Here is a 144,179-nt window from a genome sequence, read left to right on the forward strand (position 1 = left end):
GGCAATTAGCCGACAGCTGAGCAGCCAGCCCAGAGAAGGAAGGGCTAAGCCAGCCCTGAAACCAACTCACAACCAGGCATATGTGGCAGCACTTCCTTATCCTCTGCAGAGCGGGGGCCCCTCCCCCTGCCAACGGATTGGTGCAGATACTTTCTGGAAACGTTAGCACCCCCCCCCCGTTTCTGCAGCGTGCCAAGTCTATAATGGAGTCTGTTTTAACCCTGTTTTAACCCTAGCAGCACTGGCGGGAAGTGTCAAAAGATCAGGCTGGTACACTCCCAAGAGCAATAAGTCTTATTGGTTCTTCCCCATGTTGTTAGATATTAGTCTATGAGAAGTAGAGCTGTTACTTGCCAGCTTCCCACGGAGCTAGACGAAATCCCGATAGAGCTGTAGCCAGTTGCTATGGCCGACTTCTGAGAGGATATCGCCTTTGCCCTCATTGGGCGTCAAATGTAACATCACCAGCTGCATGCACTTTAAATATCTCCTAAACTGTGCAAGTTTAGGATATAGTCACAATACCTACAGGCAAGCCTTGCTATGGGCACAAGTGGTGGAAGTTTACTACCACTTTAAAGTAATACTGTATATCATATCAATCCAGCTTTGTGAACCAGTAACCATATAAAAAAACAAAACAAAAAAAAGTAAAATGATATATACACACACACTCTCACTCTCACAAAAGTGGGTAATTGTATAACAATGTAAATTTGCTGTCCCCACAAAATAACCCAACACACAGCCAATAATGTCTAAACCACTGGCAACAAAAGTAAGTACACCCCTAAGTGAAAATGTCCAAATTGGGCCCAAACTGTCACTATTTTGTGTGGCCACCATTATTTTGCAGCACTGCCTTAACCCTCTTGGTCATTGAGTTCACCAGATCTTCACAGATTGCCACTGGAGTCCTCTTCCATTCCTCCACCATGACATCATGGAGCTGGTGGATGTTGGGGATCTTGCGTTCCTCCACCTTCTGTTTGAGGATGCCCCACAGATGCTCTATAGGGTTTAGGTCTGGAGACATGCTTGGCCAATCCATCACCTTTACCTTTAGCCAGGAAGTGGTCATCTTGGGGGTGTGTTTGGTGTCGTTATGTTGGAATACTGCCCTGCAGCCCAGTCTAAGGAGGGAGGGGGATCATGCTTGGCTTCAGTATATCAGTGCATGTTGGTATTCATGGTTAACTCAATGAACTGTAGCTCCCCAGTGCCAGTAGCACTCATACAACCAGGGAGGGAAAATGGCTAATTGGGCCCAGTTTGGGCATTTTCTCTTAGGGGTGTATGCACTTTTGTTGCCGGCAGTTTAGACATTAATAGCTGTGTTGAGTTATTGAGAGGGGACAGCAAATTGACACTGTTATACAAGCTGTACACTCACTACTTTACATTATAGTAAAGTGTAATTTCTTCAATGTTGTCACATTAAAAGGTATAAGAAAATATTTACAAAAATGTGAGGGGTGTACTAACTTTTGTAAGATACTGTGTGTATATGTGTATATATATATATATATATATATATATATATATATATATATATATATATATGTATATATATATATATATATATATATATATAAAATATACACATATACACACACACACAGTATATATAGTGGTGAGATTAGCTCGTGGGGATCTCCTTTTCTGAATGACAGTCAGCAAACAGGCACTTTCTTAAAAGTCTGGCGGATGCCAGGTTTATTTGCAGGAGGTTTGCAAAGTAAAAAACAAACAGTGAATTAAATCCTTGCTGTCTGGCACTAACTAAACAAATAGTCTCCTCTCTATGGAGTGCTGGTCCCCATCACCCACAAAACATACGGAAAAACAAACTTTTTTTTAGTCCAAGAGCCAGAGCTCCTCTCACTCAGGTTCCTTTCAGAGTCTCAAAACCAGAGCCCTGCTGTGCTCTCTTCCTGGATATTTAAAGTCCAGCTGACTGTGGACTCCAGTGGACCTGAACATCCGGACCAGAACCCAGCCTGCCACAGAGGCTGAAAAAACTGGGCCGGATTCCGGTTTAGTCCCTTGCAATGGAACGAATGCGAGGTGAAATGTATCTATTATTGTGTATCTTACCTTGCAAACCGTCACATATCCCCCTCCCCCTCTGCTCAAGCCACTGTGGTTGAGCACTTGACCCAACCATACAGTGCACACGAGAGAGGTCATCTGTGTTACTTTGGAACTTTCCCGGCCTGTGCTCCACCATAAACCGAAAGGGCTGTAAAGCCAGGAACCACCTTGTTACACAGCCATTTTTCTCCCTGTTGTCACACATCCACTTTAAGGGAGCATGGTCGATGACCAGTTTAAATGACCTCCCCAGTAGGTAATACATCAGGGAGTCTAAGGCCCATTTAATGGCGAGACACTCCTTTTCTACAGTGGCATAGTTCTTTTCACTCTTGTTCAGCTTCCGGCTCAGGTATACAACTGGGTGCTCCTCATCATCCCTGTTCTGTGATAGTACAGCCCCTAGGCCCATCTCAGAGGCATCCGTCTGTACGACAAACTCCTTGCTGAAGTCTGGGGCCACTAGTACTGGTAATCCACAAAGGGCCTGCTTTAAATTCTGAAATGCCTCCTTAGCTTCGGGATTCCACTTGACCATGACCGGCTGACCGATACGGCTAAATTGTGCTCTTGTTGAAAAGCAGGACTGGAAAGCAAGGTGTTACCGGAGATATATGTGACCATTGACCATTGGAGCTCTAAAGGCTGGGGTATCGCCATATACCTACGTTAAGGGCCACTTTGGATGCAAGTACTGTGATTTGATGTTCCATTACCCTGCCGTGGACTAGTGTCAATAAGGCTGTTATTGTCCATATTTTTGGTAAGCGCATCACTTATCCGGTGACGGGCACAGATCTTCAGCTTTGTGTGGATTCACGGTGGTGACATGTTAATCGCCTTTACATTGAAACACCTTATTGGACTATAAAAAATCTTTTTACCTTCACTTTTATTTTTATATGCAGTTTTACATTTCACATGGACTACATGTTCTCTACTTAAATATTTCTTTGTGTTTGCTATATGCACAATGGGTGATTGCTCTTTAGGCATTTATTTTGTATGAGAGCCATATACCCTCTATATATTTTCATTTTATACAGATAGTTTTATTATATATTGGTACTGGCGCAGCTTTCCATATTTTCCAGACTATTTAATTTGCCAAAAGTTGTTGCCAAGGGAATGGTCCCTTCATCCCGAAGTGTTTCTCCAGATTTGTCAGCATTGGGGGACCCCGAATGTGGATCTTCTAGCATCCAGGGTCAATGCTAAGCTGGACAGGTTTGTGTCCAGAACCAATGATCCTCTTGCAGTCGGTACAGGCGCATTGGTGACTCCTTGGCACAGGTATTCCCTGCTGTATGCCTTTCATCCAATCCAGATCCTGCCGCATCTGCTGTGCAGGATACAAGAGGAACTAAGACCAGTGATCCTGGTGGCCCCAGCCTGGCCCAGGAGGTCCTGGTACACAGAGATCGTGAAATTGGCAGTAGGGGACCCATTGCGTCTTCCATTACGCCCGGATCTATTGTCCCAAGGACCAATATTCCATCCTGCTTTACGGTCGCTGAATTTGACGGCCTGGCTATTGAAGCCAGGGTGTTAGAGGACCGCGGAGTTAGAGGTGCAGCCTTGTCCACTTTGATAAATGCTAGTAAACCGGTTTCCAGGGTCATTTACTATAGGATTTGGAAATCATACATTTCCTGGTGCGAAGGGAAAGGTTGGAACCCTCATAAGTATACAATTGGAAAGATCCTTGCTTTCCTTCAGGCAGGGGTACGCTTAAGATTGGCCTTGGGCACAATTAAACATCAGATTTTGGCCTTATCTGTTTTTTTTCCAGAGACCGATTGCAGCCCATTCCTTGGTGTGTACCTTTGTTAAAGGAGTGAGGCACCTAAGACCACCGATTAAGCCCCCCTTATGCCCCTGGGACTTGAATCTGGTACTGTCAGTCCTTCAGTATCTTCTCTTTGAGCCTATTAAGCAGATTCCTTTGGTCCTATTGACCAGGAAATTAGTCTTGGTGGCCATAACTTCGGCCAGAAGAGTGTCGGAGTTAACCGCCCTTTCATGCAGAGAGCCTTACTTGATTCTGCACCAGGACAGGGCAGTCTTGCGCCCTCGTCTGGAGTTTTTGCCAAAGGTAGTTTCCAATTTTCATTTGAATCAGAATATCATTCTGCCCTCCTTTTTTCCAAATCCAGGCTCTAAGGAAGAAAAGTTACTTCACTCGCTGGATGTAGTAAGGGCTATTAAAGTCTACTTAAGGGCGTCAGCCCCTTTCAGGAAAACTGACTCTCTCTTTATTCTGCCTGAGGGTCCTAAGAAAGGAAAGGCAGCTACAACTTCAACTATCTCAAGGTGGATTCGCCAAACTATCATTCAGGCATATGAGTTGAGGCACAGGATTCCACCAAGAGACCTGAAAGCACATTCCACTAGAGGGGTTAGTGCTTTGTGCGCAGTGCATCGACAGGTGTCTTTGGCTCAGGTCTGCAGGGCAGCCGTTTGGTCTTCAGTTCACACATTCAACAGATTTTGGATGTCAGGTCTCGAGAAGAGACAATCTTTGGTCATAGCGTTTTGAAGGCAGCCTTATAGGGCCAAAGGACAGTTGGGACTTGTCTAAGCTGTGTATCCCTCCCCTCAGGTGAGCTTTAGGACATCCCAGATAGTCATGAATAACTGCTCTGTGTCCCGTGATGTATGATAAAGAAAAAAAGATTTTTAAATACAACTTACCTGTAAAATCCTTTTCTTTGAATACATTACGGGACACAGAGATCCCTCCCCTCTCTCCTGGGACTCTTCGTTGCTTGCTACAAAACTGAGGTAACTCCCATATGGGAGGAACCTTCTTGCTATTGGTTGCCAGTGTCCAATCACCTAGAGGTAGCTCATAACCCAGATAGTCATGAATAACTGCTCTGTGTCCCGTGATGTATTCAAAGAAAAGGATTTTACAGGTAAGCTGTATTTAAAAATCTGTTTATTTTGCTAAAACTGTGCATAAATAACCAAATTGCTTACAATGGCACATGCCCAAACCCAGCACTAAGGTTGGAATAGCAGAATCCTGTATTACGTACTGGCTCTCCCTGCCTGATGCAAGTGTGTACTTTGTTCAGGGTGACGTCAGCATGCCTAGACTCGCCTAATGAGTTTCGGCAAAAGGATGTCATGTACTGTAAAAGCATACAAAAATCTATTTTGGCAAGCCATGCAGCTGAGACATTTTCTTGGAATCTTCTCTCATCCAACTTGGTCTGTCTGCATCTTATAAGCTTCTACCACAACCTCCTGATCTTTTATTCCCTGTTATTAGCTCTCTGAGAAAAAAAGACCTGAATAGGACCTTTCCAGAACAACAATGACATGACAGAAGATACTGCAGTTTGCAGATAAATCCTCTATTTCTAGCAGAATACAGAAATCATGTTACAAAAATATAAAAAGAGTAATCTGGCGCTCCCTATATAGTGTGAAACGACAGTCCTATCAATTAAATATAGTAAATAGTGATGTGGCTAAACCAAATAAATGTGATAGACAAAAAGTCTGAAAAGCGACAAAGAAAATATTAAGTCGTCTTACAGAGTGCTAAACTCCTTAGTTGCTACAATGTACATGTATCAAAAGTGTACCATGTGACATACCAAATATTAACAATATGATAATAAGCTGTGATATTCATACAGTGCCAGAAGTAACACCAATAAATCGCATAAAAAAATTTATAAAAAATATCGCATGAAAAATGAGTAAATAAATTATAGAATATATGCAAGTGTGAGATAAATAAATGAACCAAGTCCAGATTATAACGTCCATCCACAGCTGCTATCGTACCCGGAAGTGATGTCAGTACGTATTAAAGAGGAAGTAAACCCTTCCAAACAACTTGGACCTATAGGTAAGCCTAGATTAAGGCTTACCTGTAGGTCCAAGCAATATCTCCTAAACCTATATGGTTTAGGAGATATTTGCCCGAAAATGGGCACCGCTGTCTACGGCGCATGCGCCGTAGACAGCGGCGCGCATGCGCACTAAATGCGGCAAATCCAAGAATGGATTTGCCAAATTTGTCGACTCCCGTGCGCATGCGCGGGAGTGACGTCATCGCGGCTTCGCCGTATGACAGCGGCGGAGCTGCGAGGCGCGACTCCCGTGCGCATGCGCGGGAGTGACGTCATCGCGGTTGCGCCGCTGTGATTGGTCGGAGCTGCGAGACGCCACAAGCAACATGGATGCGGCGGACTACAGGGGACAGCGGCGACTTCGCTGGCTCCTGTGTCAGGTAAGTGACACATAATGAGCTACTATGCAATGCATAGTAGTCCATTATGCTTTACCTTTGCAGGGAAAAAAAGAGGAAGTAAACCCATCAGGGTTTACTTCCTCTTTAACTGCTTCCGGGTACGATAGCGGCTGTGGGTGTCTGTGGAGCGTAGCTGAAACACACGCTGTTAGCGTTACTCCACAACCCTAGAAGCCACCTACGATTGTCCCGTAGATGTAGATAGGGTTTATGAGGACTTTTTATCTTTATTTGTGGAAAACCTGCTTTCTTTCTCGTACATCATCGGACACAGAGGCTCAGTAATTACTGGTGGGTTATAGGGTATCACTAGGTGATTAGACACTGGCACACCCTAGACAGGAAGTTCGATCCCCCATGTAACCCCTCCTCCTACTGGAGGTACCTCCGTTTTTTCGCCAGTGTCGTAGGTGTTGGTCACAAGTAAGATGTGCTGTGCTGAGCTCCTCTGGAAGAGCCTTACTGGGGCCAGCTATGCAACCGGATCCATTCAAAGTGTCTTTTCCAGACCGAATTGGATGGTACCCGGGCCTTGTGTCCGAAGGAAGAAACTAGGTTTTACCTGTAACACTTCTCTTTTTAGAGAGCTGAACCCTGGGATCCAGTATTTGTTTTTTTTTAGCCGTATTCCCGGCAGGGTGCTTTGCGGGCCCAGAACTGCGGATCCCCCTATTCAAGGGGGCCCCAGTCTCTGAAGGTTTTTTTCCTAACAGAGCCCACTGTGAGAGGTGAAGATTGGGTCTGTTATTCAGACCCTGCAGCTGGATAAGGTAAGGGAGATTCCTCAAGAATTTTTCTAATTCTAGTAGGTTTTCTCCTTTTAAGTAAATGTATGCTATGCCTATAGTCGCCACCGGGGGGCTGCCAAGAGCACATACCTTTTCATGCCTTATCTGTCTGCTGGTGTCCACGCTCTATGCTCCTCCAGCCATGCTCCAGGAAGGATGAAGGTAAGGGTTTTTTTTCCTCCTGGGACTCTCCCTCCACGGATTAGGGGGCTGAGACAGGCCTGGGCAGAGAGCGGTAATATACCCCACCACCCGTCGCCATCCGCCCCATCCACCGCCATTACAGCGGCCTCACATCCACCGGCCCTTCCCTCTCCTCTGTCCCAGCCTCCCCTCCATGCTTGCCAGCAGGGTTAGAGCCTCTGCTCACGTGGGAAACGTTTGTTTTTAAAAACGAGCAGGGGGGGCGGAAGTGGTCAGAGGAGGGGGGGGGGGGGGGCAGAGTACTAGGCTACACAGGCTTTAAAGTGTACTCTTTTTCAGATGCACACAGCCTATGGAGGGACACAGAGCTGACAGGCGCATGTGAGTGTGGGAGACACAGGCATTCCCAGGCAGCATTTACTTAGGCACCAGACTGAGTCTTAAGTAGCAGCGGCAGTTGCTGAACTACAGGGCTCAGCAGTCAGTGCATTTTTTGTGTGGTACCTCTACCTTTTGTTGCTTTGCACTATGGGTAAAAGAGGTATAAGTACCCCAAAGAATAGGGGCTCTAAGTGGTTCCTTTCAGGCTCTGAGGACCCCCCCTCTGCAGCACCTTCCCCCCCTGTAGGACCCGGGCAGGCTGGCCAGGGAGAGACGTCGGGGTCAGGGGCTGCAGCTGCTTCTGGCACTTCAGCCCCTGTGTACATTACACAGGAGTTTTTTTCCTCAACCATAAACGGTTTAGAGGAAAGATTAGTGGCCTTAATCGCATCTTCACTCAGTGGAAGAAAACGCACTAGGCCCCCCTCTGTCACCCAGGACCCTCAGAGTGAGGAACTCTGGGATAAAGGAGAGGAATCCCCCTCAGAGGATCGGGAGGAAACTCATGATTCCCCTTCTGAGGAATCTAGTGGAGAAGGGCCCTCTTCAGCTTCTCAGGATGAGAAAATATTGGTGCAAATTCTTGCTGGATTGGTCCGTTACACGTTTAAGTTACCCGTACCTGAGTCAGTTAAAGAACCCACTTCTTCTCTGGGTTCACTGAAACCTCCTCAAACTGCACATGCTTTTCCTGTTCATGGTTTGCTGGAAAAGCTTATCTATTCTGAGTGGGATCACCCAGATAAACATTTTTTTCCTCCTAAAAAGTTTTCTACACTTTATCCTATGGAGGAAAAATTTACTAAGATGTGGGGTATACCGGCAGTTGACGCCGCCATTTCCTCCATAAACAAAAGCCTGACTTGTCCTGTTGACAACACTCAGATGCTTAGGGATCCAACTGATAAGAAAATGGAAGTCCTATTAAAAAATGTTTTCTCCTTGGCAGTAGGGATGAGCCGAACACCCCCCGGTTCGGTTCGCACCAGAACTTGCGAACGACCCCCGCGTTCGGTACGAACGTTAGAACCCCATTGAAGTCTATGGGACTCGAACGTTCGAATTGGAAAGTGCTAATTTTAACGGCTAATATGCAAGATAGTGTGCTAAAAAGGGTTTGGCGACCTGCCTCCTGCCTCAGGGGACATGGGTCACTGCAAAAAAAAGTTTTAAAAACTGCCGTTTTGGCAGGAGCACTGATTTTAATGACGATTAAAGTGAAAAAAAAAAAGTGAAATATTCCTTTAAATATGGTGCCTGGGGGGTGTCTGTAGTATGCCTGTGAAGTGCCACGTGTTTCCCGTGTTTAGAACAGTCCCTGCACAAAATGACATTAAACGGAAATAACACCATTTAAAACTGCTTGCGGTTTTAATGTTATATCTGGTTCATGCAATATGGTTGAAAATCATTGAGAAACATGGCATGGGTAGCCCTCCCTGCCCATTACCAGCCTATTTGGGTCTTGTACGCATATTAAGGGGAACCCCGTACCCATATTAAAAAAAGGAAATGCGTGTGGCCCCCAGGCCCTATATACTCAGAACAGCAGTATACAGGCGGTGCAAACAAGACAGGGACTGTGTAGGTTTGTTGTGTTAAGTTGAATCTGTTTGTCATTTTCAACCGGTACATTTTTAAAGTGTAGCTCCAGTCAAAAAAACTATCTTTAAGCTTTTTGGAAAACATAGGGAAGGGTTATCACCCCTGTATAATTTGTTTTGTCGTCCATCTTTTTTCATCTCACTTGCTGCTGTCTCCTTGCGTTTGCAAGTAGGAGATGTTTGTAAGTTGGATGTTTGAAAGTAGGGGCCTGCCCTATATTATAGCGGTATGTACTGGGTACAGAGCACGCAGACAGCACGCATCTCCTAACACTACTGACTGCAAGCTCTATTATTAACCACTTGTTAGCCCAATGTTTGCATAAAGTGAAAGATGAAGTTATGCTGAGTAAATAGATATCAAACATGTCACTCTTCAAAATTGCACATGCCCGTGGAATGGCGCCAAACGTCGCTACTTAAAAAATCCCCATAGGCGACGCTTTAATTTTTTTTTTACTGGTTACATGTTTTGAGTTGCAGAGGAGGTCTAGGACTAGAATTATTGCTCTCACTCTAACATTCTCGGCGATACCTCACATGTGTGGCACATGCGAGCACATGGGGACATGGGCGCTTTAATTTTTCTTTTATTTTTTTATTGTTCATTTTACTTTATTTATGTTAGTTTGACATTTTTTTCCCCAAAAATATATTTTTGATCACTTTTATTCCTATTACAAGAAATGTAAACATCCCTTGTAATAGGAATATGGGGTGACAGGTCCTCTTTACAGTGAAATCTGGGGGGTCAATATGACCCCACATCTCACCTCTAGGCTGGGAAGCCTGAAATAAAAAATAAAAAAAAGATTATGGCTTTGATCGTACTGGCGAGTTGGTAGAAGCACCGGAGGGCGGTGAGGGGTGGGGGGCGTCTATGGCTGGGTATTTCAGGGTATCACCGAGTATGGCTGGGTATCTCTGAGTATGGCTGGGTATGGCAATTTATGGCAGGGTATTACAGAGTATTGGCGGGGTACTACAGAGTAATAGCAGGGTACTGCACAGTATTGGGGGGTACTACAGAGTAATGGCAGGGTACTGCAGAGTAATGGCGGGTACTGCAGAGTAATGGCGGGTACTGCAGAGTAATGGCGGGTACTGCAGAGTAATGGCGGGTACTGCAGAGTAATGGGGGTTACTGCAGAGTAATGGGGGTTACTGCAGAGTAATGGCAGGGTACTGCAGAGTAATGGCAGGGTACTGCAGAGTAATGGCGGGGTACTGCAGAGTAATGGCGGGGTACTGCAGAGTAATGGCGGGGTACTGCAGAGTAATGGCGGGGTACTGCAGAGTAATGGCAGGGTACTGCAGAGTATGCACTGGTATTGCAGAGTATTGGCAGGGAATTGAGGGGTTAAATTCGGTGAGCAGCGATGTGGGCACTGCAGATGCAGCCCACATCGCTGCTGACACCGATCTCTTTCCCCTCCGCTGTACCGATCGGTACAGAAAGGGGAGGGAGGAACAGGCGTCATAACATGACGCCGGTTTGTTTCCAAGTGATCACTCCGTCAAACTATGAGCTATGAGCGGCCGTTTACCGTGATCCGTGATGCGCCGGGTCCTGTGGACCCGGCGGTCACGGATGCTCTCGAGTGCGCACACCTCGGGGCACGCGAGAGCAGAATTCTGGGAGGCCATTAACTAATGGCCTCTCTGAGTTAAACAACCGCCCTGAAGCCGTTAATCGGCAATGGGCAGTTGTTAAGTGGTTAAAGCTAGATCACTAGCTATATAGGTGAGGTGAATATAGTGGTGTATACTGCAGTCAGGGCACAGACAACAACCACTACACAGCAGCAAGATAGGAAATCAGCCAAAAACGATTGGTGTGTACTGTGTTGAAGGTACACAGAACACCCACTGCTTCAGATGCTAAGTAACACACTACAGGAGGCCGCCTTAAAGGCGGCCTTATATAGTGTGGGGCGTGCACTACACAGCCTGAGCTATGATTGGCCACAGGCAGGATGCCTGTGGCCAATCATGGCTCTCCTCGCTGCCGGCGCTGCGATTGGCCAAGCATGCGGGGTCACAGTGCATGCTTGGCCAATCATCGGGCAGCAATGCACTGCGCCAACGCAGTGCATTGTGGTCCGCGCGCGCGTCACTCGAATTTTGACGCGAACGGCCAAAACGTTCGGAATTCGCCGAACGCACGAACAGCCAATGTTCGAGTCGAACGTACGTTCGACTCGAACACGAAGCTCATCCCTACTTGGCAGGTTCAGTAGCACAACCTGCAGTGGCAGCAATTGGAGTCTGTCAATATTTGAGAGACCATGTTAAACAGGTGCTTAAAGCCTTACCTGAACAGCAAGCCCGGGGGTTAGCTAACCTTCCAGCGGCTCTGTGTTTTGCTGTTGATGCTATCAGAGATTCTATCCTTCAGACCTCTCGCCTTACGCTTGGATTGGTGCACATGCGTAGATTCTTGTGGCTGGCGCTTTCTCCAGTGCCAGGGGCATAAGCCTCCAGGCAGTCACGACGACCTCCTCCGTCAAGCTCTAAGGTTAAAACTCAGAGTCAACCCGGGGACAAAAGAAGTCCTGGGAGAGAAGGTCTTCAAGACAAAACGCTAAGACCTCCTTATGAAGGGGCGCCCCCGCTCACTCGAGTGGGGGGAAGACTACTAAAGTTCTCAGGGCTCTGGCAGGAGGAATTTTGGGACAAATGGGTGGTCTCCACAATAACTCTAGGTTACAAACTAGAATTCCGAGAATTCCCTTCTCCCCATTTCCTCAGATCAAATGTACCCAGAGACCCACAGAAAAATAAGTCTCTCCTTCTAGCATTGGAGCGACTATTGTCTCAAAAAGTTATCATGGTAGTCCCCATGCAAGAGCAGGGAATGGGGTTTTATTCAAACCTTTTCACGGTACTGAAGCCAAACGGAGATGTCAGACCCATTCTAGATCTCAAAGATCTAAACCGATTTCTAGAGATATGGTCCTTTCGCATGGAATTGATCCGATCGGTAGTCTCCATCCTACGAGGAAGAGAACTTCTGGCTTCAATAGACATCAAGGATGCGTACCTGCATGTACCTATTTTCCCTGCTCATCAAAAGTTCCTGTGTTTCGAAGTAGAAAAACGCCACTTTCAGTTCGTAGCTCTGCCTTTCGGGCTAGCTACTGCACCTCGGGTGTTTACAAAGATCTTGGCCCCTCCTCTGGCCAGATTAAGGGCCCAAGGTATAATGATAATAGCATACCTAGACGACTTGCTCTTGATAGACCAGTCGGTAGCCTGCCTGGACCAAAATTTGGTCACCACGATCAACTACCTGGAACGCCTAGGTTGGGTCCTCAACTTAGAGAAGTCTTCTTTAAAACCAGTAAGAAGACTAGAGTATTTGGGTCTAGTCATAGATATAGCCCAGCAGAGGGTATTCCTACCCCAAGCAAAGATCAGTGCTATAAGAGAACTGATTCAGGTAGTCAGGGCAAAGAAGGGTCCTTCTATTCGTCTTTGTATGAGGTTGTTGGGGAAGATGGTGGCTTTATTCGAAGCAGTTCCCTATGCTCAGTCTCATTCAAGGCTACTGAAAAACGGTATCCTATCGGCCTGGAACAAGAAGGTTCAAGCATTAGATTTTCCGATGCATCTGTCCCCTACAACGCGTCGGAGCCTCAGCTGGTGGTTGATACCCGAAAAACTGTGGAAAGGAAAATCCTTTTTACCAGTTACCTGGACAGTGGTAACAACAGATTTTTTCTCTATTGCAAAGCCTGTGGCGTGCAAAACACACCCAAAAACTTCCACCCAGTGCCAAAAAAAGTGCACACGCATCAAGAGTGTAACACAAAAACGTGCAATGGGTGTACGACTGTCCTCCACGAGGAAGGACCTTATCCTGATCCCCTGGGGCGTTAGGCTCCAGACGGGGACTGAGGTACCATACATGGCCCATCTGGCCGAAACCAGATGACCGCCTTTCTCCGGAAGGTCTGCCGAAACAGACCCACCCAGGTACTTGTTTGGGGCTCCCCCGAAGGGATACCCCCAGAGAGAGAGGGCGAACCAAGCCAGAAGGCTTATGTCTACCCCCTCACAAGACTTTCAAGGTTGGCCCGAGGACCGACACCCTACTCATCACACGTGCACAGTGACAATCAAAGACGTGAACACAACACACAAAAAATAAAGTGGGAAAGAAATAGTCAAGAGGAGAGTGAAAAAGGTGGCCATTGTGTAATACAATGACCAGGCCCTCCGGCCAGGAATCAAAAATTCCTCTGGTCAAAGCCAAAAAAAAAGCTGACCGGAGCTAGAGCTGCCCCAATCCAGGCCAGAAGGCCAGGGTCCCCTCCCCTGGTGCCGACCAGTGGTTCTCCATCCCCATCAGAAGGCTTCCCTTTCGGCTACGAACCTCTCCAGGTTACCTTCACGCCAGCAGGTTTTGCATAGCAACCGCAACCCCTGCTTCACCTCGCCGTAGAGCAGGGACGGAAGCAAGCGCCACTTCCTGGCAACTGATAAGAACAGATATTACACTTGATATTAGCCAAAAGGCTGAGAAGCGACAACAACAGATGCCAGTCTTTCGGGTTGGGTGGCAGTCCTGGAACAGTCGACTGTCCAAGGGAGATGGTCCTAGACCGAGAGGGCCTTACCCATCAACATTCTGGAGATCCGTGTAGTGTATCTAGCCCTAAAAGCCTGGACACTCAGGTTGCAGGGTTACCCTGTCAGGATCCAGTCCGACAATGCCACAGCAGTGGCTTATATCAATCACCAAGGGGGCACCAAGAGTCGTGCAGCTCAGGAAGAAGTAAACCAGATCTTAATCCGGGCAGAAAGACATGTGCCATGCATATCGGCGGTCTTCATTCTGGGGTAGAGAACTGGCAGGCGGATTACTTGAGCCGCCAGCAGTTAATGCCAAGGGAATGGTCTCTCCACCCTGACGTCTTTTTGGCCATATGCCAAAGATGGGGGGTTCCGGATGTAGATCTCTTTGCGTCCAGGTTCAACAACAAGGTCGACAACTTTGTGTCAAGAATGAGGGATCCTCTTGCATGCAGGACAGATGTGTTGGTTACTCCATGGCATCAGTTCTCTCTGATTTATGCGTTCCCTCCTATTCCGCTACTGCCAAGACTGCTTTGCAGGATCAGGCAGGAAAAGAAATCGGTGCTTCTGGTGGCTCCAGCATGGCCCAGAAGAGCTTGGTATGCAGAAATAGTGAAGATGGCGGTAGGCTCTCCTTGGACCCTACCGTCCCGTCCAGACCTGCTATCCCAGGGACCGGTATTCCATCCTACCTTACAAACGCTAAATTTAACGGTTTGGCTATTGAAACCCACATTCTGAAGAATCGTGGGCTTTCGGGCCCTGTGATATCTACCTTGATTAATGCAAGAAAGCCAGCTTCCAGAATGATTTATCATAGAGTCTGGAAAGCATATGTCTCCTGGTGTGAATCCAGGGGTTGGCACCCCAGAAAATATGTCCTAGGCAGAATCCTTGAATTTCTGCAAAATGGGTTAGAGATGAAACTGGCCTTGAGTACCATCAAGGGCCAAGTCTCGGCCTTATCGGTTCTGTTTTAACATCCACTTGCTTCACATTCTTTGGTACGAAGCTTTATACAAGGGGTAACACGCCCTAATCCTCCAGTTAGGGCGCCTCTGAACCCCTGGTATTTGAATTTGGTTCTGTCAGCTTTACAGAAGCAGCCTTTTGAACCGATAAATCAGATTCCCTTAGTTCTGTGGACAAGAAAATCAATTTTTCTGGTGGCCATTTCTTTTGCCAGGAGAGTATCAGAATTAGCGCCCCTCTCTTGTAAAGAACCGTATCTGATAACGCACAAGGATAGAGTGGTGTTACGCCCTCATCCTAGTTTTCTACCGAAGGTGGTCTCAGGTTTTCATCTAAACCAATATATTGTTCTGCCTTCCTTTTTTCCAAATCCCTGTTCTACGGAAGAGAAGTGCAATCTTTGGATGTAGTGAGAGCAGTCAAAGCCTATCTGGAAGCAACGGCTCAGGTTCGCAAAGCGGATGTTTTGTTCGTATTGCCAGAGGGTCCTAAGAGAGGACAGGCAGCGTCAAAATCTTCCATTGCTAAATGGATTAGACAAGTAATTGTTCAAGCTTATGGTTTGAAGCAAAAGATTCCGCCTTTTCAGATCAAGGCGCACTCCACTAGGGCTATTAGTGCTTCGTGGGTGGTGCATCACCAGGCCTCTATGGCTCAAATCTGCAAAGCCGCAACCTGGTCATCAATCCATACATTCACCAAATTTTATCAGGTGGATGTGAGAAGGCATGAGGACTTCACCTTTGGGCGTAGTGTGCTGCAGGCAGCGGTACAGGGTCCTGAGGTCTGAGTACACCCTATGTTGTGTGGTTCCCCTCCCCTCAGATAGCATTGCTCTGGGACATCCCACCAGTAATTACTGAGTCTCTGTGTCCCGTGATGTACGATAAAGAAAATAGGTTTTTATAACAGCTTACCTGTAAAATACTTTTCTTTTGAGGTACATCACGGGACAGAGGTCCCTCCCCTCTTCTAATACACTTACATTGCTTTAATACAAAACTGAGGTACCTCCAGTAGGGGGAGGGGTTATATGGGGGATTGACCTTCCTGTCTAGGGTGTGCGTGTGGGTGTGAGTCTCTGTGTCCCGTGATGTACCTCAAAAGAAAAGGATTTTACAGGTAAGCTGTTATAAAAATCCTATTATTTACCAGTTTTTTCATGGATTTTTTAATGCTTTTTGTTAGCATTTTTTATATAATATATACTTTTTATAATAAATATTTTTTCCAAAAACCTTTTACTACACTATGGGAGCCCTTATTTTTTCTCATATGCATACCCTTGGCTGCATCGGAGAGTGGTGAGAGTTATGCCCCGTACACACGTTCCGATTATCGTAAGACAGATCGTTCACATTTTGTTGCATACAACTAAGATAGAATACAACAGTGCAAAATGTGTGTAAGATTTTTGTATAAAATGGAAAAACTCCCCAGAAAATAGGGTGTTTTTCCATTTAATATTCGTTTGGGGTGAGCAGCGCTCTCATATCCCTTAGGGAATGTGTCTCTCTTTTGCCAGATTTTTGTCAGACCACAAAAGTCGCTTTCGGACAGATTGTCCGATAATCTGATCATTCGTACGCAGCTTTCGCCAGCCAATCACGACAGTCCGTCCAACCAAATCCGAAGGGATAAACAGGAAAACTTTGGTCGAATGACAGCCCATCGTACGACAATCGTGTAATCAGGACAGTATGCGTCCGATAAAAGTCATTTGACAAACACCGCGCATGATCGTAAACACGAAAATAAACCAGAAGGACACGCAGGTCACACGTATTTGACATAATTTAAAATACGTAGCTATGCACAAAGGAAGATTTTTCCAGAATCGTACGACAAAAATCTTACACACGTTTTGCACTGTTGTATTCGATCTTAGTTGTATGCAACAAAATGTGGACGATCTGTCTTACGATAATCGGAACATGTATACAGGGCATTAGGAGTAGGATACTACTACAGCTGGGAGATCTGCCCCCTGAGTACATCAGGTGTATCCTAACGGATCCAGGAGTGAGATACCCTTGGATAATCTATAACAGCTGAATATTGGATGCTTAGGATTATAACATCATCTGGGCACCAACCCTCCTTACATGCATAATACCCCTGCAGGGGTTATTGCAGCTGGTGAGTGGGGAACACAAGGGGGAGCACCGAAAGTCACCTGGATATTTTCCTGTGTTCATTACAATAAGAAGTCACTGAGCACTTTATAATCACGAAAGACTTTGGTTTTGGTTTTGCTAGAATTGCATGGTTTTGGACGTTATAATCTGGACTTGGTTCATTTATTTATCTCACATTTGCATATATTCTATAATTTATTTACTAATTTTTCATGCAATATTTTTTTATGCGATTTATTGGTGTTACTTCTGGCACTGTATGAATATCACGGCTTATTATCACATTGTTAATATTTGGTATGTCACATGGTACACTTTTGACACATGTACACTGTAGAAACTAAGGAGTTTAGCACTCTGTAAGGCGACTTAGTATTTTATTTGTCGCTTTTCAGACTTTTTGTCTATCACATTTATTTGGTTTAGCCACATCACTATTTACTATATTTTATTAACAGGACTGTCGTTTCTCACTATATAAGGAGCGCCGGATTACTCTTTTTATATTTTTTTACTCTAGTCCCTTTGGGGGGACCTAGCAGGGTAGGCTGCATATCTATTGCCCATTTTTTGCCTAAGCGCGGTTGTTTTTATATGTATATTACAAACTGATAGCTAGTTGGTATAGGGTCCTGAAAATTTTACATAAAATGTTCCCACAATGCTCACACCTTTGTTGGAGATGCCAAAGGCACGATGGGTCATTTTTTGGGACTGCGTTACTTTATGAGAATTTGGGGACAAAATTCAAGATCTCAATTTCTGATTGACCGAAGTGCTGTTGGGGAGAGACCCCGTGGCCTTTCTTCTCCAGTATACGCCAATGCCCCTCAATATGTTGTAACGACCCATCATGCCTTTGGCATCTCCAGGAAAGGTGTGAGCATCGTGGCAACATTTTATGTAAAATAAGAAGTCACTACTTATGCAGTGCCTTGCAAACATATTCACCCCCCTTGGCATTTTTCGTGTTTTGTTGCCTCACAACCTGGAATTAAGATGGCTTGTTTGAGGATTTGCAACATTTAATTTACAGAACATGCCCACAACTTTAAAGATGTGTTTTTTATTTTTCCAACTCACTTTGGATAAGTCTCTATGAGCTTGCCACATCTTACTACTGGGGTTTTTGCCCATTTCTCCTGCCAAAACTGCTCCAGCTCCTTCAAGTTGGATGGTTTGCACTTGTGAACAGAAACCTTTAAGTTTGACCACAGATTTTCTATTGTATTGAGGTCTGGGCTTTGACTAGCCATTCCAACACATTTACGTGTTTCCCCTTAAAACACTCAAGTGTTGCTTTAGCAGTGTGTTTGGAGTTATTGTCCTCCTGGAAGGTGAACATCCGTCCTGGCCTCAAATCACACACAGAGTGGTACAGGTTTTGCTCAAGAATATCCCTGTATTTAGCACCATCCATCTTTCCCTCAACTCCGACCAGTTTCCCAGTCCCGACTGCTGAAAAACATCCCCACAGCATGATGCTGCCACCACCATGATTCACTGTGGGGATCAGGGGCGGATCCAGAGTCTAGTCTCGGGAGGGGCACTGCTATAAAATATGTTTTTTTGGGGGCAATTTATATGGGAAATGGCTGGTATTTGCGCTTCAATCATTACGGCACCATGGTTGTTATGGTGTCAGGATGATTGAAGCGCATTATTTCTATTAATACATTGTAATATAAAATTAAATGGTTCATCTCACCATAATGCAGAATCAGTGGGAGCCCTGAGGATGTCACTTGCCATGTCGCCTGCCACCAAATGTGGATTGTCACTTGCCACGTCACCTGCCACACATTGCGGATTGTCACTTGCCACGTAGCCTGCCACACATTGCGGATTGCCACTTGCAACGTAGCCTGCCACACATTGCGGATTGTCACTTGCCACGTCACCTGCCACACATTGCGGATTGTCACTTGCCACGTCGCCTGCCACCAGATGCGGATTGCCACGTAGCCTGCCACACATTGCGGATTGACACTTGCCACGTCACCTGCCACACATTGCGGATTGTCACTTGCCACGTTGCCTGACACACATTGTGGATTGCCACTTGCCACGTCACCTGCCACACATTGGGGATTGTCACTTGCCACGTCACCTGCCACACATTGCGGATTGTCACTTGCCACGTTGCCTGCCACACATTGCGGATTGCCACTTGCCACGTCACCTGCCACACATTGCGGATTGTCACTTGCCACGTTGCCTGCCACACATTGCGGATTGCCACTTGCCACGTCACCTGCCACACATTGCGGATTGTCACTTGCCACGTTGCCTGCCACACATTGCGGATTGCCACGTAGCCTGCCACACATTGCGGATTGTCACTTGCCACGTCGCCTGCCACACATTGCGGATTGCCACTTGCCACGTAGCCTGCCACACATTGCGGATTGTCACTTGCCACGTCACTCACCTGCCACACATTGCGGATTGTCACTTGCCACGTCACCTGCCACACATTGCGGATTGTCACTTGCCACGTTGCCTGCCACACATTGCGGATTGCCACTTGCCACGTAGCCTGCCACACATTGCGGATTGTCACTTGCCACGTCACCTGCCACACATTGCGGATTGCCACTTGCCACGTCACCTGCCACACATTGCGGATTGTCGCTTGCCACATCACCTGCCACACATTGCGGATTGTCACTTGCCACGTCACATGCCACACATTGCGGATTGTCACTTGCCAGGTCACCTGCCACACATTGCGGATTGTCACGTGCCACGTCACCTGCCACACATTGCGGATTGCCACTTGCCACGTCACCTGCCACACATTGCGGATTGCCACTTGCCACGTCACCTGCCACACATTGCGAATTGCCACTTGCCACGTCACCTGCCACACATTGCGGATTGCCACTTGCCACGTAGTCTGCCACACATTGCGGATTGCCACTTGCCACGTAGTCTGCCACACATTGCGGATTGCCACTTGCCACGTAGTCTGCCACACATTGCGGATTGCCACTTGCCACGAAGCCTGCAACACATTGCGGATTGTCACCTACTGTGTCACTTTTCTGCTAAGGTGGTCTTTTGCTGGGTCCCAGAGTGAAGATAGGCAGCAGAGAGATGATGCAATCTCTCTGCTGCACACAGCTTCCTACACAGTGAGGGCAGGACTGGAGGGATGCAGGGCAGTGAGAGATGATGTCATCTCCCTGCTCCCCTGCCTGCTGGCTTCCTGATTGGCCAGCAGCCCTCCTAAGCTGCCCAGCTGCCCCCCCCCCCCCTCACCCATCCACTCAGCGCGGGTACCCGCGGAACCGGCCGCGATTGGACCCGCGGAACCGGCCCGCTGGTACCCGCGGAACCGGCCGCGATTGGACCCGCGGAACCGGCCCGCGGGTACCCGCGGAACCGGCCGCGATTGGACCCGCGGAACCGGCTTTGCTGTCATCAGCTGCCGGTATTCTCGGAGGGGGCAATTGACCCGTTGCCCCCCCCCCCCCTGGATCCGCCCCTGGTGGGGATGGTGTTCTTTGGGTGATGTGATGTGATGTGTTGGGTTTGCCTCAGACATATCGTATTCTTTGGCCAAAAAGTTAAATTTTAGTCTCATGAGACCAGAGAACCTTCCTCCATACATTTTGGGAGTCACCCACATGCTTTTTCGCAAACTCAAAATGTGCCATTTTGTTTTATGCTGAATGTTAATGGCTTTCTTCTGCCATAAAGCCCAAATCTGTGGAGCGTACGGCTTATTGTCGTACTATGTACACATACTCCAGTCTCTGCTGTGGAACTCTGCAGCTCCTCCAGGGTTACCTTAGGTCTCTGCGCTGCCTCTCTGATTAATGCCCTTCTTGCCCGGTCCGTGAGTTTTGGGGTGCGGCCGTCTCTTGGCAGGTTTGCTGTTGTGCCATGTTCTTTCCATTTGGTAACAAGATTTCATGGTGCTCCTAGGGATCATCAAAGATTTGGATATTTTTTTTATAACCTAACCCTGACTTGTACTTCTCAAAAACATTGTCCCTTACTTGTTTTGAGAGTTCCTTGGTCTTCATGGCAGTGTTTGGTTAGTGGTGCCTCTTGCTTAGGTGTTATAGCCTCTGGGACCTTTTTTTAAAAAGGTGTTTATATGTAATGACAGATCATGTGACACTTAGATTGTACACAGGTAGACATCATTGTACTAATTATGTGACTTCTGAAGGTAATTGGTTGCACCAGAGCTTTTTATGGGCTTCATAACAAAGGGGGTGAATATGCCACATGCCAATTATCAGTTTTTTATTTCTGAAAAATAGTTTTATGGATGCATTTTTCTAATTTTACTTCAGCAACTTAGACTATTGTGTTCTGATCCATCACATATAATTCAGATTAAAAAAAAAAAAACATTAAACTAAAGGCTGTAATGTAACAAAATAGGCAAAAAGCCAAGGGGGTGAATACTTTTGCAAGGCACTGTATAAACAAACTGAGACCTCAACCCTGCAATGGCTGCAAGGACTTCCATTTGGGCTGTGCTAGAGAAAGGATAGGCCTGTGGGCCTATTCACATTGTATATTGCGGCAAGGGGGTGAATACTTTTGCAAGGCACTGTACATCTCCACAACGCAGTGAAAGCCGGAATTTCAGTATGTTGGAAGCAGCCCACTCAATTGGCCTGTGGATAAGTGAGGTTGATGAAATCAGAGATATGGAAGACCTGATGGCGAAAGTGAACCAGACAGAAGATTGGTTCCTCCAGGTTTTATTGGTCTGTTTTTCAAACTACAAAGGAGTACAGTACCCTAGGATTGCCACCTCATCAATTTAAACCCAAACACATATGAATTACACAAGTTCTGAGGCTAATTTAATGCAAATAAGGTACCAAGTGAATTTAATTACCATCTTATTCAGACACAGAACCTGTGTAATTAAAATGTGTTTGGTTTTAAAGAGATGAGATGGCAACCCTACAGTATTCTCCTGAATACAGTTCAGTCGTCAGTATGAAGTGTTCACCTGAACCTGGTCCCCTCTCTCTCCCACCTTCCCTGGGTACCCCACATCCCTCTTTTTTTCCCTTTTCTCCTCTCCCCCTCCTAGTTTGTTCTTTTTGTGCCATCCTCTTTTCGCTTTACTTTCTTTTCTCTTTTACCTGTGCCTTCTATAGGTCTCTATGTCAGGATCCATGGCTAATCTCCAAGGAGTTCCATTCACCCCCATTTACAGGCTTGTTCGCTAAGGGTTGAACTCTTGGTATCCCTGTGTGGACGAGGTTATTCTCCTATCTAGGGACATTTTAGCTCTATGTTACAATTCCTTCTGCACTAACTGTCCCACTTGTATATTCCCTTTTAGTTTTCTCCATGATTGCAGGATGACATGTGATAGAGGCGATGTTGAGGTTGTTATTCCAGCTTTGATGTTTGTCCTTTTTTTTTGAGTTGCCTCCTTTGATAATCTGCTCTGTGTTACATTTGTATTTGTATTTTATAATTTCAGTATGTAACTGGCAAATCTGGCTATACTTGTGTTATCAAAACTAAAGACAGAATTTAAACCAAAAAAAAATGTATGTCGAGTGATATTTAGTTCAAATGTCACAGAAAAGTTATAAACCATCCAGCACTATACTGTGATTGCTTACCTGTTTCACATATGTAGCGCCGGCTCCTGAAGAGATTTGAAATGTAAGGTTACACCTGAACTGCAGTTTGGTTTGGGTACAATTGTTCTAAATTTGGACCTCAGCATCAGTCTGACTGGACTATAGGGTCTTCAGCCTGGCCATAGGGGGCACTGTCTCTTCTGGCAGGCATGGAACCACAGTTTGGTTGGGTGCTTTAAGGTTACTTTCTCTCGGAGCCCGCCCAGTGGGAGTGTTACTCCTGCTGTGCTTTCTGGGAGAGGGTACTCTCTAGATGTGGACGTCACGTGGTTCGGGGTTCCGGTCCAGAAGTATGTTCTGACTCCATAGTCCTGGTCCTCCTGACCAGCCCCCAGGAAGGCTATGGCCTGGGGTGCGGATCCACCCGACTTTATCTCTCGGGCTGGCTAGCCCAAGGCAAGGAAACTAAAGAGAGGATTCTGAGGTGTTTGGGTGCCATCTCCGGTCGTGGAGAGGCCCAGTAACTTCGTAGCTATCCATGGGAGGACTCTTCAGAAGAAGGCCACGTACGGGTTGGCTTCTTAGCAAGAGCCTGATGGGGCTGAAGTACCTAAGTGAATCCAATCTCGTGGGTATCGCCAAACTGACTGAAAGATCCAGGTATCACACGAGTGTTCTACAAGTTTTATTTTCCTGCATACTCTACAAGTTTTAGTTTCCTACATGTTCTACAAGAATGTCTGTCTGTGGCAGAGACTTATTCCTACATGTCCTACAACAACGTCTGTGGCAGAGACTTGTTCCTGAGTTAAGCACCTTGTTGGCTGCTGGGCCTTGTGAGAGAGGGACTATCCAACTTGAGTGAACATCCAGTTGTGAATGGCTATTCTCTGGATTTAGTCAAAGTAAGCAAGTCCTTCATTATTGACTTTGACACTAAGAGTACCTGAACTTTCTTCCTAACCCTCTGATCCTATTTTAAGAGTCTGTTCATTGACTACGTTTTTGCAAATAAAAATCCCTTTATGTGGATCTGTCGTCCGTCCCTAAAGTTACTGGGCCATCTACCACGGGAAACCCCTAGACGTAAATCGAGGAGAAGAAGGTAACGGTAAGCCCAAACAAACCAGCAGCTCCTTCGGGGGTTAGTGCTACACATATAATTGTGTACGCTGAGTACTTCTGTTTATCCAATGCACTGTTTGTTAATGCCACCCTCCTGCCAATGTATAAATGTCACATTGTTCTGAATGCCAGAAGCACCAAGTTCTTTAATTTACCATTTTGCATCAGAATAATGAACTTAGACTTGAGGACTACATCTGCCTTCCACTACTCACATCTGCTGTCTCATGCTTAATCTGGTTCCGATCGTATTTTGTTGTGCTTTTTTTCAACAGTGGAAATTAAATGATAATGCAAAATCGATTATATTTTCATTCTTTCTGGGTCCTTGATATCCAAGTTTCTGAAGGAAATGCAGCAACAAGGGTTCTCTCACATGGATTAATACCTTGTCTAAGTTGGGGGTGTCCTTTTGTCCTGGAGAGGTATGCTGGCTGGTGCTTGTTTTGCTGGGGCACCCCACTTTTAAGATTAAGAGCAGACTGATGCTGGCCATACATCTAAAGGCCAATACACACAATCTAACTTTTTGACAACAAACATGCAAATTAGCTGTTTTGGAGCAACATCCGAACGTGTGTACACTCCATTGGACAAACTTTTTCGGTTTTCATCTGACTTTTGTTGGCTGTGCAAATGGACAAAATTTTTGACAACATAAGTCCGATGGAGCAAAGTCCGATCGCATGTACACAAAACCATCGGACTTTTGTACAAAGTACAAACACGCATGCTCAGAACCAATGCAAAAGATTAGACAACAATACAGAAGTTGCCTTAAGGTGGCACTGGAGTCACTGAACGTCCTCTTTTGAAGTGTCATCTGTACGTTTAAACGTCACTACGTTTGTGTTTGTTGCTTAAAAGTCTGATTGTGTGTATGCAATACAAACTTACGGGCAATGCCCTTTGTACAAGAGAAACTTTGTACAAAGTCCGATCGTGTGTATGGGGCTTAACAGTGAACAAATGATTAAAGCAGACCGAAGACATCAATGAAGCTATCAGGTTGTAAGAAGACAGCACTAAACTCCATGTGCTATTATACTTGTAGTTGTTGATATGGGCTTTTTGCAGACACAATTGAAGTTTCGCTTTAAAGTGTATGCCCAGCCAAAACTCTTTTCCTTGTTTTAGATTAGATTTAGAGTAGAGAAGCTTTACAACTTCAGTGCGCTTTTTTTACTGTCATCTTGGGCTCCATTACAAAGATTTGCAACCACTTCCTGTGTTGCTGACCACACAGGAAGTGAGAGTATCTCTGCAACAGTAACACAGCCATAAATAGAAATAATTTTATTTAATAGATTATGAGTAGGCTAGAACCCCCGTATGACTTTTATTTGTCTGTGTTGCAGATGTTCCCTTACTTCCTGCCTTTGTGACTGCAGGATATCTCTAACAGAGTTATGGATAGCTGTAAAAAACAAAAAAAGCCCTTCTTGACTATCCAAAACTAGAATAAAAAAGTTTTGGCTTGACATATGCTTTAATAATTGATTTGATCATTCTAATCATTTGCCAGAAATCAGTTGTACAACAGAACAAAGAAAATTTCCATCAGGTCCAGCTGTTCCTTTATTATTTGATTGTTTATATATCTAAATGCTCACTTATGCCGCGTACACACGATCAAACAATTCGGTGGAAAAGTCAGGCGGACTCGAGTCCGCTGGACAATCCGCCCATGTGTTGGCTCCGGCGGACTTTTTTTACCCAAAAGTCCGGCGCACTTAGAAAGTAGTTTTGCACCAATATGGCCGTGTGTGTGCTAGTCCGCCGTACTTTTGAAATGAACTGACTTTTCCCGCATGGAGAAAAGTCAGTTCATTTTGAGCGCGGCTCCAGGTAGTCGGGACTAGCGAAGGAAGCGTCGCTGGCCCAGTCACCTGGTATGGACTTAAAGGGGAAGCCCTACTCCGAAATCCTCTGGGACTGTGACATCATAATGGGCAGGGACATCACCCGGCGATGTCCCTATATAAGTCACTGCACGCCGCGTCCCTGTCATTGTGGCCAGAGACAGCGACGAGTCAACAGCTCAAGAAGAGAACAAGAGAAGAACAGAAGGCGATAGAAGACCGGGCCACCGCTTGTAAAAGAGCTAGAAGAAGGCGCGGAGGCCCGGCAAGAAGATCCGAAGAGGGGGACAAGACCCCCGAAGTCTGAAGAAGACCCCCGGACGGCGAAGAAGAAAGCCGGGCTCCTCCGCTGGTAAAAGAGCTAGCAAAAGAGCAGAAGATAGCGGAGGAGTCCGGCGAGAAGACCCCCCAAGATGGAAGAAGCTGTGCAATAAACTATTTTTAACCCTTGTGTGTTGTGTTTTATTTACATTTTTTCACAGGTGAATGGGTAGGGGTACATTGTACCCCATACTCATTCACATAGGGTGGGGGGCCGGTATCCGGAGGCCCCCCTTCCCCAAAGCACCCCCCCCCATGTTGAGGGCACGCGGCCTGGTACGGCTCAGGAGGGGGGACGCTCGCTAGTCCCCACCCCCTTTCCTGACCGGCCGGGTAGCGTGCTCGGATAAGGGTCTGATATGGACCTGGGGGGAACCCCCACGCCGTTTTTTCAGCGTAGGGCTTCCCCTTTAAGTCCATACCAGGTGACGGGGCCAGCGACGTGTCAATGTTTGAGCAAGTCCGTTCATTTCAAAAGTACGGCGGATAGTCTGGAGGAAAAGTCCCGTGTGTGGGCAGGTCCGCTTGTTTAGTGGGCAGGTCCACTGGTTTGGACAGTCCGGCGGACTTTGCGGCGGTTTGTCCACCAGACTAAGTCCGCCGGATAGTCTGATCGTGTGTACGCGGCATTAGTGTGCTTGATTTCCATATTCCTTATGTTAGTTTTAATTCACTGTAGAGATATATTGGACTTTGCATCCCTAGTAATTTCATTTACCTTACTTTTGTATTTTATAAAGTATATGTAAACCCAGAGGCCCCATTTGCATCTATGCTGTGTGCTAACATATGTGTGCTAAGATGCATTGTGTTAAGGCAGCCCATTCATGCCAACGTACCCAAAAACAAATCTAGTTTTCATTTTCACATAATATTTCATGCTATAAAGTTTTTTATTCAATTGATTGTGAATATACTGCAAAGTTTCTTATCTGGAGTGCCATTGTACTTCCTTTTGCAGGTTGCCAACATAAAGCCATTGGGGCAGATTTACTAAAACTGGAGCACTCAGAATCTGGTGCAGCTCTGCATGTAGCCAATCGGCTTCTAACTTCAGCTTGTTCAACTTCAGCTTTGACACTAAAACATGGAAGCTGATTGGTTTCTGTGCAGAGCTGCACCAGATTTTGCTCTCTCCAACTTTAGTAAATCTCTCCCAAGTCTGCCTTCAGTTGGCCATTGGAATTCCTATCTCATTGACCTGATAAATAGCCAAGCTGACATCGTTGCTGTTCTTCACGAGCAAGTGGCTTAGTGCTGTCAGCTTGCCGGTGTTCTGCCGTATAGTGTCCGGCCATCAAATAGTGTCTGCCCCGTACTGCGCATGCGCAGTACGGAGCAGACGAAGCTTCGGAAAATCTCCGAAGCTGAACCGCGCCTGCGCCGTGAGTGGAGGTGGTAGCCCCACCATCCAAGCGAACATAGGGTTGTGAATATTAGAGGGCCCCTCGCAGGCGAGCTTCGCTCGCCACACTTCGGGCTCGGCCTCGCTGCGCTCAGCTCTTTTTTAATCCTACTCTATGTCCACTTGGATGGTGGGGCTAGAACCTGGACTCACGGCGCAGGTGCTGTTCATCCTCGGCAATTTTCGGAATCTGTGTCGCTGTGTACTGCACATGCGCAGTACGCAGCGGACACTATCGGATGGAGGACGTTATATGACAAGACACCGGATCTCCAAGTAATAAATTTTGCAACAGATTCATAAAAAAAATTATTTGCTTAAAGTGGAATTAAACATATGAGGAAAAAAATTGTGAACAAGCAGGAACATTATTGTAGAAGAAAAATGCTGCAGCTCTTCTGCAATAAAATGTAGCAATGAGCTCTTAGAATCTCACATTCAATTAATACTGGAAAACAAAGAGTAACTGCCAGATAAAAGCAAAATGATTTTGCAGAATGTCTACATTTGTAATTTCAAGGGTACTGTACTGCTAGTGCATAACATGAGTATTCGCTTAAAGCAGACACTCCAAAACCCACCGCATCTCTCCCCGCTCTGCGATCCAGAACTCTATATAACCTTCCCCACTGAGAAAGTTTAAAGAGCAATTTTCTTTTTGTTTTTTTACCTTTGTATTTATTTATTTTTAGTTCCGCCCACCCTCTCTGACATGATTCTCACCTAAGCAAGAATGTTGTGTCTTTAGTTCCATAGCCTCCTAGGATATTCCCCATGACATATCCCAGGAAGCAGCAGAAACAGGGACACACAGAGGTGTATGTAGCAAGCAGCACAGGGTTGGTTGCCTGAACCTAGAAGAGGCAACCGGCCAGGGGTGTACCTAGATATCTAGAGCATTTGGAACCCTGTATCTGGCACATCCCCCCTTCCATCTGGCACCGCTCAACGGCCCCCCATCTGAAACCCCTAATCTGGCAATAATCTAAGTGAAATACTGCTGTGCGCACACTTACCACAGGGGTGCTTGTTTGCAGGACAAGAAGGTGTGGTATGATGCACTTGGTGACAGTGTAATCAGGATGTAAACATTTCAGGGGTGTTTACTGGGGTGAAAAGCATGAAGAAAGGTGTGATTCTGTAATGTGAAACACACGCCAATGACAGCTATCAGGAAATGGGGCCAGAAATGCATTCCAGTGAGCACTTACTGCCACCATATGTGTCACATCCCCTCCACGGGCCACCGCCATCTTTGTAGCGGGACTGCTACTAGAAGTCAAAGCTCCCTATGCTCAGAAAGGGAAGCAGAAGCACTGAATAAGTGGCACTAGCCTGACACCCCCAATGTGTGGCACCCGGGGCAGACCACCCCTCCTCCCTCCTTATGGTACGCCATTGCAATTGACTCCCAATAACATCACAAAAAAAGATGGAGGCGGGAGATCCATTTGTGGCAGCGGATCAGCAGATCACAGGAGGACAATACTGCATTTGCTGGGCAAGTGAATATGTGATTCTAGGACAACCCTGCATAACAGTTAAGGGGGAGGGGATAGAAAATACAGAGGGTCGGGGGATTTTCCTCTGTAAAGTGGAACTAAAGTCCACTGCTTAGTGGGTAGGCTCTTGTGCAAGTATAAACGTAGCTGCATATTATGACAAACTTACCTTCTAAATCACCCTCCTCCAGCAATGCGATATCTGTGATCCCTCGTCATCGTTCCACATCATTCCATTGTCACCACTGACATCTTTATAAAGTTTTCTTCGACCATCTTGGTCACATCTGCACACAAGCAATCATTTGCCCTCAAATCCGTGGCTTGATGACATTGTATACTGAGATTTGTAGGCCCCGGCTCAGTGTACAATAAGAAAAATTGCTGGCAGGCAGCAATTTTTATTTCAGAGACGACATACAGAGTATCTTCTGCAATAAAAGCCAGCCTGCTACAATTGTTTTTTTAAGAGTTTAGTTCCGTTCTAACAGCATACATCGGAAAGTAGTGGAAATTAACAAACCAATCCTTTCTGCTCAGGCACAGGTTATTTCCAGATTCCTTTCTGAGATGTAAGTTTCCATTTGTTCTATTACCTGCAGTGTATAAAGGAACAAAATAACCTTTGTTAGGATAATTTAAACAGATTGTTCTTGAACACACTACTGATAGTATTGCTCATTAAAATTAGGTTTCACCATTCAGGAATGAGGAAATGCTGAGACTCTACAGGACAAAACGTGATTGTTTTTTGATGCTCTTAAGGACTTACAGCACTAATGTTAAACAAATGCATTGTTTTTTTTAGTTTATACCAAGCAGGTTTAATCTGGAATGTTCCTTCTCCGTTTATGGAAGATTATTATTTACATCATGATGACTATACAAGTGCTACTAATAAAGATTAGAAAACAATAGAATTGTTAGTTCTGCTTACTTGAAAGTGAGGCTTTAGGCATATGTGTTTCTAGTTTTGGATAAAATGGGAAGGTTTCGAATTTTATTGCCAGTGTCTGTTTGGGGAGAGACACTATGGGGGTCATTTACTATAACCCTGCGGTGCTAATTAGCACTAAAACAGTATTCACTATAGTACTGGTAAAAAAAATACTCACAAAATCGAATTTACTATAGTTCCCTGAACACAAATATCGCCCAAACCCTTATGCCGCGTACACACAATCAGACATTCCAACAACAAAATCCTGGTTTTATTTCCAACAGATGTTGTCTCAAACTTATTTTGCATACACACGGTCGCACAAATGTTGTCGGAAATTCCGTTTGCCAAGAACGCACTGAGATAAAACACGTATGATGGGGCTAGAAAAAGGAAGTTCAATAGCCAGTGCGGCTCTTCTGCTTGATTTCGAGCATGCATGGAATTTCGTGTGTCAGAATTGTGTACACACGATCGGAAAATTTGAGATCCAGCTCTCAAATTTTTGTTGTCAGAAATTCCGGCAGGAAATGTCCGATGGAGCCTACACACGGTCAGAATTTCCAACAACAAGCTCACATCGAACATTTGTTGTCGGAAATTCCAATCGTGTGTACGCGGCATTACTCTGCTAAAACCTGGAGTAGTGCACATGGAAATAATGTTTAGAGCATGATATAATTGCTTAAATGGTACTAAAACATGCGGTATATTGTTTAAAGATATTCTGTTTTTAAACTTTGTGAAAAAATAATTTCTACACTGAAAAAATATCTTTAAAAGTCTGAGAAGAGATAAATTCCCCATCTCTGTACAACTAGGTGCCAGCACATGCTCAAACCTGCATACTACTCTCATTTTAGCTCCCATGGCTTTTTTACAGGGCACTATAGTAAATACCAAAATGAGTGCTGGGTTAACCACTTCAGCCCCGGAAGGATTTGCCCCCTTCCTGACCAAGCCATTTTTTGCGATACGGCACTGTCGATTTAACTGACAATTACGCAGTTGTGTGATGTTGTACCTAAACAAAATGTATGCCCTTTTTTCCCTCACAAATAGAGCTTTCTTTTGGTGGTATTTGATCACCTCTGCGGTTTTTTATTTTCTGCGCTATAAACAAAAAAAGAGCGACAATTTTGAAAAAAACACAATATTTTGTACATTTGCTATAATAAATATCCTCCAAAAAAAGTAAAAAAATTTCTTCATGAGTATAGGCCGATATGTATTCTTCTACATATTTTTGGTAAAAACAGACAAACAAGAGTATATTGATTGGTTTGCACAAAATTTATAGCATCTACAAAATAGGGGATAGATTTGTGGCATTTTTTTCTTCTTTTTTTTTTAGTAATGGTGGTGATCTGCAGTTTTTATCGGGGCTGCAACAGTACAATTAACACATCGGACACTTTTGACATGTTTTTTAGACCAGTGACACTTATACATTGATCAGAGCTAAAAATAGCCACTGATTACTGTATAAATGTCACTGGCAAGGAAGGGGTTAACTGTGTTCCCTATGTGTGTTTCTAACTTGTAGGGAATGTGGCTGACTAGAGGAGGAGAGAGATTGTTGTTCCTTAGTAGGAACATATGATCTGGCTCCTCTCCCCTGACAGAACTGGGATTTGTGTGTTTACACACACAGATCCTGGTTCTCACTCTGTCACGAGTGATCGCGGGTGCCCGACAGTTATCGTGCCCGCCAGACAAATACATTGGCTCTGGGGACACACTTTGGGAGCACGTGTGCCTGCTACAGCGTCTTAAAGAGCCGACGTACAGCTATGATGGCTCTCGCAGCAGTGCCAACCTGCTGCAGTGTAACTATGATGGCTGGCTGGGAAGGGGTTAAAGAACATTTTTGAGAGTGAAAATGAGAGTTATGTAGCCCAATGCAAGTTTCAGCCATTGATTCTAATGGTACAATTTTAACTTCCCCAAATAAATACTTTTCTTGTTGAGATAAAATGTATCTTTCTCTGAAATTGTCTTTGCAACAATGTTGCTTCTACTTAAGGTATTTTGTTTTTTAAGAATGCTAGAATGTGGAATGTTTTCATGTTTTGGTAAAATGTATATTTTTCTCTGTCACTTTAACTTGTTGCTCTCCATCTCACAAAAATCTTTACCCAAACTCACAGGTTTCTTTATAAACCACAAACAATACAATTGCTGATGCAAATTTAAAATGAGCCCCTTTTTTTGTGTTTTTTATTATTTCTAAATAATCATAATTTGAGCCCAAAAACTTTATATATGTACCAACATCAGAAATCAAAATGTAATTGTCCAAAATTAGGGGGTAGCATCACTATTTTACACTCACCCACCAATAACCACCAAATATAATGGAATAAATCAATAATAATAACTCTTGAGTAATGTAATTCCACTACCTATATGTCCAAAGAAATGCAGTATATGTGTATTTATGTGTAGGAGGTTTTTATATCTGGCAGATTTTCATATGTGGCAGCTCTGTGGCTTAGAGGTTAGAACTTCCAAAACATGCCGCTTCATGTAGAGAAGTCGTTTCATTTCCCTATGTTGTTAAACATAACTCCTGCCTCAGGTCCTAAAACTATGTTTAAATGTAGTATTCATGTGTAAATCTTGCCAGATACACTATCTAGCCAAAACTATCTGGGCACCTGCATTTACACACACATGAACCTTAATGGCAGCCCAGTCTTAGTCCATAGGGTTAGAATTTGATTTAGCCCACCATTTGCAGCTATAGCAGCTTCTGGGAGGGCTGTCTACAAAGTTAAGTGTGTCTATAGAAATGTTTGACAAATTCTTCCAGAAGCGCATTTGTGAGGCCAGGCACTGATGTTGGATAAGAAGGCCTGGCTCGCAGTCTTGTGGACAGCCTTCCCAGAAGAGTTAAAGCTGTTATAGCTGCAAAGGGTGGCACCAAATTAATTTTAAACTCTACAGACTAAGACTGGGATGCCATTACAGTTTACGTGCGTATAAAGATTGTACTCTTCTATGAGCAGGGCACTTAAAACCCAATTGCTAACTGTTTTGCTAAATGTAGCACCATATGTCCTGTAGGATTTTTTTTATGCTAGTAAATGACTGTACATAATTTTGTTTCTGCTGGCAAAATGAAAGTACAGCTTGTTTGTTGTTTGTTTTTGTTTTTTATTCATTTTGGGGATGATGGTTTTGGGGTAGTGCAATATCTTATACATATAGAAATTATAAGATATAATTGTACAACAAAAAAACGATTCTCTTCAGCACACCTGCAAGTAAATGATAAAGGTGGAGTCTTTATATATAACAGCTGTGGAGAATTGCAGGTAATGAATGAAGCTGGTGGATAGGCAGTGTTGTGTCAGCCCTGGTTCACATTGGTGCGATTTGGCATGATTTGACATGTCTATACTACTTTTTAGCGTCTTTTTAATTAATATGAGTGCAGAAACCTGCACAGATGTCTCTGAAATTCCCTCTCGCATTCGGGACTGACATGCGGGAAAGAAATCGCGTGAGTTCAGCTGAACTCGCATGGTTTACTTGTCATGGGTATGCAGTAATGTTTTTGTCAGATGACCTCTCCATGTGTTCTGCTTAAGAGGCCAGCCACTTTCACCTGGCTGCTTAAGTAATCTCTCCTCAAAGCATGGCTCCATCCCAGCCCCTATCAGGGAACTCTATATTAACCCGTGCACTGGTCGGTTCACACTGCTGTGCTGTTCGACATTGGATGTAATATGCCCCACACTGCAAATCACATGCAAAGTCTGTGTGATACAAACTCAGCCATACAGATTGTATGGCTGAATTTGCATTGCATTTGGACCAAACTCGCACAGGAGCCTTTTTTGCTCCACAGCAGAATTGGATTGCATGGGTGTTCCTGTCTGAATTTGCAGTTCGCTCTGCGATATGCAAACTGATTTGGGGGTGTCCTTAGCTTTCTACTGACACTCCCAGCAGTTCACATATGGCAGTGTGAACTGCATGCGAGTTGTATGCGATGAGGGAACCCATGTTAGATTTGCAGAGTTCCCGCATCGCTCCAGTGTGAATCGGCCCTGACCCTAGGTTCACACCTATGCATTTTTTTAGTGCATTTTGCAGTTTGCAGAAATGCTCCACAGTCCATTTAACATGGTTTCCAATAGTACTAGTTCACATCTATGTATATGTTTTGCAGCCAGTGCATTGTTGGAATTGGTTGGGGACTTTTTCCCCGAGATTTCAATGGAACAGCACCAGGAATGCAACTGTTGCGGTTGTGATGCAATTTTTTTTATGTGTTTTGTGGGGGCCAGGAAGCCAGCCGTCGCAAATGAGTTATCAGCTGTCAGTGGCTTCCCCACTGAAAGTTAACAAAAATGGCGGCAAAAAAAATCGCCATAGGTCTATACAAGGCCCTTCGAGTCTAGTATGGATTCGGAAGCGGATCCCCAAAAAGTTTTAAAAACAGAAGTTTTTTCAGGAGCAGTGATTTTAATAATGCTTAAAGTGAAACATTCCTTTAAATATCGTGCCTGGGGGCTCTCCTTAGTCTGCCTGTAAAGTAGCGCATCTTTACCGTGTTATAACAGTACCACAGAAAAATTTAATTTCTAAAGGAAAAAATGTAATGTATTGTCGGATCCCGGCAATGTAGATAAAAATCACTGGAAAAAAATGGCATGAGTTACACCCCCAGTCCATAATAGGCCCTTTGGGTCTGGTATGAATATTAAGGGGAACCCCGCACAAAAATAAAAAAAAATTGCGTGGGGGTCTCCCCAAAATCCATACCAGGCCCTTCAGGTCTGCTATGGATATTAAGGGGAACCCCACTCCAAAATCAAAAAAATGGCATGGGGTTCCCCCAAAATCCATACCAGACCCTTATCCAAGCACGCAACCTAGCAGGCCACAGAAAAAGGGGGGTGAGACCGTACCAGGCCACATGCCCTCAACATAGGGAGGGTGCTTTGGGGTCCCCCAAAATGCCTTGTCCCCATATTGATGGTGGGGGGCTTATCAAAATCTTGAAGCCTCCTTTAACAAAGGGGGCCCCCAGATCCCCCTCCCTATGTGAATGGGTATTGGGTACATTGTACCCCTACACATTCACCAAAAAAAGCAGTTAAATGGGATAAAAAACAATAGCCGGTTTTTGACAATGCTTTTATTGTAAAATAACTGAGCCGTCTTCTCCCCTAATGCCGCGTACACACGAGCGGATTGTATGGCGTACTTAGTCCGTCGAAACACATTTCAGCGGACAATCCGCTCGTGTGTGGGCTTCAGCGGACTTTTTCAGCGTGCAGTCAGGAGTACTAAGAATTTCGTTTTTTTCGAAATTCTGTCCGTCGTACTTTGGTTTCAGCGGACAATACGGTCGTCAGTATGCTAGTTCGACGGACTAAGAATGGCGCATGCCCAGAAAGGATTTACACGGCGGAAGGGTGCTTTGCTGTGTCTTGGACTTCCTATTTCTAGTCCCGTCGTACGTGCTGTACACGTCATCGCGCAAGCTTTCGACGGACTGTTTGTGTATCCGTGTGTGGTCAAGTCCGTTCAGTGGAAAGTACGACGGACTGTCCGTCGGATTGTATGACGGACTAAGTACGCCATACAATCCGCTCGTGTGTACGTGGCATTAGCCATGTCTCCTGCCATCATCTTCTCCTGGTGCTGTCTCTCTTCCTGCCATCTTCTGTTGCTATCGTCTCCACTATCTCTTCCACCACTGCCTACTTCTCCCGCTGCTGTGTTCTTCCTCGATGTCCTTTTGCATTGATACATGTCCCCTGGGGCAGTACCCGTGTCCCCATACACTTTTTATGGCAGTAAATTACATATAGGCGTAAAATTAGCACGTTTGATTTTTCATGTTTTTGTCCCATAGACTTTAACGGTGTTCCCACAAATGTTTTGCCTGTTTGCAAGTTCTGGTACAAACCGAACCGTACCAGGCCACATGCCCTCAACATGGGGAGGGTGCTTTGGGGTCCCTCAAAACATCTTGTCCCCATGTTGAAGGGGATAAGGACCTCATCCCCACAAACCTTACCCGGTGGTTGTAGGGGTCTGCAGGTGGGGGGCTTCTCGGAATCTGGAAGCCCCCTTTAACAAGGGGGCCCCCAGATCCTTGCCCCCCTATGTGAATGGGTATCGGGTACATTGCACCCCTACCCATTCACCAAACAAAGTAGTGAAATGTGACAAAAGACAATAGCCGGTTTTTGACAATTCCTTTATTAAAAATGTCTTCTTCTTTCCCCCACTTTTTCCTCCAGTCTTTCTTCGGCCTTCTTCTTCTTCCTCTGGCTTCTTTCTCCATCTTCCTCTGGCTTCTTCTTCTGGGCTTTCTGCACTGCCGCTCCCGCCACGACCCGCTGAATGTGAAAATAGCGACCCTCCTCCGAACCCTGCAGCCAGCCCATCTGTCCGCTTCCATAGCACACAGTTCATATATAATTATAGGGCATGGCCACCGGATGACATCAGCTGGAGACCCCAATGCCTTGTGATATCACTGACCCATCATGCCTCAGGCAGCAAAGTCAGAAGGGCGGGGTCATGGAATGACATCATCCGCAGCATCAGAGGAGGTTTTTTTTTAATCTTCAGCGGGAGCAGCGGTGGCAGCGGTGAAGAAAGAAGAATGGAGGACGAAGCAGGGGAAGAGGAAGCCAGAGGAAGATGGAGAAAATGGAGGAAGAAGCGGGGGAAAGATGAAGCTGGAGGAAGAAGACCGAAGGAAGACCGGAGGAAGATGGGGAAGAAGACATTTTTAGTAAAGGAATTGTCAAAAACTGGCTATTGTCTTTTGTCACATTTCACTGCTTCTTTTTTTTTTTTTGGTGAATGAGTAGGGGTACAATGTACCCGATACCCATTCACATGGGGGGGCAGGATTTGGGACCCCTTAATAAAAGGAGCTTCCAGATTCCGATACGCCCCTTGCCCGCAGACTCCCACAACCACCAGGCAATGGTTGAGGGGAAAAGGTCCTTGTCCCCATCAACATGGGGACAAGGTGCTTTGGGGGGACTCCAAGGTGCTTTGGGGGGATTTTTAATCTATTTTGCTGGGTTACGGCAATATATTACAGCTCTGAGTAGTTTTGAATTAATATTAATTATTATATTGTATTATTAGTAATACATTTTTTCCTTTAGAAATGTAAATTTGCTGCAGCAATGTTCCACACATCGGGCAGATGTGCTACTTTACTGGCAGACTAAGGACACCCCCAGGCACGATATTTAATCACTTCAGCCCCGGAAGGATTTACCGCCTTCCTGACCAGAGCATTTTTTGATCACCTCTGCTTTTTTTATTTTTTGTGCTATAAACAAAAAAAGTGACAATTTTGAAAAAAAAGCAATATTTTTTACTTTTTGCTATAATAAATATCCCCAAAAAATATATTATAAAAACCCAATGTTTGTCCTCAGTTTAGCCTGATATGTATTCTTCTACATATTTTTTGGTAAAAAAAATAAATATTGCAATAAGCGTATATTGATTAGTTTGCGCAAAAGTTATAGCGTCTACAAAATAGGGGATGGATTTATGGTATTTTTATTATTATTATTATTTATTAGTAATGGCGGTGATTTTTATCGTGACTGCGACATTGTTGCGGAAAGATCGGTCACTTTTGACACTATTTTGGGACCAGTGACATTTAAACAGCGATTAGTGTTGTAAAAATGCACTGATTACTCTGCACTCTACATCACCTCTCTGTGTCATGATCGCCGGCCACTAGCCTGCGATTTACAGGAGACGTACAGGTATGCCCATTTGTGCAGCTGTGCCATTGTGCCAATTTATATCGTCATGTGCTAGACGGCAAGCGCTTAAAGGAATTTTTCATTTTTATTGTTTCACTTTAAGCATCACTAAAATCACCGCTCCTGTAAAAATGGCCGTTTTAGGGGGGCGTGGCCTGGACATGGCCGAGTGAGGTTGCACTTTTGGAGAGCTCCCGGCCTGAACCCTCACCGCCCGGCTAATATTAGCTTTGCATACCGGCATGAGCTCACAAAAGAGGTACAAGACGAGAGCAATCACCTGGGGCACCCCTTCCGGAAAAAATCTGGGCACAATCCAGCATTATTTTCGGAGACTGCAAGAACTCTCCCCCGGCACCAAGGCCACGGCGCCGGGAGGCTTCGTATCCTGCGCGGCCCAGCGTGACGTTGCAGCAGCGCCTGCAGACTGGGAGCGGTCACCACCCAGCCCAGCAGAGGACCTACCATTGTCCCGAGAGGCAGAGATGGCATGCTCACAGTCTTCGGAGGCCTCCCCGCTGGACCAGGATATACGGGAAATGCTGCAGGCCCTCCCCACCCAGTCTGCAATCGAGGCCCTGATCCTCTGGCTGGAGGAAACGCACAGGAGGGACATTCAGGAGGTCAGGGGCGAGGTTTCCTCTCTGGCGGAATGGGTTACTACCGGGGAGTCCTCGCTGACCACCCTGGAAGCACGAGTGGCAGCGCTCGAACGGGACAGCGGCCATCACCAGGATACAGCGGTGTCACTACAGCTCCACCTCGAGGACATTGAAGACCGGAGCCGCCACAACAACTTGCGGCTCCGGGGAGTCCCTGAGACATCCGAGGTGGAGCAGGTGAGTGACACGGTCAGGAGCATATTCCAGGCCATATTGGGGGATCCCGCAGCAGATATCATCCTGGACAGAGCCCATAGAGCTCTGGGCCCTAAATCCACAGACCCGAACAGACCGCGGGACATCATATGCAGACTACACCGGTTTACCCAGACAGAGGATATCCTGCGGAGAGCGTGGGAGCGTGGGGACGCAGAGATACAGGGATCACCATTTAAGATTCTACAAGACCTATCCAGGGCCACCCTTAGGCGCAGAGCTATCCTCCTACCTGTCCTGCAGCTGGCCAAGCAGCACGGATCGACGTATCGATGGGGTTGCCCACTTTCGGTGATCTTCCGCAAGGAAACTGGCTCCTTTATCCTGCAAACACCTGCAGACCTGTCAGCCCTGTTCCTCTTCTTGGGCACGGATCCAATTCCAGTCCCTGATTGGCTACAGCTTCTTCCATGGCAACTGAGCAGATCGGGACCGACAGCGGCAGAGGAAGACGCCGCTCGAGATCCAGGGACGCCCTACGTGAGTAGGCTTTGACCCACTGTTGTCTATGACTTACCTCCTGGCCGCCCCCCCCCCCCCCCCGCCTGCCATTACCCTCCGGCACTGAGTTTTTTTGCAAGACATTGCTTGGGAACAATGACATCTTCCCGGACCTGCCCCCTGAACGGGAGTCCCTCCCCCCCAAAATCCCCCCCCTTTTTTTCCAAGCACCAACCAGGGACCTGGGAGCTGAACTCGACACGGTTAGATCACTGGTTACAGACCTTTTACAGTTTAAGGCCAAGGCTGCGTTACAGGTATGCCGTAGAAAAACTTATGAGGGGGGAATAAATGTGGGAAGTTGTTGGCACGGTCTATTCAGACCCAGCGGGCAGCGGCCTACATACCACACATAATAACCGCCTCTGTGCAGAAACTCTCACTGCCAAAACAGATCACACAGGAGTTCAGATCCTACTACAGCTCTTTATACAATCAACTCCGCCCCCGCCCTCACGCTCGGATATGGTCGATTACCTTGATCTGGCCCAGATGCCGACGCTCCCGAGAGACGCCCAGGAACTTCTAGAGGAACCCATCACTTTGCCCAAGATTCAGCAGGCCGTGAAGGCTATGAAGCCGGGCAAGGCCCCTGGACCCGACGGCCTCACGGCCTCCTACTTCAAAATATTGCTACCTACCTTGGGCCAACATATGGTGACCTTGTTTAACGGTCTTGGCACCGGGTTACAATTACATGACACCTCACTGCAGGCACAGATTACGGTCATTCCCAAGGAGGGCAAAGACCCCAGCCAATGCAGCAGCTATCACCCCATCTCCCTTCTAAATACTGACCTAAAAATATTCACCAAAATCTTAGCATCCAGACTTCAACACCATCTGCTCTATCTCATTCATCTGGACCAGGTGGGCTTTGTCCCAACCAGGGAGGCCAGGGACAACACCTCCAAAGTCCTTAACCTAATCCACCTGGCAACTAGCAGGAGCACGCCGAGCATCTTCTTGGGCACAGATGCTGAGAAGGCATTTGATCGTGTCAACTGGCAGTTCATGTTTGAGACCCTCCGTCGGGTGGGCCTGGGAGACAGGATGAGGTGCTGGATTGCTGCAGCTTACTCCGCCCCTTCGGCCAGGGTGAGAGCGAACGGTTTTCTTTCAGAAGCCTTCCCGATTACAAACGGGACTAGGCAGGGCTGTCCCCTTTCCCCCCTATTATTTGCCTTGACCCTGGAACCATTCTTGTGTCACATCCGACTGAATCCGGACATTACTGGCATTGGACTCAAGGAACCACGGCATAAGGTCTCCACCTACGCGGACGATCTTATGTTTTCTCTGTCAAACCCAATGATATCGCTACCAAGCCTCCTACGAGAATTTGATTTTTATGGCCGCCTTTCCAACCTAAAAATCAACTTCTCTAAATCAGAGGCCATGGGAATAGGAGTGCCTCAGCAACAACTCCAGCTACTCAAATAGAGCTTTAAGCTCAAGTGGACTAGCGTTGCCCTGAAATACCTGGGCACTCTCATTCCAGCTTTGCTGTCTCAGTTATATAACCTTAACTCCCCCCCCCCCGCTGAAAACAGTACAAGGGCTACTAAATGGATGGAGCGGCGGCCTTCACTCATGGTCTGGCCGTTGCAACATCCTCAAAATGACAATACTGCCTAAATTCCTTTATCTCCTTCAGGCGCTTCAGATTCATGTACCCATCAGATACTTTAAACAAGTTCAAGCAACTTTTACGCGCTTTCTCTGGGCGGGGAAACACCCGAGACTGAGCGGGAGGTTGCTGTCCCTCCCGAAGTCTCGGGGGGGTTTGGCGTTTCCTGCAGTCAGAACGTATTGTCAGGCCACCCACCTTAGCAGGTTATTGGATTGGTGCCGATACGGCGACGTTAAATTGTGGACGTGGTTGGAGCAGGATCAATTTGACGTACCACTCCATAGGACACCATGGTGTTTCCCTGCACTACCGCCTGCACTTACGCGACACCCCCTGGTGGGCACTACGGCCAAGGTCTGCTCACAAATACTATCAAAACCTGGTTTCTCCACGAGTAACTCCCTCCTACGGCCAGTCATCGGACACCCCCTTTTTGAACCAGGTCTGTGGGACAGGGAATTTATAAACCTTCGGGTCTCGGGCCTGTTTCAGGCTTCCCACTTCAGTACATTGGGAAGGTGGAGGACATACGGGGAATTAACCGATCCTGACGGCCAATACAAACTGGACTTCCTGAGGGCTACACAACTCAGACACTTTCTTAGCAGTCTGCCACCTCCACCAAACGATGTGCAACAACCTCTAACAACTCTGGAGATGATTTGTACTGAGGCCGGGGTATTGTCACATGCCCTCTCGCTGTCCTACGCCTTACTGATGGCAGTCCCTGGAGACTGCCGACCCCCTGGCCTTTCTAAATGGGAAGAGGACTTAGGTACACACTTCACGACCCAAATGTCCCAACATATCCTCACTTTCACTCATCAATCCTCCCTCTGCACAAAAACCCAGGAAACAAATTATAAGATCCTCACGCGCTGGTATAGAACCCCTACCCTCCTACATAAACTTTACCCGGAGACCTCCGACCGTTGTTGGAGGTGCCAAGCTGAAGAGGGCACCATTTTACACATCTTTTGGTCCTGCCCCCAATTGCAACACTACTGGACGGAGGTCTGCCGGATCATCCAACTCTATACGGACCGGCCGGTACCGGATGATCCGGCGTTCTTCCTCCTTCACGCAACCAGAGTCCCAGTCCGACAGTACAAAAAATCTGTGGTTCGCCACCTCCTGGATGCGGCCAAGGCCTGTATTACATTGAACTGGAAATCCCCCCCATCCGCCATCTATAACTCAATGGCTTCACAAAATAGATGAGGTTAGCAGGATGGAGGATCTGGTTCTCAGCAGTCAACATAGAGAGGAGAGCTACTCCAGGATGTGGCAGGCATGGAACGCGTTTAAAATTCGGACGAGGGGCGGGAACTTAGGAGGATTGACTAGTTGACCAGGGCCAATGGGACCGGACTCTCCTCCCCCATTGGGGGGGCGGCCGTGAGGACTCAGCTTAGAGGGGCAAGAACCACTGAATCCATGTTCACCATACCCCGCTCTCTTTTACCTCCCCCCCCCTTCACCCACCACCCCTTACTCCTTCCTCCTCCCTCCCTCCTAGTTTCTCACCACTTTTTTTTTTCTCACCTATCCTTTTCTACTCTTCTCTTCTTTAGTGATCCCGGATCACGCCTTCTGCTTTGATTACATTGAAAATGGGAGGAATGCTGAGTCCACAGGACTAACGCTGCACTCATAAGCTTAAGGAATTTCGGCCCCGTGATAGGGGCGATGGAACATTGCATTTGTCTGTCTTAATGCATACCTGTACCATCCGTTGTTGTTTTCTTGTATTGTGGTCCCTGTGGATCAGTTCTCCTTCCTTTTGTTATAAATAAAAATAAAAAAATGGCCGTTTTAACAAAAAAAAAAAATTTCCATTGATGCATGTCCCCTGGGGCAGGATACGAGTCCACATACACTTTTTTATTGCAATAACTTGCATATAAGCCTTCAGTGACAACTTTGGATTTTGCAGGTTCGAGCCCCACTGACTTCCATTATTCCCACATATCAGTAGCGGCTGGTGCTAAAAAAATTTGGTGGGGCACAAACAAACTGAAAAAAATGTGAAAAAAAAACCCATTAAACTAAGCCACTTTGTCATCAAACGCTGCCACTGTGCCCATCAAACCCTGCCATTGTGCCATCAAATGCTGCTACTGTGCCCATCAATTGCAGCCACTGTGCAATCAAACGCTACCAGTGTGCCCAACAGATGCTACCAGTGTGCCAGTGTGGCTGCTCCCTTGCCTTCTGCCCAGCACTTACCCTGTCTTGTGGGGCAGCAGGTGACAGCAATGAGCAGGGTCCTTCATGTGTCTCCTGCACTTTTTCTCCCATCCTCTCCTCCCGTCAGGTGTCCAATAGCGGCATCTGTTGTTTCAGCCAATCAGGAGACAGGTAACCAGACCTGAGCAACCTGATTGGCTGAGAGGCAGATCAGTGTTAGGGAAGCACCACTGGATAATCAGCGAACGCACAGCAGTGTACCCGCTGTTTACTCCTTTGAAAGCCTATTATGCCACGTACACACGTGCGGACTTCTCGTTGGACTGAACTCCAAAGGACTTTTTGACGGAGTTCCGATGGAGTTCCACCGAAACGGACTTGCCTACACACGATCACACCAAAGTCCCATCGTTTAGAATGCGATGACGTATGACGGGATTAGAAAAAGGAAGTTCAATAGCCTGTAGCCAATAGCTGCCCTTGTGTCGTTTTTGGAACAGCATACAGACAAGCGGTTTTCTCGATATGAACTGGTTCCGGCAGAAAGATTTGAAACATGTTCTATTTCTAGATCCATCAGAATTTTAGAAAGAAAAAGTCTGATGAAGCCCACACGCAATTGGAATGTCCGACAGAATGATTCTGTCTGACCTTTTCTGCCGGAAAGTCCAGTCATGGGTACGGGGCATTAGAGCCCATGGCTCTAATCAGAAAGCCTATTAGAGCCTATGGCTCTAATCAGGCACTTCCAAAGAAACCCCGCCGCTATAATTCATATGCCCGACGCCAAACAAGGGGCCAGGCACATGAATAGGGGGTGGCAGCGGCGACCATAGATAGATAGATTCATGCATTGCATGAATCCATCTATGTGAGAGAGCGAGTGACAGGGGGGGGGCGCTCCTGCACCCTTTATGGACGCACCACCGCTGCCACATATGCCGATCTGACAGGCATGTTCGCCGGCAATAGCATGCTTTCTATTTGCATGTACACCCAGTTTCTGAGAGTTAAAGTCCTAATTGGCCTTAATTGGGCGCTATTTTCCGGGACTGCAAGATCATATATTGGTGCTATAGTAAATGACCCCCTATTTGTCATGGTGACCATTGTCACTAAGATAGGAAGTGAAAGAAAATCTTAAATGTCATGGTCACTACTGGGACTGCAGCACAAGTGATAACTTTCAATGGCAACACGTGTCCCTCTCCTTTTTTCCATAACACAAGTGTAGATGAGGGTGCTTGTTGTAGTAATTTGTTATGTATGCCAGCAAAGAGTATTGGAGTGGGAAGGCACAGAATGTACAGTACCAACTGTGTACAAGCCAGGGAAAGGCCTTGGTCAGTATCAGTAACTATAAGTGATTCTAATATAGTAAAATTTTTAGGAAGCTAGTCAGTGTGTGTGTGTGAAACTGACACACTCATAGACAGAGCTAAAGAGTATTAACCAACCCATTTTGTATAACACACAACTGCCAAGGCAAGGCCAGCATCCAAACTTCAACCACGTCATCTCCACCTCTTTCCACCCTTTGATTTTTTTTTTCTTACAAGTAATGTCTCCAGGGCTGTCTTTAAGGCAGGGCAAGATGGGCAGCTGCCCTGGTTGTGGGGCCCAAAGCAGCTGCCTCATACTTGCCAACTATCCTGGTTGAAATTCCCTTGTCCCATGAAGTTTTATTCCTGTGCTGTGTCCCAATATCTCAGTGTAAAGTGCTGGTACTAATGCTGCCCAGCTTTGCCCTTGTCATGTACCTGGGTGTCGTCAAACCAGGATGTTCCTGGTCTCACAGCTGCAGTCTTACCTGTTGTGCCACGGAGGAGTCTGGAGTTATTGCGATGTTCTCCCAGCCTGATGCATTGCCTTGGACTCACTAGCCCCACCTGCTGCCAGCTGCGGACAATGTACAATTAAGCAGCCCATAAATAGCAGCACTTCCTGTTAATCAGTGCCTGCTTGTTTGGATTTGCTCCCTGGGTGTATTGATAGTGCTGTGATTTTCACTACTGTGAATTTAATCTCTGCCTGAATTCTTGACCACTCTCCAGCTTGCTGATTTGGTACTTCACCGCCAGTTCGTGTATGACCTCCGCCTGCCTGACCATTCTTTGGATTTCGATTTTTTACCATTTTGCTTGATCTGATGCCGACTTGACCTGCCTGACTAAATTTTTATCAAAATCCTCAGCATACAAGCTCTACTTCGGACACTATCAACCACAGGTACCTTACATTACAAACAGGCCACAATGGCAGTGGACCCTGCTGAGATTGTTAAGGCAATTTTGTGTCAGGGACAATTGATTGGAGCTCATGAACAGCATCTTCCTTCTCTGGACGCCAAGTTAAATGAACTTTGGGCTATTCTTATGTAGCGGATGACATTTTGGACAAAGTGTCATGCGCATGTGGGTTTGGTTTTTGCCTCGGAACAGTGGGGGATCTGAGGGTTAGTTACGTAGGTTGGCCTTGACATCGGTCTGGCCGGGTTGTGTTGAGGGTTCTGCCTGGTCGTGTGGACGGTGAGGTGCACATGACAGGCCAGAACCAGGCCTGGTTGGATGTTTTGGGTATCCGCCTTCTTGGAACCAATCAGTGGGAGTGTAGGGGCTCGCTGGGGAGTCTGGGAAGGAGTACTTGAGATGTGTGGGTCACGTGGTTCAAGGAGAGGAGTTTGTGAGGCCTGTGTGGTCTGTTCTGGTTTCAGGACCTGGGTAGCCCCGTGAGGGGTCCCGGTCACACGGTGTTCGACATCCCGCAACATGTTCCTGTTAGATGCCCCCAATAGACCCGCCTGGTCTGGGGTAGGGATCCGTCTGTTCCCAAGTCTCAGAACCTGCTGGTCCGCAGCACAGTAACTGAGGGAGGATTCAAGGTGTCCGGGTGTGCTCTCGGCTTGGAGAGGCACCACAGCTCGTGGAAGTGACCGGGGAGGACTCTTTGGAGGAGGGCCGGCAAGTGGCATCCTGAGAAGTGCCTGGTTACTGAGTTGGGAAGGACATTGACAAATTCACATTTTTCCAGTACCACTGAGGAGACAGAGAACGTTCCAGGTACTGAGGAAAAAGGTTCCTGTTCACCCTTAATTACAACTTGTCCATGTTCATAGCATTGCTTCAAGTTTTGAGTCAATGTGCTGACTGCCATGATCTCTGGCTAGAGATCTGTTCAGCCTTGAAGTACCCAGCTGCGAGTGGCTACTCTCTAGGTGGAATTAGAGACTTTGCTAGACCTTCAGTTCAAGGTGCCTGAGTTCTTCGCCCATGCCCTCTGTTCTCATGAGAGACTGTGTTATTGGATATTACTACTGCAAAATAAAACCTTTTAAAAGGACTTTTATTGGTGTCAGTGTTCAAGTTGTTAGGTATCAACCTTGGGAACCCCTAGACATGGAAGAACAAGCCAAGTGGAGGTAACCGGTAAGCCCAATAAGTCAAGGCCACCCTACAAAGGGTTATGGGCGCTAGACTTAAATCTTGGTTGCCTGGTTCCTCTGCTCCAGTCCAGACACCAGCTTCTACTCCTGCTCCAATCCAACCTCGCCTCTTCTGTGCCACCCAAACTTACCTTGCCTGAAAAATTTGGTGGTGATACCGAGGACTGCAGAGGTTTTTTAAATGTTTGCCGTTTGCATTTCAGCAACAATCCTGGGACTTTTAGCACTTCTGCCAAAATGACTTTTGTAATTTTCTTGTTACTGGGGATACCAGACTTTTCCCTTTTTCTATATTGAACCCGGGTGGAAGACACCCACTAGCCCAAACCTGGTCTGTTGTCACCCCCGCCAGTATCTACATGTATAAACAACCATTACTTTTTGATGCTATACTAGCTATTCATCCTCCCAACACATTTTTTATCCCAGTATTGTTGTATACCCTGGCTCCCTGTTGTGTGATTCTCTGGTTGGCATTAGTGTTTTCTGTCTCGCATTGGGAGCTGCGATGTGTACAAAGAGAGGCTTTATGTGTCTCCCGCTGTCCCCACCTGCTTTTGGGCGGATGGGGACACCTACACATCAGCGCCATGTTCAGGCGCCAGAGGTGTGGCATCTGCTATTTTGTGGACGTCGGCGCAGTTGCACGCACTATATCATCTGATGGTTTGGGGGAGTGTCCGCATTTGTGTGCCTCCCTATGATGGTGGGCGCCTTCTGCGTTCACATGTCAGCCATCCACACATGGTGTTGGGGGCAGAGCCAGCTGGGTTCTTCCAGGGTTAAATTGGAGGTCAGGCATGGCTTTTGATTTCAATCTCACTCTTCACTGAGGACACACACAGCTGTGGACGTTGCTTGCTGTGATCCATGACGGTCGGTTCACATTAGGACGACTTGTCAGGTGACTTAGCCACCTGACAAGTAGCGTCCCACTCTCTACAATGGAACCGTTCTAACATACAAGTCGCTCTGACTTAAAAAAAGGTTCCTGTACGACTTTGGGGGCGACTTGCATTGACTTCTATACAGAAGTCATTTTGCAAGTCGCCGTATCGGTCGCGTCTGGGTCGCCTGAGGCAGTCGCGCTGTAAGTCGTGCTGCCTCAGTGTGAACCGACCCTTACTTTTATACTAAAGATATTCACCATACTCATGCATACTCTATCCACCTTTTGATACCTACTATATTTAGGCATACTTACATATCCTATTCACAGTACATTTTTTGAGTATGTTTTCTGATATCACAGATTCTACCACACAATCACAGTCCACCTCTCTCCTCTGTCTTTTTCACCTTGTCACTTGTTAGTATCCCTCTGCTGTCCTATGTTTTCCACCATTTCCATGTCCCTACCATCCTTGGCCCAGGCCTTTCACTTATGTATACATATCTTTATGCTAATACTTATTGACTTTACAACTTCAGATGTCTGACAAACATACTCATGTTTAAAGCCTATACATTTTATGGACAAACGAGGTCTCTAGGGATACATCAGTACACTACCATTACACAATCACAGTCCACCTCTTTCCTCTCTCGCCTTTTCTATCTTGTCACTTGTTAGTATCCCTCTGCTATCCTATGTTTCTAACCATCTCTATCTCTCTACCATCTTTGGCCCAGGCCTGTCATTAATATATACGTATTTTTATGTTAATACTTATTGATTTGTATTTCATTTTTATTTTAGATGCCTGACAAACATACTTATGTTCACAGCCTATACTCTTTATGGACAAACAAGGTTTCTACGGATACATCACTTTATCCATGCCATGCCTGATCTCTGTTTGGCCCCTGGTGGGGTCCCGTCTGTCTCCGCCCCTTCAGCTCCCTGGTGGGGCACCTGCTGCTGCTGTCTTGGAGCCGTACACCTGTAGCCATGGCCAAGCTCAGTGGTGAGTATGGGGACCCACAACCCCTCCTACCCTGTGCCTTTATAATTAATACTGTGCCATATTGCCAAATATTTACTTTTTCATCTTAGGCACATTGTTACACACATCCACCCCCGAAAACCGAGCTGGATCTTGCGAAACGCGTCGGAAGTATGATGCCTGTGTACCATGACTGCTATTACAACAATATATCAATATTCCTCGTTTATGTATCTTTTTTTAAATTGTCAATTGTTGGTGATATGTATGCATGTAAACAATGTTACTTGAATTAATCATATACTGTATTTACTAGTGTTTTTTTTACTGACAGAAACAGTACCCACTTAATTTAAAGTCCCGGGGCGAACCCTTCATTTTATTTGTAATTTTCTTGTTAAAGGGGAAGGCCCTAACCTGGGTCTCTTCTGACCTGGAAAGCATCTTGCTTCCCTCCAGATTGTTTATCGGCAAGTCAGATAGAATTTCTGCAGCTGAGTACTCACTTTTGGACATACAGCAAGGTACCAGGTCTTTGGCACAGTATGTTATTCAGTTCCGTACCCTGGCTGCTGAGACTATTTGGGACTCAAGGGCATTACGTGCAGCCTTCTGAAAAGGTCTTACAGATCGCATCAAGGACAAATTAGTCTATAAGGATTCCCCAGAAGACCTTGACAAATTCATAGAGCTGTGTGTTCATCTGGATGTCCAGTGTCATGAAAGGTGCCAAGAGAGACTTAGAATTTGCAAGCTTCCCAAGCCACTTTTCCATTTGGCCTCTAACTTCCAAGCACCACCTCAGCCAGAACCTGAAATTTCAGTTGAATCCCAGGCACCTGTGGAACCCATGGAAGTCAGCCGTCTCCACAGAGTCGGAGAAACAAAGGAGGCGTGCATTGGGCCTATGCTTGTACTGTGGAAGGACATTTGTTATCTGTCTGCCTTTCCCATCCGGTAAAAGGCTGGGTTAGACCTTACAGGTATATCCTCCAAGACCAAGATTATTGTCCCTGCAATTTTCCATTTAGCCTCTAAACTTGTCACGGCACCCTGGTATCTTTGGTCCCTAACACTAACTTAGAAGTGTCTCCACAGTGGAAGCACATGCATTCTGATGGATTGATGGAGGGCAGTTGACTGAAGGGGGGGCCTATTCCTTTTTTAAAGGTACAGGTGCACTCTGAGCACCAAGCATGTAGCTCAATGGCTGTGAAGGTGTCAGTGCGTTGCCTGACCAATACACAGTGATACATGTACCTTTAAGAAGGGCTCCCCTTCAGTCCACCTGCCCTCCATCTATCCATCAGAATGCATGTGCTTCCACTGTGGAGACACTTATAAGTTAGTGTTAAGCCCCGTACACACGAGCGAACTTTTCAACATCCAAAGTCCGATGGACTGAGTCCGTCAGACTATTCGATCGTGTGTGGGCTGCAACGGACTTTTGACTCGCCAAAGTCCGAAGGACTTTAGAATATGGAACATGCTTCAAATTTTTCCGAAGGAACTCCGCCGGACCCGGTCCCTTCGAAAAATTCGCTCGTGTGTATGCTATTCCGACGGACTAAAACTGATGCTAGGGCAGCTATTGGCTACTGGCTATGAACTTCCTTATTCGAATCCAGTCGTACGTCATCACGTTAGAATCCGTCGGAGTTTAGTGTGATTGTGTGTGGCCAAGTCCGCTCCGCCGAAAAGTCCGTCAGAACTCCGTCGGAACTCCGGCAGAACTCCGACGGAACTCCTTCGGAAGTCTGTCGGACATAAGTCCTCTCGTGTGTACGGGGCTTTAGGGACCAAAGATACCAGGGTGCCGTGGTGAGGCTCTGTGGCTTATGTATGCATTTGCAAATGTGTGCAGACTAAACCCCTGCTTTGGCCAGTTATAGATGGGGGCAGTGGCGCTTTTTTTGTTACAAAAACACAACCCTTCTTTTGATTGGGAAAGATTTTCTGGTTGTCTTTTGGCTTACATGACCATTCCACCTACCTTGCCTCACGAATACCATGGGTTTGCAGATGTATTTTGCAAGCAAAAGGCAGAGATTTTACCTCCACATCTTTTTTGACTGTGCGATTAATTTGATTCCTGGTGCACCTCTTCCCAAAGGAAGGACCTATCCCCTGTCATTCCCTGAACAACAATCTATGGAGGAATAGGTGAAAGACAACTTGGAAAGAGGTTTTATCCGACCCTCTTCTTCTCCAGTAGGGGCAGGTTTTTTCTTTGTTGAAAAAAGATGGGGGTCTTTGACCATGCATAGACTATTGAGGGTTAAATAAAATCACCATAGGACTCCTACCCTTTGCCTCTCATTCTAGAACTGTTTGACGTACTTAAGGGAGCCGTTATCTTTACGCTGGACGTTCGAGGGGCTTATAACCTGATTCAAATTGGAGAGGGAGTCGAGTGGAAGACAGCATTCAACATCCGCAATGGACATTTTGAGTATCTGGTTATGCCATTTGGGCTTTGTAATGCCCCTGCTGTCTATCAATGTTTCACAAATTACATTTTTTCACAATTTCAGCAACAGTTTTGTGATCATCTACTTGGACAACATTTTAATCTTTTCCAAGACTCATCTAGAGCACTTTGCACATGTAAAGCAGGTATTACAATGACTGAGAGAAAACCAATTTTCCAAATGGACCCTCAAAAACTTTCTGCTGTCTTGCATTGGCCCCAACCGACCACTTTAAGATGGCTCCAAAGCTTTCTAGGGTCCGCAAACTACTACAGACGCTTCATCAAAGGTTTTGCCTCCATTGCTGCCCCCTTTAATGCTATGACTAATAAAGGTTCCAATATACAAGGCGTGACCCTCAGAAGCGGAATCCTCTTTCCAGCAATTAAAAGACATGTTTAGCAAGGCTCCAGTTCTTCAACATCCAAATCCCGATCTCCAGTACATTGTTGAGGTTGATGCCTCCGAAGTAGGAGCAGGTGCTGTGCTTTCCCAGAGACAGCCTAAGTCCAGTAGAATCTATCCAGTGGTGTTTAACTCTAGAAAGTTTTCTCCAGTGGAGATGAATTATGATGTCGGGAATCGAGAACTACTGGCCATTAAAGTGGCATTGTCTGAATGGCAACCTCTTCTGGAAGGGGAGGCAGCTTCAGTCACAGCGAGCGGTGTTAGTGGTGCTGCTGCCGCTACCCAAGGGTGTCATCTGGTGCGACTCGCACCCGCCTAGCAACACCACTCACCTGGCCCCAACTCGGCTGTGGGCCCCATAGCGCCCGCGTGGGTCACTATGGCGGTAGTTCCGCCACTGCCTGTGATATAAGTTGAAGGGAGCTAGCTAACATGGGAAGTGGCTGGGGAGTGACCTGGGTGGTGGTGAGCGTGAAATGGATGATGTGTTTCAAGTTTCTTTCACATTTGCAGTAAGGCTTACTGCCGTCTAAAAAGTGATCTGTGGTGGATTTCTTTTCAGCAAGTGGTATAGCAGCAGCTGACAGGCCTTCATAAGGTGCTACTGCCACCTCCTTTTTTTTTTTTTTTTTTTACATTGCTCAATGGTATTTTTACATTGTTGGACTATGTTGCTACTGTGAGCAAGTTTGGCTTGTAGTTGCAGAATGGCCCCCTTGAAATCAATAGACAAGTTTGACAGGCGGTGCTGCCTTTCAAACTCTGCAGGCTGAGTTAAAGATGGTGCAGTAAAAGTCGCATCTGTAACGTAAAGCATTACAGCTACATTATTCGTACAGCCCTGTCCAAATGTATGTTTAAGATTTGGGTCAGGGACGTGCGGGGAGGTCAGTGGCTGGTGAGGCACTGACTAGTATCAGAGCCAGATACACATAGGTTAAATATGCTGCGAACGTTGCAGCAAGAGCAATAATTCTAGTACTAGACCTCTTCTGTAACTCTAAACATGTAACCTGAAATAATTTGAAAGCGTCGCCTATGGAGATTTTTAAGTACTGAAGTTTTGTCGCTATTCCACAAGTGTGCGCAATTGTAAAGCATGACATGTTGGGTATCCATTTACTTGGCGTAATAGCATCTTTCATAGTATATAAAAAAATTGGGATAACTTTCGTGTTTTTTTTAATTCATGAAACAGTTTCTTTAAAAAAAAAAAAAAAAACACGTTTGTAAAACCGCCATTTTATTCCCTAGGGTGTCTGCTAAAACTATGTATATGTATATGCGTTTGAGGGTTCTGAGTACATTTTATAGCAAAAAACGTATGATTTTTAACATGTAGAAGTGTCAGATTTGGCCTGGGTGGCAAAGGGTCAACTACCATAAATAATATACAAATAATTATTATATTGTTTTTAAGGTAATTTACTATAATTTCAAAAACTGTACTCAAGCGGGTGGCTTAACAGACACATTACTGAAGTTTGAAGTTATAACTTCAAACCAGTAATTTCATAGTAAATAGATAAAAAATAAATGATCTTATAAAATATAGCATAACATATGATTTAGTTTGATTAAAACTGTACCTTTTAAGCAGCAGAAGATTCTCATTCTCCCTCTTAACTGTGAGAAAAACATGGAATTATGGGTAAACCTTAAAACCATAAACCCATTTTTTTTCCTTCTAATTAAGAGGGCTGGGCTGGAAGGGATCGTGTGTCTTTTAGACACATGCCCCCTTCTATGACACTGCAGTGAGAAATGTGCCTCCACTGCAGCATTTTTATTGGACAGCTGGGGCCAATGGTACTTTACCATTGGTCCAAGACTCCAAGCTGCACATTGAGCTCAGTGCTTCTGACAAGAAGTGAGGAGAGGCACTGTGAGCTCAACCTCTCAGTCTGCTGCAAACAGAATGTGCCAGCTTGCATTTAAACTGGCTGCACTGTATGTAGCTTCTGACAGGCTACACAAGGAGCCCTGTATCTTTGAAACAATAGGTCCTTAGAGCCCCAACCCAACATTTTGAGCAGTGGTGGGGTTGGTCTTCTGCTACCTATCCCCCAAATTTGGGGTCTCTATGACCCTCGAAACTCCATAATTTTTTTTTTCTTTTTTTTGAGGCAAATGGGCCTATTTTAAGGTAAGGGGCCTGGAGCTGCAGCTAAATCCGGTCCTGCTTATGTAAAGTGAAGAAGGGAATCATAACACATTTGCTGTAATATAAAGTTAAAGTAGATTATCCCAAGACTAAGCCTCACCATCACAGGTACAGGTTTTCATTCACTATTTATTTTTTTCATTACTGAAGGCCACTTACCTTCTTCGCAATGAGTCTACTAAATTGTGATTCCTCAGACCAGGCACCAAACATGAGAGGCACAATGTCCGCTTTTATTGCAGCCACTTCTGGTTCAACTTCCATCCCAACTGGTACTCAATTCACTTTCCAAAGCACAGATTCTTTGTTGGTGCTGCTGGGTGTAACTGACACACACTTTACTTCATGTGGTTACCTTCTACTGAAATCTTCACAACATAGAACACAACAAAGTTACTTTTTTCAGGTTTGCATGTTATTTTACATTATTAGACTAGGGCAATATATTTTCCTTGCATACATTAACCAACAGCATGCTGCAAGTACCTGTTGAGATGTCTGCGAATATAAACCATGTAGCTAAAAATGCCCAGACTTTATGTCCAAAGGCATCTGACATATCTTGATGAGACTGCTGGTAGACATGGTTCATCCTTGTAAACTCATCTGAGCAAATCTACTAGTACTGGTAAGTTGTTAATGATCTGTTAAGACCACATTGGATGAGCTGTATTTGAGTTTCTATTGACAAGAAGAGTTAACATAGTTGGCAATGTCACAGGTCTCTAGTGACTGGATAAACTGTATTGTCAGTGATATCACCAATCTTTGGTAAATAGACAGGCTTCATTCTCGGAGAGGTCACTGACCTTCAGTTAATGGATAGTTTATATTCTCAGTGATACTACTGGTTACTAGTAAATAAATAGGCTACAACCTTAGTGATACCTCTGGTTACTAGTACATGGATATATTACACTAAAGGTTTGCATTCTCAATCATATGGATGGTTATTAGTAAACAGGTTAAAGTAAAAAGCACAGCCTATAGTAGGAGGATGCCTTGTACTGAAATGCTTGGGTCTCTTTACAGAATGACAACCCTGTGTTATGTAGCAGTCTGCTAAATTTAGGTTTGTTTAGGTGACACTCCTTCAGTCTCCTCTCGCATTACTAACTTACTAACTGACATATCAGCATGGATGTAGCACCACTTCCTTAAACTAAATCTCTCTAAAGTTATTAATATTCCCCCTGCCTGTGCCCACCTCCATGACTTTTCCATTAAAATCAATAATGCAACTATCAGTCACTCCCCTCACACCAGAGTACTAGCTGTAATCCTAGACTCTGACTTGTCATTTCAGTCAAGTTCAATCATTGTCAAAAGTTTGTATAATTCACCTCCGTAACATCTCTAAAATTCGCCCCTGTTCAAATAATGAAACCACCAAGCTCCTCATTCACTCCCTTGTTATCGCTTGCCTTGACTGTTGCAACTCCCTTCTCATTGGCCTGCCTCGCCATAGTTACATAGTTTGGTTAAAAAAAGACACAAGTCCATCAAGTTCAACCATAAAATATAAATAAAATAAAAAATATCATACAATCCCATATACCCAATCCTATACCCACAGTTGATCCAGAGGAAGGCGAACCCCCCCCCAGAAAAGCTGGATCCAATTTGCTACAGCAAGGGAAAAAATTCCTCCTCTTATCCCCTCTTCAGTCGATCATAAATGCTACTGCTAGACCTCTACACCTTACCAACTGCTCAGCGTCTGCCAAACCTCTCCTCCAATCCCTACGCTGGTTTCCAATCACCCAGCAAATTACATTAAAAATACTAACCACAACATACAAAGCCATTCACAACTCTCCCCCGAGCTATATCACCAATCTTTTCTTCAAATATCACCCAAATTGTCTTCTCCGCTCTTCTCAAGACCTCCTACTCTCAACCTTACCCATCTCCTCCTTCCATGCTCCGTCTCCAGGATTTCTCCACAGCCTCTCCCATTCTCTGGAACTCGCTTACCTCCACCTGTCCGGCTATCCCCTACTCTTGCTACGTTCAGGCGATCCCTGAAAACTCATCTCTTCAGGAAAGCCTATCACGTCTCCAACTAATCTTTTACCGCTTCCATCAGCTCATTCCTCACAGTTACAACCTTTTGCATCACCTGTCCCACCCTGTTAGAGTGTAAGCTTTTCTGAGCTGGGCCCTCTTAATCCTCTTGTATTTTATTGTATTATAGCTGTATTGTCTCCCTTTTATATTGTAAAGTGCTGCGTAAACTGTTGGCACTATATAAATCCTGTATAATAATAATAAGTTACAGTAATCTGAGAAATGCTCTATACGTTTGTAGCACCCCCAAAGGAGCTGCTGAAATGTTCCTGGGCTTATCGATTGCCTCCTCCAGATTGTACTCGTTGTCCTTGTCTAGGGGTTCCCCGGGTTGATAACCCAGTAATTGCAGAGACCAACACTAGAGGTCCTTGCTAGGATTTTTTTTTTTTGCATAAAACAATTGAACAAACTCAGTCTCTAAGTTGGGAATAGAGGGTATCAGGGTAGAGTTTAGCTCAAGTGCTTGGAACTGCTGACTTAAATAAAAGTCTCTCTCTATGTACACAGTCCAGGGAACAGCCGCTCGCAACTGGACACTTTAACTGTTGGATAAATCCTTAGGTTCTGGGTTTAGCAGCCAACAGGTAATTTTAGCATTCAAAGTCTTTCACGCAGACTTGGTTGAAATCTTTGAAACTTAGTTATAACTGGAAGGGTAGAAGTAGGAACTTTACTTAGTGTACTAGAATCTTTCCGCCGTTCCGGCGATACCGTAAGAATTGTGGATTCAATCAATATCTATGGCAGCTCAGCTTCAAGGCTCTTACTGAGCAGCCAGCCTTGTGCATGGCTTTCTCACCGAAAGAGTCCTCCCCTGGTTACATGTAGAGTTGCTGGGCCTCTCCAAAACCCGAGGTGGCACCGGAACACCTTAGAATCCTCCTTCCAGTTACTGTGCCTCGAACTAGCCAGTTTCGACGGATGGATCTGCACCCCAGGCCATGAGGGCCCCCAGGGGCTGGTCAGGAGGACTTTGGCACCTTAAGTACCCCTTATCTTATTACGCAGTGAGACAAACTCCCACTGATTGGTTCCAAGACAGAGATTGGTACCCATTGCGTCCTACCAGACTGCGTTCTAAAGCCTCCCACAGGTGTACAACCCCACCTATGACCAGGCATAACTTCTATACAGCCCAGCCAAACTGATGCCAAAGTACAATTTAGCAAAATTTGTCCCAAAACTCATTACAGTTTTGGGCAAAAACTAAATTTAACACGTTGCAGTATGTTTGTGTGAAGGAACCTCCTATCTATTTGGATGTAACCTCTGGACCCATGCTAACCAAAACACCAAATAGCAACTATTGTGTGTGGAGAAGTAACAACTGCAATCCGACATTAATATTTACGAATGTGAATTATTTAATGAGCAAGTTAGGAAAAAAAAAATCAAATAAAAATATTATACATTGTACTGAATTAACCCTAAAATGATGATGAAATTCAAAAGCTTGATAAAATACTCTGTAGCAATACCGTATTCATTAGATATGGTTTTCTAGTAGGGTATGACTAGAGATGGGAAGGCCTGGAAAATAAAATAGAAAAATTGGGGGGACATTTTTTTTTCCATTGTTTTTCAGAGCTGTTGTTGTTTTCAAGAAAATTTGAAAAAAGTGTGGAATATGTTCTTTTAGAATGATGAATACTCGATCTATGACATGGTATTCAAATTCTATAACATAAAGAGCTTATTGAAAAATTATGTAAAGTCTTCAATTATTGCAAGTTCTCTCAGCTGAAGACAAGCAAGTCCTGTAATACAATTCCAGAAATATTGTACTTCTCAATGCATTTCCCAAACAAGAGAAATATGCATTTCTGCCACTATGGGGCACTGCAGGGGAAAGGCTACAGTTTTGTTTGCTTGTGGGCTCCATCTTGGACCACCTACAGTTGGGTGAATGTTGGGATACAGTAGATGATGGTTTATGTCCTCTCAGGCCTTAATTGACAGGTAAGAAGAAAAATTTGACTGACAAATTACCGTATTTATCGGCGTATAACACACGCCTTTTTCCCCTGAAAATCAAGGGAAAATCATGTGTGTGTGTGTTACATGCCGATTCCTGGCTGCCTCTGAGGGGAAGGAAGGGGCAAGTGTTTCTGAATTACACATAGCACGATCTCCTGTGTACCCGGCGCTCAGTCATGCACACTACTGCCGTCTGGCATTGGACCACTGTTCTGTCTATCATATGAGCCAGGCCAGGAGGCGGGACTGTGAGTGACTGAGCACCCGGTACACAGGAGATCATGCGTGGCTCTGTAATCTGGTACTGGTGAGGCTACAGATGTCCACTGAGCATGCTGCATTGTTGGGCAATGGAGAGGCTGCATTGTTGGGCAATGGAGAGGCTGCATTGTTGGGCAATTTAGAGTCTGCAGTTGAGCACTGAGCAGGCTGCATTGATGGGTACTACTTGTGAGGCTGCATTGATTGGTACTCCTTGTGGGGCTGCATGGCTGGGCACTGGTGAGGCTGCATGGCTGGGCACTATTAGGGCTGCATTGCTGGGCTTATTTTTTTAATTTAAGAACATCCCTCTTAAATTAAGTTGCGTGTTATACCCCTATGCGTGTTATACACTGATAAATACAGTCGTTTATCTTTATAACTTTTAAATGATTCCCAATTATGTTTTCCACCATCACAGCATAATTTTTACCTATAGTCTGGTCAGTAAATAGTTTTTTCCTTTCCTTCTCTTAGTAAAATGGCGAGAGCAACATCTAGAGTTTGGAAACCTTTCCACAGAGCAATTTCTGCTGAGAGCAAAGCTGCAATTTACAAATATTGTGAGAAGAAATACTATTTTCCAAATGCTACAAAGATGACAAAATACATGCAGCATGCCGGAGGTGCCCTTAAGACATTAAAAAATACTTTATGAAATGAAATGATGAAGACCAGAATGAAAGTGAGGAGCTTTTCCCTCCAGAGTTCTCATTCCAGAAACTTTTTCTGCTGCTTCTGGATAATCACAAAGTGTTTTCTTCACCAGCAGCATCTTCAAATAAGGAAGTGTTACAAACCACGACCTCCCAAAAATAAACAATCCCTTCATTTTATAGAGAAAATTACACCTGAAAATTGGGAGAAAATTGATCAAGCTCTTGTAAGAGCATATGCTTCTGGGTTAGCATTGTCAATAACTGAAAATGCATATTGGCAGGAAGGTGTTAAATTATTATGAGGGCCAACCGCCTCTCACCACTACTGCTGGGGATTATTCATAGTGATCAGGTTGGTTTTGTCCCGGGCAGGGAAGACCTGGACAACACAACTAAAACCATACATCTTATTTCCTATATACAGTGTCACCACCAGCAGGCTTGTCTCTTGTCTTTTGATGCCGAAAAGGCATTTGACCGAGAAAACTGACGCTTTCTACAACTCTCCCTAGAACAAATAGGGCTTGGATCCCCCTTCATCACCAAAATTATGTCCCTTTACTCTCACCCTTCTGCATCGGTCTTAGTGAATGGCACCGTCTCAGAGGCGTTTAATATATCTAATGGCACCCGCCAAGGATGTCCCCTTTCCCTGCTCCTATTTGTAATTGTAATCGAGCACCTGGCATGTGCCTTCCGGCAAAATACATCCATACAGGAAATTCAAACACCCTCTGAACACTATAAACTATCTCTTTATAGAGATGATCTATTAATATACGCTCGACAACCACACACAACCCTCCCCTCCCTCTTTTCTGAATTTAAACTTTTTGGCCAACTAAGTAATTTTAAGCTCAACATTTCCAAAACAGAGGCACTCAACACTTCCCTATCCACCTCCACCATGTCCTCACTTCGTTCCAATTACCCTTTTAAATGGCAGACCAAGGGCATCTCATACCTAGGCATAATGATCCCTGTCAACCTCTCCAATCTCTTTGCACTAAACGACATCCCTCTTCTCTCCCATCTACGGAAAGAACTGGCTGAATGGGGGGGGGGGTAAGGCACTACCCTGGTTTGGTCGCATAAACACCCTCAAGATGGACACTCTACCCAAATTATTATATCTTTTCCAAATCGTACCAGTCACCATCACCACATCCTTTTTCTCGACCCTACGCTCCCTCTCCTTTCGTTTTATCTGGAATACAGGGCTATCTAGGGTTAAATATAAGCTACTCACACGCCCAAAGCTACAAGGTGGCATGGGACTACCAGATTATGAATTTTATTACAAATCCACTCTTATGGCCCGCACCCCAGAATGGTTCCCATGACTGTTTCAAAAGATCTCCTACTCTCAAGCTCTCTCGTCTCCTCCTCCCACACTCGTCTCCAGGACTTCTCCAGAGCCTCTCCAATCCTCTGGAACTCGCTACCTCCACCGGTCCGGCTATCCCCTACTCTTGCTACCTTCAGGCGATCCCTGAAAATTCATCTATTCAGGGAAGCCTATCACATCTCAAACTAATCTCCTACCACTTCCATCAACTCATTCCCGACAGTTATAACCTTCTGTACCACCTGCCCCACCCTTTTAGATTGTAAGCTCTTCTGAGCAGGGCCCTCTTAATCCTCTTGTATTTAATTGTATTGTAACTGTATTGTCTCCCTTTTATATTGTAAAGCTCTGCGTAAATTGCTGGCGCTATATAAATCCTGAATAATAATAATAATAGAAGGTCTCAGTAATGGTCGAGCAGGACCTAGCTCCGGTGGACCTAAGGGCCCTTCTCTGGGGTTACAAAGACAGCTTCTCTCACATATCTGGTTCTTCACCACTAACTATAGCCAGCTTTGTTCTTTGGTATATGAGAGGGTTGTGTAGTGTTATTTCCTTGGACCCCTCCCCCTTATCCCCTCTATTCGACAATCTGGCCTTCTCTCAGGGAATCGGGGCTCATCAACTAGGATCATGCCACCGCTCCTCCTGGCCTCAGGCACACACCTTCATTCACTCAGATACCGGAGACCCGATAGTCTCTGAGGGGACACACCATTGGCTTACCTCCCTACATATAACAACCTTTGCAAAACAACTATTCCTCTTGTCTCAAATCCATCGCCCTCTCTTAGAATTTGAACATCTCAGCTCCCTTCCCAGACATCTACTCACCCACATTTACAGTTTGATTCAGGCCCTCACGATGTGTATATCATATCTGGTGGGAGTGTGAATGGATACCGACCCTTCTGGAAGCAGGTATTTCAGGCTTATAACTATATATATATATGAGGAATCTTTATAACTAACCCCTGAGACAGCTCTCCTCTCCATGTTACCGGGATCAATAGCATCTCAGAAACGATTACTTTTACGCTTTTTGCTATCTGCAGCTCGACAACTGATTCCCCTTTTCTGGAAAACAACCACCACCCCCCATTATCCCTTTGGGTCTCTACAGTAAATGACATAATGAGAATGGAGGAGATGTTAGTGTTCGACAACAACACTTTGACAAATTTAAAGTTTTGTGGTCAACCTGGCTGCGCTTATCTTCCTCAGATACCTTGGCTGGCATGCTCCCTGTGCCTCCGAGCACAGCCTTGCCACCACCATGACCCTTCCCTAAGGATATAGGGATACCCCTCATTTACCAAGTTACTGTCTTTTCGTCCCAGGCTCTCCCAGCAGACCCCCCCCCCCCCCTTCAACCCCTTCTGCTTCTACCTTTCTTCCCCCTTTCACTACTATGGTTTGACATAAAATGGACCCAAACCTATTTTTTAAGCCCTTGGGCACAAGCGGCGCTGTAGGCGATAGCCTTTTGGTGCACTTGTTACCGCTTTATTATAAGTGATATGTCAACTCTATTTCTGTTTTACTGTTTACCATACCAATAAAAACATTTTCAACTCAAAATTATTATGAGGGAAAGGGGGTGGTTACCTGTTGTCATGTATAGTTGAAATGTTCTTAATGCATACAGCCCTTATTATTCCATTTCTAATAAAATAAATAAAATGTTAAAAGCACATTTAGTTTATTTACTAAATAAGCTTTACTTTTATTACAAGCATAATGTTTTTATACACCCTGCATTTCACATTCCCAGTGTAACAAAATTACTTTCAATTTGTAAAACTATTCCACATTGAATTTGTTTGCTATTTTTTTTTTGTTTTTTCATGGCTTCAAAATTTCCAGAAATGTTCTATCTCTAGGGTAAACATTTTAAACATCTGCCTTGGGCTTATCAGTGGAGCATGCTTATCTTCCTACCAAAATCAAGAGATACTGCTAAAGTTTTAAAAAAACTGCTCCTGCAGGATAAGCTTTTGTACATGACCAAATGGAAATCCGATTGTGCTATTGCTTTATCCATCGAGGATTGGGACAAATGTTTTGTAAACCTTCTGAAATGTACCTGGTCACTCACAATCTGTGAAACTGCGTTTAAGATTTCTACAAGATAGTACCTGACCCCAGTAAAGTTGCATTCTATCTTTCTGTTAGTTTTTCCCTACTTGTTTTCAAGGATGCCCATTCCCTGGCTCCTTTCCCCATATTTTCTGGGAATACAAGAAGGTTCTCCTTGTTTGGTGTAAATTGGAGGATTTTTCCTTAAAGTAGGAGGCCATGCAAAATCTAAAATCCCTACATCTATAGACACCAGGGCTCTAACTCTAACCTCTCTATCCCTGTAAGAGGAGTATACATACCTTTTTTGGAAGATGATCTTACCCGCTCTGACCCCATCTCCAGCCCCGGAACCTGTACAGAGGACACAGAGGACAACGGCTGTGAAATGAATGGGAAGTGACGTTACCCATAGAGTTACTATGGGGCTTCCATTATCCTCCATGTCCTCTGTACCCACCTACACAGAGAAGCCGTGGCTGACAGCTCAGCTTGGGATCCGGTCGGAGCGTTTCAGATCGGCTTCCAAAAATGTATGTATACTGATTTTTTTTTTTTAACAGGGTTATCGTTAGATCCCTGGTGTCTAAAGAAGCAGGGATTTTAGATTTTGCATGGACTTCCACTTTAAGAATATTTGGTAGCCATGGCAAACTGTTTACGTTTTGCATCTATCCCAGAGATCCCCATCCCTCATATGAGACTTATCCATACTATTTGTGTCTCTGTTCATTGGGTTATTGCCTTGCATTAGAAAACTCCCTCTGTTTCGATCTCACAAATTAAAACGAGAGTAGTCTCCATTAGCTGCATGGAAAAAATCTTCCATACCTTATATAATTCTGTGCCTTATTATAATAACAAATGGGTTCCTTGGTTTGAACATGTCAATTTTTTTCATTGACTCCTTTGATATTTTTGTGGCTTTCCTTATTGAACCTTTTTGATATGTTATTCAATCCTTATATCAGCTGTATCACCCTATGTTGACGTTCCTTATGTTCGCAATACTGTCTTTATGCATATCATTTGCATTACCTTTTATACATCATATGGTATTTTTCTCTGTCTGTCTGCTACTTACCTTGCAGGTTCATCAGCTTTATGCACACTATTTGTGCTAAATATCTCTTTTATCAGAATATAATTTTTATAATTGCATGATTGTTCCTTTTTGTACCAACTGTTTTCATTCAATAAAAGTTTGTAAACAAAAAAATAGCTCCTGGAAGTTCCACTTTGTTATGCCTACAACACTGAAGTCTTGTCCCTTCCCATGATGTTGCAAAGTTGGTGAGTCTGAATTCAAGGAATTTAATCAATCCAGGATCTAAGAAATAGGAGATACACCCTTAAAAACTTCAATGAAGATTCCAGGGTGGTAGCTCCTGTGTCCTGTTCCTTTTGACCTGCTTCCCCATTGAGAATACCAGCATATCCCAACTGTCATATTAAAAACTGGGAGTTGCTGTATATTATACAGTATGATTGAAAAATATATATACACTAAATATAAACTCGTGCTGATGATATAAAAAAGTAAAATCAATAATGTAAGAACAATTTTAGCTGCTATACACAAAGTGCTAATCACTTGAAAACCATAAGACATATAAATATAGCGCTCGCAAACATAAATATATGTGAAAAAAGTTAAATATAAGATGAACCGACATAAAGTCCAAAACAAATCACTGAAGGTGCTCCAATCCACAGTGAATGAATAAAAACTTCAGGTGCACAACACCCCCTTACGAGTCCCCACTCACCAGATACACATGACCCCCAGCTTTTCAGTCTGGATGGTCAATTAAGGCTTGGTATGGATGGTTTATGATGGTATGTGGGAAGCCAGGTCAGCAGATCCAGGGTTCATCAATGAAAAGTTTGAGCCAAATAGACACGTGCCCAGAAGTAAAAATGGTCCTTGATGATGCCCTGTGGGAGGGCGAAACGTTGACACTGTTTCCGGGAATACTGATGTCAGTTCCGGATGATTGGAACGCACGCTACTAACGATGGTTTCATACGATCTATTCCATGCTTAATGCTTGTTAATCCCTTAATTTTGTAAGTACCCAACTTTTGTTCAAATAAATCAATTTGTTGATGGTACTTCACTATTAGTTCCCCTTTTTTTTACTTCTGGGTACGTGTCTATTTGGCTCAAACTCTTCATTGAGCAACCCTGGATCTGCTGACCTGGCTTTCCACACACCATCATGAAGACATTCATACCAAACCTTAAAGAGGAAGTAAACCCTGATGGGTTTACTTCCTCTTTCATTCCCTGCAAAGGCAAAGCATAATGGACTACTATGCATCGCATAGTAGTCCATTATGTGTCACTTACCTGACACAGGAGCCAGCGAAGTCCCCGCTGTCCCCTGTAGTCCGGCGCATCCATCTTCTCGGTGGGGTCTCGCAGCTCCGCCGCTGTCATTCGGCGAAGCCGCGATGACGTCACTCCCGCGCATGCGCACGGGAGCCGACACGCGCTGCATCTCCGCCGCTGAAGATGCCGTGCTCAGTGCGCCTACGTGCCGCTGTCTACGGGCAAATATCTCCTAAACCGTATAGGTTTAGGAGATATTTCTTGGACCTACAGGTAAGCCTTAACCACTTCCCGACCAGCGCACGACGATGTACGTCGACAGAATGGCACGGGCAGGCATATTGGCGTACAGGTACGTCCAATATTCAATGCTGCCCTGCCATCGGGAGCGCGCCGCCAGCGGCGCACTCCTGCGCTGGTCGGGACCCCCGTGAGTCCGGTCGTGGGACCCGCGGACTCGATCGCCGCGGGCATCCCCGCGATCGTCTCACGGAGCGGCCGAATGGAGGAAATGCTGTGTAAACAACATTTCTTCATTCTGCCTAGCAACTAGTGACGCTGATCTCTGCTCCATGTGATTGGAGCAGAGATCAGTGTTCACTAAATGAAAGCCCAACCCCCCCACAGTTAGTAACACACCCCTAGGAACACTTAACCCCTACACTGCCACCCACTGGTTAACCCTTTCACTGCCAGTGTCATTTACACAGGAATCACTGCATTTATATAGTAGTGATTACTGTATAAATGACAATGGTCCCAAAAATGTGTCAAAAATGTCCGATGGGTCCCCCACAATGTCGCAGTCACAATAAAAATCGCTGATCGCCGCCATTACTAGTAAAAAAAAAAATAATAAAAAATTATTAATAAAAATGCTATAAAACTATCCCTATTTTGTAAACGCTATAACTTTTGCGCAAACCAATCAATAATCGCTTATTGCGATTTTTTTTTACCAAAAATATGTAGAAGAATACGTATCGGCCTAAACTGAGGGAAAAAAATGTTTTTTTATATATTTTTGGGGGATATTTATTATAACAAAAAGTAAAAAATAATGCGTTTTTTTCAAAATTGTCGCTCTATTTTTGTTTATAGCGCAAAAAATAAAAACCGCAGGGGTGATCAAATACCACCAAAAGAAAGCTGTATTTGTGGGGAAAAAAAGGACGTCAATTTTCTTTGGGAGCCACGTCGCACGACCGCGCAATTGTCAGTTAAAGCGACGCAGTTCCGAATCGCAAAAAGTGGTCTGGTCTTTGACCAGCAAAATGGTCCGGTCTGCAAGTGGTTAATCTAGGCTTACCTGTTGGTCAAAGAGTGTTGTAAGGGTTTACAACCACTTTAATTGACCCTTCAGACTGAAAAGCTGGGGGTCATGTGGATCTGGTGAGCGGGGACTCTTAAGAGGGTGTTGTGCACCTGAAGTTTTTATTCATTCACTTTGGATTGGAGCACCTTCAGTGATTTGTTTTGGACTTTATGTCGGTTCATCTTATATATAACTTTTTTCACATATATTTATGTTTGCGAGCACTGTATTTATATGTCTTATACAGTATGATTGGCTGACAAAGTTCAGTTGCTCATTAGTAAAATAACACTCAAAGATAAAAATATATAGGAAATTCCAGCGCTAATAAAAAAAAATCAATAAAAGAACCCAAATAAATAGATACATAAATATAGAAAGCAGCTACCACCCAACTGCACAATCACTATGCCAATAAAAATAGTGAAGTACTTTCAATCTAATCTGAAAGTCACATATAAAAACCTGCAAACTAACAATTCATATTATCATAAGAGTATCTCCTTAACCACTTAATAACCACCCTATAGCCGAATGACAGCTTGAGGGCGGTTTCTTAACTGTGGGAGGCCGTCATATGACGTCCTCCCAGAATTCCGCTCTCGCTCGCCCCCTGGGGCGCGCACTCGAGAACATCCGTGACCGCCGGGTCCACAGGACCCGGCGCATCACGGATCACGGTAAACGGCCACTCGTCGCGGCCGTTTACCACGTGATCGCTCCGTCAAATGATGGAGTGATCACTTGTAAACAAACCGGCGTCATGTTATGACGCCGTTTCCTCCCTCCCCCTCTCTGTACCGATCGGAACAGCGGAGGGGGAGGAGATCGGTGTCAGCAGCGATGTGGGCTGCATCTGCAGTGCCCACATCGCTGCTCACCGAAAATTAACCCCTCAATTCCCTGCCATTACTCTGCATTACTCTGCAATACCCTGCATTACTCTGCATTACTCTGCAATACCCTGCAATACCCTGCATTACTCTGCATTACCCTGCATTACTCTGCATTACTCTGCATTACCCTGCAATAGTCTGCATTACCCTGCAATACTCTGCAATACCCTGCCATTACTCTGCATTACCCTGCATTACCCTGCAATACCCTGCAATGCTCTGCAACGCTCTGCAATGCTCTGCAACACTCTGCAATGCTCTGCAACACCCACCAATACCCTGCAACACTCTGCAATGCTCTGCAACACCCGCCAATACCGTGCAACACTCTGCAATGCTCTGCAACACCCTCCAATATCCTGCAACGCTCTGCAATACCCGCCAATACCCTGCAACACTCTGCAATGCTCTGCAACACTCTGCAATGCTCTGCAACACCCACCAATACCCTGCAACACTCTGCAATGCTCTGCAACACCCGCCAATACCGTGCAACACTCTGCAATGCTCTGCAACACCCTCCAATATCCTGCAATGCTCTGCAACGCAATACTCTGCAACGCCATACTCTGAGATACCCAGCCATACTCTGATATACCCAGCCATAGTCGGTGATACCCTGCAATACCCAGCCATAGACACCCCCCCCCCCCTCCCGCCGCCCTCTGGTGCTTCTACCGACTCGCCAATACTATCAAATCCAGAATCTTTTTTTTTTTTTTTTTTTTTCAGGCTTCCCAGCTTAGAGGTGAGATGCGGGGTCTTATTGACCCCACATCTCACTGTAAAGAGGACCTGTCATGCCATATTCCTATTACAAGGGATGTTTACATTCCTTGTAATAGGAATAAAAGTGATCAAAAAATTTATTTTTGGGGAAAAAAATGTCAAACTAAAATAAATAAAGTAAAATGAAAAATACATTTTTTATTTTTTTTTTAAAGCGCCCCTGTCCCCATGTGCTCGCATGCAGAAGCGAACGCATACGTAAGTCCCGCCCACATATGAAAACGGTGTTCAAACCACACATGTGAGGTATCGCTGCGTACGTTGGAGCGAGAGCAATAATTCTAGCCCTAGACCTCCTCTGTAACTCAAAACATATAACCAGTAAAAAAAAAAATTAAATCATCGCCTATGGGGATTTTTAAGTAGCGACGTTTGGCGCCATTCCACGAGCCTGTGCAATTTTGAAGAGTGACATGTTAGGTATCGATTTACTCGGTGTAACTTCATCTTTCACATTATGCAAAAATTGGGCTAACTTTACTGCGTTTTTTTTTTTTTAAGCACAAAACAGTTTTTTTACCAAAAAAAAGCATTCGAAAAATTGCTGCGCAAATACCGTGCGAGATAAAAAGTTGCAACGACCACCATTGTATTCTCCAGGGTGTTTGCTAAAAAAAACATATATAATGTTTTGGGATTCGATGTAATTTTCTAGCAAATAAATGATGATTTTTACATGTAGGAGAGAAATGTCAGAATTGTCCTGGGTGCTCCAGAACGCCTGATGGCGCTCCCTGCATGTTGGGCCTCTGTATGTGGCCGCACTGTGTAAAAGTCTCACACATGTAGTATCGCCGTACACGGGAGTAATAGCAGAATGTGTTTTGGGGTGTAATTTGTGGTATGCATATGCTGTGTGAGAAATAAACTGATAATATGACAATTTTGTGAAAAAAAAAAAAGTAAAAAAAATCTTGATTTTGCAAAGAATTGTGGGAAAAAATGACAACTTCAAAAAACTCATCATGCCTCTTACTAAATACCTTGGAATGTCTTCTTTCCAAAAAGGGGTCATTTGGGGGGTATTTGTACTTTTCTGGCATGTTAGGGTCTTAAGAATTGAAATAGGCCGTCAGTACTTCAGGTGTGATCAATTTTCAGATATTGGCACCATAGCTTGTGGACTCTATAACTTTCACAAAGACCAAATAATATTCACCAATTTGTACTTATTTTTACCAAAGATATGTAGTGGTATAAATTTTGGCCAAAATTTATGAAGAAAAAATTACTAATCTGCTAAATTTTATAACAGAAATGAAGAAAAATTCATTTTTTTACTGAATTTTCTGTATTTTTTCTTTTATAGCACAAAAAATAAAAAACCCAGCGGTGATTAAATACCACCAAAAGAAAGCTCCATTTGTGTAAAAAAAAGGACAAAAATTTCATATAGGTCCAGTGTTGCATGACTGAGTAATTGTCATTCAAAATGTAAGAGCAACGAAAGCTGAAAATTGGTCTGGTTATTAAGGGTGTTTAAGTGCCCAGTGGTCAAGTGGTTAATAACATACATCAATGTGTGAAACAGTAACACATAAAAAAAAATAAAAAATCTGTGTAGTCCAATATGAATGTTCTATACACCATCCAATCTTCATGTAATCATCAATTGATTTTCAAATTCTTGCCAAAAAAATTGAGTTCCTTCAACGTGAAAAAAAAAAAAAACACCAGCATGCCCTTCACCACACTTCATGGGTATGTCATTATTTAATAACGAGGACCTCACTGTAATATGGTATAATATATCATCTACTCCTGGGAGACCAATTACCATTGAGTCATAGTTCATGTAGAGGAGTGGAATTTTGGATATGTAAATAAGTGCAATTGACCTCCTTTGTTTGTTTTGTTTTTCATTGTCGCATAAAGCATATGCATAAGAAACCTTGCATTTTAGTTTCACTTTAAATGAGACAAATGCATTTTTTACATCTTTTTTATCTATAGATTACATAGAAAGTAAAATAATACAAAATAAGGTCTAGTTTGTCTCACAAAAAAGTGTTACTTTGGTATCTTAATCAATGAAAAAGAGGCTCACCTTTGAAATATAAAAATGGCTCAAATCAATATGGGATATACAGGTTTGCGAGTTAAGTGGCTAAAATGAGGCAGAGAGGTGGTTAATGGCAAGAGGTAGTTAATACAATCAATGCTACATGTAATACGCATATCGACAGGACCCCTATGACATGTCTACTGGGATATTTGGACGAGGAAGGTTTCTTTCCCAGGGAGGTGATGATATTAGTTACCAGACTATTGTTTATTGCACGTAAGTTAATTGCTCTAAGGTGGATATCTTCGAATGCACCTTTACTTGAGGACTGGCGTCTTCAGGTAAATGAAAACATCTTGAAAGAACAACAAATTGGTTGCAATAGGGGAGAATCCAATAACTGGATTAAAATATGGAAACGATGGATATCGGATCCACGGGTAGCTCCACCCTCATTGGTAATGGGGGAGTCTGTATTGAGTGGTTAGTATAGTTTTTCTTTTTCTGTTTGAGTGGGACAGTAAAAGCAGTATTCAAAGGAAGATGTGGGTATAAACATTCTCCTCCTTTGTCAGCTTGTGATATATAACTCACTATGGAAACTACGCTATGGATTTTTCGCCCGGAGAGTGCGTGTGTTTTTTATATTTTTTTATTTATTTATTTATTTTTATTTTTTTTGTTTTTTTTTGTGTTTATGTCTGTGTGTATGTTTGTAAATACTTGTGTCTAAAGGATGGTTAGGTAGTATATATGATAGTGGCAAGTAAGAATAAGAGAAAAATATAAAAAGTTGTTTTGCACGGATCAATTGAAATAAATAGGAAAACGAGAATATGATGTATTAGCGGTATAAGGAAACAAAACTGTAAAATATAAAACTGATATTGTAACTTGGTCTGTTATAACTTGTAATATGTCAAATAAAGAAATAAACAATAAAAAAAAAAAATGAGGCAGAGAGCTAGAAAATATTGTTGCCTTAAACGTGAACTTGCATTACTAAATACAAAGCTTTGTTCACAAGATCATATCCAAAAAAGTACAATGCAACTTTTCACAATATGAATAAACTTATTTAAATACACAGGAAACAATCCCTAAAAAAATATAATACAGGAAAATGCATCCGAATTCACTGCCCTGATGGGCATAAAAAAATTATATATATTTTGGTATGCCAAATAATAACTGTGTACAGTTACCAAATGTCAGTCTTTATAAAATGATAAGCGTGATACATTGAATAAAAAAAGTATACTGTAAAAAGCCACGTAATTTGGAAAATACAATCCTAAATTCACTTTTAATCTGAAAATATGCAGAAAGTTAGGATGAAAACAGTTTATCCAAATGATCACTGGGAGAGTTATTCTTGAAGCCTGTGCTTACTGCCACGTTGCTCTCTAAAACCAATCACATTTAAACTTCCAAGCCAGGTTAGAACTTGATTGGTAGCGGTAAGAAACTTCTTAATACTTTATTGTTTTCAGTGCAAGGGACGTGGAAGCTCCTGCAGTGGGTGTATTTTGGAAATTCTCTTCTGCAAAAAATGGTATTCTCTGTTTATTAGATTATCCAGAAAAGGGGGTTTGGTGAATAAGTGCAATAAATGCCAGGATGAAAACGGAATTATCAAGCATTAAAGCTGTTCTCCATGAGTACATCTAAAGGCTTTATATCCATTTTTTAAATATATTTGATATGGAAATTGTTTTAAATACAATTCTTTCTGTTGTCTGAGATGAGCTTGGAATATATCAAGACATTGGGGTTTATTTACTAAAGGCAAATTCACTTTGCACCACAAGTGCACTTGGAAGTGCAGTCGCTGTAGATCTGAGGGGGACATGCAAAAAAGAAAAAACAGCATTTTAGCTTGCACATGATTGGATGATAAAATCAGCAGAGCTTCCCCTCATTTCAGATCTTCCACTCAGATCTACAGCAAGTGCACTTTCAGTGCAAAGTGGATTTGCCTTTAGTAAATAACACCCAAGTGAGGTTAAACTTCCTCTAGGTCTCTGCACCTGTGCAAGCTGGCCTGAGAATGCTGTTCTGAGACTGTCTTTCTTTCCTTTCTGATGCAAAGACAGCCATAATTTCCAGCTACATCTAGGAGAAGGAGCCACCTAAACAAGGGAATTGTCTATGGATCCTCCACAAGTTTGTGAGAATGCACATCTTTCAAAGTCCTTCACTTGGTTTGAATATACTGGCATCTGAAGGTCCCAGAATATCAGCCCTCTCCCTTTTGATAGTTTCAGTAAAGAGGAGCTGCAAAGAAAGCTTATTTTGATGTCCCATCTCTTTTGTGAACCCATGGTGCTTTGGGAATCATTTATTGTGTATTTAATGTTTATTATCTGTAAAACAAAATTGTGTGGTTGCTCAAGTGTGTGTGTATATACTGTATAGCAATCCCAGGGTGGAATGCTGGCACACAGATGCATGAAAACAGAGCCTAGGTATACTCACAATTCACCAAACATGTAAACCAATAAAGGTGGCACTCACTGTCCTGTTGAATATTTTTTTTAATTTTAATATGTGGAGGGTGTAATCTCTCTATATTCAGAATTATAAAATGGGTAGGTAAACAACATGAAATATAAACTATGATAGGCATACAAAACTGTTGTAGCCCTTAAAAAAAAGCTGGTAATTCAACCCATTGTACTGAACTTAAAACGTCACTTTTGGGTCGATTGGCCCTTTATACTATAAAAAGTTACTTACAAATGAATCTGTACAACTGCATATTTTCCCTTTAAACTTCCTTTTTAGGTGTTCTGTTTTCTGAACTGAGATTTTATTTTCCAACTACTGGAAATTCCTCACTTTCATGTTTAATATTTGTAACATCCTGCCAAATTTCATTGTCCTTGGAAAGGGGTCATAGATCAACAAGCCGAAAGGTTGTAATAGAGTACATCCTAAAAAAACATGCAACATCATGATTGCCGATAAGAGTATTCATTTTCCCATTGGCTCAACTGTACTGTTTGTCTGATACAGGAAGAAGCGATCATTTTGCTGAATGATTTCCCTAGAATTTGGTCGGAAAGGAACGAAGGGTTAATATATACATGTGAAAGAGACATAGTGTTTGGAAATGGAAAACTGCTTCCACTGGTGAACTCAATGACAAAAGGCTTGGTAAACATACCTTTTTATATATAAATAACATTTCCTGCATAGGTTTATAATATGTGAGATACATGAGGCTGATTTACAAAGCAGCAGTAGGGCCTTACTCATGCTATACCGCTGTTTAAAAAAATATTCAAGTTAGCGATGTGTCTAACGATTCAACAGTTTCGGGACCCTGAAGCCAGTGGAGTAGTATTACTGTGAAATAAAGGAGGTTGGTTTCCAGTGGGTCTAAAAAGCGGGATTTTCCCACATCCCTTTTAAATGAACAATAAAGTTTAAAAGTGTTCCTCTTAAGTGGGACTTTTAGTGGGAAAAAGACTACTTGGAGTTGAGTGCGTATTGGATTTTATTTAATTTGAAGTGATCATATGAAAAGAAAAAAGAAATATAATATATTTTCCATAGGGAATACAAGTAGAGACAAGTAATACATAGGATGCAGTGTACATAAACTCAAAAGCAATACAGTATGAGGCAATCACAATCATAAGAAGCATAACACATGTTAACTACATGTATGGGGAAAAAACTGACGCGTTTCGAGTAAGACACTCTTCTTCAGGGGTACTGATTGGAAATAGCACGGTATACATATATCTGGAAATAAGGGAATATTTCATGAGCATTTGATCAGGAAATATACAGAAAATGCAAAAAATAAGGAACAGAAGACTAAAAAACTAAAATGCATATATATATATATATATATATATATATATATATATTAACACAATATTAGATAGTGGAGTAGTATTACTGTGACCAAATGAAGTAAAACAAAGCAGTGGGAAAAATACTTTAGGAGAGCCCGGTCTTGTGACCTGTCATAATCACATGACTGACACTTGTCCAATCACACAGTTCCTCCTGCTGCTATAAACTTAGGAAACTCCTTAGAATTATTATTATACAGGATTTATATAGCACCAACAGTTTACGCAGCGCTTTGAATACTGTAGCTCCTATTTTATGAATGGACAGGCCGCAGAGTGGGCATAGCAATTTCTGCTCTCTATTATACATAGACCACATAGTGTTTATCATATTTTAAAGTTAATGTGACTAAATTACATTTCGTTTTCCAACACACTGTTCACATTTTTCTCCTATGTGGCATTTTAGCCTATTTGCAACAAAATCCTAAAAAAAATAGTTGCATGACATTTGTTAGCATGGGTTTTCACTGGGGATTTTTTTCTCAGAGATCAGGTGCAAACACTCACCTCAGCCCCAGCCAAACCGCATCAAATAGTGGATTCTGGAGTGCAAAGAGTGCGGGGTTCAGGAGTGTGCTGCGTACACTGTGCAGGGCTCAGGGGTATGCTACACACAGAGTACAGGGTTCAGGATTGTGCTATGTGCAAAGTGCAGGGTTGTGATACATACAGAGTGTAGGGTTCAGGAGCGTGCTACAGATTAAAAAGTTCAGGAGTGCACTACATTCAGAGTGTAGGGTTCAGGATTGCGCTACATACAGAGAGCAGGGTTCAGCAGTGCGCTATAAACAGAGTGCAGAGTTGAGCTCTCTTCTGCAGACTTTTACCTTTTCATCCCCCATCCACATTTCACTTCCACCGCTCCTCAGCTTTGAACTTTGCAAAAAGCAACCAGCCTGGCGTTAGTAACTCTCCACACATTTTCTAGGTGGCTCCACCTTTTTCACTTGCAAGGATATCATCCAGCGAGGATGCAGCTTACCACGTACTCCCTCCTTATGCCCATGACCACACTATACCTGGGGTGCCTACACCTCCCCTGAGTGTAGGGGAAGAGGGATCTATGTGAGTCATTTGAGAGAGGTAAGCCTTCACTTGTAAACACAGAAGTCTTCTGTGTTTGCAAAGGACAGTGGTGAGCGGGGAGCAGAGGGCCAGAGCCAAGGGAGGCAGAATGGAGTTTTGCCACATTCCAGCTGCAACTACAGACACAAGTAACAAGCTCTCAGATTACTCACACACAGCTAAAGGAGTCATCTCTCTCGACGGTCTTCCCGACGGACTTTCCGAACGGACTTGGCCACACACAAGCACACCAAGATTTTTAGACAGCAAAGGTCCGATGAAGCCCACACACAATCAAATTGTTCGGCGGATTCGTTCGGTCTGACCTAGTCCGTTGAAAAGTCTGGTCGTGTGTATGCGGCATTAGTAACACTCCCCTTCTGCCTATTCTATTAAACAAGAAAATATTGTCTGTACTTCCTTTCAGAAATTCCAGTATGCTCTTCAAACAAGGTGCATGAAAGCACTCTGTATTAAATATTAATTTACAAACAAAATTATATAAAAGAACAGAATATTTATTTTAAAAAATCAATAAAATTACCCAAAAAGCACTATAGTTTGCCTTAGACTACCTTTAAAGTCACAACCTCTAAAAGTGCAACTTTACAGAACAGAATGAAATTGGATATCCACTGCTCAGATAGATCTGGAAAAAGTATAAATGCTTCATATGGCTATTACTCTACACAAAACTTTTTGCCCTTTGATCCTCTATAAACCATTTATTGCAATATATATTCCTAAGTCCCTTCCCTGTGCATGGAAAGTACCTCCAGCACTAGGAAATTAATTCATGTGATATTATGCAATATAGGTGGTGTAAATTTCTGCTCTACATGATACTGATCTTAAACTGATGTTTGGTTATACTTAACCATTTCAAGGCCCGAAAGATTTTACCCCCTTAATGACCAGGCCATTTTTTTGCGATAAGGCACTGCAATATTTTAACTGACAATTGCACGGTCGTGTGACACTGTATCCAAATAAAATTGCCTTTTTTCCACCACAAATAGAGCTTTCTTTCTGTGGTATATGATCACCTCAGCATTTTTTATTTTTTGCGCTAGAAACAAAAAAAGACAGACAATTTAAAAAAAATAAACAATATTTTTTACTTTCTGCTTTAAAACATATCCAATAAAAAATGTAACAAAACATATTTCTTCATCAATTTAAGTCAATATGTATTCTGCTACATATTTTTGGTAAAAAAATCCCAATAAGCGTATATTGATTGTTGTGCACAAAAGTTATTGCGTCTACAAACTAGGGGATAGATTTATGGCATTTTTATTTATTTATTTATACGGCCGCATATTCAGGAGCTCTGCTGGCACTGTGATTTATCCTGTTCCTCCTGGACGCTGCAGCAGGGGAAGGAGAGGAGATCGCATCCGGATGAGACGCCGCTCATCCAGCGTGTCCGCGGTTAAGGGGAAAAAGCTCAATTTTCCACAAAGAGAGGAGGTACGGACTCTGTCCCCCCGCACGTGTGGAGCACCAAGCCACGAGGCAGCTACACATGGCATCACAGACCGGGCCGCCGGGGCCCCGGGAGCCGAGGGAGCCGGGTTCAGAAGCCTCCCCTCGTCCCAGTTATGTGGCTGACATTATGTCAGCGATTGCCCTGTGTCAGGCTGCACTCACGCCAAAAATAGAAGCAGTGCAGCTAGACATGGGGATGATGAGGCAGGATGTGGATAAGCTTAGGTCCCGGGTTACAGAGACTGAGCAGAGGATAGGTCACACAGAGGACACAGTCACAGAACACTCCTCTGCAATCCGCAATCCGCAAACCAAGATTAAGGCTCTGGAGTACAAGGCAGATGATGCGGAAAATCGCAACAGGAGGAACAACCTCCGTATAGTGGGACTGGCGGAGGGAGCGGAGGGCACTAACCCTGCGGTGTTTGTGGAGAAATTACTGCGTAATCTGTTGCCGAATGCGCAATTCTCTCCTTATTTTACAGTCGAGAGAGCGCACGAGTTCCGCCTAAGCCAAATATCCCAGGGGTACTGGCACGCACCTTCATCTTACGGCTCCTGAACTTCCGGGACATGGATGAGGTACTTCGAGCTGCCAGGGTGCAGGGTGAGGTTCGATTCCAGAACGGCAAACTTTTAATATTTCCTTATTACTCCATTGAGACACAAAAGCTAAGGAACTCCTTTGACCAGGTGAAAGCAACCCTGCGGGCCCGCAATATACGATATAGTGCCCGTTGTTTCGTTGTTTCACCTCTCTGTGTGAGGCCTCGGCCTGGATCGATACATTGCCACGGCACCGCTGATCGGCGTGGAGATGAGGTGTTCAGCCTCCAACTCATTTTACCTGGAATTTGCCCAGCTTATGTTGCTGCTACAGCTGCACTGAAACTGCAACAAGTTCGTGTAATGTTCAACGTTTGTGCCCCTGCTATTTGGCAGGTGTTTTTTTATCAGCGTACTATGCAGATCACTTCTCCACATGGAAGAATATTGTTCTGGGTTTTGTTGAATACGTGTCCCTCTTATGTTTGGATATCCTGACTCAGACTTTTTCAGGATACTGCCCAGGAAGAATACAATAATGCATAAATGCAATTCCTCTAAAATGTTTTTTTTTTGTTTTGTTTTTTCTTCGCTTTTTCTTCTTAACTGTTCTGACTTATGCATACCTACATACCTATGCATACCTACATGCTGATAGAGTGCCAGCATCTCTCAGGTACCGAAGTTGTTTCTTTGGTGGGCCGACACACCTGGTTCACGTCCCTCTAGGGTCGTCCAATTGACTGGGTGTTTGGGATTCATGCTCTCCATGATTGGGATGGGGGTTTGGTTGTTCTCTCTGGACTGGGGGTGTTTGGGAAAGTTTTGTTGCTTTGCTTTTTTTATGTTTTTTTTTCATATGGTTAATGTGGTGCTCTCTTACCTGATCTGTGCTGTGGAAAAAGGTTATGTTTGTTGCTGCACTGGGTGCTTAAAAAAATTGGTGGGGTACATGGGATGCCCGGGGTCTCCTGTTGGCCGTGGGCAGCCCATGCATTTCTGAGACTACTACCGTTCATTAACTATGCTTAACAATGTCTCAGTGTAAAATTATTTCATGGAATGTCCGAGGCCTTAACTCGGCGGTGAAAAGGTCCCTGGTATTTAAGTTTTTACAGAGGCATAAGCCGCATGTCTGTATATTGCAGGAAACGCACCTCCAGGGCTCCAAGATTAATGGACTCCGGAGGCCATGGGTCGGTGAACATTTTCATGCAACCTACTCCAACTATGTCCGTGGAGTGAGCATTCTTGTCCGGAAGACCCTTCCTTTTTGAGTACTGGAAGTGCGTACAGACCCAGATGGGAAGTATGTTATGTTGCATGCTAACGTCTATGACAAAAAAATGGTTTTGGTCGGACTGTGCCTGCCTCCTACCGCTTCGATCGATGTATTGAATGATATTATGACTCTGGTGATGAAATATGACACTTCGTGGTATTTCTAATGGGGCATTATAATATGGCCCCTTGTTCAGCCCTGGATAGACTACATGGGATGCCACGAGGTACATCTGCTCTGACGCAATGGGCCTCTACATTTGTCCTAACGGACGTGTGGCAACATTTACATCCAGATGTGAGAGTGTAGACATGCCATTCTGCCACGCTTAAATCTCTCTCATGGATAGATCTGATAGATCTCTTCCGATGGTCTTCGTTGGGTTACCGAGGCATGCACATTCTCACGGGGAATATCAAATAGTATGACTTTCTCATTGTCAATCCCCCCCACAACTAGGTTATGACATCTCTCCAGGTTTTGCGCAATGGGTGACCAGTTGCAAGAACCTATTATGGAATCTGTGTGTAACTGCTGGCTAATGAATGGGGGAGATGTGTCTCTTATGATACAGTTGGACTCCTTTAAGGCATGGGTCTGTGGAGCAAACATATCCCGCATTGCAACTTTACAGAAGGAGGGATCTCGCTCATTAGAGTCTTTGGAGACTGAGGTGGAGGGCTTGGAGGCGAACTATGTTTCCTCTCCAACTCTGGATAGGTATCGGGCGTGGCAGAGGACATTGAGGCAACTTTATCTTCTCCGTGTAGAGAATACAAAAAAGGCTCTCTTCTACTCCCAAAAAGGTGTTTGAGCATGGCGCTAAAAATCGTAGGTTGCTGGCATGGTTGGCTAAAAGCCCAAACCCCACGACTCCCATTGCTGGTATCAGAGATGCAGATGGTCAGTTGTTGGTAGCCCCGGACCTTATCAATCAGCGATTTAAACACTATTTCCATGGGCTTTCCGAGACTAGGGTGACATATTCTACTGCTGAACTGTCCACCTTCCTGGACCTAGTTAGGCTTCCGACGTTGGGGGAGGCGGATAGGGAACATTTGGAGGCTGATATTACCTTTGAGGAGATACAGGTAGCCATTGGGAGCCTGCAGGCTGGGAAAACCCCTGGTTCTGATGGGCTACCTGCCGAGTTTTATTCTAATTTCTCAGAAATCGTAGCTCTGAAGCTAAAAAATCTTTTCTCTGACCTGTCAACTTTGGGTACCCTCCCAGAATCTATGGAAGAGGTGGTCATAGTGTTAATTCCCAAACCCAGCAAGGACGTCTGTGACTGTGCCTCATATAGGCCCATCTCATTGTTAAATGTGGATGCGAAAATCCTGGAAAAAGTGCTGGCTCTTCATCCTTCATCTATCTACCATTATTGAAGAACTGATACATGTAGATCAAATGGGATTCATGCCGGGTAAGGGAACAGACATCAATCTGAGATGCCTCTTCTTGAACCTCACGATATCACACAATAACCAGGGCAGGAGAGTCATCACCTCGTTGGATGCCGAGAAGGCGTTTGATTCAGCAAAATGGCTGTATTTGTGGGGAGTCCTGGAGAGATGTGGCTTCAGCCCCAAATACCTCCACTGGTTCAGGATTCTAGATAGAGCACCTAAGGCGAGGGTCCACACAAATGATTGGCTGTCTGACATGTTCTCCCTCAGTAGGGGCACTCGGCAGGGATGCCCTCGTCCTCCTCAGTATTTGCTTTGGATCTGAAACCACTTGCAGTGTTGGTTAGGGACTCCTCCACAATTAGGGGCTTAAGAGTGGGAAATCTGAAGGAGAAACTGTCATTATACGCGGATGATGCCCTGTTATATCTAAACGATGCGGGCACATCAGCAAAAACGACGCTGCATCTCCCCCCCCGGGTTAGACAGGCTGGCCTTATCAAGCTTTCGGGTCTATTTTTGGGCGGCCATGCTGGTGTCTGTCTATTGGTGGTTCCAGGGCTCAAGGGCCAATGCGGCCACCTGTCTAGAGGTGGCTTTTCTGGGCTCCTTGATGGATCTACATAACCAAATTTATTGTGTATCGCAGGCATACCGGTTTCTGCCAGTACCTACACACACTACATGGTGGGTTTGGAAGGCAGCCACGCGTCGGTTTTCTGCTCCCGGACAGCTTTCTCCTGCTCAGCCTCTATGGGGCAACCCGGGACTCCCTCACTTCCGTACCGTTCCTGACCCGCAGCTTTGGGCCAGATACGGGGTGAGGACTGTTGGTGACATTATGCCGGCAGGTGCCCCCCTGGGTTTCCCAACACTCTCCCAGAAGTTTGGACTGCCTAGCTGGATACTGTTTTGATACTTCCAGCTGAGGCATGCTGCTAATGCCCAGTTCCCTGGATCTCCGGTTGTCAAGGCTGACTCTATTGAAGAACTTTTGCCACCTGAAGACCTACTCAAACCGCTTTTGCCCCTCTATGGTGCTCTCTTATGTACAGACCTCCCCAGGATGGAGAAACTGTGGGAATACTGGAAGGGGGATATCCCATCTTTGGATAAAGAGGACTGGGAGGATTGTCTAGAACAGGGCCCCAAGCTCGTAATATCGTCCCGTGATAAGCTGATACAGGTCAAATTTCTGCACCGGGTGTATGCAACTCCAGAGAGGCTACATAAGGTCTTCCCACAGCGGGACCCTGTGTGTCCCCAATGAAAAACACAGCGGGGCACATATCTACATATGTTTTGGGAGTGCCCAGTGATTTGGTCATACTGGGAGGCGGTATTTGCAGAAATAAACCTTAGATTGCAATTAACTTTGATACCCACCCATCCTCGGCCCTCCTGGGAATCCCGAATGATGACCAACATCCTCATCATCTGAAGCTACTGATATCATACCTTCTGTATTATGCTAAAAAATTAATTTTAATGAAATAGCTACATCCCCGCAAACCTGAAATAGCTGTCTGGGAAATTGCAACCAACGCAGCACTACCATAGTATAAAATAACCTATTTGAACAGAGGCTGTCCCTGGAAGTTTGAGAAGGTCTGGGCACCATGGACACTGACCTGATGTCCATGCTGTAGTGTGCAGGTTTTAATATGAGAAGTTGTACGATTGCACAACAGCACTGTTACTCCAATGAATTGTAATAATACAGAACATATCTTGCAAGTAAATGATACCTATAGTGGTGGGAAGTGACCCCATCGGGACTATGTACAACCTAACTTGGTATAGCTCAGTTTACTGCTTGAGGCAATGGATAATGTTATCACTTTGTTTTCAAGTCATGCATAACCTGTACTATGTCATATTTTTCAATAAAGCATCACTGTTTGTTAAAAAAATAATAATGGCGGCGATCAGTGATTTTTAGCGGGACTACGACATTGCGGCAGGCAGATCAGACATCTGATACTTTTGACACTTTTTTTGGGAACAAATAGAAAATCTCCATATGCACTATCTTACAACCAGAGATGATCCAGGGGGAGAAAAAACAATAAAGCATGATCCAATTTGCTCCAAGAGGCAATCAGATATTCCCTGGATCAATTTTACCTATACATATCAGTAACCAGTTATATTGTGTGCATTAGGAAACAATCCAGGCCTTTTGACCCAGCTCTTGAGGGAGGCTATTCCACATTTTCACAGCGCTTACTCTGAAGAAGCCTTTCCATATTTGGAGATTAAATTACTTTTCCTACAGATGTAAAGAGTGCCCCCTTGTCCTCTGTGATGACTTTAGGGTGAATAACTCTACACCAAGTTCACTATATGGACCACTTATGTATTTATACAGTACATGTTGATCATATCCCCCCTTAATATCTTCTTCTCGAGAGAGAAGAAATTCAGTTCATTCATGCCCTTCTCTGCAATTTCTCCAGTTCCCCCAATATCCTTTTTGTGAACTGGTGCCCAAAACTGAACTGCATATTTCAGATGAGGTCTTACTAATGATTTGTACAGGGGGGCAAAATGATATCTCTCTTTTTCTGAAGTCCATACCTCTCTTAATACAAGAAAGGACTTTATTCGCTTTGGAAACTGCATCTTGGCATTGCATGCTATTATTAAGCTTATGATCTACCATAAAACCCAGCTCATTCTCCACCATTGACTCCCCCAGTTGAGTTGTACTTCCCTAGTATGTATGATGCATATTTTTAGCCCTCAGGTGCATAACTTTACACTTCATTGTCATCCATGTGACCTAAGGAAGGAGAAATCTCTGAAACATGTAGTCTTTGGTCCCATGTAACTGGCCACTCTATTCCCCATTTGTCCTTTCCTGTGGCTTCCAACAGCTTGGGACAGCATTTGCTTGCATTGGTGTCTATCGGTACCCTCAACATCTGATCCTCCTTCGGGCTCTTCCGCCAGTACTTGATGTCACCTCCAGGTTCCAAGTGTGTTACTTCCAGTCAGCGGATGCGTCATTTCCGGGACCCCAATAGCTGCCGAAACAGTCGTCTTTCTCCATCTCCTCAGATCTCATGTGGCCGTTTTAGCCATCATCCACTGGGTCCACAATTTGAGATTTCCATCCTTGCCTAAGACCACCCACTAGACCTACCAACTGTCAAGATGGTGGAGCCGTGCTTTTTACCTGCCACTGCACACTGCTGACCTGGATCTCCTGGCTTAGATGTGAGCTATTTTAAATTATAATTTCTAAGCTACAATAAACTAACGTTTTACATATTTTGTCTACCTTTGGATCTGAGTTATATTTATTACCCAGTCTGGACTAGCTCTCCTACCTTGATATATTGTATAACTTTACATTTATCAAGATTAAACCCTCATTTGCCACATAGTTGCTCATTTAAACAGTGCAGTGAGGTTAGCTGATAAATTAGAGACATCCTGTATACGTTATTCCACTGCATAGCTTGGTGTCATCTGCAAACACCAAAAAGATACTTTTAATCCCATACCCTATATCATTTATAAATATATTAAAAACTAAGCGTCCCAATACCTTGGGGTACACCACTAACAACCCTAGACCACTCAGAGTAAGAATCATTAATCACTACTCTCTGAATTTGGTTTTATAGCCAGTTTTTTATTCATTAACAAAGAAAAAGACTGATTCATGTTACAGAGGGTAGTGGCTGTGCAAGGAGCCTTCAGCCTTGTGCACATGATTGGACTCTACGACATGAAATGTTTGATGACAGGCTGTTAATGGAAAATCCGACCGAGTGTATGCTCCATCGGACAATTGTTGTCGGACTTTCCGCCAACAAATGTTGGCTAGCAGGTTTTAAAATTTTCCGCGGACAAATGTTGTTGTTGGATTTTCAAAACAAAAAAGTCCAAAGTACAAACACGCATACTCAGAAGCAAGAACGAACCAGAAGCGGTCAGGTTTATAAACTAGCGTTCGTAATGGAGAATTAACATTCATGACGTGGCAAATTATGAAATCTCGAAATGCAGCGCACATTCTCTTCTTTAATGGGATTATAATGAAGCTGCTTTGCTTTTTTTTTCTAGTGATTTCAAGAATAATATTATTATGCTTTTTTTTCCATTTTTATTTGGGCAAGTTACCACAACACCATTATCGCATAGTTTTTAAGATCAAAGATACAACTATGTTGGTGTCACTTGTCAATTTTACATTGTATTTTTTTTAAATGTAACTGCCTACTCCCGAACTGTCATTTGAAGTAAAACACATAGCCAAGTATTATTCGCCACAATTTTTTTTGCTGTGCATTAAAAAAAGAAAACAATAGAACGTACTGTATTTATTGGCGTATAACACGCACTTTTTTCCCCTTACAATCAGGGGAAAATCGTGTGTGCATGTTATATGCCGATCCCCGCTGACTGCGAGGGGAGAGGAGCGAGTGCTGCTGAAATACACATAGCCGAGTGTACTGTGTACTCGGCTAGGCTCGGCTCCTCTCGGCTCCGCTCGCAGTCCCGCCATTGGATCTGTGTTATGTCCATCATAGGAGCCGGGCCAAGGAGTGGGACTGGGCGGGACTGCGAGAGGAGCCGAGTACACAGTAAATCCGGCTCTGTGTATCTCGGCAGCGCTAATTTTAAAAACGACCAGGCTGTAATGAGACAGGGCAAGGCTGCAATGAGACTGAGCAAGGCTGCTGTCATGGATATGCAGTGATCTTCCTCTGTTTGCTTACCTCCCCTCATGTGTTCAGACTAAGAGGAGAGCCACTTCCACCTGGTGGTTTTTATAACCTCTCCTCTGAGCGTGGCTCCACCCCAGGCCCTATCAGGGAACCCTATATTAACCAGTGCACTGCAAGCCAGCGGTGCTAATCAACCATTGTGTATCATTGTGTATCTGGCTTCCTGTTTCCTGCTTGCCATGTGCTCTATGTTTGAATCTGTTACTGATCTTGGCGTGTTCTCAACGATTCCTGTCTGCTTGCGACCTTGACCTTTTGCCTGTCCCCGACCATCCCTGTCTACCTATGACCCTGAACCTTTGGCGTGTACTCTGTTGTTCCTGTCTGCTAGTTGCCCTGACCTCTGCCGTATCCCCTTACTATCCTTGTCGTTCCAGCCTGCTGCTTCCTTCTCCTGTAGTCTACTGTGAGCGTGAGCTGTGAGACCCTAGGGGCTGCGACCTGGAGCCAGACTGCAGCGAAGTCCATCCTCACCACTGGAAGCTCTGGCGAACACCCACTGGCTCTTAGACTCCACGCCCTGGGTAATCTATGCTCCAGCTCCCATTGGGATCTGTGTTAGTGATCCTGTAGACCTATGTCCTGAATCTCCCTAAGTACAATCCGCAGCAGTCAGTCCTAAGGTCCACTACCTATCGGTGCACTTTCGACTCCTACGGAGTGCATCTGTCGCCTGGTCTCAGGTGACCTGACAGTTTGATCAGCCATGGACCCAGCTGATGTGCCGCTATCTGCAGATGATCCATTGCAGGGCTTAGTTCGCAGATTTGAGACCCAAGAATCGCATCAGACCCAGGTGATGCGATTCCTTCAGGATTTGGCATCCCGTTTTGAACAAGTTCAGGCCGCATTAGGACCCCCAGTTCAACAACATCAACCGCTATCTGCCGCTGCACCTATCGCATCAGTTGCAGCCACACATTCATTACAACTACCAGCTCCGGCCCGTTTCTCTGGGGACTCCAAGGCTTGCAGGGGGTTCCTTAGCCAGTGCACAATTTATTTTGAACTTCAGCCCCAAAACTTCCTGTCCGATCGGGCGAACTACCATATATTATATCCCTCCTAGCTTGGGCTGGCCCTCTGTGGAAACTGAATGATCCAGTGGTTTCTAGCCTGTCTGATTTCTTGAAATTTTTTCGGAATATCTTCGAAGAACCGGGTCGTGTCTTCTCAGCGGCTAGCGCTCTTTTACGTCTCCGTCAAGAGTTCACTTCTGTGGGACAGTATGCTCTTCAGTTCCGTATCCTCACAGCTGAATTGAGCTGGAATAATGAGGCCCTAGTTGCAATCTTTTTACATGGCCTCTCTGATAGAGTGAAGGATGAATCTGGACAGTGTCATCACCTTGTGTAACCAGATCGATATTCACTTTCAGGAGAGGGCCCTGGAAAAAAGACGCCAGCACTCCCCATTCTTTAGGCAGCCTGAGCTCCCAGTCCCTTCTCTTCGATCCGAGGAGCACCCCCTGCCTGCTGAGGAACCTACGCAGTTAGGCCGGACAAAGTTATCTCCCGGAGAACGCGCTAGGCGCAGAACTCTGGGCCTATGCCTGTATTGTGGGGCCAAAGGTCATTTCCGTGACACTTGTTCTCTTCGTTCGGAAAAAACGCTCAGGGCTAATACATCTGGAAGGTGGAGTATTAGACCCTGAAATATCACCTTCACCTTCTCGCCTTCTCCTTTCTGTGTTGTTTCATGTCGGTGCTTCCTCTCATTCGGTCTCAGCACATCTGGATTCCAGAGCCGCTGCCAATTTCATGGATTGGGAAACTGCATCCTCCATGAGACTTACCCTTTTGCCCCTTACAACGCCATTGGTGGTCTTGGCGATTGATGGCACTGTTCTCCTAGGGGGCCCTATCCGCTTCCAGACCCTTCCTGTTAAGATGTCAGTAGGGACACTCCACTAGGAGTGGATATCCTTCCTTGTCTTACCTAAGGCTTCATCTCCTATCATATTAGGTCTTCCTTGGTTACGGCTCCATTCTCCACACGTTGACTGGTCTGCTGGACAGATCCTGGCTTGGGGTTCCTCCTGTTCCTCTTCCTGACTACTCAAGGGTACCCCAAAAGAGAAACTTCCTGTTGCCACCATCCCAGTATCTTTTGCTCTTCCCGCTGTATATATCGATCTCGGGGATGTGTCCTGCAATAGTCGGACTGGTGCACTCTCTAGGTCATGTGGCACTCTGGATGAGGGGCCCACCTATGAACCTGAGTCGATCATTCACTCCAGTTTGCATAACCATTTACCTTTGCCTGTCCCTAATCTCCCTTGGACGCACAGCCCGGCTAACTTGTCTGCAAGTTCCACAGTCGCTATGCCCTGTGATGCGATTGAGATGGTCGCTACACCTGACAATACTATTCAGTATTGAAGATCTGCTTTAATAAAGCAAACAGTTGCTCACTGATATAATATGCAGGTGCCTGGAGGACATGCCTGCAGCAGCTTTCAGTAGTCAGTACTCAGACAAAAGTTATTATTTTGGCTGAAGTTTGGCTTATTGGCAGTTGATTGAAAAGAAAGAAATAAGAACAATGAAAAAGTTCTTCCTGTAAAATTGTAGGTCATGAACAGTTATCTGTATCTGAGCACCACAAACTGAAAATGGCATTTAATTCAATTTTAATATTGAAAGCAAACTATGGGATAAAATGCTGTAAGTTAAAATATAGGACAAAAGTAAGTCTTTTGCCACCTTATAGACTAAAACAATCACCCTTTTTCCTTTGACTGTGCACCCTTCTTCCCAGGGCCAGATTAAGAACATCATGGGCCTGGTGCTGAGGATTTTGGTGGGGCCTTTTATAAACAATAAATAAATAAAAATGCTAACTATTTTTTGGTATAACAAATTAAATTAAAGAGAGAGAGGGAGGATGAGAGAGAGAGAAAGGGGATGAAAGAGGTGTGAGGGGTAAGGGAGGGAAAATGAGAGAGAAAGGGGGGGGGTGAGAGAAAGAGGATGCGCAAGAGCATGTGTGGGAATGACATCAACGCAGCCTGGCCAAGGCAAGTGACCGCAGGCACAGAACCCGGAAGGAAGTCCGGGTGAAGATGGACGCCGGACTGATCACAGCACAGCACTGGAGGGCTCAGTCTGCCAATTTAATTGTACCCTAATGTGCTAATATGCTGGGCATACTTGTACATTATGGCATAACCTACCCCAGGGCCTCTAAAAAGTAGTACTGTTAGAAAAGTTAGAAAAGTTTACTACCGCTTTACTATCACCGGAGCCTCTCATGGGGCCTCTACTGATCCTGTGGCCCTTGGGCAGTGCCTAAGTACATGGTTGTCAACATTTCAAAAATATTTTCAGGGACGCTTTTTTTACAAGTGCTATATTTAGAGTAGCTGACATCCCCTGTGTCCCTCTATACATCACAATAGTAATTACAAAATGAAATAAGTACTAATAATGGGGCAGAACAATTATGAGGACTGTGAGATTTCCTTTAGTTGAACTGACAAAAGTGCCCATTCTAGAGCTGGTAACATTGAGGATATTCAGTATAATTTTAAAGAACAGTTTTTGTGGGTAAGAGGCATAGGGGAGGAGTATGGATGGTATAAAAGTGGGAAGTATGTGCAGGTGAGGGAGAGGAATGTGGAGGGTCTAACAGTGGGCACTATGTACATGAGAGGAGTGCAGAGGGTATGGCAGAAGGCACTATGTACAGGAAAGGAGTGTGAAGGGTAAGACAGTGGGCAGTATGCACAGCAGAGGAGTGTAGAGGGTATGACATTGGGCACTATGTATAAGAGAAGAGTGTGGAGGGTATGACAGTGGGCACTATGTACGGGAGAGAAGTGTGGAGAGTAGGACAGTAAGCAGTAATTACAGGAGAGGAGTGTGGAGGGAGGGTATGACGGTGGGCACTATGTATAGGAGAGGAGTATGGAGGGTATGACAGTTAGTAGTATGCACAGGAGAGGAGTGTGGAGGGTATGACAGTGGGCACTAGGTATAGGAGAGGAGTGTGGAGGGTATGACAGTGGGCATTATGTATAGGAGAGGAGTATGGAGGGTATGACAGTGAGAAGTATGTACAGGAGAGGAGTATGGAGGGTATGGCGGTGGGCACTATGTATAGGAGAGGAGTGTGGAGGGTATGGCGGTGGGCACTATGTATAGGAGTGGAGTGTGGAGGGTATGGCGGTGGGCACTATGTATAGGAGAGGAGTGTGGAGGGTACAACAGTGGACACTATGTACAGGAGAGAAGTGTATGGCAGCGGGCACTATGTACAGGTGAGGAGTGTGTAGGATATGACAGTGGGCATTATGTATAGGAGAGAAGTGTGGAGGGTATGACAGTGAGCAGTATGTACAGGAGAAAAGTGTGGAGAGCATGACAGTGGGCACTATGTATAGGAGAGAAGTGTGGAGAGTATGACAGTGGCCACTATGTATAGGAGAGAAGTGTGGAGAGTATGACAGTGGGCACTATGTATAGGAGAGGAGGATGAAGTAATCTGGGAAGGAAAAATGTAAAGGTTTGTGGAAGGATGTTTAGGGACTGCGTAGTGGTTAAGCGGGCCAGACATGGACTGAAATTACACCAATTAAGCAGAGACCAGCCATAGTCGATCTATGTATGGGCTAGCTGGTTTTACACAAGTCAACCTATTAATCGACTTGAGTACAACCAGCCTGTCAGGTTTTCCTCAAAATAATCAGTGCTGCCAGCTATAGTTAGCAACACTAATCATTGTATTCACTGGCAGAACACAATAACACTGCGGGAGTGATTGCCCCATTCATAGGTCAGCAGGTGAGAGGGTGTGTGGGGACAGGCTGGGGAGAGATACTAGTCAGTCCCTGGGTAGGCACTGGTTAGTATCAGAGCCAGATACACACAGGTTACATACGCCATGATCGTTAGAGCGAGAGCAATAATTCTAGCACTAGACCTCCTCTGTAACTCTAAACATGTAACCTGTAAAAAAATTTAAAGCATCGCTTAGTACACAACACAAAATCGTCCTAACTTTAGTGTTTTTTTTTTTTTATGAATGAAACAGTTTCTTTCCAACATAAAAAGTTGCAAAGACCACCATTTTATTCCATAGGGTCTCTGCTAAAACAATATAAAATGCTTGAGGGTTCTGAGTAATTTTCTAGCATAAAAAAAATGATGATTTTTACAGGTAGGAGAGAAGTCTCAGAATGGGCCTGGGTGGCAAGGGGTTAATTATCATAAGTAATATACAAATAATTATTATAAGCACTGTGAGTTCATCCTCTCAGTCTGCTGCAGAGTGTTCCAGCTTGTATTTATACTGCCGCTCTGTATGTAGCTTCTGACAGGCTGTGCAAGGAGCCCTGTATCTCCGGAACCATAGATGATAGCAGCCCCATATTTCAACCAGTGCTGGGGTGGGTCTTCAGCTACATACCCCCCAAATATGGGGTCTCTGTGACTCCTGATCACCGAGCTACAATCCTCAAAGTCAATCTTTTTTTTTTTTTTTTTTTGGGGGGGCAAATGGGCCTATCTTGAGAAAGGGGCCTGGAGCCTTCAGCTCCAATAGCCCCTATGTTAATCCGGCCCTGCTTCTTCCTGTTTGTTTCAACTGCCCACATTGCACATCATGCCTAAATCCTGGACATGCACACAAAACTATGTTCACATCCAGTTCACTCCACAAGGCAAATGTAGGGGGCACTCCATAGGAGGAAGGGGTTAGGAGCAGCAAATAGGGACCCAAGATGGGCAGGATCCGGGCTGTCCTGTGCAAAACCAACTGCACAGAGGAGGTAAGTATACCATGTTTGTTATTATCATCTGGGACTGTGACATCATAATGGGCGGGGACATCATACGGTGATGTCCCTATATAACTCGCCGCACGCCGCTTCTCTGTCATTGTGAGAGCGACGAGGCAACATCTCCAGAAGAGAAGAACAGAAGAGAAGAACAGAAGGCCAGAAGACAGCGGCGACAGAAGACCGGGCCACCGCTTGTAAAAGAGCTAGAAGAAGGCGCGGTGGCCCGGCAAGAAGAACTGAAGAGGGGGGACAAGAACCCCGAAGAGGGAGACAAGACCCCCGAAGTCGGAAGAAGAGGGCGGTGGCGAAGAAGAAAGCCGGGCTCCTCTGCTAGCAAAAGAGCTAGCAGAAGATAGCGGAGGAGTCCGGCGAGAAGACCCCCGAAGACGGAAGAAGACCCCCGGAGCTGTGCAATAAACTATTTTAACCCTTGTGTGTTGTGTTTTTTTTCACAGGTGAATGGGTAGGGGTACATTGTACCCCAAACTCATTCACATAGGGTGGGGCTCCCGGATTCCGATAAGCCCCCTGCCCGCAGACCCCGACAACCAACGGCCAGGGTTGTCAGGAAGAGGCCCTTGTCCTCATCAACATGGGGACAAGGTGCTTTGGGGTGGGGGGGCCGCGGCCTGGTACGGCTCAGGAGGGGGGGGGGCGCTCGCTCGTCCCCAACCCCTTTCCTGGCCGGCCGGGTAGCGTGCTCGGATACGGGTCTGATATGGACCTGGGGGGGACCCCCACTCCGATTTTTCAGCGTAGGGGTTCCCCTTTAAGTCCATACCAGGTGACGGGCCAGCGACGCCTCCTTCGCTGGCCCCGGCTACCTGGAGACGCGCTCAAAATGAGCAGACTTTCCTCCGCATGTGTGGGCGAGTCCGTTCCTTTCAAAAGTACGGCGGATTGTTCGGCGGACTTAGTACGCCATATTAGTCCGCTGAAAAAGTGCCGTGTGTGGGCAAGTAGCTCGTTCGGAAAGTCCGCCGGATAGTCTGCTACGTGTGTACGCGGCATAAGGCATTTGATAGCATAAAATGGCGTTTTATGGTTACAAGTACTTAGGCATTTTGGCTTTGGGGGTACTTTCTGTAATTGGATTAAGCTTCTATATATGTCACCAAAGGCCTTGATCGGGGTCAATTGGAACCTGTCCAGCTCTTTTTCTCTGTTTCGTGGTACTAGATAAGGATGTCCATTTTCACCCCTCTGTTTTCAGTAGCTATAGAGCTTCTGGCTGCTTTGTTGAGATAAACGGAGATGAGAGGCTTCTGTAGAGGTAAACATGAGGACAAAATAGCTCTCTGTGCACACGATATGCTGCTATATATGGCTGATACTCAGGGTTCACTGGTTACCGCAATATCTGTCGTAGAGAAGTTTAGTACCTTAGGATCAACTGGGAAAAGTCTATATTACTCCCATTGAACCCCCTCTGGAACCCTCTACCTCATGTACTATTGGATATAAAGGTTAAATGTCTAGGGGTCAATACCTCTACTCATCTTTAGGAACATGTCCCCTATATCAGAGTAAAGTTTGGTGTAAGTTGCCAATCTCTATGGCAGGCCATACTGAAAACAATTTGTATGCCGCAGTTAATGTATTATTTATTTACTCGCCCTGCTGATTCCACAGAAATATTTAAAGGAACTTGGTTTGATTTTTCATAAAATGATATGGGATAATAGGCCTGAAAAAAATGAAATATGAATATTTACATTATCCAATGTAAAACACCCCCCCCCATTGGAATCCATGGTCCAGCGTCCCTGTATGTAGATCAGAGGGCCAGACGAATGGATGGTGGGGGGAGGGCGCCACCTATGGACGGACCTCCACTGATATGGGATCAAATAATAAAGAATGTTCGGTTGGTCTTGCTGTCTCCAACTCATAAAATCACTCAACTCTTCATCTTGCATAGGTCTTATCGAACCCCAGAGCTGCTGCATGGGATAAGTAGAAAGGATAATTTTTCCCTTTAAAGCAACATAAAAATAATAAAAAAATAAAATAAAATTTCCTATTCAACCCCTTAGTTTACCCTAATCAGCCCTAATCAAAGTGGTTGCAAGCTTATATTACTTTTGGCGCTGCTCAAAGTAGAAGTGAAAATATGTTCTTGTGTCCCAGAACATGGGGTGCAGGCTTATCCAGATACCAATCCAGAGGACTAGTAAATGTAAGGAAAGGATCCCTCCTACTCCTGACCAGCCCAGGTGTATAAACGATAAAGGAGGACCTCATCCTACTTAACATGTCTCCACCAAACCACCAAACCACACACCCTGGGCCTGGTGCATTTTGCCCCACCCATTGGTGACACTATGACAACTCCCTGGTGGGCAGGGCAAAATGCATCAGGTAGTGTGGTGTGGTGGAGACATGTAGGCTGACACCTCTCCTTATAATTTTTACACAACCTTCTGACGCCGTGAATGAATATGTGCAGTGACTGGGCATTAAAGCCCTATGTGTTACAAGTTTGGCAGGAGGTTAAAGTGTCACTAAACCCACATCATAAAAAAACTATCAATAAATGGTGTATTACATGCTGTTCATACTCATTCAGTCACTATGAGATTCTTTTTCAGTATTCTGCATAAAAACTTAGTTGATCCTGCTCCTCTATATCTCCACCTTCTGTTCATGTTCCCAATACAGCTAGGGTTTTTTGCAGCTGTGGTGGCAACTCTGCATATGCTCAGTTTTACAGTGAGTTTCCATGCTAAGTATTTCCTCCCTAACACATCCAAGCAGCCCATGTGGGTGTATACGCAGTGGTAAATGACAGCCCACTCCCTCCCTCCTCCTCCATGCCCACTAACCAGCTAAACACAATGGGAGGGTGATATTACATGTAGATTGATGGTTGCTTTACCTCCCTCATATTCTAAGACACAGGCTGGAGGGGCATATATATATATATATATATATATATATATATATATATATATATATATATATATACACATACACATACATATATACAGTATATATATATATATATATATATATATATATATATATATATATATATATATTTCCCCTTTTATTGGTTGAACTATATGGACTTGTGTCTTTTTTCAACCATACTGTCTGTGTAACTATGTGACCAGCAGCCGAGACCTAGAGGTTTCTCCTGCTTATGTTTCCCTGCAGACAGGCTGGGAAAGAGCTGGGCCATGTGACAGCTGTATAACGAATAGGAAAAAGGTACTTCGATTTTTTTTCATTAAAATAATTACAGTGGCATCATCCACATACAGAAATAGAAGGGACAATGTAAAATTAAACAGTGTTTGTTTAGTATTGTTTTATAGTGTTACTAAACCCACAACAGTAAGATCAGTCTGTATATGCAGTAAAGCATGCTTGTTATACTCACTGTGGAACCTAAGGGGTTAATCCTGCACGTTGGGGTTGATTTACTAAAGGGAAAATCCACTTTGCACTACAAGTGCACATGTAATTGCAGTCGCTGTAGACCTGAGGGGAAGCTCTGATATTAGGGGATGTTCTTCTGATTTTATCATCCAATCACGTGCAAGCAAAAATAAAAAAAAATTTTTCCTTGCATGTCTCCCTCAGATCTACAGCAACTGCACTTGAAAGCAAATTGGAGGCTCGCCCCCTTCTTTCACAATCCCCAATCCATCTGCTGATAGTACAGAGCCTTTGGAGTCACTTTGCACATGCTCAGTTTGGTGTGTTTTACTAGAGTTTTTTTTTTTCTTGGGAGTGTGCATGTGATTGGCACAGGGCCAAAGAGGGTCAGGGGTCCTGTAGCCTCATAGGACAATTAGAGGAGAATGAAAACTCCTCCTACAAGCTTTAACAAGACCCTGATAGAAGCCATGAGGCTGGTATATACTGCTGATGAGAAAAGGTATTTATTTAGCAGTTTATATTTACTAAAATTATTGCATTTCCATGTTCTGTGTACTGGGAGGACCAGATATAGTGAATGCATGGTCCTGGGTTTAGCAACACTTTAAAGCGGAGTTCCACCGAAAAACTGAACTTCTGCTTTAAGAGAAGGTGACCCCCTGACATGCCACATTTGGGGGGGGGGGGGGGGTAGCAAATACCTTTTTTTCAGAGGGATCCAGTTCCCACTCCCTTTTGGTGCACCCTCGGCACTGGAAGGAGGATCACCTCTAGGTAATCATCTGGGACATGTCACAGGGTCCAGATGATTGCGTGGCCAGCCATGGCACGCCGATCGGCTTGTGAATGCGCAGTGGGTGCTTGGCTGTGAAGCCACAGCCAGGCTCCCACAGTTACAATTCTGACGCCGCCAAGCGGCAGGGGAGATGAGCGGGGCTTTGATCCCCCGCATAGCTGGACCGTGGGACAGGTAAGTGTCTGATTATTTAAAGTCAGCAGCTGCAGTATTTGTAGCTGCTGACTTTTTTTTTATATGCGAAACTCCGCTTTAAGTATTGAAGAAAGCTGTCTGCATTGCTACTATCAAAAAGCTGGCGATTGGGGATAAAAACTAAACAAACTTCCAGTTGCTATAGCGGCCAGGATTTGGTTTACATGCCAGCACCGCTGCCCCTGCAATAACTGCAGCAGTGGCAACAAAAGGGTTTAAGCACTTCCGTTGCTGAAAACGAACTTGTCCTGCTGTCCATTCTGCCCGTCTTCCTTCACTTGAAGAGCTATGGTGGCTGAATAATTTTCTGCACTCCCAGGAGGGTCAGGAGCCTTGTCCCCTTCTGGGCTATGTAGTTCTTTTCTGCAGGTTCCTATATTACTACAGCACACAGTAGTGATATAAGGACGGGGGGGGGGGATGGAATCACAGCGCACAGTTATTGAAATTCAATGCTGGCATGAAGCAATAGTAGACTCCTACATGTATTGTCTTGTCTCGTTTCCCCCCAGAGCACTCTACAAACTATGTGACAGCTCCTGCAGACAGATCTAGGTGTCTGCCCTCCATTCATACTAGGTTGGATACATCACTATAACAGAGTTTGTGAACCCATTGGAATAATCTAAGACTTTATTCACACTTGCTCAAAATACTGACGCCTAACAAATGCACCCATAGCATTAATGCGTGGCATTTGGTGCATTGGACATGCATTAAAGGTGCATTAAAAACACCTCTCATACACCCTATGTATGTTTTTTGGCGTATTTGATACTTATTAAACAACCAAAATCATACTAGGGGGGCACACCCTAAAAATGCGTTTACATTTAAGATGGTGCTGCTATAAGACCAACAAACAGTACAAAATAGATTACAGTGCATAAAAAAAATTACATTTAAATCCTGCAAGGCTATTTAGAAACAACACCTGAACATATTCAAATATATGGGGATTTGGTCACACTATATGGTCATTTAGTGCTAAGCTCACTTACTGCGTCAAAGTACCCCATTATCAGTGGGTCCTACACTATTCATAGAAGGAATGATCCTGAGTCTCAACCATGGGAGACAAACTCCTCTTTATGGGAGAACTGAAAGGACTCCTGCTATGAACTGGTGGACACTAATAATAAGGTAATAAGTAATGAAGGGGTTGATGGGGTGCTCCAGCCCAAGGAACCTGGTCAGAGTCCATACAAAATCATACTTGGGGTGCACACCCTAAAAATGCATTTACATTTAAAGCGGGGTTCCATCCTAAAGTGGAACTTCCGCTGATCGGAACCCTCCCCCCCTCCGGTGTCACAATTGGCACCTTTAAGGGGGGAGGGGGTGCAGATACCTGTCAAAGACAGGTATTTAAACCGACTTCCGGGCATAGACTCCCACGGGAGTCTACGCTTCTTCCTGTCCCTGCGCGCTGTCTGCTGGGACACACACGGGTCCCAGAGACACTTCGGACAATTCCTATTGCACTGTGCGACTCGCGCATGCGCAGTAGGGGACCGGGAAGTGAAGCGGCAGCGCTTTACTTCCTAGAATGGTGACGGCAGCAGCCCAGCAATCGATCGGCCTCGGCATCGCTGGAATCCGGGATAGGTGAGTGTCCATTTATTAAAAGTCAGCAGCTGCAGTATTTGTAGCTGCTGGCTTTTAATATTTTTTTTCCACAGTGTAGTCCCGCTTTAAGATGATGCTGCTATAAGACCAACAAACAGTGCAAAATAGATTACAGCGCATACTTGCATATTACCTCTTATTAGTGTCCACCAGTTTCTAGGAGGAGTCCTTTGAGTTCTCCCATAAAGAGGAGTTTGTCTCCCATGGTTGAGAAGTAGGATCTTTCCTTCTATTACTAGTGTAGAACCCACTGATATCGGGATACTTTGACTCAGTAGGTGGGCTTAGCACTAAATGACCATATAGTGTTACTAAATCCCCATATATTTGAATATGATCAGGTGTTGTTTCTAAATACTTAAAAGGACATTTTGCACTTAAAGGACATTTTTTCTTTTTTTTATACTTTTTAAAGGGTCTTTTTAATAAAAAAAAAAAAAATGTGACTGCTGGGGGAGGGGGGGGGGGAGCACCCGTGCGCCCCCTATGGACGGGCCGCCACTGTTCAAGACCTCTGCTCTATATTTTACCAAAAGAAGGGTGACATGTTATGTTTGTGTACACTAACCTTAAAGTGTTACTAAACCTTGCATTGAGGTAAAAAATGTTTTCAGTTTCTCTATGCCCCCATACCCTGTGTGACGGGGAAGAGAGGGGAGAATAAATCAGCGCTGTGCAAGGCTGCATCTATTCTCCCCACTTTTCCTCTTTTCACAGCACTTGAGCAGCAGCAGGAGCCATTGGCTCTTGCTGCTGTCAAACAGATGCAGTGAGTAGGATGTGGGGGACGGGCCCAAGTCCTGCACAGACACACAGGTCAGGAGCGCGCAGACTATGCTCTTCCCATAGCCAGCGGCTGATTATGGTAGTCCCTAAGAAGAAGAGAAGGAGCCAAGTTCGCTGCTGGGGACCCCAGAATAGGAGAACCAGGGCCACTCTGTGCAATACCACTGCACAGAGCAGGTAAGTATAACATGTTTGTTATTTTAATAAAAAAAAGTTTGACTTTAGTAACACTTTAACATTGGTAAATTTTTTACTAAACGTTTGCATACCTCCCAACTTTTTTGGATGGAAATGAGGGGCATCTATTAGCAAAAGTATGTAGGTGTAGGGAACACCCCCTGCCACGCCCCTTAAATGGAGAAATTAGCTGGCCATACACTATAAAATTTTCTTGTTCAATTTCCTTTAGATTTACTTTCAACTATGTAGTACAAGGACCCGACTGATTGCATACAAATTGAAAGAGCTTAAGTGTGACCTCATATTATATGTTTTTGGTAAACCTAACCTAAACCTATGCATAGCATACTAGCTCATTATGAATTACATACCTGAGATTGAAGCCCCTACAGCCATCCTCGTACTCCACTCCGGCGGCCGGCATCACTCCCGAAGTTACTTTCAGGTATTGTCTGCTCCGGCACTGTGATTGGCCGGAGCCGCAATGATGTCACTCCCATGCATGACCGCAGGAACCGCTGGTAACGGCACAGTCTAACTGAAGCATCGGCATGTATAGGAGATATCCAGTTTAGCTACAGGTAAGCCTAATTATAGGCTTACCTGTAGCAAAAAGTGGTTGTAAAGGGTTTACAACCACTTTAAACCCACGAGGGCTTTTTTTATCATTACTATTCGTTTATATTGGCTTTTGGAATTTACAAATGCAGCAATTTAGAAATTGGATGAAAGGTTTAGCGCTGGAGAAAACACTTTTTTGAAAGATAAAAGGTGCATTTTATATACAGCTATATAGATCAGACCAAAATGAAGGACAAATGAGGAGGAACGAGGGACAGAGAGACTTTGTTTCAAATCAGGGACAGCTTACACCAATTCATAATCCAGAATCTCTGGTTTCAGAAAATATTTACGGTAATGTTTGGGGGTTTTAACTAATCTTCTGGCCTAAAATTATCATTTTAACTTTTGTGGCAGCAAAAGATTGTGGCCCCCATAACACCGCAGAACATTCTGCATTGAACGGCACTTGCATAACACAGGGTAAGGGTAGGAATCACACCTGTGAGTGTGCTTTTTTCTAAGCTTTTTGGTGTGTTTTTGCAGTGTGCTTTTCAAGCACGTTTTGATACTTTGTGCATTTTTTTTGTAGGAGGGGGAGACTAGTTGCATCAAAAATGTTGCATCAAAAATGCTGTGCCGCTAGAGGTCTGAGGCTGGCACTGGTGATTTGATCTCCTCTGCCATTTTACAGGAGATTAGCTTTCGTGGAGGCAGAGGGGAAGAAACAAGAGGTAGAGCCAAGGTGGCTACCAATAGAAATGCAGCTGTCAACACCCCCCCCACCCTGCGGCCTGCTGCCAGTCCGTGACCTGTTGTGGGAAAGGCCGTGGGCGGGGGGTTGGTGGCAGCTCCATTTCTATTGGCAGTAGCTTTCATTGCCACCTAGGCTCCGCCTCTTGTTTCTTCCCCTGGGCCTCCACGAGAACTGGTCTTCTGTGTAAAATGTCGGCGGAGATCAATTCACCATTGCTGGCCCCTGGTGACATGCTGCATCTGGTGACAAGCTGCATCTGATGGCAAGGGCCAAGTTGCATCTGGTGGCAGCCGAGATGGCAAGTGACAAGTTGCATTTGGTGGCAGGCGACATGGCAAGTTGCATCTGGTGGCAGGTGAAGTGGCAAGTGACAAGTTGCATCTGGTGGTAAGCAACGTGGCATATAACATGCTGCATCTGATGGCAGGCGACGCGATAAGTGACATGGCAAGTAACATACTGCATCTGGTGGCAGGCGACGTGGCAAGTGACATGATGCATCTGATGGCAGGCGACATGGCATGTGACGTGGCAAGTGACAATCTGCATCTGGTGGCAGGCAACGTGGCAAGTGACACACTGAGGGCTCCCACTGGTTCTGCATTATGGTGAGTTTAACTATTTCATTTTATATTGCAATGTAATAATAGAAATAACGCTCTAATCATCCTGAAACCATACCAACCATGGTGCTTTGATGATTGAAGTGCTAACACCAGGTGTTTGGAGTAGCTTTATCTGCTGATTGTTGAATCCCTATCTTTCTCTCTCTCTCTTCCTTTCTTTCTCCTTCCACCCCTCGTTCATCTCAGACTCTAATCACACCCAATATTTAAAAAAGAAAGGAGAAATGAATAAAGAGGACTGGAGGGTAACCAACCCCCGGGATTTTCTTAACGGTACCAGATATATGCAGACAATGAATAAAATCAATAAAGTTTTATTAAATGTACAAAAAGCATTTCTCAGATGAGAAAGACAATTTTATCCATACACATACAATGTGAGAAATATAAATATACAAAAGTTGGTGCAGAATCCTACAAAACTCCACGAATTACCACATTTGTATATGATTTGGCCTGCATTGTTTCTTTCCTACATGTTTCGCTCTTCTGAGCTTCCTCAGGACAATTGCAGCATACAGTTATAGATAGAAAACTGAAAATATACAAAACGTAAACGTAAATAATGTGCATACACAGAACCCCTAGGGGACATACAAAATGTCCACATAGACAGCCTGACACAAAAAATTAAATAAGTATGGTAAAAGATCCATTCAGATCGAACATTCGACCCAAAAAAGTGAATCAACTACCTCTACAATGATGAAAAACAGGACATAATTATTGTAAGCAATAAGATAACAAATTGATTAATTAATGGAAAAAAACATTCACTCCTATGAATGGCATCCAAATTTGTTAGATAGACTTAAATAATAACATAATTCTCCATTTTGGAGATTACAGATTGAGTTAAAAAACAAACAAAAAACAAAAACATCTTACCCCATATGGTTTATGAGTTTGTATATTGTGTATCGTTATTATAAATATTAATTGTTGTTTAAGCGAAAAAGAATCTTTTTTCCACCAAATAAGTGGAGTGTGATGAAAACAACGTTAGGATCCCCGATCTCTCCCACGAGTCTGCAGAGGCACGAGAAGAAATTATATAATATATCTAAGCTATTTGAGTTTTTAAAAATTCAAATGGCAAACAAAAATTGATATTAAAAACATACCTGGCACAACCCAGGAAATAGCTGAATTAGAACCAGTTAAACATGTCCAATACCAGCACAATCCGTGTATTGTCAGATGAAAGTTAAACAAAATATGTTTTTAAATACGAGATGTTCGTCTATACAGATCTAAAAAACAAAAATAGAAAATAGGGACAACATCCCGATCATTAATGTATATCTACCTCAGAGATATGGGAAAAATAGTTCCACAATTGGGCCCTGAGGAACGTCCTCTGAGTCCCAACAAAACTTCCCCGTTCCTACCTGTTTTGTAAAGTAATATTGCGATCAAGGTGGTTCGAATGCTCATCTATTGGGGAGCGTCCCCACGTGTCTTCTCCCGTCGCTTGCCCGATCGACACTGACGGGACCGACATCTTATCTCGTGACTCCAGCCCAGCGGCGTCTGACGTCACCGCCGGGCTGCGGGCACACCTATAGAGAGGACTTCCTGGCTGCGCGTACACTTCGTATTGCGCATGCGCGAAGGACGTAAACCACGTCCTTACAGCGCATCGGACATTTTGGAATATGGCCAGAGTCAGGAAGTTTGCCAGGAGTTGTCTGTCCGAATCCGCACTTGGACTAAGCATAACGCTTGTCAGGGACAGGCGACCATGATAGAAATGGGCATTATGCCCTGGTCCTATTCTCGGACAGAACAAATTGCAGATACACGGGGATGGGGATGGCTAAATGAAATTGCCAATCTCCATATAATCCCCGGTTTCAAATGATGGCAAAGAGAAAACTATTTGCAAGAAACGGGCAATGAAAAACCTCACATTTAGAAACGGGGCAGGTTGACCAAACCCCTAACTGGTTTGAATGGGTTATAGGTCAATCCTGCCCCGGGGTGCCCGTACAGACTCATAAAATGGGAAACATACAGAAGATCCTTTATAGAATACGGAGTATTCAACACAATCCACTAGACATTCAATATAAACCATAATGTACTCATATTCATACAATATATTTTTACATTCCAAAGGCAAAACAAAAAAAAAAATATATATATATATATAATGAAGTCATGGATCCTAAGTTCTAGAGAAAGGGTTTGAAGCTAATCGTATCATTGAGTCCGGGGGACCGAGTAGCTTCTAAATTAAATATCCACCGGGTCTCTCGTTGTAAGAGAGTGTGATTATAATCACCCCCTCTTTCTCCTGGAGGAACGTATTCTAATGGGAAGAAGTGCATGAGGTTATCATTGAACTGATGGTACAAACCAAAATGTCGGCTAATTGGGGTTTCCATCTTTTTCCCACGCACCAGGGATACATGGTCCCTGATGCCGTGCAAAAAGGGACGTTTGGTTTTCCCAACATAGAAAGCATTGCACTGACAAATCATGATGTACACTACCCCCACCGATTGACATGTTACAGCAAATTTGGGCTTAAATAGATGACCATTTGGCAATCGTATAGATCCTGATGCATGTAGGTATCTGCAAAAACCACACTTGTGGCAGGAGGTGCATCCTGTTCGTCTATGTCCCACCGTCGAGGGAGGGGAGAAATGACTTTGTACTAAGGAATCCCTCAGGGATCGTGATCTCCTGTAGGTAATGCCCGGATGTTCCGGGAGATGTTTGGCTAAACAGGGGTCCCCCTTCAGGAGATACCAATATCTCTGAAGGATTCCTTTTTCTTGCAAATGTTGTTCGTTGAATGTGGTGATGAATCTGACATCACCAGTGGTCTTAGATGGTCTATGACCATGTATTAGGGAGGCCCTATTCTGTTTCCTGGCTTGCGTATATGCCCTTTTCAAGCTCTTATTGCTGTAGCCTCTTTGACGAAGGCGCAGTTTTAATTTCCTAGCCTCTAGGACAAAATCTTCATGGTTACTACAGTTCCGTCTTAGACGCAGATACTGTCCATATGGAATGCTCGCTATCAGAGGGGACGGGTGTGAACTGGATGCATGTAAAAGCGAATTTGCCGCAGTAATTTTCCGGTGGAGAGTGGACTGAATCCCTCCCCCCAAATCAGTGAAAATTTGTATATCAAGGAAAGTTATCCTGGAAAGACTCCATGGTTTTCCATGGTAAATTTTAAATTAAAGGAGTTAATCCCCAGCAAGTTCACAAAGGTATCTAAGTCTTTCTGATTACCCGTCCAGATAAAAAAAATGTCATCAATGAATCTTCGCCACATTGGAATTAAATCAAAAAATCGCTGCAGATTTTCTTGGCGAAAAATCTGGCGCTCCCATCCCCCCAGGTACAGGTTGGCATATGAGGGGGCACATTTGGTCCCCATAGCCACCCCCTGCACCTGGAGGTAATGGGAGCGCCCGAACATAAAGATATTGTTGGTAAGGATAAAATGTAGGAGATCCAAAATGAATTTCATATAGTTGGAAGGAATGCGCCCATCCTCCATTATAAAGCTCTCGACAGTCCGAACCCCCAAATCGTGGGGGATCGAATTGTACAAGGCCTCTACATCCAAGGTCACTAGCCAGGTCCCCTCTGACAGCGAGACCCCATCCAAGGCCCGCAATAGGTCAGAGGTATCACGTAAATATGATGTCAAATCCTCTACATAGGGACGTAGAAAGTCGTCAACTAAAGCACTTGCATGCTCAGTCAAACAACCTCTTCCCGAGACAATAGGACGACCCGGGGGTTTCAAGGGGTGTTTATGCACCTTCGGTAGGGCATACATTGTTGGCGTTTTGGGATTAGGAACATGTAGATAATCCCAAGTTTTTTTCGTAATGGTTCCCTGTCTGTAGCTTAATTCGATCAGTTTGCCAAATTGGGCATTAATATGACCAATATGGCTCGCTGGAATTTTTCGATACCATTGTTTATTTTGCAAAAGGTTACCCCCTTTGTCTGCTGGTTTAATCATAATGGCTGTGTTGGCTTTCAACATAGAGAGGGCCTCCTTTTGTTGTTTCGTTAGGTTAAATTGTTTTGATCCCACCCACTTGGTTTTAGTTATTTCTTTAGTAACCTGTTGCACAAATGCCCATATGTTGGGATTATTTTGCAAAGTGGGAAATTTTTGGGATTTTGATTTGTATTCTTTCACTACATATGAGGAATAAGGATTTTGAATGGCATCCGAGGGCCCCGGATCAGACTCTTGATCCATGGACAACGCAGATGCCTCTTCAAGGTCAATAAAGTCAATTCCTCCCTCATCCCATAGTTCCATTAAATCTTCGATGGCCTTAATCTCAGAGAGGCTAAGGCCATCCAATGATGTGTTGGCTTGTTGTGAATCCTGTTTGAAATTTGATGATTTATCAAAAATCGCTTTAAACATAAGTTTTCGAGCAAACAGATACGTGTCTTTCACTAATTCAAAAGTGTCAATAGGTTGTGTGGGACAAAAAGAAAGGCCCAGTCTCAATAAAGAGATTTGGGCTTCCGTGAGTGAACTCGAAGAAAGATTAATTATTTCAAAGGGGTTTTGTTGTGTCTCGAGTGACTCGTGGTTTGATCTAACAATTTGGGAACAGGTTGGCTGAAAATGGGGGCTGTGCGAAAACCCGACTCAGTGGTACCCATAGCCCGCCCCCCATCTGGTTGGGGCGAGGCCATGGGTACCTGTGGGTCGGGCCCTAAATTGTGATGTGAGAGTGACAAAGTGTTGGATTTTGTCGCAGAAGCTGCTTTAGCTGCTGAGGCTCTAGTATGAATAGAAGTGTTTGATATATGGGGAATTGATTTGGTTTTTAAAATCCCTTCGTTTTCATTAATACGTTTCGTGTGACGTGTTTTCTTACGCGACATTGTGATCGCCGTGACCTGTGAGGATGAAAAAGAAGAGGAAGAGGCAGAAGAATTAGAAGACATATCTGAATCTGTTTGCTCTAAAGTATTGGTTCTCATTTTGCCTTGTTTAGCCATAAATTTAGTTTTATTATTTCGATTAGGAGTCCAATTGTATGCTTGGTTGTTATCCAGGGGCGGACTGACCATTGGGCCACTCGGGCACTGCCGAGGGCCCCGTGCCACTAGGGGGCCCCATCAGGGTTGCCAGCCTCAGTAAAACCAGGGACAGTATGTAAAAATCAGTGTTTTTTTTACATCTGTCTCTGAAATATCCCTTACCGACATCCTTTTGGTCTAAAAATCCTTAGATTATAGCTACCCCACCTCTCCAGTACCTACCTGTCTGATTGCCTGGGGGCCCCATAATCTCCTATTGCCCGGGGGCCCCATGAGTTGTCAGTCCGCCCCTGTTGTTATCATAGGCTAATTTGTCTCGCATGTATTTCTTCTCTTTGTTTTGTATCAATGTAGCCACATATTGTTCTAAATTGGATTTTAAATTGATTTCTCGATCTGAGAAGGATTCATGCAAGACCACCTTAGTATTTTCTTCATAGAGTTTTTGAATTTCATTATCAGTAATGTTCAACTCACTTGTATAATGAGAGCATAATATCTGCATCATTGTGGTAGAACACTGCTGAAGATTGGCTTCCCATTGAAGTTTAAAGGTAGACTCTATTTTATAGATCGTAGGAAAAATTTGTATTCTCAAGCCCCAAGTGGACATCTCATCTTCTATGTATTTAAGAAAGTATTGTTTGTTCCAATAATTGCGTGATTTTTTCCCCAACATTCGTTGGAGTCTTAAAAAGAACCAATCCATAGTTAATCCCCCTGTTGCCAAGCCTTGGGAGTGATGAAAACTATCCATGAGCCCATCAAATTCACTGCCACAAAATTTGGCCATGACACAACAACAACAAAACAAAAACAAAAACAAAAAAAAATGTGTATGCACATTATTTACGTTTACGTTTTGTATATTTTCAGTTTTCTATCTATAACTGTATGCTGCAATTGTCCTGAGGAAGCTCAGAAGAGCGAAACATGTAGGAAAGAAACAATGCAGGCCAAATCATATACAAATGTGGTAGTTCGTGGAGTTTTGTAGGATTCTGCACCAACTTTTTTATATTTATATTTCTCACATTGTATGTGTATGGATAAAATTGTCTTTCTCATCTGAGAAATGCTTTTTGTACATTTAATAAAACTTTATTGATTTTATTCATTGTCTGCATATATCTGGTACCGTTAAGAAAATCCCGGGGGTTGGTTACCCTCCAGTCCTCTTTATTCATTTCCCCTTTCTTTTTTAAATTTTTCAACTGGGATGTGGTACCTTTTTAATTCGTATACTCATTTGACCATTAGCCTTTCTATATATATCCTTTTTCTCTACACCCAATATTTAGTTTAAACCGTGGACACTTTTCACAGCGCTATGTGTGACACATTTTTCACCTCCCAGCTACGAAGGGTCAAGTTATACAAAAGGGTAATAGCTGTGGGTTATGAGCTAATGGAGAAAATAGTGCAGTTGTTAGGTGGAAGCAGGATAGGCTTCTCTGAAGAGGAAAGTTTTCAGGGATTGCCTAAAAGTGGATAAATTTGGAGACAGTCTGAAAGATTGGGGTAGTGAGTTCCAGAGGATGGGTGAGGCTCGGGAGAAGTCCTGTAGGTGGATATGGGAGGAGGTGATGAAGGAGCTAGAGAGCAGGAGGTCTTGGGAAGAACGAAGAGGGCGATTAGCTTGGTATTTTGAGACTAGGCTGGTGATGTAGCTAGGGGCCGAGCTGTGGATAGCTTTGTAACTTCTTGTTAGTATTTTGAATTTAATTTGTTGGGCAAGTGGCAGCCAATGGAGGGATTGGCAGAGAGGGGTAGCAGACACTGAGCGGTTTGTAAGGTGGATAAGTCTGGCAGCAGAATTCTTTGTGGTTTCATTGGTTAGAAAGGGACGTCGTTTAGAGATGTTGCGGAGGTTGAGGCGGCAAGCTTTGGAAAGTGATTGGTTGTGGGGCTGAAAGGAGAGTTCAGAGTCCAGGATAACACCTAGCACCCTGACATGTGGGGATGGGTGGATGGTTGTGCCATTACTCTTGACAGAGAAGTCAGGGAAGAGACGCGTGGGGGAGGAAATATTATAAGTTCAGTTTTGGACAAGTTGAGTTTGAGGAAGTGTTGTGACATCCATACAGATATGTCTGTTAGTAAGTTGGTGATGCGTAGAGGAGACTGATGGAGTGAGTTGAGGGGTGGAGAGATAGATTTGTGCGTTGTCAGCGTAGAAATGGTATTGAAAGCCATGAGAGGCTATCGGCTAACCCAGGGAAGAGGTGTAGATTGAAAATAAGAGGTCCAAGAACAGAACCTTGAGGGACTCCGACAGAGAAGGGAAGGGAAGAGGAGAGGAGGAAGTAGAATTGTGACACTGAAGGTAGGATGAGAGCCACTGAAGAGCATAGTCACGGAGACCGAGGGAGTAACGTTTTTTGAGGAGGAGAGGGTGGTCAGCCGTGTCAAAGGCAGCTGAAAGGTCCAGAAGAAGGAGTACAGAATACTGTCTGTGGGTTTTTGCAGTTAGCAGGTCATTTGTGAGTTTTAAAAGAGCAGTTTCTGTGGAGTGTTGAGGGTGAAATCCAGATTGAAGGGGATCAAGAAGGTTATTCTTAATGAGGTGGTCACTCAGTTGGTTGTAAACCAGACGTTCAAGGAGTTTAGAGGAAAAGCAGCAAGCATTATGTTCTGAACATAGACTACAGATGCCCTCAACCCTTCAAGGGGGTGGGTCCATGACAACCTAGTCACAGGAGAAGGGGTGGATAGAAAAGACTGAGGCCATCTTGTGGAGGAAAACAAGTACTGCAGGTGACATGTTCAGACTAGATGTAAGTATTGCAGCACAAGCTGAATTATTTTTTATTGACTTCATTTGTATATGTTTAGATTGTAATCTCTAACCAGCGGGACCCTCTAATTGGCGCTATATAAATCCCGTATAATATATCTGTAGGCCAGTAATTATTATCAGGTGTTCAGATGTAACCATCTCACAGTCTAGGCAGAAGAGAACAATAGGAAGGTTTTATCCTTCTATAGAATGTACATGGGCCGCTGTATATGGGTGAGGGGTGACCCTGGAGCAGATAGTGAGCTGTCAGTACAGGGCAGGGTGGGTGCAGCAAGCTGTCCCGGCCGATAAGGACGCCCACACAGTCATCTGCACAGGCCCCGCCCCTTCTCTCCGCATTCCACCGCGCTCGCCCCTCCCCCATCTTCCGAGTTGCCTCGCTGCACGCCGCGCGCTCCTTGGACGGCTGACGTCAGGCGGGGCACGTGACAGGTCCCCGAGCGCTGGCAGTCCTCCTCTGTCAGTCCGGAGTGGTGGCTCCATTATGAAAGACTTATCCTCCGCTGTGTCCGGAGCAGAGACAACTGCTGGGCGCACTCTTCAGACGGCCAAGGGAACCTTCCCCTCACGACACATCCCCGATAGATGGCTGAAAGCCCCGGAGGAGAGCTGCCTGTGTCTGCGCGGTGAAGAGAATGGTGAGGGGAGGCGCAGGCCCCGGGGGTGACCCCGGCCCTACAACCGGGAGGGGGCGGGGCCAGACTGATGACATACACTGGAGGGGGGAATCCCCGGGGAGGGGGTCAGCCTTGTGTCTGCACAGCTGGACTGTGTGCATGGCAGTGTGTGCCCTCTCCACCACCTCTCCTTCCCTTCTCCACCACCTCTCCTTCCCTTCTCCACCACCTCTCCTTCCCTTCTCCACCACCTCTCCTTCCCTTCTCCACCTCCCCCTCTTTCCTTACCTCTCCACCTTCTCTTCTTCCCTTCTTCTTCTCTCTTTCCCTTCTTCTCCTCCTCCTCTTCTTCTTCTCCCCCTCTTCTCTCCTTCCCTTCTTCTTCTTCTTCTCCTTCTCCCCCTCTTCTCTCCTTCCCTTCTTCTTCTTCTCCTTCTCCTTCTCCTCCTCTTCTCTCCTTCCCTTCTTCTTCTTCTCCTCCTCTTCTCTCCTTCCCTTCTTCTTCTTCTCCTTCTCTTCTCTCCTTCCCTTCTTCTTCTTCTCCTTCTCTTCTCTCCTTCCCTTCTTCTCCTCCTCTTCTCTCCTTCCCTTCTTCTTCTTCTCCTCCTCCTCCTCTTCTCTCCTTCCCTTCTTCTCCTCCTCCTCTTCTCTCCTTCCCTTCTTCTTCTCCTCTTCTCTCCTTCCCTTCTTCTCCTCCTCTTCTCTCCTTCCCTTCTTCTTCTCCTCCTCTTCTCTCCTTCCCTTCTTCTTCTTCTTCTCCTCCTCTAATCTCCTTCCCTTCTTCTTCTTCTTCTCCTCCCCTTCTTTTTCTTCTTCTTCTCCTCCCCTTCTTCTTCTTCTTCTTCTCCTCCTCTTCTCTCCTTCCCTTCTTCTTCTCCTCCTCTTCTCTTCTCTCCTTCCCTTCTTCTTCTTCTCCTCCTCTTCTCTCCTTCCATTCTTCTTCTTCTTCTCCTCCTCTGCTCTCCTTCCCTTCTTCTCCTCCTCCTCCTCTGCTCTCCTTCCCTTCTTCTCCTCCTCCTCCTCTTCTCTCCTTCCCTTCTTCTTCTCCTCCTCTTCTCTCCTTCCCTTCTTCTCCTCCTTCTCTCCTTCCCTTCTTCTTCTCCTCCTCCTCTTCTCTCCTTCCCTTCTTCTTCTTCTTCTTCTTCTCCTCCTCCTCTTCTCTCCTTCCCTTCTTCTTCTTCTCCTCCTCTTCTCTCCTTCCCTTCTTCTTCTTCTCCTCCTCTTCTCTCCTTCCCTTCTTCTTCTTCTCCTCCTCTTCTCTCCTTCCCTTCTTCTTCTTCTTCTCCTCCTCTTCTCTCCTTCCCTCCTCCCTCCTCCTCCTCTCCCTCCTCCTTCCTCCTCCTTCCTCCTCCTCTCCCTCCTCCTTCATCCTCCTTCCTCCTCCTTCCCTCCTCCTCCTTCCCTCCTCCTCCTTCCCTTCTCCTCCTCCTCCTTCTCTCCTTCCCTTCTCCTCCTCCTCCTTCTCTCCTTCCCTTCTCCTCCTCCTCCTCCTTCTCTCCTTCCCTCCTCCTCCTTCCCTCCTCCTCCTCCTCCTCCTCCTTCCCTCCTCCTCCTCCTCCTTCCCTCCTCCTCCTCCTTCTCTCCTTCCCTTCTTCTCCTCCTCCTCCTCCTTCTCTCCTTCCCTTCTCCTCCTCCTCCTCCTCCTTCTCTCCTTCCCTTCTCCTCCTCCTCCTCCTCCTCCTTCTCTCCTTCCCTTCTCCTCCTCCTCCTCCTCCTCCTCCTTCTCTCCTTCCCTTCTCCTCCTCCTTCTCTCCTTCCCTTCTCCTCCTCCTTCTCTCCTTCCCTTCTCCTCCTCCTCCTCCTTCTCCTCCTTCCCTTCTCCTCCTCCTCCTCCTTCTCCTTCTCCTCCTTCCCTTCTCCTCCTCCTCCTCCTCCTCCTTCTCTCCTTCCCTCCTCCTCCTCCTCCTTCCCTCCTCCTCCTCCGCTTCTCTCCTTCCCTTCTTCTTCTCCTCCTCCTCCTCTTCTCTCCTTCTCTTCTTGTCTCCCCCCTTCCTTGCCTTTTGCCTTCTTTTCCTCCTCCCTCTTGCCTTCTTTTCCTCCTCCCTCGTGCCTTCTTTTCCTCCTCCCTCGTGCCTTTTCTTTTTTCCCCTCCTCCCTCGTGCCTTCTTTTTTTCCTTTTTTCCCCTCCTCTCCCCACCTTCACTTCCTCTCCTTCTCACCATCTATCTATCTATCTCCCATCCTGTATCCAGAGGTGGGGGCCCCTGTGTAATTTTGCCCCAGGCAGACATGACTATAGCGGAGAGCTGCCAGTATTGGAGGGTTGGAGGTGTCTGCAGAGTGTAGCCATGTGTCTTCCTCTGTGATAAAGTTCAGTGTCAGCTCTACATCATCCGTCTATGGAGGGAACTTTGTAACTTTCTTAGTGAATGAGCTGCTGTTCTCCACTTCCTCCCTGTAACGGATGTCACTAGGAGAGAAGGTCTGTGACATTGGTTTGTGCTCTTCTGTAAGCCAGTGTTTCTCAATCGGGGTGCCTTTTTGGATCTCGTGTAGGGGGCTTATGATGTGAAGTTAATTTCACCAAGGTGTTTGTGTGCATCATCCAGCCTTAGTTTTTCCATTGCTAATTAAATGAATACATTTTGGACTGGGTGCATCAATATGTTGCATACTTTTAAAGGGTGCCCTGATTAAAATAAAGGCTGATAAACTGCACTAATGTTTGGTTTTCTAGATATTGGCTAAGGTTGTTTTTTTAATTTGTTTGGAGTATTGTGTATGTTATATTAGCCTTTCTCAGCCAGGGTTCCTCCAGAGCAGTGGTTCTTAACCCCTCTAGTGCCGTGACCCCCCTAACATTTTCCAAATTGTGGGGCCCCCTAACAGTAAAATTATTTTTGTAGCGTGGATTATCGCCTGCTGGGCGGCTGCAAAAAGGCTGGAGAGCGGTGCGGGCTTCAGGAACAGCCCAGGATTCCGTGACCCCTGGCAAATCGTCATTCGACCCCCAGGTTGAGAAACACTGCTCCAGAGGTTGCTAGGGGTTTCAATGAGCAATGTCTGACTTTGTGATAAGTAACCACTGACAACAATAATCTATCTGAGAGGAAGGGCTAGTACATTATTTTCAATCCTTACAGCAATTGAAGGGGAATGCTGCTCTCTGTGCATTAATGTGTCGAGCCAAAAGCATAACCTGCGCTCAAGAAGACTGCACTGGCTACATTGAATCACAATACTTCAGCCACTCTACTATTAGCAAAGATTTGCAGCCCCCAGGGCACTTATATAAGGGGCATTCGTCATACTGATGTACCAATGTGTAAGGTTCATTTGTATCGCTGTCCGCCAATGTAAAGGACATCCTTCTCAATGACAACCAGTATAAGGGGCATTCTTAAAGAGGAAGTAAACCCTGATGGGTTTTTACTTCCATCCGCTGACCTGGAATAGGCATGCAGCTATTGAATGTGAGAATTCTGATCGGCATAGCTGTTCCTAGTGAAGTAAAGTCTCATCAAACTTTTTCTTTATTTTTTTGTCTTCTTGTACCTCGGGGTACATAATGAATATGGGGGTGGCTTTCCTGGGTGCTGTGACTGCTGAGATATCATGGTTGACAGTGAAGTTTCCATTAACTAACTAATTAATATTTATATTTTTTTCCTTTTTTTTTTATTTTTTTTACAATAACACTTGTCCTTTCACCAGGCGGTTGCTCAAGACAAGCGCCGTCAATAGGCATGCAGGGCAGAGAGCATGTTAGCTGGACTACGAGGGGGGGAAACTCTCACAGCACAGTTGTTTCCTCTCGGTAATATGGTATGGACCTGGCTCACCTCACTGTCTCTACTTTGAGGGCCATGGCATCCTTCCTATATAGGCTCCTGGGCACGTAGATCATAGAATGTAAAAGGCTCAGTTGGATTTGCCCCTTTTGAACCAGTTTGATTTATTGCTATGATGCAGGCGGACGGCTCGTACAGCATCATGGATTCCTGTGGTGCTCCTGCATCCTAGTGGCAAATGATGCTGAGTAGAACAGTGGAGCTGGGTGCAAGCCTGGCCTGTGCTGGAATAAAGCACTTGGGGGGGGGTGGAGGCTTGGTTACTGGCTGAGCTCCTAATACGCATGCTCATTGATCAGGGAGCAGCAGAAACTGAGCTCAACCATGGTAGTGCCCACAAATTGGGCTTCTGGTATGGGGAAGAGCTTACAGACTGGGATGTGATAAGGACACCTTTTTGGGCTTCTGGCAGAGGCCTATTTGTGCATCTGTGTATGCACAAAGACAGGAAAGGGTTTGAACTTCCCTGTTCCCAGGCTTGCATGCGTAGGAAACTCCACAGGTACGAACATGACTGGGGAAACCGCACATGCACAGCAACATGGCTCTCTTGGGACCCGAGCACTGCACCGCATCTGCACAGGGAGAACGTCAGAAGAAGAACCCGAGTTTAACTCTGTAGGATGTTTGATAGGGAGAGTGGCCAATAAGAATCCTAATATTTCAGCCGGCGTGGGTGGTTAGCGCGTACCCATTTTTAGATAATTTAGAGTGCCTTGATTTTAGCGAGGTTGCTTTATTGTGATTTCATTGTGCTTTTGTTTCTTTTTCATTTTTGTTTTTTGCTATGTAATTGAGCCTGGGTATGCCCAATAGGCTCTGTTATGTACCGTTATCTTTGAAACCTACAATAAAAATTATTTAAAAAAAAGCACAAAATTGAAGGAAAAAAAACACTATTTCATAAACCATAATTATAGTGTCAATTTAAACCGGACAAACCACTGAATACTATGTATGCTTTTTATGTACAGTAAGGGTAGATATAGACATGCATCTAAATTCGCAGCTCCTCCTGAGGTCGCTTTTCGGAAGTGATTGTAAGGTGGTGAGGAGGCGGTGTTACATTGTGTGCATGTGTGGTGCTTCCCTGTTTACTTGAATGGGTCACTCTTGGCAAGCTTGCTGTGCCCGCCTTTGCAATATATTTTGTAGTTTTTACTGAGGACATGAAGCAAAGCATCACGACCGCAGCATGTAAATAACCCCCGCCTGATACCATTTGCAGCTTAGGCTGGGTGGGGGGGGGGGGGGGGGTCACGTTAAAAACGTGGCTTAACCATGTATTTTTAACATACCATCCCCCAACTGCACATCTAAACTTAGCCTAACACTATTTTTAACCACTTCAAGACTGTCCGCAGTACATTGCTAGCTGCCATAACCCTGGTATTTTTTTTTATTTTTTTGTACTGCGGGTGATTCTGTGTCTAATAAAAGTGGTCCGACTCCTGGCAGCCACGGGATCACCTTTATAGGCAGCAGGAGAGGTGACCATTGCCCTGACCATCAAACAAACCCTCTGTTTCTCATCCCTGCAAATTAGTAGATTTAGTAAAAATCGACACACATTATACATAGACACACATTATACATAGTTAGACACACATTTAACCCTTGATCACCCTAGATGTTACCCCCTTCCCAGCCATTAGTACAGTGACAATGTATTCTATTAGCACAGATCACTGAATTTGTTTTGCTAGTGACGGCAAGTACATATCAGATTGTATGCAAGATTTGTGTCTTCCTGTGTGTGTCCAGCCAGCTAGATTTTTGGATGAGTGTGGCTCTCTAGTAGTGGCTGGTGGTACTGCAGGCTTTGATAACCAGTCCCTCTCTTCATCCCTTGAGTGCTTACAGGTAGTTGTTTTGTTTTTTTCAAAAATTTTCTTTTTTTTTTTTCTTCTTGTATTGTAAAAAGCTTGGTTCTTATCAAATACCATTTACGTGAAAAAATTATATAAATTTAATTTGCGTACAGTTTGCATGACCGCACAGTGCTGAATAGCAAAAAATGGCCTGGTCATGAAGGGGGTTAACTTTTTTTTTGGAGCTGAGGTAGTTAAAGAAAAAAAAGTGCCAAAGTGTATCATTACCAGTGTGTAGGGCTCATTCACATGGGTGTCAAAAACACAGTATACTAGGGATGCACTGATACCGTGTTTTTTGTTTTTTTACAATGAGTACAAGTACCAATACTTTTATTTTTTTTGTACTCGCCGATACCAATACCTACCTATGTATAAAACATGGGTTGCACTAACTATTTAAATTGCACAATATTTTACAAAACCCACAAAGTGCCATGTATATATCAGTACGTCCTAAAAAAAAAAACTGCTTGCTCCCTCCTCAAAAATTACTGAATGATCCCAAAATTGCTATAGGACAGTGTACGGAGTTCCCAGCAGCCTCTACGCGTTTCGCAAGGTATACTGCGTCATCAGGAAGCTACTACTACTGTAGAGGTGGCACGCCCGTAATGCGGGTTAAGTAGGCAGTTCTATAGTGGTGCCAATTCAATCACGTTACTCTGCGGGTTTTTGGTATACACTGTCATATAGCAATTTTGCGATATTCAGTAATTTTTTAGGAGGGAGCAAGCTTTTTTTTTTTTTTTTTTTTTTTTTTTTTTAGGAAGTATTGATATATGCACGGCACTTTGTGGGTTTTGTAAAATATTGTGGAATTTAAATAGTTAGCGCAACCCATGTTTTATACATATGTTGAAATTAAATTTGCTCACATAGTGACATTTTTATATTGGGTTGCAGCAAACTAAAATATAGATTGGTAGTTCCTTTTTGCGCCGGTAGTCCATTGTTTTTATACCGATACCTACCGCAATTTTTTTGTTTTTAACTTCAGCTGTCAGCAATGGTACAAAGCATTGATTTTTTTTTTTTTTTATTTAACGCTTTTTTAATGTGAAGTAAGTGTGTGTGTGTGTGTGTGTGTGTATATATATATATATATATATATATATATATATATATATATAATCTAGTGTGTGTGTGTAAAAAATATTCACTAACAAAAAGCAAGCAAAAAAAAAAAAAGTTTTTAATTGTTTATCATTTATAAAATAGACGTGAACAAAAGAAAAAAGCAGGAAAAAAATAGAGAATGGGGAGTTAATTAAGGCTGATTAGAGTAAATTGAGGGTTATTAAGGGGTTAAACAGAGGAACATTTGTTCATCCCTTTGATCTGCAGATGAAGAAACGGAAATATACAAAAAGAAACAATGTTTCTTTTTTATTTTAGTGTTTCAGGGCTGAGCAATGTTGGTAATAAACATTGCCAGCTGCTTTTATTTTTTATTTTTTTGACTGCTCCAATTACCGGACTTCTTCAACACCGGGGAGACCCACTGACAGCTCATAGAGCCGAGCCTGAAAGTGTCAGTTTCAGGTGTCTGTGCATTTGCACAAGTACCGATACTTGTGCAAATGCAGAGATACCTGAAACCGATACTCTGTATCGGTATTGATACTAGTATCGGTGCAGCCCTACTGTATACAGATGCATAAAGTGCATAGTGTTGCACACAGCATTATAGAAGGCTGTGGGCCCATTGACACAGCTACACTGGGCAGTGTAATGTGCCACTTTGAGCAGTGTAAAGGGGAAAAAAAATCTGCATTCACTCTTTGTCTGGGCCATATTTTATGCTGTATGGATGTGAGTGTTTGTGCTAATGTTTAATGTCTCCTTCTGAAGTACTTTTGGCCTTCAGTTATTTAGAATTGGCAAAGGTCATTCTGTGCATGTGCTGCCGCCACATGAATTAATCGTTCAGGGGGAGATATACCCAACCAGTAGCGGGTAATCAGCAGCACGCTGTCTACGCATTATTCTTCACATATTTGGTCCTGAGCAGTAGTAGCCACCAGCAAGGTGCATGTAAATGTTACAGGACATACGGGCAGCATACAACTTTTTTCACACAGGATATTGCTGGCAACAATGGCCATATGAGTGAGGCCTCGGTATGTCTGTAAGATGCAGAAAATATACAGGAACTGACTCCAGTGTATTGTTCTGTGACTTCAGGTTGCTGACTATGACTCATGCTAGAATGAGCCATCATCTAATATATAGAATGGATCTCTCTTCCAAGAGGGAGGGAGACACTAACTGTAAGTGACTATAGAAGAGCAGCTACAGCCCCCCGCCTATAGTACATTTCTATTAAAATGGTTCTAAAGGCTAACAGGGTTTTTTTTTTTTTCAACCTTAAAGTGGAGTTCCACCCAAAAGTTGAACTTCTGCTTGTTGTTGTTGTTATTATCCCCCCTTTTCAGGGGGGTGACTGGTACCAGTTTTTGACAGGTACCCATCTCCCCCACAATCGTAAGACAACACCGTCCTTCAGAAGTTCGGCCACCTTCCTCCTCCGCCAGGCCAATTAGAAAGCACTTCACGCATGTGCAGTTCGGAACAAACTGTGAAGCCAAAAGACTTGACTGCTGGTTTCCCTCACCAGGACTGGCGGTGGCAGCACCCAACAGCCAATCCGAAAATTGGCTCGGGTGCCAACATCACGGGAAACTTGGACATGTATGCGTCCTTACATTAAGTCAGCCACTACGGTATTTGTAGCTGCTGACTTTTAATTTTTGGAGGCGGGCAGATCACCTCTTTTAACCACTTTCAGACTGGACCATTTTGCTGGCTTAAGACCAGACCACTTTTTGGGATTCGGCACTGCGTCGCTTTAAAGAGGAAGTAAACCCTGATGAGTTTACTTCCTCTTTCATTCCCTGCAAAGGTAAAGCATAATGGACTACTATGCATCGCCGCATGCGCTGTAGACAGCGGTGCCTGTCTTTTGGCAAATATCTCCTGAACCGTGTAGGTTTAGGAGATATTTATTGGACCTACAGGTAAGCCTTAATCTAGGCTTACCTGTAGATCAAAGTGTGTTGTAAGGGTTTACAACCACTTTAACTGACAATTGTGTGGTCGTGCGACGTGGCTCCCAAACAAAATTGACATCTTTTTTTTCCCTCAAATAGAGCTTTCTTTTGGTGTTATTTGATCACCCCTGCAGTTTTTTTTTCTGCGTTATAAACAAAAATAGAGCAACAATTTTGAAAAAAAAACACATTATTTTTTAATTTTTGTTATAATAAATATCTAAAAAAGTTCATAAACAAGAAAATAGTGAATGGCTTCAAAATACGATCTCCTCAGATATGATGATCACATCCAAAGGCAGAAGAAGGAATAGTCATAATCCATTTCATACGCAGAGGAGGAGGGGAACCGTCACCAACACCCAAAAACACTGACTCTTACCATAGATGTACAGATAAAAACGCATGTAGTAAATCACCAAGGGGGAGGCAGTTTTCTATGCTGATTTCCCTTCGTCTACAGAAGCGCAATCATCTCAATGGGAGTCGTCCAATGGGAAAAGAGGATTCCTATTTCTGTTTAGTAGGCACTTCACTTCCCAGGAACTGCCTAAATCTCCAGACCAACAATCCTCCCAAAAACCATAGAAAACATAAAACAAAGTGGCCTCATTGCGCAGGTATACTGATAAACCAATAATCTTTTTATTCTCTAAAACCGTAGTTGAACTCACATTTAAGATGAGATATACAGGCATCAAATGACAATCGGCTACAGATGGAAAGAACGAATGAAGACCACTCCTGTGCTCCTTCTGATGTCACCAGGTCCCAAAAAACGCCCGACGTTTCGCGTCCCCTGAGGACGCACGTTGGTGGCGAAACGTCGGGCGTTTTTTGGGACCTGGTGACATCAGAAGGAGCACAGGAGTGGTCTTCATTCGTTCTTTCCATCTGTAGCCGATTGTCATTTGATGCCTGTATATCTCATCTTAAATGTGAGTTCAACTACGGTTTTAGAGAATAAAAAGATTATTGGTTTATCAGTATACCTGCGCAATGAGGCCACTTTGTTTTATGTTTTCTATGGTTTTTGGGAGGATTGTTGGTCTGGAGATTTAAGCAGTTCCTGGGAAGTGAAGTGCCTACTAAACAGAAATAGGAATCCTCTTTTCCCATTGGACGACTCCCATTGAGATGATTGCGCTTCTGTAGACGAAGGGAAATCAGCATAGAAAACTGCCTCCCCCTTGGTGATTTACTACATGCGTTTTTATCTGTACATCTATGGTAAGAGTCAGTGTTTTTGGGTGTTGGTGACGGTTCCCCTCCTCCTCTGCGTATGAAATGGATTATGACTATTCCTTCTTCTGCCTTTGGATGTGATCATCATATCTGAGGAGATCGTATTTTGAAGCCATTCACTATTTTCTTGTTTATGAACTTTTTTATATATTTTGTTTGTTTTGAATAGAGCGCTATATCATTGTCCATATATCTTTATATATTGTTTCCAGCAATATTTGTGTTAGCAGCTATTTTTGTTTTATATAGATTGATTTTGCTTTTTAGCGCAACAAATTTTTTCACTTTTCTTTATAATAAATATCTCCCAAAAATATATAAAAAAAGTTTCTCCCTCTGTTTAGGCCGATACGTATTCTTCTACATATTTTTGGTAAAAAAAATCGCAATAAGCGATTATTGATTGGTTTGCGCAAAAGTTATAGCGTTTACAAAATAGACAATAGTTTTATGGAGTTTTTCTTAATCAATTTTTATTTTTATTTTTTTTACTAGTAATGGCGGCGATCAGCGTTTTTTTTTTTTTTTTTTATTGTGACTGCGACATTATGGCGGACACACCGCCCTGTCTGTGTCAATAGATGCACACAATGCGGATCAGGATCAAGCCCACACTTTCATTTTTCTTACATCTTTAACAAACATTTTTGCATTTTCATAGCTACATTGTGATTTTACATTTGAAGTGATAAGCAGCACACATGAGAAGTTTACTGGCCATAGAGTTTCACCAGTTTGTTGGAATTGTTTCTAGGATGTTCCTAGAACTGGAACATTGTCTAAAACTGAACCATGAATAAAGTATCTGTCCTGACCTATGAAATCCTCTTTGGTTACAGCTTTCATATGTTTCTGCTTGCAGTACAATGAAATCAAATGGTTTCCTGCCAAGTACATAGACCAGGTATGGTATATACATAGTTACAATGGTCCAATCAATGTAACTATATATAAAATACCTATACCTGGAATTCTCCTTTTTAAATATGCTGACTGACTAATTACAAGATTAACCCCTTCCTGACCAGCTGATGCAGTTACACTGCAGCAGGTTGGCTCCCCCGCATGAGCTGTCATAGCTGTACGTTGGTTCTTTAAAGCGGAAGTTCCGCTGTTTTTTTTTTTTTTTTTTAAAAGCCAGCAGCTACAAATACTGCAGCTGCTGACTTTTAAAATAAGGACACTTACCCGCCCAGCGCGCCCGTGATGTCGGCACCCGAAGCCAATCTCTCGATCGTCTCTCGGGTGCTGCCGCCACCATCTTGGGTATGGGAATCAGGAGGTGGAGCCATGCGGCTTCATTTCCCGGTTCCCTACTGCGCATGCGCGAGTTGCGCTGCGCAATAAGGATGGTCCCCGCTGTCTCTGGGATCTGTGTGTTTCCCAGCAGACAGCGGGGGACCTGCGGAAAGGGGCGTAAATATCTGTAAATTCTGCGGATATCTATGCCGGAAGTGGGTGCAGATACCTGTACTGTACAGGTACCCGCACCCCCCTCCCCCTGAAAGGTGCCAATTGTAGCGCCGGAGGGGGGGAGGGTTCCAATGAGCGGAAGCTCCACTTTAGGGTGGAGCTCCGCTTTAAGATGCTTTAGCAGGCATGCCCCTGCAGCGTGTCCCTGGAGCCGATGCCCGTGGGCGCGATGACCGCAGGGCACCCGTGATCACTTGTGGCAGAGCGAGAACTGGAATCTGTGTGTAAACGCACAAATCCCAGTTTTCTCAGGGGAGAGGAGAGAGATTGTGTGCTCCTACTAAGTCCTCCCCTAGTCAGTCCGCCCCCCCCCCCCCCCCACAGATAGAACACACCTAGGGAACACAGTACGCTGGGGCCAATCGGGAGCACTGCTGCGGATTAATCTGCCTAAACCTGAAAGTGGTTAAATAGTCCGCTTTGTGTCCCCTGGAACCCACTGAACATAGGGGACCCAGATTATTTTAAAAATAGCTGCTCAGCAGGGGATTAGCACATTGGTACATAGAATTTTGGAGTCCCCCCCCCCCAATTATAATATGTCTATTTTCACTTCTTTTTTTTTTTTTTTTTTTTTATTTCCTCTGACATATCAGATGTATGCCAGTATAAAGGAGACAGTTGTTTTTAACATTGTCACTTTCCAGGAGGAATGGAGCATTGATTCAATGAGCTGTATGGGTACCAACAAATTTGTCCAGGGCTAACCCCTGCAGGTCATGTGTGTACATGTATGGGATTATTGTGTTTACCTTGTATTCAGAATCGTCTACAAAACATTTGTATGTTTTACGTCAAATTAATTGCCTGCCAAGAGGGTTTGCAGTGGACCTGAATGTCCTTCAGTATCAGTCAGTTGCTATGAATGATAGAATAAACAAAGATCACCTGAGTCTCAGTTGCTCATGTAAATTATTTTATCCCTTGTGGCATCTGCCTGCAGCTCTAAAATTGAAAGAAAAGGAAGATAATTTGTATGTAATTGGAATTAATCAAGCGCTACGATTCTCCTCCTGAAACTCAAACTTCCACAACGCTCAACAAGCCAAATCCTATGCTTTGGTGTACAATCCGGTCTCCAAAAATCTCCTGATAGGCTCACTTTATGAACCTGTGAAAATGTGCGCAAAAAAAGGCCTCAAACTCTTGAGAGTTGTCAGTAATGGTAACCTTCAACATTGGTGTCAGATTGTGTAATAATAACTTCCGGCATTGGTGTCAGTGGATACCACAGCAAACCCCCGGCATTGGTGTCAGTGGATACCACAGCAAACCCCCGGCATTGGTGTCAGTGGATATCACAGCAAACCCCCGGCATTGGTGTCAGTGGATATCGCAGCAAACCCCCGGCATTGGTGTCAGTGGATACCGCAGCAAACCCCCAGCATTGGTGTCAGTGGATACCGCAGCAAACCCCCGGCATTGGTGTCAGTGGATACCGCAGCAAACCCCCTGCATTGGTGTCAGTGGATACCGCAGCAAACCCCCGGCATTGGTGTCAGTGGATACCGCAGCAAACCCCCGGCATTGGTGTCAGTGGATACCGCAGCAAACCCCCGGCATTGGTGTCAGTGGATACCACAGCAAACCCCCGGCATTGGTGTCAGTGGATACCACAGCAAACCCCCGGCATTGGTGTCAGTGGATACCACAGCAAACCCCCGGCATTGGTGTCAGTGAATACCGCAGCAAACCCCCGGCATTGGTGTCAGTGGATACCGCAGCAAACCCCCGGCATTGGTGTCAGTGGATACCACAGCAAACCCCCGGCATTGGTGTCAGTGGATACCACAGCAAACCCCCGGCATTGGTGTCAGTGGATACCACAGCAAACCCCCGGCATTGGTGTCAGTGGATACCACAGCAAACCCCCGGCATTGGTGTCAGTGGATACCACAGCAAACCCCCGGCATTGGTGTCAGTGGATACCACAGCAAACCCCCGGCATTGGTGTCAGTGGATACCACAGCAAACCCCCGGCATTGGTGTCAGTGGATATCACAGCAAACCCCCGTATGGTATGTAGAGATGGTTTCTGCTTCTGGCACGCTGTTGCTGTGCTACCCAACAAGTAATGGACCCAGCTCAGCATGTGGCGGGTCTCCCTTTATATTGTAACGTGCTGTGCAATTTGTTGGCACTATATAAACGCTGTAGAATATTGATAGTGATGTAATTTTTTAGATTTTTAAATCTGCATCTGCAGATGGTGGTACCGTCATCAAGGTCATTATTAAGGCACTTCCTGTTCTAGTGGCAGCTCATTGTCTTTCTGCTCCTGCATGCTCACTATGTCACACAGGCTTTTGATGGAAATATCCTTTAGGGTTCTTGCACATGGGTGGCTGAGCCCATTTTAACATAATTTCCAGCATATATGCTCTGCTCGGGCAGCTCAGGTTCACCATACAGCCTCCCATTGCTATGAGTACAACATATAGGTGTAGTCAAAGTGAAAAGTTTTTTTAATGTTTTTCATATGCCCTGCACGCCATGTTTATGATCGCACCTCCTAATACATGAGTACAGCAGTGCACAGCTGTTCATGTCAGTGGGAGGCTCTACGCTGTACCCAGGCTGCCTGGGTAGAGAAAATATGCTGGCAAGTGCATTAAACTGGTTCAGCTGTCTGTGTGCAAGATCCCATATGTAGGCGTGATCCACTGTTGTCACCATCACCAAACCTGTAAAAGAAAGGCAATGCTGGTGTACATGCTGAGCTGATAGAATGTGACTGCAAAAAAAGACTGCAGATCAGGAGAACATGCACGCCATATATGAATGTCTAAATCTAAATGTCTGAGTCTGATCTCCACTTGCTCCAGGTCAGTGAGTCGGGAATTAAAGTTTATGCATCAGGAGGACAGTCGGGTAACTAGCATTTTCCTTTTAAAAGAGAAGTATGAAGGTTTGGCTTTTTTTTCGGAATCATACTTGTCCCCTGCCAGCTCTACCACTGAGAACTGAGCGATTAAACGCCACTGATTACTCAGTTCTCAGGACTCCCTGAGCAGAGAGCTGGTGTGTGTCAGTCTCTGCTGTCTGCTTTGACTCCTCCTTGCTCACTGGAGCTCTGCGTTGTGGAGAGGATGGCAGCGGCTGGCTCATGCTCTCAGCATTGAGAGGCCGGGTCCAGGCATGTGGGCGGATCCCAGCTTTGTTGTTGTGATCTTTTCGGAGCCTAGACGGGCTCTGTAATGTCAGCCGACAGCAGGCTTCAGCCCACTGTCTGCTGAAAATGGGTCAGAATAAACTGAACTCCTGTGAGCCACAGAAGTACAGCCAAATTAGCTTTGGCTGTACTTCTCAAACTACTTGTTGGCCATTATTTCTTTAGCAACACATTGATTTCAGTGTGCTGCAGATAAGCGAGGTTCACTTCAGAAGATAGTGTTCCTTGTTGGTGTTGTAATGGTAAAGGATAATATAGTATGTTCAACATTGAAAAACTGAACCTCAGATAAATATAAAGCCAGTAAGGCCCTTTTCACACTGGTGCACTTTTGCCTTGCTTTAAAGCGCATGAAAATTATTCACCTGTAAATTCAATACAACTGTCCACATTGCTGCGCTGCTTTTTGTAAAAGCCCTGCATGCTGCATCTTTGGTGCACACTTCAAAAGTGCACCAACTATCAGAAGTCGAGGGAAACGCATCAAAAAGTGCATTGCTTCAGCATTTTTGGTGCATTTTCTGAGTTGCATGTCTGTTTTACAGGAGCATGCTGGGAGTTGGGGAAACTAGAAAGTGCATGAAAACCCTATTAAAAAAGCGTTTAATTGCGATTTGAGCTTTTTGTAAAAAGCGTACCACATTTTTAAGTGCACCAGTGTGAACTGCAACTATACCGTGTATTGGAAAAAAAAACCTGTTTAAAGCCATGTTTGCACTGTGGAATGCCGTAGAGACTCCCAGTGTAGTTTGTTTCGGCATTAGGGCGGATCGTCCCCCGAAGTTGAAACACCCTGCCACAGTGCATGTCCACTTTGGTTTGTATTCCTAAAGCGGAGTTCCAGCCATAAATTTGTTTAATTTTTATTTTATTTTTTAAGGCACCCAAGATGATCATCTAACTTGATGTTACAAATGCTAAATGCAGGCAGTCCCCGGGTTACAAACAAGATTGTGTCTAGGTTTGTTCTTAAGTTGAAATTGTAAGTCGGAACAGGTCCATTTTTTTTTTTTTTTTTTTTAAATGTAGCTCCAGCCAAAAACTATTTTTAGTTTTTTTTGGATAATGTAGGGAAGGGTTATCATCACCCCTGTAACATTTGTTTTGCTGTCTGTGACCCTGTTCAGAAGATTTCACCTCACTTTGTCGCAATGACAATTGGATTTTGAAAATTTTGGGTTGTTGTGGAAAAAATACCTTGGTGATAAACCATCGGTGGAGGTACTTTCTTCCCATAATAACTCTTAGCCCTTGTACACGCGGTCGGAGATTCCGACGGAATGTGTCCGATCGGACCGTTTTGACGGATATTCCAACTGTGTGTGGTCTACATCGGACTGTTTCCGTCGGAGTATCCGACGGACCAAGTTTTCCAACTTGTTCCGACAAAATGCTCCGATCGGACATACTCCGATCATGTGTAGAGAATTCCGATCGGACAAAGTGCCACGCATGCTCAGACCAAATTCCTACACCAAAGCTATTGGCTACTAGCGTGAACGTAGTCCCGTCGTAACGAAATAACGTAATCCCGTCGGATTTTCCGACAACTTTGTCCGACCGTGTGTATGCAACAGTTTTGGACAAAATCCGACGGATTTGGTTGTCGGAATCTCCGACCGTGTGTACAAGGGCTTATAGGAGTGAATTTACCTTCCTAGGGGTAGATTTCCTATCACTTCCTGTTGTCTCCCCCCGTTTGGAAGTAGGAGGCGTTTGTAACTAGGGGACCGCCTGTATATGAAAGGACGCTGTAGTATTGCATTTTTTTATAGGGCTGTTACTGATTAAAATTTTCGATTAATCGATTATTCTTGATTGATTATAACGCACATACAGATCCAACTACTTTTAGCTGATCTCTTTGAATTGCAACTCTGCATTAGTCAGTGGTAAATGTGGTATACACTATATACAATCACCCGACACTAGTTAGTTTCCACAATCCATGACTTAACATCACAGTTCACACAAATACATTTTAAATTCAAACTGTAGCACTGACGTAAGTCATTTTTTTTTCCACAGTAGCATGACAATCCCTCCATCTCCGGTCTAACTAATCAATCTCACCTCATATCATGGACCCCTATGCAAGCGGGTATCAAAAGGGTTAACACGGACCATAAACTTCTATCACGTCTCCTTAGATCTCGGCAAGGACGCCGAGTCATGGGTAGAAAGAAAAGTACTCACCGAATAAGTATAAGATTACTTTTTTGTGTTCAAACACAAACTACTCACATAAACATGATAAAAACACAGCATGAAAAGCCGACAATCATGTTAGTTGTGTAGGGCAGCAGCAGGTGACATCATGCGTAGCTTCTTCCCCCGTACGCGTTACGTTCAATCAGAACTTTAACATCACTGGACTCCTTCCCCTTCCCTTCGTTAGCAGACGGAGGCACTTGGGGAAGGGGGGGGGGGGGGAGTCCAGTGACATCGATGTCCGTGATGTCACCGGATCTCCGGAACTCCCTGAAGACCCGGAAGCTGCCGGAGAGGTGAGGAATTCATCTTTAATTTCCACAGCCCTAATTTATTATATATATTTTTTAGAAAACGTTTATATTCTGCCTGTATCACGCTCCCATCTTAATTGTGGGCATGTGAAGCCCACTAGTGTTTTCTTCTGAGAATCAGTGCTACTGGTTACTCAGAATGCACCTCTGGATCTCACGCATTGCGCATTAGACACAAGGCACAGCACACAGTTGTGTCTCTGGTTGCCAGTGCGGGAACCTTGCCACTTCTGCCTCTTCTGTGTATATAAAACACTGACAATGGCAACAAACACCTGGTTGCCCTTTTCAAAAATGGCACTCTGCATCGCCTTGCAGCTCCTCATTTCCTGTTTGGAAATAATGTAATGCTAACAGGCGGCCATACCCACTGACTCCTGGGAATGATGGCATTTGTCTCCCATGAGCCAAGGCACCGCAGGATATGACGTACCTCGTTGCGGTGCCAAAAGAAGGAAGACACCCTAGCAACAAGGTAAACTGAGCTTAAAAAACAAAACAACAACAAAAAATACACCCAAGGTTGTTTCAACGTGAATGGGAATGTAGCGATTAATGCATAGTTGAAAATTTTATGGGTGGAACTCCGCTTTAATTTCCTGAAGATTCCCATTTCCATTGAAGTGATAACCTGGTACAATCCTTGTACAACCTAAAGAGTAATCTACATTCTATACGTTTTTGCCATACGTGTTTATGGCAGAACTATACTAGAGGCTTGTAATCTGAAGCTAATCCTGTTTTGTAACAAACTGCAGAAGAAAGATTTGAAAGATTTATAATTTGGTGGGGAATCCACATGGCTTGTTGGGAAAAGCCTTCAGCTGTGCTGTTTTGGATCTCTTCTTCTATAGTGATAAAATCTACCGGCGCTTACTTTTTTTTTTTTTTTTTTTCTTGTAGATGAAATCCTGACTCCTGAAGTTGTGTACAAGTACTTGGCTACTTCAGGGGTGTTATTTGGTAATAATATGGTATCTAGTTGGGAAACCAGTGTTTTAAATACTGCTAACTATTGTGCTGGAGAAATTATTTGTTTATACGTGTTTAATTATATGTATCATTTTGCCTTACTTGCAGTTGGAATCTAAAGGTATATTTTACTGGCGTGTATAGAAACTCCATTCCCATTGCTCATATGGGGTTGAAGTCTTTTAGGGCCCTTTCACACGGATCTGTAGCAAACCTTTAACCTGATAGACTGACCAATAAGAAGTGGAGAGAACTGTCCTAATTATTCAGTTTAAAAACCGCTTTGTGCATCTGTTTACGGCTGGGTTCACACTGAGGAACGGAGGAGCGCACAACAGGAGTCTGATGCGTCTCATTTCACTGGTTCAGGTCCAATTTCAGCCCAAATTTTTTTGCTGAAATGGACCAGAAAACGCACAGGACTCCTGTACAATTTACTCCCGGAGCTGCTCTGAAGATGTGTGAACCGGCTCCAGGTCACAATCTCTTGCCATTCAAATTGGAAACCCGCATCCAATTCGCACTTGTGTGAACCCAGCCTAATGTTTGCCCACTTGCCAGGGATCTTGCTAGCTCAGAGGAACTCATCAACCTAAGAACCAAGAATGTGGATGTTCAGATACCATGGAATCCTTATCTGTCAATTCTTAACCCCCATACACACTATCAGATTGTCTGCTGATTTTTTCCTTCAGGTTTACCAAAACCATGTAGTGCAAGGGCCTGCCTGATTGCATACACATTGAAACCCCTAAGGTTTGATCTCATATTATATGGTTTTGGTAAATCTGATGGAAAAAATCAGCAGACAATCTGATAGTGTGTATGGGGCTTTAAAGAACATCTCAGTTACAGACTCCACAGTTTTATCCTGTTATACGTTACATGTATTCCTTGTGGGATCCAGTGCTCATCCCCATTTCATTTCTGGTATAGGTACCTGGAGTTCTGTTTGAGGAGACTTAAGGGAAAATGACTATTGAGAATAGTCCTTTCTTTTCCAGGCTTCTGACTAGACAGTAAAGGAGCTGCAGTGCATGAAGTCATTCTTGTGCTCTCCCCATCTAGTAAATGTGTTCCTGGTATTAGAGTGACAGTATTTCACCAATCAATATAGTCTGGATATGTATACACTGATGTGATACTCCTTTCCTGTCAGTGATGCTGTATAGGGAATTGCAGAATACTAACCTAGACAGATTCAGGTAGTTGATTTTTTTTTTTTGTTTTGTTTTTCTATGTGTTCCTTTATCCCAACGCTCGAGCCCTGGTTCACACCAGTGCGACTTGTCATGCGACTTGACAGTTCAAAGTCTCATGACAAGTAGGGTTGCACAATACCACTTTTTTTTAGGACCGAGTACAAGTACCTATACTTCTTTTTTTTTTTCCCCCAGTACTCGCCAATACAATACTTTTTTGTTGTTGTTGTTGTCATGTGACAGTGGCACTCATGTGTAGCACTGATGGGGCATGGACTGTCAGTAGTGGGTGTATTTTTTATTTTTTTATTTTTTGTTGTGTCCCCTGACATCTTCACTTTTGAGATAGGGAGTGGAACTGAGGAAACAGATTCCCCAGTGCCTTTCTCTGCAGCCTCAGCTGCACTGAAGATGAATGGACAGGACAGAGGCTCCTCTCCATTCAGAAACTGAAGCATCGTAAACCGTCAGTAAGTGACTGTCCATTCAGAAAAGGAAGGAGCTGGTAAATTACATATATACCGGCTCCTTCTTCTGCTCTCCATCCTGACCGATCTGGGACCGGAAAGGCCAGAGGAGCACAGAGGGAGACTGGAGGAGGACACGAAGGGGGACCGGACTGAAGCACACAGAGAACATGGAGGGGGACTGGTGAAGGATACAGGGGACAGTCGGGGGCAATCGGTGCGGTGGTGGGGGGGGGACTTGCAATCACTGATATACCTCTGTGGCTTTCAATAAAGCAGCTGAAAGCCACTGGGAGGGGTTGGGGAGGAGGAGGAGGAGGAGGAGAAACTGCTGTCAGATGCTTTATTTAAAACCACCCAGGGAGATCGGTACTTGTAACTCCCCCACCGCCGCACCGATCATCCTTGCCTGTCCTGGTATCGTGTCGAGCATCGGAGCATTTGCACAGTATTGGCACTGATACTGCAACCCTAATGACCAGTCACGCCCCATTTGCGCGAATGGAGCTGTTCAAATTGCTACGACTCTGAAAAAGGTTCCTGCACTATTTTTGTGAGATTTGCATTAAAATCTGTTAAATGAAGTTGAACAGATATCGGCAAGCTTCGAATGAAATCGCACTATTAGTGCAAATTCAAAACCACACTAGTGTGAACCAGGGCTGAGTTGCATTTGCAGTGGCTCTTATCGGTGCGTTTTAGGAAGTCTTTCTTGGAACAGCTCAGATAGGGCCGCACATGAAACTTGATGCTTTGGCTAGAATGCAGAATTCAGAATGTTAAGTCTGTAAATTCCTGGGGATAAAGATTATCTCTGTATTGTTTTACTCCGGCTCTCTTGGAATCCTGCATTTCTTTTGATCAGTGCACCGAAAATGTAAAGTACATTTAAATTCTGCTAAATCGATTGTGCTTGTTTATACAGCCTTATAACGATTTTAGATTTTAGTGCGCACAATTCCAAAGGTATCAAAACGATATTCAAGTACTGGCAGAAATATATTTGGAGTAATGTTCACAAGATTTATTGTTGAAGCGATGATTTTAGTTTGCTTTAACTAATGCAAGTGTGATAATGAGTTGGATTATAGTAACAACGACCTGACGAATGTGTTCTTACAAAACCTCTATTATGATTATATGACATATGAAACTATTAGGAATCCTGAATGGTTGACATGTCTCCAACCTAATGATTGCTGTGCAAGCCAGGAACAGAGAAGCCAATAGTTCCTGGGCTTGGATAGTGTCCCATCAGATTGGTCCCGGGGACTTGACTGGGAAATCTAGCATCCATGTAACAGCAGTATATAGCCATGGATCGTGGACGGACATTTCCAAGGCTAAGGCCAGTGATTTGTTAGCTGGGGAATGGGAAAGTTACATTTTACATCTTCTCCTCACGTCCTCTTCAAGTGAATGGGGCATGGTGTGTTCTGGGAACTGTGTGTGTCCCAGAACACAGTGCGCCCCATTCACAAAGCTCTGCGCGACTCGCGCATGCGCAGTAGGAAATGGGCAGTGAAGCTGCAAGGCTCCACTGCCTGTTTCCCTTAGTTGGAATGGTGGCGCCGGGACCCGAGAGCCGAGGGATGGTTGTCCTCGGGCAGCTGACATCGCGGGCACCCAGGACAGGTAAGTGTGCTTTTTAAAAGTCAGCAGCTACTGTGTTTGTAGCTGCTGACTTTTAATTTTTAATTTTTTTTTTCATGGCTGACCCTCCCCTTTAACTGTGGTGACTGTTTTCATTTTCATGCTATTATTGATTTTTTATTTTTTTTTCTCCCTTTATTTGTACCTGCTAATTCAGTCGGTAACATGCTTTTTATCCTAAGGTGGCAGTGCTTACCCTACTGTATTGGGGAAAGCAGAAACCAGACAGGACTACTGAAACCTCCCCCTCTACTTTTCTCCTTTTACAGTGATTGGGCGGGGTTCTGTAATCCTCAGAGTAATGTAACTTGTAAGTATACCAACTCAAAAGTCTGGCAAGATCAGCGAGTATTTTTTTTTTTTTTTTTTTTTAATCAAACCGATATTACAAAATGCTTTCAGTGGTAGATTTAACAGACCAAAAGAGAGCAAATAAATTAATTGTTAGGGTTTACATGCCCTTTAAGTCCAGCAATCAATACAGGGATGAAGACATTGGCAACAAAGTCTAACAGTCGGAGTAGGTAACATATTTGCAGTGAAGGGGTTAAATCAGTCACGCTGAAACAGTAGCAGGGAATGGACAGCAATAGGGTTAAGCCTTGTTACTGGCAGTGTAACAGGAACATGCCAGAGGAAGGGGTCAGATCCATCAAACAGCACAGGGACACCGATGTGGAAAGGTTAACTAGCAAACTTCTAACCTATCCATGTTTGTTAGATTCTATGTGACTGCAATCGCCCTACACTCTGGGATTGCACAATAAGAGCAGCAGACTGATCGCTGCCCTCTTTTAGGCCACATGCACACTGGATGTTATAAAACGGCAGTAGCGTTAGTTGTAAAAAGCTGTATTGTTTTTCAGCTGTAGCAATTTGTAACTTTTTTTTTTTTTTTTTTTTTTTTTTTTTTGCAAAACTACTGTATACTCCTACAAAAGCTGATAGCCGCGGTTTTCAGCTTTTATCAGTTTGAGCGTTTTTACAGCTGAAAAACTCCTCTTAACCGCCTCAGCCCTGGAAGATTTTACCCCCTTCCTGACCAGAGCACTTTTTACGATTTGACACTGCGTCACTTTAACTGACAATTGTGTGATCGTTCGCTGTACCCAAACAAAATTTTCCTCCGTTTTTTTTTTCCCCCACAAATAAAGATATTTTTTTTTTGCGTTATAAACAAAAAAGAATGACAATTTTGAAAAAAAAAACTTTTTTTCTTTTTGCTATAATTAAAGCGGAGGTCCACCCTAAAGTGGACCTTCCGCTCATCGGAAACCCTCCCCCCCCCCCCGGTGCCACAATCGGCACCTTTCAGGGGGGAGGGGGGTGCAGTTACCTGGATAATCCAGGTAACTGCACCCACTTCCGGGATAGCTCTCTGCGGAAAGGGGCGTAACTTACGCCCCTTTCCGCAAGTGCCCGCCCCTTCCCGCAAGTGCCCCGCTGCCTGCTGGGAAACACACAGATCCCAGAGGCAGCGGGGACCGTCCTCATTGCGCAGCGCGGCTCACGCATGCGCAGTAGGGAACCGGGAAATGAAGCCGAAAGGCTCCATTTCCTGATTCCCATACCCAAGATGGCGGCGGCAGCACTCGAGTGTCGATCTAGAGATCGGCTTCGGGTGCCGACATCGCGGGCGCGCTGGACAGGTAAGTGTCACTATTTTAAAAGTCAGCAGTTGCAGTATTTGTAGCTGCTGGCTTTTAAAAAAAAAAAAAAAAAACGCGGAGTCCCGGTGGACTCCCGCTTTAATATCGCAGTAAGCGTATATATTGGTTTGCGCAAAAGTTGCAAACGATGGGTAAGATTTATGGCATTTTGATTGTGTGTGTTTTTTTTAATTCATTCATTTATTTTTTTGTGGTGCTGCAACATTGCAACAGGCAGATCAGTGACTTTTGACACTTTTTTTTTTTTTGGGACCATTAGCATTTATACAGTGATCAGTGCTATAAAAATGCACTGATTACTGTGTAAATGTCACTGGCAGGGAAGGGGTTAACACTAGGGGCATTCAAGGAGTTAAATGTGTTTACCTCAGTGTGTTCTAACTGTGTTGGGGATGGGAGTGACTAGGAGAGGAGCCATGTCGTTTTTCCTACTTAGAAGGAAGAAACTATATGGCTCCTCTCCTCTGACAGCACAGGGATTTGTGTGTTTACACACAAAAATCCCAGTTCTGGTGCTCGTGCATGCGATTGCGCATGGCCAGCGGCGTTCATGTCCGCCGGCCACTCGCATCGGTTCCCCGCCATGAAGCTGGTGCACATGTGCCCTCTGGTGGCCAAAAACAGGACTTCGCCCAGGAGTGCCATTGTGCTGCAGTATATCTGCGTGACACAATCGGCAAGTGGTTAAAAACCACTAGTTCTGTTTTTGTTTTCCAGCCAGAAAATTCCCCAGCCAAAAAATGCTGATTAAATCCTATGTGTGCATGGACACATAAAATAACATGCTGGGGAGTTTACTGGCTGTAGAAAAAAATGGCGAAAGCCAAAAACAGCAGCTGTAAAAATGTCCAGGTGTACACGAGGCCTTGGAGTCCGTTCACACTATAGGGTTGCGTGAACTTGCGTGCTTTATCGTAATACGCGCTACTTGGTTGATTCATTTGCATGGCACTCCAACACTTACAGGTGGATATGTGTTGCGGCACATTGCAACACACGAATGCCCTGGTGTCCAACATGTAGCCTGCTAGTTCAAGGAAAGAAGAGAAACCCCTGGAAGTCGCACATCTATGTTGTCCTGCAGAGATGGATAGAGTGGCAACCTCAGCCTGGACTCTGACCAGGCTATGCTACCAACGCATTTCACCCCGTCCCCCGAAGCTTAGTCATGGGGATCATGTACTACAAGAAAAACTGAAATGGAAGGTGTGCACACCTAGTGCATTACCAAAGATAATTTAATAATACAAATGTTTAAATAAAAGTGGGTACTCACAAAATGCAATTGACTAAAGGCCATAAAAACCATGCATGAATATGCACAGAACACGGGGTACAGCCCCTTCCCCAGAGGCTAGTCTCATACACCATGGGCAACAAATGGTGTACGAGACAAGCCTAGCTCTGAGGAAATTGGGTCGATGCGTTTTGCAAAGATCACTGCTTCTTCGGGTACCTTTTTTATATCTACATTTTCTTTCTCTCACACTCTATTGCATATGTATATGTGTGTGTGTGTGTGTGTATATGTATGTATATATAATATTCTAGTGTGTATATGTATATGTGTGTGTGTGTGTGTGTGTGTATATGTGTATATATATATATATATATATATATATATAATATATATTCAGCAAATTGCAGATAACCCTATAGTAGGCCAGTAATTTTCAGCAGCTGGTGAATTGGTGTATCCCTACATAAAAGTGTTTTTGTGCTAAGTGAACCCCTGGATGCTGCACACTGACAGTTGGGATACACAACAATAAAGCAATACCTATGTATACACAAAAGTGCACTTCAAATGTCATACAAATAAATACCTGTGAGTAGTGACCATTGTGTGTGAATGTGTGACATGCATTTGTTTACACATGAATATAATATTGTGGTTTCAGTATTTTTTATTTATTTTTTTCACATTTTTGTATATGTTTAATATTCAAAAATCAGTGTATCATGGTCACTATTCAGTTATTTATTTATATGACATTTTGAAGGACGAGCACCTGCGCGTGTATATAAGACTGTTAGTGAACCCCGTTGTGACTTGTGTATAAAGTCAAAAATGATTAAAAAGTAATTTCAATTAAGATGAGCAACACAAAGCTGCTGCCTGACATCACCATGGTGACCCAGGGCAGGGTTAGATGAGAACGATTTACTTCTGATGCCAACTAAATGATCTGCTTATAGCACAAAAAGAAGCTTTATCACAAACTGTTGAAAGATAAAAAGTCAAGTAGAGATGTCAGTATAAAGACCACTGACCACCAGTAAGAGCATTTTGGTAAACTATGCAGAATGAATGTGAAATAAAAAGGTTATGGCGCTAAACCCTATTAGTGATGAGGTGAGTGTGAGATTTTTTATATAAAAAGAGAAAGAAAAAGAAAAGAGCTGTTGGTGATACCGTGAAAAAAATATATATATCCTAAAGCAATTTCATCCAAAACAAATTGTGTGTGATTAATGTGGAGTCAGCATTCATGTTCCATTATATAAAAAAACAGAAAATGAGTATTAAATTATCATATACGTATCAGCCTGCTAAAAACATGTAAACCTTCATTAAATGTGCAAATTAGTGGAAATAATGTTAATATTCAACAGTATGTTAGTGTAAAACAGATTGTGCAAACATGTGCAAAAAAATGTACAAAAAAGCAACTAAAGGTCAGAACAACCAAGGATCAGAAATAATTTAACCATAAAATCGCATGAAGTCGCTAAATGTGCGAATAGACAATATTTTCAACCAATAATCGCATGAAGACGCATATGTGTCCAATATAAGTCCAAAATTAATATTTGGCTTGGTAGTGCTGCCTCTTCAGACTATTTTTGTAATTGTTACAAAAAGTCAATGGGGGGTATTTGATTTATTCGTGCAAATAGTGCGGGCTTTCAATTAGAGAACTTCATCCCCGGTGCGCCACTCTGTGCTATAGTATGTGAATGCTCTCACCAGAGTTAATGCCCCTGTGGGGCTGGATGGACCTTCACAATGTAAGCCACTGTGTCGCTCTCTGGCTGCTGCTGGTGCACTGGGTGAAGCTTCGTTGTTCCGTCCGTATGGTATCCAACGTTAATTATATAAGGGAAGACATATCCATAGTGTAATACGTTCTTAACCAAATCGTTCGTTTATTAATATTAAAATCTACTCACATTTTACATTAAAAGCATGTGCATATAGGAAAAACTCCGCCGTTCGTCTCAAACGAGTGCACACAACGTGGCCACGCCCTACGCGTTTCGTCACTACGACGTCCTCTGGAGCGGCCATATTGGTGCACCTTATTGCTTAAATAGGGTGCAGTGCTCCACTACGCCTGCGCTAAAATAACAGCGCCATTTTGGGTGTGGGATGCCCTTACTCTACTGGGGATGAATGCCATTACTCCCCCTAGTGTCCTTAGGGAAGACTGATATACTTAGCCTTGGAGCACTGCAGCCTACCCATAAACCATACTCAGTTTAGATGACATTCTTTAGTATTTCCCATTTAACCGGACGTTTATAATTAAGAGAATAAAAATAAAAATAAAATTAAATGATACTAAAAATACATTGAATAAATGTATGTATAGGAATACATACATAAAATTCACGTATATAAAATTCATACATATAAAAAATTCTTACATAAAAATTCATGCATAAGAAGGGGGGTATACATTAATACTGAAAAAACGCATAAATTTGTAAAGATTATAAAAATTATAAAAATTATTTAAGAGGTTTTTTAATATTATTTGATTATTTAAGGGGTTTTTTATGTTTAAAAAAGTTTTTTATGAATGTAAATGGAGAAATTATTCCAAAGGAAAGTTTTCCAAGAGGAAAGTTTTTTTGGGAAGGAATTAAATAAAATGAAATTCTTAGGAAATAGATATATATGAAGGTGCTAAGAAGGTCTGTTTAACATCGTCCTATAGGCTCCAAGGCTAAGTATATCAGTCTTCCCTAAGGACACTAGGGGGAGTAATGGCATTCATCCCCAGTAGAGTAAGGGCATCCCACACCCAAAATGGCGCTGTTATTTTAGCGCAGGCGTAGTGGAGCACTGCACCCTATTTAAGCAATAAGGTGCACCAATATGGCCGCTCCAGAGGACGTCGTAGTGACGAAACGCGTAGGGCGTGGCCACGTTGTGTGCACTCGTTTGAGACGAACGGCGGAGTTTTTCCTATATGCACATGCTTTTAATGTAAAATGTGAGTAGATTTTAATATTAATAAACGAACGATTTGGTTAAGAACGTATTACACTATGGATATGTCTTCCCTTATATAATTAACGTTGGATACCATACGGACGGAACAACGAAGCTTCACCCAGTGCACCAGCAGCAGCCAGAGAGCGACACAGTGGCTTACATTGTGAAGGTCCATCCAGCCCCACAGGGGCATTAACTCTGGTGAGAGCATTCACATACTATAGCACAGAGTGGCGCACCGGGGATGAAGTTCTCTAATTGAAAGCCCGCACTATTTGCACGAATAAATCAAATACCCCCCATTGACTTTTTGTAACAATTACAAAAATAGTCTGAAGAGGCAGCACTACCAAGCCAAATATTAATTTTGGACTTATATTGGACACAGATGCGTCTTCATGCGATTATTGGTTGAAAATATTGTCTATTCGCACATTTAGCGACTTCATGCGATTTTATGGTTAAATTATTTCTGATCCTTGGTTGTTCTGACCTTTAGTTGCTTTTTTGTACATTTTTTTGCACATGTTTGCACAATCTGTTTTACACTAACATACTGTTGAATATTAACATTATTTCCACTAATTTGCACATTTAATGAAGGTTTACATGTTTTTAGCAGGCTGATACGTATATGATAATTTAATACTCATTTTCTGTTTTTTTATATAATGGAACATGAATGCTGACTCCACATTAATCACACACAATTTGTTTTGGATGAAATTGCTTTAGGATATATATATTTTTTTCACGGTATCACCAACAGCTCTTTTCTTTTTCTTTCTCTTTTTATATAAAAAATCAAACACTAGGATTTGATACGTCAACTCACCTCATCACTAATAGGGTTTAGCGCCATAACCTTTTTATTTCACATTTTCATTTCCCTCTCCTCCCCAATAAGGAAGTGAGGGCTTCAGGCAAAGGCAGCTCTAACCCAGTATATTTTTATTTTCAATTTATTTCACATATTTCTATCACTTAGGAGATTTGTTTTTTTCCATAGCGCGACTTTATTTATTTATTCATTTATGCAGAATGAATGGTTCGCTTAATGGACCGTAGAGGTTATTAATATGATGGATTAAATGGACTATACAAAAGCCCATTGCATTGTATGTTTTCAAAGTGTGGCACAATGAAAAGTAATCTTGTAAACAAGAAATGAAATGTGTGTTTGGGAGGAGGAGAGAGAGGTTGCTGCTACTTACTTGTTGGTTTATTTTAAGACAATGTCTCCTGTCATGCGACTTGAAATCCACTTTGAGCCTTTAGTGAAATCGATAAGCCGAACACATTTCAGGAATTAGCTAACTGAATAGTGTGTGATGAGCTTGGATGGCTTGCCAGATGACAGTAAAAGGTTCAGTGTATTCCAAGTGTACGTATGGTATTGACATAGCACATGGGATAGAAGGCAGCAGGCATTTTAAATTGTATATAAAATAAAGTAAAACCAGACAAGCAATTCATTTGAAATAAAATATTTTATTGGATAAATATTTTGGCCATGGCTGTTTTTATTGGTTTAATATATCTTCTAAAAATATAATAAAATTACGCTTCTGTGTAATCAAAACAAACTTGCTCCAATTGACAGGAAGTAGGATAAGTATGGTAAGCATACTGACTGTCACCTAACCCCCGCCCGAAGCTTTTTCTATCCAAGTCTGGAAATCATTGTTTAAAATTATCAAGCCCAATCTCTGATTAATGAATACCGTTCTCACGGTATAAACCACAATGTCCACCCTCTAATTCCAAGTGGCGAAAACGAAAACCCAAAAGGATGCATTAAAACCTAATAGCTCTATTTACCTGCTTTCGATTTTTTTTTTTCTCGAAAGGATGTCAGTAGAATCAATTCATCGAAGTCGAGGAATAATTTCCAAAAATAACATTTTTTAATTTGGAAAATTCAAGCTAATGAGATTAATTGTCGAATGTTAACTAAATCTAAAGTCTTCTTCATCTGACCTGTGTCATTACCTCCTAAATGAATAAGTAGAATACCAGGCTGTGGCCAACAGTCAAACAATATATAAAACTCAGATTGCAAGTCATTCCATCGCATACTTCTCCAGCCACTCCAGAATAATTTTAAAAGAAGAATCAAGACTCAAATTAGAATAGGATCTTGCTAACGCTTTCTTCTGAGCCCAATACACAAAGGAGTGGCCGAGAATCCAAACAATCGACCTGTTATTAAATGAAACCAAAGAGTTAGGATGGATCTACAACTTGTAAGAATCAGATCTCCAGCTACCAAATCAATTTTTTAACAAAATTTGCTTGAAAGCCAATCTTGGCAGCTTCAGTGGCTGCACCTATTCTAAAAGAATGAGAAGTTAAGTGAATATTATTCAAATGCAGAGAGTCCAAACAGCTGTGAAAAACATGGTTAAATTGGTATCTGGTTAATGGATAACCATCAACATGAACAAATGAATTATAATTAAAATCTGGTCGTACCAGAAAATATTTTCTCAAAAGCCATATAGGAAAAATGTCACATAAAGGGCACTGATTACAATAAATCCAATGTGCCTTGCCATCTTGCTGTAAGGAAGAAAAATCCTCAATTGGTTAGCCTTAATAATTTCAATCTCAATTTTTATCGGAGAGTTCAGATTTTTTGCAGCAGACAACCTCCGATATGTGAAAAGCTGTAAAGAAGAGAGAAACTATTTAAGATCTTCATAAACAGAAAAAAACCTTTGCAGAAACTGAACACAAACTGCTCAATATATCAATAGGAGAGCATTCGTCTCTGTGAAGAGTAGATTTCTCATACCCTTTCAATGCTTGCTTGACAGAAAAGAAACGAAAACAATGTGGTAATGAATTTAGCTTTCGAAAAAAAAATGAAACGCCAGCTAACATTTTATTCATGTGAGACCATGAATATTGTTTATCTATTAAAGAACTAAGAAAAAAATAGTATAACTTCTTAAAAAGAAAATTGTACAAAATGTATTATTTTGTAAAAAGGACATCCATAACTTCCAAGAGGAAATATAACTCAACCAAGTAGCTTTAGCCAACGAGTGTTGAATATGGGTGAAAACTACATTGGATCCCATAAATGACAGCGGCATGGAACACCTTGGAGGTCTGCCAAACTATTTTCTCTACCAGGAATAAATTTAGCTTTCAATCCAGATATTTAATGACAGACATTTAAAATCCAAATACCTTAACAATTTATTAACCTGTGGCAATTTGAAGGAAAGGCAATTAAAAGCATAAACCACCCCTTTATTGTCTGAATAGCATGTCCCCATAATTCTATTGCTACAATGATTGGGAATAATTCTAGCAATACTACATTTTTGCAAAAACCTTGTACAGTCCATTTGGAAGGCCAATGGGAAGCACACCAGTGCGTCTTCCAAATTGCGGAAAAACCGACAGATCCAGCAGCATTCATTAGAAGAGAAAAGCCTCACTGAAAATAAAGTCAAATTGACAAATGGTTTAACAATTAAAATGTTGAAAAAAATGTAACCAGATTAACATATCATCTTTAATTTTTCCAGACAAGCGCACATGAGTTGAAGGATTTTTTAACCTGTAAATAACAGAATAAAAACATCTAGAAAAAATTCTACCAATAGCAAGAATTCTAGTTGCAAAGGCTAACATCACAAGCAAAGACCATTTCTTTTCTGAGAAATTTTATCTAAAGGAAGTCTAAATTCCATATTTTAAGACTCAATAGTCACACCTAAAAAGTCTAAACAAGAAACAGGGCCAACAGTTTTTTCTTCAGCTAAAGGAATATTAAAATGCCTACAAATACCCAAAAAATAATCAAATATTTGCACTCTTCTGAATCATGTTTACCCAAAAACAAAAAATCATCCAAATAACGTATTATTAAAGTGGTTGTAAGCCCTTACAAACCACTTTGACCTACAGGTAAGCCTAGATTAAGGTTTACCTGTAGGTCCAAGAAATATCTCCCAAACCTATACGGTTTAGGAGATATTTGCCCGAAGACGGGCACCGCTATCTATGGCGCGTGCGCCGTAGACAGCGGCGCACACTGAGTGGGGCATCGTAGATGACGGCAATGCCGCGAGTCTCGGCTCCCGTGCGAATGCGCGGGAGTGACGTCATCGCTGCTCCGGCGAATCACAGCGCCGGAGCAGCGAGACCCACGGAGACCCACCAAGAAGATGAATGCTCGGAACTACAGGGGACAGCGGTGACTTCGCTGGCTCCTGTGTCAGGTAAGTGACACATAATGGACTACTATGCGATGCATAGTAGTCCATTATGCTTTGCCTTTACAGGGAATGAAAGAGGAAGTAAACTCATCAGGGTTTACTTCCTCTTTAAATCCGAACTACATACAGTTTTTACCACCCATTCCAAAAAGGTCGAAAAATGCCTCAAAATAATAAGCCAAAGAGCACCCCATGGGTAGGCATTTATCAACATAATATACTTCCGGAAAATAAATACCGTATTTATCGACATATAACATGCACTTTTTTCCCCTTAAAATCAGGGGAATGTCGCAGGTGCGTGTTATATGCCGAACGGCTTCCTCGGATGGGAATGAGGGAACGAATGTCAGAAAATAGACAGAGCCGAGTGTACTCGGCTAGACTTGGCTCCATTCGCAGTCACGCCCAGTCCCGCCTCCTAGCATTTGTGTCCTGCCATTGGACCGGTGTTGTCTATCGTATTCGGCGGGACTGGGAGGGACTGCAAGAGGAGCTGAGTACACAGGACATCCGGCTCTGTCTATCTCGGCGCGGTAACATTTAAAAACCATCACGCTGCAATTTTGGGCAAGGCTGCAGATGGACACTGATCATTCTGCAATGATGGGCAAGGCTCAGATGGACACTGATCATTCTGTAATGATGGGCAAGGCTGCAGATGGACACTGATAAGGCTGCATTGATGGGCATTTAAAATGTAAGTTTTTTTTCCTTAAACTTACCTCGTAAACTTGGGGTGCGTGTTATACGCCAATAAATATGGTACCTAAGAAGCAAAAAGAATCGGGGTGTATTGGAAGTTTATCTAAATGCAGATTTAACATCTGCTTTAGCCAAGTAACTGAAGCCAAAGATGGATCAATTTAATAATTAAAAAAATCACCGTAACGATACGACGAATGATGGATTCGTCTTAATGAATGTTTGTTTTGTTTTTAAGGGATAATCCCCAAAGGAGAAATTCTCAAATTATCAAAAGAAGGATGCGAAAAAGGGCCCCCCATTCTCCTCTCAGTAATTTCTTTAAACAATGTATCCTTAACAACAGAAGCCAATGCGGCTACAGAAGGTAAATTATGCCAACCAACTCCATTAAATTTAGGAAGCCGAAAACCATGCGAAAAACTCTCAATTAATAGCAATGCTTGCTGCCGATCGGGGTAAATTGGTAGCCAAGGTAACATGTTTTCATTGTTGACTGGCAAACTGGTTTAAAGTCTCTAGGTTGTTGTTGAGAATGTGATAATAATTTATGAAAAACATTTTGCTACATGGTGTTCACCAGAGCAAAATGCACATTCGTGCTTGTACCCATAGGAATTAAGCCATTTACAATGGCTTTCATCATACGTGAAACAAATCCCCTTTTTTTATAAGGTGGAGTAGAGTAAACGCTACTTTACTTTACATTCATTTGTGCCTCCAGATTTTTTACATACCACAGGATTGGTGTATTTTTTTTTTTTGCCATCTGTTACCATATACTTGACACTAATATTTATCCTCGACAAGTAAATATCATGTATTGGATCAGCCTGTGAGGGCAGCTGATGTTCCATCTTGTTTGTTACCAACTTTTTCCAAGCATAACTGTTTATCCTTTAATATATAGAGTGCTTTTTATGGTGTTGGCGACTGTTAGGCTTTGTAAGTTCTTGTCCACATGGGGCAATGATATATATATATATATATATATATATATATATATATATATATATGTCCCGTGCAGGGCTGTCTGTTGCGTGCAATCCCGTGCCAGTGCGCCATTGTTGTCAATTGGAACACAGGACTGCACAAATGCAGCCAATTTGTCCTGGGTCTCCAAACGCACACAGGTTAAGTTTGGGGACCCGCACCTGCACGCACTGTTTCTATGCAGCATGTGTCTCAATAGACAACAATGGCATGCCAGCACAGGAATGCACGCAACACCTTTTGTATCCCTGTGCGGGAAAAGACGACTCTGAAGACTGCATTGCTAACCTGGAATCATTAGGAACCATCAGGCACTGAATTTTGCATCTGTGGCACTTTCCAGACCAGTGCATGTTATCCCTGCTTGCAGGGCTTGGATTCATTGAGTTTACCAAAAATTTAAATATTGCAGAATATAGAGCCTCATGCTACATAACTAAGCTCCATTTAATGCTCAATAAACAAAATGAATGTATCTTTTGGATAGCTTTTTACTCCAAAAGCATTTTATTAAAATTAATTTGATAAAAAATCTTATTTTAAAAAAAATCCAGATTTTTTTTTTTCTTTTTTTTTTTTTCATAGATTTTTATCCACCCTGCTGACAGGTGTACCTGATTGGACCCAGTGTGTGAAAGGGGTCTTCTATCCCCAGTTCACATCAGAGCGATTTGACATGCCAAATCACAGCTTATTGGTGACAATGCCACTACATGGCAAATGAGGTTCAATGTATAAAAATGTAAAATAATGCATTGGGTGGCAAAAATATAAATGCAATCTATACACTGGGGGGAGAACCTCTGGGGGAATCTAGGATGGAAAAGGACCTGGGGGTCCTAGTAGATGCTAGTCTCAGCAATGGCATGCAATGCCAAGCTGCTGCTAACAAAGCAAACAGAATATTGGCATGTATTAATTCCAGAGATAAAACGATAATTCTCCCGCTCTGAAAGACTATCTGGTCCGGCTGCACCTAGAGTATGCTGTCCGGTTCTGGGCTCTAGTCCTCAGGAAGGATGTATTGGAAATGGAGCGAATATTACAAAGAAGGGCAACAAAGCTGATAAAGGATCCGGAGGATATACGTTATGAGGAGAGATTGCGAGCACTGAACTTCTCTCTGGAGGAGAGACGCTTGAGAGGGAATATGATTTCAATATATAAATCCCATCCTGGTGACCCCACAATAGGGATGAAACTTTTTCGCAGAAGGGAGTTTAACAAGACTCGTGACCACTCATTAAAATGAGAAGAAAAGAGATTTAACCTTAAACTACGTAGAGGGTTCTTTACTGTAAGAGCGGCAAAGATGTTGAATTCCCTTCCACAGGCAGTGGTCTCAGCGGGGGGCATTAATAGTTTCAAGAAACTATTATATAAGCACCTGAATGAGCACAACGTACAGGGATATACAAGGCAATACTGACATATAATCACACACACAGGTTGAACTCGCACAGATGTCTTTTAAATCTCCCCCGAACTCGCACTGACATGCAGGTTTGAAATCGTGAGTTTAGCTGAATTTGCACGATTGTCTTCAGTGTGAACAAGGACTTAATGTGTTTTTTTTTGTTGTTGTTCCCCCCCCCCCCCAGCAACAGAAGTTTAATGGTATATTAAAAAAAAGCCGACAATAGAGACTGTAAGACCCAATGGGTCACAAAATGACATAGAACACATCAAGAAATAGCAGGAGAGGGAGGACTTGTAGGATTTTTTTTTTTTTTTTTTAAGTTTATTGAAAGCAAAGTAACGGCACAGACAAAATACACATGTAAAAACATGTACAGAGCTTTATGTAGACATGGAACAATAAATGTCAGAACAGTAACGGGAAGGAATCTGTCCTCCAGGTCAACCATAAATACATTTACATATTGGAGTATCATTTTACTTCCAATAGCAGAGCCCATTCATTAACCACTTGCTTACTGGGCACTTAAACCCCCCTCAGTCCCAGACCAATTTTCAGCTTTCAGCGCTGATGCACTTTGAGTGACAATTGCGCGGGCATACAACACTGTACCCAAATGAAATTTTTATCATTTTTTTCCCACAAATAGAGCTTTCTTTTGGTGGTATTTAGTTACAGCTCGGAGTTTTATTTTTTGCTAAACAAACAAAAAAAGATGCAAAAAAACTTACTTGTTGGTTTATTTTAAGACAATGTCTCCTGTCATGCGACTTGAAATCCACTTTGAGCCTTTAGTGAAATCGTGAAATCGAGTAATTAGTGAAATCGATAAGCCGAACACATTTCAGGAATTAGCTAACTGAATAGTGTGTGATGAGCTTGGATGGCTTGCCAGATGACAGTAAAAGGTTCAGTGTATTCCAAGTGTACGTATGGTATTGACATAGCACATGGGATAGAAGGCAGCAGGCATTTTAAATTGTATATAAAATAAAGTAAAACCAGACAAGCAATTCATTTGAAATAAAATATTTTATTGGATAAATATTTTGGCCATGGCTGTTTTTATTGGTTTAATATATCTTCTAAAAATATAATAAAATTACGCTTCTGTGTAATCAAAACAAACTTGCTCCAATTGACAGGAAGTAGGATAAGTATGGTAAGCATACTGACTGTCACCTAACCCCCGCCCGAAGCTTTTTCTATCCAAGTCTGGAAATCATTGTTTAAAATTATCAAGCCCAATCTCTGATTAATGAATACCGTTCTCACGGTATAAACCACAATGTCCACCCTCTAATTCCAAGTGGCGAAAACGAAAACCCAAAAGGATGCATTAAAACCTAATAGCTCTATTTACCTGCTTTCGATTTTTTTTTTTCTCGAAAGGATGTCAGTAGAATCAATTCATCGAAGTCGAGGAATAATTTCCAAAAATAACATTTTTTAATTTGGAAAATTCAAGCTAATGAGATTAATTGTCGAATGTTAACTAAATCTAAAGTCTTCTTCATCTGACCTGTGTCATTACCTCCTAAATGAATAAGTAGAATACCAGGCTGTGGCCAACAGTCAAACAATATATAAAACTCAGATTGCAAGTCATTCCATCGCATACTTCTCCAGCCACTCCAGAATAATTTTAAAAGAAGAATCAAGACTCAAATTAGAATAGGATCTTGCTAACGCTTTCTTCTGAGCCCAATACACAAAGGAGTGGCCGAGAATCCAAACAATCGACCTGTTATTAAATGAAACCAAAGAGTTAGGATGGATCTACAACTTGTAAGAATCAGATCTCCAGCTACCAAATCAATTTTTTAACAAAATTTGCTTGAAAGCCAATCTTGGCAGCTTCAGTGGCTGCACCTATTCTAAAAGAATGAGAAGTTAAGTGAATATTATTCAAATGCAGAGAGTCCAAACAGCTGTGAAAAACATGGTTAAATTGGTATCTGGTTAATGGATAACCATCAACATGAACAAATGAATTATAATTAAAATCTGGTCGTACCAGAAAATATTTTCTCAAAAGCCATATAGGAAAAATGTCACATAAAGGGCACTGATTACAATAAATCCAATGTGCCTTGCCATCTTGCTGTAAGGAAGAAAAATCCTCAATTGGTTAGCCTTAATAATTTCAATCTCAATTTTTATCGGAGAGTTCAGATTTTTTGCAGCAGACAACCTCCGATATGTGAAAAGCTGTAAAGAAGAGAGAAACTATTTAAGATCTTCATAAACAGAAAAAAACCTTTGCAGAAACTGAACACAAACTGCTCAATATATCAATAGGAGAGCATTCGTCTCTGTGAAGAGTAGATTTCTCATACCCTTTCAATGCTTGCTTGACAGAAAAGAAACGAAAACAATGTGGTAATGAATTTAGCTTTCGAAAAAAAAATGAAACGCCAGCTAACATTTTATTCATGTGAGACCATGAATATTGTTTATCTATTAAAGAACTAAGAAAAAAATAGTATAACTTCTTAAAAAGAAAATTGTACAAAATGTATTATTTTGTAAAAAGGACATCCATAACTTCCAAGAGGAAATATAACTCAACCAAGTAGCTTTAGCCAACGAGTGTTGAATATGGGTGAAAACTACATTGGATCCCATAAATGACAGCGGCATGGAACACCTTGGAGGTCTGCCAAACTATTTTCTCTACCAGGAATAAATTTAGCTTTCAATCCAGATATTTAATGACAGACATTTAAAATCCAAATACCTTAACAATTTATTAACCTGTGGCAATTTGAAGGAAAGGCAATTAAAAGCATAAACCACCCCTTTATTGTCTGAATAGCATGTCCCCATAATTCTATTGCTACAATGATTGGGAATAATTCTAGCAATACTACATTTTTGCAAAAACCTTGTACAGTCCATTTGGAAGGCCAATGGGAAGCACACCAGTGCGTCTTCCAAATTGCGGAAAAACCGACAGATCCAGCAGCATTCATTAGAAGAGAAAAGCCTCACTGAAAATAAAGTCAAATTGACAAATGGTTTAACAATTAAAATGTTGAAAAAAATGTAACCAGATTAACATATCATCTTTAATTTTTCCAGACAAGCGCACATGAGTTGAAGGATTTTTTAACCTGTAAATAACAGAATAAAAACATCTAGAAAAAATTCTAC

At 43.8% G+C, this 144,179-nt stretch overlaps 2 long non-coding RNA genes across 2 annotated transcripts; both read left to right on the plus strand.

The window, feature by feature from the left end:
- Positions 1–7,252: 7,252 nt before the first annotated feature.
- Positions 7,253–48,303, plus strand: LOC143960074 (uncharacterized). Its single transcript, XR_013270254.1, has 3 exons — positions 7,253–7,314; positions 47,816–48,023; positions 48,113–48,303. It is a non-coding gene; the product is annotated as an uncharacterized LOC143960074 (long non-coding RNA).
- Positions 48,304–49,202: 899 nt separating this feature from the next.
- On the plus strand, positions 49,203–62,663 carry LOC143964229 (uncharacterized). The gene is made up of 2 exons (XR_013271102.1): positions 49,203–53,673; positions 57,834–62,663. It is a non-coding gene; the product is annotated as an uncharacterized LOC143964229 (long non-coding RNA).
- Positions 62,664–144,179: the final 81,516 nt, after the last annotated feature.

This window comes from Lithobates pipiens, unplaced genomic scaffold (assembly GCF_037356315.1).
Source record: "Lithobates pipiens isolate NorthernLeopardFrog02 unplaced genomic scaffold, aLitPip1_a1.2 Scaffold_8, whole genome shotgun sequence".
NCBI lineage: Eukaryota > Metazoa > Chordata > Amphibia > Anura > Ranidae > Lithobates > Lithobates pipiens.